The sequence below is a fragment of the Schistocerca gregaria genome, chromosome 8, assembly GCF_023897955.1.
Source record: "Schistocerca gregaria isolate iqSchGreg1 chromosome 8, iqSchGreg1.2, whole genome shotgun sequence".
Taxonomy (NCBI): domain Eukaryota; kingdom Metazoa; phylum Arthropoda; class Insecta; order Orthoptera; family Acrididae; genus Schistocerca; species Schistocerca gregaria.
Window position 1 is genome coordinate 244,099,482 of NC_064927.1, and position 134,823 is coordinate 244,234,304.

Below are 134,823 nucleotides of genomic sequence, written 5' to 3' on the forward strand. Positions count from 1 at the left end.
TAGATTCTGGGTTTCCAGAAACGACATGATACACAAGAAAAGAACATGTTCTAAAATTCTACAACAGATCGATGTCAGAAATTTAGGCCTATAGTTTTGCACATCTGCTCGACGACCCTTCTTGAAAACTGGAACTACCTGTGCTCTTTTCCAATCATTTGGAACCTTCCGTTCCTCTAGAGACTTGCGGTACATGGCTGTTAGAAGTGGGGCAAGTTCTTTCGCGTACTCTGTGTAGAATCGAATTGGTATCACATCAGGTCCAGTGGACTTTCCTCTGTTGAGTGATTCCAGTTGCTTTTCTATTACTTTGGAAAAAAGGTGTTTAGTATTTCAGTTTTACACATGTCACCCTCTGTTTCAATGCCATTATCATCTCAGAGTGTCTGGATATCTTTTTCGATCCACTTACTTATGTAACGTAAGACCAGAGCTTGCTATGATTTGGTGTCAAATCGGTACATATAATTTTACTTTCCAATTCACTGAACGCTTCGCACATAGCCCTCCTTACGTTAACTTTGACATCGTTTAGCTTCTGTTTGTCTGAGAGGTTTTGGCTGCGTTTAAATTTTCAGTGAAGCTCTCTTTGCTTTTGCAGTAGTTTCCTAACGTTGTTGTTGAACCACGGTGGGTTTTTCCCGTCCTTCGCAGTTTTACTCGGCACATACATATCTAAAACGCATTTTACGATTGCCTTGAACTTTTTCCACAAACACTCAACATTGTCAGTGTCGGAACAGAAATATCCGTTTTGATCTGTTAGGTAGTCTGAAATCTGCCTCCTATTACTCTTGCTAAACAGATAAACCTTCCTCCCTTTTTTTTATATTGCTATTAACTTCCACATTCAGGGAGGCTGCAACGGCCTTATGATCACTGATTCCCTGTTCTGCACTTACAGAGTTGAAAAATTCGGGTCTGTTTGTTATCAGTAGGTCCAAGATGTTATCTCCACAAGTCGGTTCTCTGTTTAATTGCTCGGGGTAATTTTCGGATAGTGCACTCAGTATAATGTCACTCAATGCTCTGTCACTACCACCTGTCCTAAACATCTGAGTGTCCCAGTCTATATCTCTATATCTGGTAAATTGAAATCTCCACCTAAGACTATAACATGCTGACGAAATTTATGTGAAATGTATTCCAGATTTTCTCTCAGTTGTTCTGCCACTAATGCTGCTGAGTCGGGAGGTCGGTAAAAGGAGCCAATTATTAACCTAGCTCGGTCGTTGAGTATAACCTCCACCCATAATAATTCACAGGAACTATCCACTTCTATTTCACTACAGGACAAACTACTACTAACAGCGACAAACACCTCACCACTGGTTGCATGCAATCTATTCTTTCTAAACACCGTCTGTGCCTTTGTAAAAATGTCGGAAGAATTTGTATTTGGCTTCAGCCAGCTTTCCGTACCTGTAACGATTTCAGCTTCGGTGCTTTCTATCAGCGCTTGAAGTTCCGGTACTTTACCAACGCAGCTTCGACAGTTTATAATTACAGTACCGACTGCTCCTTGGTCTCAGCATGTCATAACTTTGCCCCGCACTCTTTGAGACTGGTGCCCTTTCTGTACTTGTCCGAGGCCATCTAACCTAAAAAACTGCCCAGTCCACACCACATAACCCCGCTACCTGTGTAGCCGCCTGTTGGGTGTAGTGGACTCCTGACCTATCCAGCGGAACCCGAAATCCCGCCCCCTATGGCGAAAGTCGAGCAGATGTGCAAAGCTATAGGCCTATATCTCTGACATCGATCTGTTGTAGAATTTTAGAACATTTTTTTGCTCGCGTATCATGTCATTTCTGGAATCCCAGAATCTACTCTGTAGGAATCAACATGGATTCCGGAAACAGCGATCGTGTGAGACCCAACTCGCTTTATTTGTTCATTAGACCCAGGAAATATTAGATACAGGCTCCCAGGTAGATGCTATTTTCTCTGACTTCTGGAAGGAGTTCGATACAGTTCTGCACTGTCGCCTGATAAAGTAAGAGCCTACAGAACGTCAGACCAGCTGTGTGGCTGGATTGAAGAATTTTTAGCAAACAGAACACAGCATGTTGTTTTCAATGGAGAGACGTCTACAGACGTTAAAGTAACCTCTGGCGTGCCACAGGGGAGTGTTATGGGACCATTGCTTTCCACAGTATATACAAATGACCGAGCAGATAGTGTTTCAAGTTCCATGCAGCTTTTCGAGGATGATGATGTAGGACACAGAAGTTGCAGCACTAGAAAATTGCAGCGAAATGCAGCGGATAGGCACTTGGTGCAGGGAGTGGCAACTGACCCTTAACATAGACAAATGTAATGTATTGCGAATACACAGAAAGGAGGATCATTTATTGTATGATTATATGATAGCGGAACAAACACTGGTAGCAATTACTTCTGTATAATATTTGGGAGTATGCGTACGGAATTATTTGAAGTGTAATGATCATATAAAATTAATTGTTGGTTAGGCATAAATGGGTTTCGCTCTAATGGACCAAGTACCATCACAAATGGGATGTCACACATTGAAAAACGACTGGTTTCATTGATGAACAATAATTGAGGATGTTGGAAGAATCAGATTTCTACGCCAGTGACCCAGTAATATCAGTTTTTTTTTTTTCTGACGAAGATGAGTTTGTGGACACAGTTGATAGCAAGCAGTGACAATTTTGATTGCCTTTGTAATGGTAACTGGTATGGATTGCAAGAATCCTACTACAAGTAGAACTGTGATAAACATAAACTGAAACCAAGGCTAAATTAATAACACCTCACCAGTCCAGGATCACATTTAGAGGCCACGTTCATCCCCAGCGTATATTTCATCAATAAACCACACGATACACTGTACTAAACAGAGTGAAGTGAGTGGCACACAGTGTCACACATGAGCCTCTGTGGTATCTGATCTGATATGATTTTTTATTGGTCCAGTTTCGTCATACACCACAAATTGTACAATTGATATTGGACAGGTCAAAGACAAGTTGCAATAATACATAGTATTAGCAAAACAGTAGGCAAATTAAAAATAGGTACCTATTACAATTAATTTTGTTATGTATTCAGAAATTCTCTGATGGAAACAGTGCTTTATTAGAAATGCCTTTAGTTTAGCTTTAAATATTGGATGAGTAGCATTTTTTATTTTCTCTAGTTTCTTATTGTGTAGTATAACACCAATGATAATTATGCTCCTCCGATAGGTATTTTTGTAAACAAAAGTGATTTTGGACCACTGTTCTTAAACTATTATGTCTGAAATGGAAGTAATAATTTCTTCATTGTGAATGACAGGATTCTCAGGGCCATTACCACGGTTTTAAATCATTGTTGCTATAAGACAAAACAGGATTGGCAGACAGATTTGGATGACAGCTGTAGTGCATTTTACTCGCTGATGTTCAGACTGATATCGGCAGGTGGAGCTGAATATCCCGTGTTGGCAGCAAGGCTCAGAAGCTGTCCCCTCTCTTGACACTCTTCAGGAATTGTGCCCTTTGTCTCTTTATGACAAGTGACTTCTTTCCCTTCTTCACAAGCACCTTCCAAGATGATATTTTTATGCTTTCCAGAGTTCTTTCCCTGGACATGGCCATACACCTGGGTGGCTAACTTATCTTGTTCTGGCAAATCAAATTATTGTTCGACAGCCTTTAAGAAATTTTTCACTGCCCACATTTTTCACACTGAAATGGAAAACCACATACAGGCATCATTGTAGACAATGTTCAATTATCTGTCAGACATCACATTGTCAACTACAAATGGATGTCTTGTGTCCAGCCAACTCAACCATCACCTCCATTCTTGCACATGCTCCATCTTGACAATGTGTTGAATTCCCTACCACGCAAAAAAAAAAAAGAAAAAACCAAACTCATGCATAGCAAGTGTCCTTTCCCTTGGCAAACTGCAAGTGAGGCATTATACTAACACCACCACCCAACAACATTGGATTGGAAGAGGTGAACAGCAAGATCTTGTTCACTGTTTTTTTTCCTCCCAGGTCATCAGATCTCACACCTTGTAATTTTTTTCTATAGGGGTGCACAAAAGACAGAATCATTTGACACATATGACCGCTACATTTCTCAAAATCTGAGAAATCTAACTCTTGAAGCTGTCAATTCAAGAAACAGGGGCCTGTTGATTCATGTCTGGAACGAAATGGAACAGCATTCCGATGTTTCTCGATCAACACACGTTGCTCATGTTGAATGTATGGTATATGGCTGTGAAAACATAAAACTTTGAACCTTAAGATGCTACTGGAAGGGTAATGTGTGTGTGGATCTTTCACAATTGGTCAGTAATAAAGAACTGAAATCTGTTCTTTCTCTTTGAATCACCCTAAATGTAGGGGAAATTCCGGAAACATGACCATAATTTCATGTACAGAAAGGAACCATTGGGTTATATAATTACATAGAAATGGGGAATGTAGTTTGCAATACTGGTCATTAATGTAAAGTAACAACATTAAAGAGGGAGGAATTACAGCATACAACAGCAATGATATAAAGTAAACATAAAATCATAAATTCTGCCAGGTATCATCCACATGAGAGAAGCTGAAGCTGGATAGTGGGCAGACATTGGGATCTGCCAGTAAGTTGACAAACGGGCTGTTTTAGATAGCAATTTACATAGGTAGAATTCCACAAACAAGATCATAATTCCTTGTCCAGAAAGTAGCCTTTTAAGATAAAGACCAATGGGTTAAATAATTACACAAGAATAGATAACGTTAGCACGGGGTCCCGGGTTCGATTCCCGGCGGGGTCAGGGATTTTTCACCTGCCTCGTGATGACTGGGTGTTTGTGTCGTCTTCATCATCATCATCAATCATCCCCATTACGGTCGGGGGAAGGCAATGGCAAACCACCTCCACTAGGACCTTGCCTAGTATGGCGGCGCGGGTCTCCCGCGTCGCTCCCCTACGCTCGGTAAACGGAGTATGGGACTCATCATCATCATCAGCTTCATATACGAAGATGGTTATTGGTGTAACATTATGATGGAAGGAGTGACAGTACACAATTGTAACAACATACTGGTCTTTATTCTTTTAGGTCACTTTCAACATAGGGAATTATGGTCACATTTCTGGACTTCTCCCTATATGTTGCTATCTCTAGAATTTACATTAAATTTATCATTTTTCAGCTTTCTTTCCAACAGACCCTACTGTTCCCCTCTTCACCCTTAGCTTATTCACCTGAATGATCCTTTACTGATTAACAATTCTTTCATTATATGTTATTGCTTGAGAATTCTGTAATGCCTTCCATCCTTTTACACTAACGGCCAATGTCAACTATGATGCCAACATTGTTCTATAGTTATGTAGCTACTTAACCTAATAGTTTTTATACTATGGGGTTACTTTGTGGACATGAAAGTATGGCCAGACTATGGAATTATACATACACAAGTTACTATCTTTTTTTATTTATATCTGTCATTTTTCAACCTCCTTTCCAACAGATCTCACTGCCTTCCCTCTGTGCAGCCTGTTTTCCTTGTCTGGATGGTCACTGGCAGATTCATGATTACATTGTTGCTATTGTGTGGTTTAATTCCTTCCACTTAATGCTGTTAACTTACGTTAATGACCAGTGTTACAAACTATATAGATATACTTATTTAACCCAACAGTTTTTTTTTTTCCTGCAGGGATACCTTCTGTACAGGAAATCTTAATTTCTGGAATTTTACTACATATATTACTAGCTTTAGGATTTATTTTATATCTGTTCTTTGTCACATGACTATTGGTCAAGAGATTCTTTGTTACCAATGCTTATTTTCGGAGAAGTGTCAGACAGACAGATTTCATTTGATTCTTAGTGTACTTCATTTTGCCAACAACAGAACGGATACTGGTGATCAACTTTTCGAATAAAGAGCCTTTGTTGATAAAATACATCAGGCTATCGGAAGTGTTTTTTCCCCCACATGAAAAATTATGTACACAAAAGTTTGCTTGTGTTCAAAGGAAGATTATTCTTCAAGTAATACATTCCTACCAAGAAAAGTAGATTTGTAATAAAGTTGTTTGTATTATGTGATTCCAACACAAGCTACATTCTGGATTTCACTGCTTATACAGGAGCCACCAGTGACATTAAAGAATACAGTCTGGGGAGATCAGGGGATATAGTGGCCATGCTTGTATAACTGTATTTTCAGAAAGGGCATACCATGTTGTGGATAATTGGTACTCGAGTCCTGCATTCTTTACGTGGTTGCATGCCAGAGGTACAAATGTTTGTGGCACTGTCTGCAAGAACAGGCATGATATGCTGAAAATGGACGCACACTTGAAGATAGGAGACATGCAGTGCAGGTCCTCTGACATTTTATTGGCAGTTAAGTGGTGTGATAAGAGTGAAGTGGGGATGCTAACCACCTACAACACAGCAGAGTGAGTTGATAGCAAAAAAAATGGACAACAAAACCAGGAAGCAAGTCCAGAAACCGAAGTGTGTTCTCGACTACACTGAGTGAATGGGAGCCATGTACAGAGTGGATATGATACTAAGTTCAATAGAATCTATGCGGAAAATCATTAAATGGTACAAGCTTTTTTCTCATGTTTTGGACGTCTGTCTTAAATGCGGGCAAAATATACAAACTTAAAACTGCAACAAATTGTTCAATGGGTCAATTCCACCTTTGCCTCTTAAGAGAAATTTTGGAAGTGTATTGCAAAGAAAACACTAAACCTGCCAGCAGCAAACCGTCAGTTAAGTGTGCCATTTCTTCAGTAGCTGCAACACCGTTTTCCACGTTCAAACTTTAATCCTAAAAAGATGGCAAAAACAACAATGCAGCTGCATTGTGTGCACAAAGCAAAAAAATATTAGTTTCATTGTGATGTGTGATTGTGTATCGAGACCTGCTTCGAAATATACCACACGAAACAAAATTATTAGACTGAAGTACAATCAACCCCACCAATCTACCTCATTTTCTTCAGTCTCGTATTTCATCTATTGAAATGTACAGTTTAGCTCATCTGCCGTTAACTTTCTCTTCTGCTTCTACACAGTTGACGGATGATAAACCATAGCTAGTTTAGATAGACCAACAGGGCAATACCATATAGATGACAAGACACAATAACCAGCCCAAAAAAAGTATCTGAACCACTCATCACGTACTATGGAAAAAAAGCGATTAGTCAAATCAAAAAGTATTTTTATAGATGAGCATAGCTGGATGTTCGTTTTCAGAAATTATTAATTCTCTGTCACCTAAACCGTGATATGTAATAATTTACAATTAAACTGGGTATGAACAATGTGTGTTTCTAATCTTAGCAGTGCCAGTCCAAAGCCTGGGCCAAAAGGAGGGTGGGAAACATGTTTTTCCTGTCTACTCATTTCGCACGTCCATTCCGTGTACAGTGCAGCTCGCCCACGTGGACAACTCTGTACCACGCAAGGCCATGCCGTGCGGCTATCTTCGGGGTTAAACTTTTATCTGTTTATGGGATTAGAATAAACGCATACAAGTATTAATGCTAATTAGTACTTCTGCCAAGTTGTCTCCTTGAAGAGTGCAACTGCCATTATGATTGTTTCTCTTTGTCTTAAGGATAAGATACATGACTCCATAGTAGTTAACTACTATTATGCACTATGTATTATTTGTAGATCTACACAGAATTTTTCAGATTAATTTAATGGTGTATAAATCAAAATGAGCCATTAAAATAGTCATCACACGACTTACGTGTATTTTTTTATAGTGTACGTTATAGGACATCTGCAACTTTCAAAATGATCTGCTGAAGCCACTTCAATGAGTTCAGTTTAACATGCTGATTGCTGTATAAACCATTTGTAAATGATCTGGTTTGCTGACTAATAATTCTACAACTAAAGTTTGGACACCCATTTACCCATTTTTTCACTTCCCAGCATGTAACACACAACTTCATCAAGAACATCCATTCTAAATTATGCTTTGGCCATTAGTGAACTTTATCATTGCTACTATATTAAGTCTGACTACACAATCTGTATCTACATGCTGCAGACGGCACATCCCATTGCACCATTTATCGTTTCTTCCTGTTCCATTCAAGAAGAAGAATTGATCAAATGCCTCTATTCATGCAATAATTATTCAAATCTTATAACATCCAAGTGCGCAGTACATAGGGGGCTATAGTATATCCCTAGAGTAACTCATTTAAAGCCAGCTATTTAAAATTTAACAGACTTTCTCAGGATAGTTTACATTATCTTCAAGAGTCTTCCACTTCAGTTCATTCAGTATCTCTGACACTCCCATGGCCTAGGCTAGCCTGTGACCATTCATGCCATGGTTCTCTGTGTAAATTCAATATCCCTTTAGTCCTATCTGATACATACACTTGAGCAACATTCCATGATGGGTCACACTGGACTTATAAGCTATCTCTTGTAGACTGATTACACTCCCCCAGTATTCTACCAATAAGTCAAAGTCCCCCATGACAACCTACGTTATCGCTCCAATTCATATCCCCGCAAAATGTTACACCCACGTATTTGTATGAGTTGGCCGATTCCAACAGTGTCTCATTGATATTGCTATAGGATACTACATTTTTTCATTTTGTTAAGTGAACAATTTTACATTTTGAGCAAATTGCCAATAGCTATACCATGTTGAAAACTTTCAAGATCTGACTGAATTTTTATGTATATTTAAGGTAGTACATTGCAGATAACTGCACCCACAGCAAAACAGCCTGGTTTTACTATTAATAGTTTCTGCAAGGTCATTAATAGACAACATGAACAGCAAGGGTCCCAAAACACTTCCTTTGGGTACACCTGAAGTTACACTACTGTCCATTAAAACTTATACACCAAGAAGAAATGCAGATGAAAAACTGGTATTCATTAGACAAATATATTATACTAGAACTGACATGTGATTACATTTTCACACAATTTGGGTGCATAGATCCTGAGAAATCAGTACCCACGACAACCACCTCTTTCTGTATAATGGCCTTGATACACCTGAGCAATCAGTCAAAGATTGCTTGGATGGCGTGTACAGATACAACTGCCCATGCAGCTTCAACACCGTACCACAGTTCATCAAGAGTAGTATTGTTAGGAGCCAGTTGCTTAACCATTTTAAATTGGTGAGAGATCTGGAGAATGTGCTGGCCAGGACAGCAGTCTAACATTTTTTGTATCCAGAAAGGCCCATACAGGACCTGCAACATGCAGTTGTGCATTATCCTGCTGAAATGTAGGGTTTCACAGGGATCTAATGAAGGGTAGAGCCATGGGTCTTAACACATCTGAAATGTAATGTCCACTGTTCAAAGTGTCGTCAATGCCAATAAGAGGTGACAGAGACGCGTAACCAATGGCACCACATACCGTCACGCCGGGTGATATGCCAGTATGGCGATGACGAATACACGCTTCCAATTTGAGTTCACTGCGATGTCGCCAAACACTGATGCGACCATCATGATGCTGTAAACAGAAACTGGATTCATCCGAAAAAATGATGTTTTTTGCTATTCATGCAATCAGGTTCGTCGTCGAGTACACCTTTGCAAGCGCTCCTGTCTGTGATGCAGCATCAAAAGTAACCGCTGCCATGGTCTCTGAGCTAATAGTCCATACTGCTGGAAACTTAGTCTAACTGTTCGTGCAAATGTGGTTGTCTTGCAAATGTCCCTATCTCTTGACTCAGGGTTCGAGACGTGGTTGCACGATCCATTACAGCCATGCGGATAAGACGCCTGTCATCTTGACTGCTAGTGATACGAGGCCGTTGGGATGCAGCATGGTGTTCCGTATTACCCTCCTGAACCCACCGATGCCATATTCTGCTAACAGTCATTGGATCTCGACCAACATGAGCAGCAATATCACGATACGATAAACCGCAATCGCGATAGGCCACAATCCGGCCTTTATCAAAGTCGGGAACGTGATGGTACACATTTCTCCTCCTTACATGAGGCATCACAACAACGTTCCACCAGGCAATGCCAGTCAACTGCCGTTTGTGTATGAGAAATCAGTTGGAAACTTTCCTCATGTCAGCACGTTGTAGGTGTCGCCACCGGTGCCAACCTTGTGTGAATGCTCTGAAAAGCTAATCATTTGCATATCACACAGCATCTTCTTCCTGTTGGTTAAATTTCATGCCTGTAGCACACCATCTTCGTGGTGTAGCAATTTTAAAGGCCAGTAGTGTACTTCAACATCTGACTGATTATTGATCCAAGATAACATATGGTGTCCTCAATCTTGTCACAAATTTCATTTGATTCCCATATGATCGTGCTTTTGACTGACACAGGCGCAGTACTGCATTGAATGTTTTTCAGAATTCAAGCAACACAGGATCTACCTGGTTGCCTTGATCCAAAGCTTTCAGGATATCATGTGAGAAAAGGGTGAGATTCCGAAAACCATGCTGGTTGGCATTGAGTGCAGTCTGTTCAAGATACCTCATTATGTTTAAACTCAGAATATGTTCTACAACAAATCTGTTTCAAGGATATTGGATGGTAGTTTTGTGGATCACTTCTACCCTTCTTGTAGACAAGTGTGATGTGCCTTTTTCCAGGAACTGAGCATTGATTTTTCTGTTAGATCTATAATAGATTGTAATGACAAGAGGTGCTAACTCAGCCACAAATTCAGTACAGAATCTGCCAAGGATTTCATATGGGCATGGAGCTTTGTTCAGTTTTTATGATTTCAGCTGTTTCCCAACAATACTGACACTAATACTAATTTCATTCATCTTTTCAGTTGTATGAGGATGAAATTTGGGCAGTTTCCTGGGTTATACATCACAGATGGATTCTGTAACCTCACTTCCACTGTTCAGTACTGAAATCCCATTTAGACAACACACCATCATTTGACAGTGGTTTCACGTGCCACTCTGTTGAAGTCTTGTGTGAATTGGCCTTTATGAAGTCTTTGACTCTAGCAACTTGATATCAGTGCACTGCATGAAAGGCATGTTAGAACTCAAATTGACAAACAGCAATTGTTCATGTTTATATTACACTTTTGTTGTTTATATTAGCTGTTGCCCCCTCCAAGAAAACTAATTTACTAGTTTTTGCCTCCCCCTAACAACTAATGTAAACAGCAGCAATGATAATAGTAAAATCTAATACAAATGGACAACCATCTGAACAAACCTTTTGCTTTGAAAGAGGTAACGGCACTATTTGTGTAAATAAATTTAATAATTTAGGCTGGTTGCTGATTTCTTCTTTGCAAGTGGTGGTGGTGGTGGTTAGTGTTTAATGTCCCGTCGACAACGAGGTCATTAGAGACGGAATGCAAGCTCGGGTTAGGGAAGGATTATTGGCCATGCCCTTTCAAAGGAACCATCCCGGCATTTGCCGGAAACGATTTAGGGAAATCACGGGAAACCTAAATCAGGATGGCCGGAGACGGGACTGAACAGTCGTCCTCCCGAATGCAAGTCCAGTGTGCTAACCACTGCGCCACCTCGCTCGGTCCTTCTTTGCAAGAGCACGAATATTTTGTACATGGACACAGTTTAAAAAAATCAGAAAAATACTGAGGTACTACATTTTATATAGAATACTACAAGTACAGAAGTAACAAACACGGTACTGAGTTTTTAATTTGTAGAACGAAATTCAACAAAAACAACTAGTATATTTTAACTTTTTGAACTCCAACAAAGGGAAGGACAGCTTTGCCAAACACCATGTCCCATTTACTAATTCATTTGAAAGACTCATCATTTGGCGCCTGTATCAAATCTAGGGACATGGAACACAGTACTGCGAGCACAATGGCACTTGAAATGTGTTTTGTGAAAAAATGGCACTCAAAATATGTTCCATTTCCACTCTTCAAATGATCACATTAGCTTTCAGAGGAAGTTCACATTACTTCAAAAAAATACTGTCTGTGGTCCACATTACAATGTAAAAGATGTTTGTCAAATATTCTTATAAATGTCAACCATTCACCTGTAGCGGACTGATGTGTAGGGCACAGTCACATGTAAAAGGAAACAGTATTCACAATAGCTTCCGAACTCTTACTTTTTATAAAAGTCCACATGTTCACACATGCACCATCACACAGGCACCCAAATCCACACCCCCTGTTGCCGCTGTAGTAATTCTGCACAGGCTATAGATAGATTTTTGAGTACTGACAGCATCCTACATATAACACTACAATGAAGTTAACACTACTACCAAAACCTACCACTAGCACAGAACTGAGCAAATTAGTAATGACCCCAGTAAAAGAAAGGGTCCAATAATAGAAATGAAATATTTCATGTTTCTCACATAAAATGTCAAAAGAGATTTAATGTCAGTATTATGTAGTACCAGTAAATTCTCCACTATAAATGTAATTAAGAGAATTTTTAACGTTAAATCATAAAAACCAGGCCACATTGGGTCAGTTGTGATCTTGTTAAACAAAACTTATTTATGATTAATGTGTTTATTTCAATCATATATTTTCATAATACAAATTTAGAACTGAAGCCTGTGTGGGTACTGGCTGCTTCGTAGGCCAAACATAGCAGACAGGTATGCGAACAGATGTCTCTTATCCGGATGTTTCCGAATAGCACCATTTACCAGTTTATCAACCAACTTCTGGTCAGTCTTCCGCTGTTCTGATGGTTTGTATTGCTGAAACATAAAAAGGATGATGATTAGCTACTGGCATCTTTTAAATATGTATTGTTGTTTCAATGGTTGTGTACCTTGAACACTGTTATTTTAACATGCAACATCTTTATACAAACTCCTGTATTTGCAAACTGGTATTTTATAAGATACTTTACTTACATCATTTAAAATATGGCCAAACAGTCTTCACATCCAACTATTTTCATTTTCCTAAATCAGTTGTGTAAAACTTGTGCTAAGTTACAAGATTTTTTTTTATCCCTAAATTTTAAACATTGCTGAAGCAGCAACTGTTGAAAATCTTCACAATAAATGATAACAGCCAAACAGTTGCAGAATAAAGATTTATTGAAATCCTTGACCACAGTTTCAGTGTATCTAAGTATACCTCCATCAGAAGCAAAAATACTATGGAATGCCATGTTCGAATCGACCATCTCTGTATCACTATGCTGTACAGGTGGAGGTGATGTTTTAATTTTAACTACTGACAACATCTTTGGCACTATAGTTTTATGCATCTCCACTGCAGCATGTGATTTTATTGTATTTTTGCTTCTGATTAAGGTATATTTGGATATACCGAAACCGTGGTCAATGATTTCAATAAATCTTTATTCTGCAAGTGTTTAGCTGTTATGTACCGTGGAATTGTTTTTATCCCTTTAGTGACTGTTGTTTACCCTCAGGAGATTATGTATACAACAGAAACATTGTTCTAACATTCAACCAATACCGAGACACAAAATACTTAAAATTATCCCTTGTAAAACTTTCCAGTAAACAAGCTCAATATCACCACCTAGATATTATGGCCTGTGCATTCCCAGAGGAGAATTAAAACAGTATTAAATGCTTTGTTTCCAAACAAAGTATAGCAGGGATACATGAACTTAGTACAGAACCATTCTCACACCAACAATTTGGCCTCTAGGTATCCATTAAAACAATAGTGCGACCCCCTCTCCCTCAAACAACTATGTGGAGTGTGAAGAAAGTGGGTAACAGAACATTTGAGTGGAACTTTTATCACTGGTGTGCTAGAAAATTTTAACACTACAGTGTTGTTGTAGCCATGTACCAAGACACATATCAGTAGTTAGGTATGTCAAGTTATGTTTCAGGCCAGTATTGTGTATGCATGTCTGACACCTCCCGTAACTATCAATGGTACTGAGAGGTGTGCAGTATTGGCTTTGAGCTGCCAACCTAATTTCAAGACATAATGCAACATTTTGGTAACAGGTTCACCTATCAAGATAACACAACTGTACATAGCATCCATTTCATAAACACATTCCTCCAAATGGCAGGAACTGACCAAAAGTATATGCTGACATTAACTGCTCTAGACCTGTTAAAATTAGCAAACGCATCATCACAGAAACAATCTTCACACAATCTCATGAAGACGATCTAATAGTAGGGCAGACTTGAGTGGCAAACACCTTGTGGACACATGACAGGGAGGAACCAAATTCTTATAACATAAAGAACTGAAAGTTTTCAGCAACCAATTTTAATCCCACTGATTTGCATTCCCAAACAGACTATTTTGTCTGCTTTATTTTTTATTTGAAACTAGTTATATTATGTTTCATAATGATTATTCTTTAATTCATCACTCTCCCTGTACCTGAGTTCAAAGATGCCCAGACAGACACAGGGGTATACAGCTTTTTGAGCAGTTTACAAAGCACACCACACAGATTAAAACAGTGCATTTGGATGAAAGAATTTGGTGTTTAATTAAGTAATTAACCTGGTAAATGTAATACTTTTGTGTCTGATCAGTTTAGAATAATAGAGAACATCACATGGAAGATTATTTCTTGACAAAAAAAACTTGTTGTGAGAATAACAAATCCTAACTACATAGGAATGAACTATTATACTCACAGGCTTCTTAGTAGCAAAAAGGTCACCTTCTTCTTTCTTTGCTCTTTTCTGTCTGTTACGCTTGAAGTATTCATCATTTATATGTTCAGGCAACTGCACACCAGAAAAGTCAAGCTTTGTGCTGGTAGCAATAACATAGTTCTGGCTTACTCGTCTCAACGGACAGCCATTAATTTTAAAAGGCCCTGAAATTTTCACACATGTATCTTAATGTTATTTGGCACAAAACTCTAATAAAACAACTTTACATTACAACGCCTATTATTACACAAGTTCAATAGTCACTTAAGTATTTCAAAATGCACCAATAGTTTGTTTCACTGGACATAGTTCATGGCATCGTTAACATGGCTGCCTGTATTTACCACACTTTTAAGTGGGCATGATGTGGAGAACTGCAAACTTTTGTAATTATGGGGTTCCACAAAACCTCAATTTTATCACAAACCAATATTTCAATGCTCAAATACTTTTAACATATAAACAATGTTTAGTGGCACAATTTACCATTGACAAGCAGCAGACCACTCTTCAAGACCTTCAACAACACCACACGTTTTCCCTTGTGAGGCCCAGCCAAAAGAATGCAAATGGTCCCTGGTGTTAGCGATTTGCGTGTATAGCGCTTATGCTGCTTGAACAGTTTTTTGCTTGGTCGCTTCTTAATCCTGCAAATCAAGAGGATAAAAATCAATTAGAAAGGTCCTTTAACAATAAAAGGTTTTTCCTACTTTTTTGTGGTCTCAGTGGTAGTGACGAACATATAATATCACGGAAATTCAAACGCAATGTATACATCATTGATTTACACTATCAACATAATTCAAAAGCATTTTAAGACATCTGTAAAAAATAAACAGTTACAGCAAATCACCACAATACTTTAATGTTACCTGTCTGCTGTTGGGTAGAAATTCCTCCTCTTCTTGATTAACACAATACGCTTACCACCATTCTTCTCACCACCTATCGGCTTCTCAACATGCGTTGGCTTTTTGGGTTTAACCTGAAATGCGAAGTAATCATGATAAAAGGAATGGAAGTTTAAGCCCATATGAAAAATGTGACTTATGACCTACAGATCATACTTACTACTCATCTCAATTATGTTTATTTTCTAGTAATAAAATACATATTTTGTTAAGTGTTTTGAATAAAGATCTGCAAATTAGTTTTTGTTTTAGGCCATAAATTATTATTCTGTGGGATTTGTTGTTACCAAATTTATTCAGATACAATTTGTGCTAAACATTCAAATAATATTTGGATGTTTGGTTAACAACCCTCGGCTTCATTTATCCATATAAATATAATATTATTAGCGCAATATTAAAAAACTGAATTCCTTTTAGAGCACAAAAGTACCACTTTCTAATCTGAAGTCTGCGACCACACATTATGCACAAAACAGTTTTAAACAAAACAATCATGTATAGGCCTGGCTTGGTGATTTGAGTTGAATTACTGCTGGAACATCCATCACTTAACACTACCCTCCCCCACTTCTGAATACTCCATTACAACAGCGGTGACCTGTGCTTTTATATCATTTCTTTACAAAACGCAGCTAAACAAGTAACCTTTCAGCTACACACACACCTCCCATACGACCACTGTCTGGCTGCCAAGGCCAGACTCCACATTATTCCTTCCTGGATTTTCTATAGTTTGATTCCTCTAGGAAAGAAAGAGAATTCCCAGAGTCTGCAGTATTTTCTCTGGTGTAAACGTAAAGACAATGTTTCGTCTGCAATAAATTGCATCAGTTCTTGAGAATATCACAAAAAATTAAAGAATGCTTTGGTCAGTATCTAACATTTGGTCCTGAACTCAAGTTATCGAAGTAATAGTTTAACGGCTGGAAATCTGTTCTTTCCAGTCAAATGTGTCACTTACGTGCGCTCTTTTCCAAACCGTTTCACTGTCACTTTCTGATTCCTCGGAGTCAGAGGAACTGCTGATTGTAATTCTGGCTCTGCCCTCTGATTTAAAGGGCCGAGGACTACAGCTTCGAGATTCTGCTGAAGACTCATCACTGCTAGCAACGTCAGATAATTCACACTCACTATAACTCTTAGGGAGCATATCCAGCATCTCTATCTGTGCAACCACGGTGATGTGACATTTCTCACGTAGAAAACAAGAAAACTGACGAAAACACAGGAATCTAAGTCGAATTCTGCAAAGAGGGAAAACAACAACAAACACACATGCACACTCTAACTATACAGTCAGACCACTGAACATCTACTGGAACAGCAGGGCAGAAAAACCGCTCCGCTTGTTTACACATCTGAAGCGCTCAGGCAGCTATGACTCAGCGCACCTAAACTGCGCACCTAAACTCATCCCTAGCAGTGGAAAGGGCGGTGGCACAGCATGAGTCAATACGTCCTTAGCGCTGCATGGAAGACCCAAGGGCCACACTTATACACGTCAGGTGCGTCAGGGCAACGGTGAGGCATGCTGTGTTAACAGGTCCCACTCAATGGGTTAATTATTAGTATGTATGAGAAGCAGCCCTTTCCAAAAGAAAACTGTTGCCATTTGTTATGAAAAAAGAAAAACTAAAATTACAAGAAAGTGCCGAGAAAGTGTTTTACTTCTACTGCAGACACACAGCAGCACTAACATTTGGACCGAAGAGTATTCCACACTAACAAAATTAAATAAGTGTGAAATTGTTTCACCTGGGGCACCAAAAATATCACTTATGAATGTGATTTATTTGCAAGATGTCCTACGTGCGAGGACTTCCACGCCATCACCGCAAGTTTAGTTCTGACCGCTTGTCTTAACACGACCGAACACATTCCCTACAGCCTGAAGGGTTTCTATTTGCAGCTCTTACTGACTCACTACAATCACACACAAAACATTGATGTATGCTATACAAAAGTGTCTGTAGATAATTTCAGCCCACCCCCTGGAGTTGTGCCAAATATATTTGTATGGTTTTCTCAAACCCAAGTTTTCTCCAGATAAATCACATGACAACTGTCCCTTATAACTCTTTACATGGCAATATAGCTTCACTCCACAGAAAATTAAAAATAAGAAAGTATATTGTGTAAGAGTTCTCACTATTAAATTTTCCTACTGTCGCTGGGCAGTACATTCATACCTGTATGTAAAGCAGAACGAGTAGACGCAACAAAGCAAAAACAAACACACACAAGTAGTAGATTGAGACGGCAGACTAACCAGTACCTGACAGCAACACTGCAGGATGAGACTAAAGCAGCAACCTTGAGCAGTATCATTTGTGATGGCAATTTAAGTTCCATTACTTTTACCATATGTTACCTACAGACACCAACTGGTTTTGTACCTTCTTTTATTGGACATCTAACATGAGCAAGTGAAGAGTTTTTTCTGACTGTTTTAGCTGATTGTGATTTCAGTTACACACTTTGCAACAGCTTATATTTTTTATGTATCTTATCATGCTTGCTGCTGGTAACGAAGCTAACACAAATAATTGTTTCAAACTGCTCTTTTGTAACAGGAGCTGTCTGTTGCAACTTTCTCAGAGGAAATTTTCTGTTGTGCCCCGAATCTTCAGAGATGATACACCAACTTTAGAAAAATGACCAAACTTCTGTAATTTCATTCTCAGGAGAGAAGATACAATCCTGTTTTTCTTTGATTCTGAGGGATTTTGGTGTCACCTCGCATGAGCATAAAGAATGTCCTCAGCTGAGTGCAACATGTTCCATTTCTAGGACAAAATCTAAAGGAAGTGTCCCAAAATATTTTCTTATCTTTGCTTTGTTTAACTGGTATGTATCTTAACAAATTCTTCCAAATACGAGGGGGGTTTGAAAAGTTCTGAATCATCACGAAAGGTCAGCACTAGCACAATGAGTTGCTCATGTGATATTCATTGGACTGTTGCCTGTGAATATGTGCCACGTCAGTGCTCTTGGAAGAGAGCTGTAGCGATGATGTGGCTGTTGTTGTTCCCGCGTAGTGATATGCGAAGATGGGGGGAGGGGGGGGGGGGGGAGATTCGAACAGTGATTAAGTAATTCGTAAAGAAAGATATGAAAGCAAAGGACATTCATGGCGATTTCCAGAATACATTGGGGAACTCTCCTCCTTCAAATTCAACTGTTGCCAAGTGGACAAATGAATTTAAATTTGGCCATGAGAGCTTAGATGATCCGCGCAGTAGTCACTATTGTGTCACTATTCCCGAAATCATTTTTAAGCGTGCAAAATGGTCATGTAGAATCGCCGAATGGAAGTGTATGACATTGCTCAGGGTATATGACGTTTCAAAAGATATGCAAAAAAAGGCCAGGTTTATCAAGGAAGAAAGTCATCTTCCATCAAGACAACACGCGCACGCACACATGTGCCATCACCATCGCAAAATTACACGAACTAAGATATGAATTGTTCCCACACCAGCCTTATTCACCTGATATGGCTCCTTCAGACTTTCATCCCTTCCCAAAACTGAAATGAAGGATTGATAGCCGGAGTTGACAACTGTTTTGCAGGCCTGGAGGAACTCATTTTCAAGATGGAATCAAGACACGGCAACATCACTTGATCAAGCATTAATCTACAATTAGACTACATTGAAAAATAAGAAGTTTCAGTAATGTAAGAACTTTTTTCTATTCCATTCCGAGAACTTTTCAAACCACCTTTGTATATTGCAATGCAAAGATTTATCACAATGCATTTCTTCTGTTGTTGATGGAAAATCCCGAACATATCAGCTTCTGTAATGTTTACATACAGAATAATCCATTACTTTGTCAAGTAACTTATTTGACAACTCTTCACACTACTATATCCTGTGCTACCTGTTTTATCTCTGCACAGCTTCTTAAATACACCTCCATTTGAACCTGCTCACTATATTCAAACCTTCACCTTTCTCTCCAATTTTTAGTTGCCACACTGCCCTCCATTAACAAACTAATAATTCCCTGATGCCTAATGTGTGTCCTACCAACCAACCCTCCTTTAGTCAAGCTGTGCCATAAATTTCATTTCCCCAATCACCTTTGTCTAACCCTTGATTACTAAACCCTTGTAATATTTACAATAGCAGTTGGTACAAATTCACAGATCCAAACAAACTTGTCAGTATAGGGTTTAAAACAGAACATTTAGTACTTATTTTGTGTGTCATACTCTGGAGCTTATAATTGTAATTAACCAGTACACAAATTATTATTTCTTTTTCAAGATAATATGGAGAAGTAAATTTACAATGGTTTAGTAACAATGCAACATTTCACCCCTTCAGTGTTCCAAGGTTAAAGAACATAGCACCTATTGTTAGTGTTGTTTCTTACCAGCAGAAATAATACTGTGATTTAGTAAGCACTCTTACAAAATGTCCAGTTATGTATTTATGTACATATAACAGTACTTCGCCTTTCTTCCAGCTTTCAAACTTGAGCACTGCCAATATTTTTTATAACCTGAAGAAATGGTTCAGATGCCTCTGGGCACTATGGGACCTAACACCTGTGGCCATCAGTCCCCTAGAAAATTGGAACTACTTAAGCCTAACTAACCTAAGGACACACACACATCCATGCCCGAGACAGCATTCGAACCTGCGACCGTAGCGGTCGTGCGGTTCCAGACTGAAGTGCCTAGAACTGCTCGGTCACAGCAGATGGCCATAACCTGAAGAGTTTTAAGTATTTCTACACCTGGATTCGACAGATACACTCACTACCTGCATATCAAACTAAATCACAGATTAATTATAAGTGTAAGCACATTCACTTTTCTGAATATGCAGTATACATATCTTGATGACTCAAAGGAATATCCAACTTTCCATTATCTGAAAACCCTTGTGGCCATATAAACCTAAATACAGACAACATTTGATACAACTTGACTTAGGTGCCAATACTCTTGGTATTTTGATGTGCAATCACCAATACGACAAAAGCAGAGGTCAAACAGAAAATTTCACAGTATGTGTAAGATAAACAATCCTATAGCACAAGCCGAGAGTGCAATTCCTTGTACTTAGCAGCCTAGGTAACCTCTAATTGTGAACAGGTCCATGAAGGAATACTTTTGCAGTTGAAATAATGTGCCAAGCGACTGCTTATCAAATTAGATGGATATCAAATCACAAGTAAACTTATCACCTTTCAATCTAATGTCGATCTGACTATGCTACTTTGACCAACAGGATAATGTAGGTAGGTTACGTGGTCATCAACAATTTTTTCCTTACTGAAGCTTATGGCAACAGAATGGTCTGCAATGTAGCCCAAAGTCCAGGTTGTGTGCTACTTTGACAGTTGGAAAGGTAAACAAAAGTGGACTGATACTGTTCATGTATTGCACATTCTGCAATTATATGTACACCCCTTCGGAAACAAACAATTTCCCCACCCAACACTGATACACGAGACTGCATGATCTCAATTTTGTCAGACTGGATACACTGATCACTGATGATTGGTATGGAAACACTGAATACAGTACAATGCCCTCAAATATAGCTACCAACTTTGCTTCCATTTGAACTAATACCGAAGTTAAGTTTTCTGAATGTACTGGTTGTTAGTTTCACGACTATCCAGATTAAGACACCAAAACAGTGAAAACTGAGCAAGTTATTTAAGTTCATGACTAGTCTGCATTAGTAAGCTCCATCATTACCATTCTATCATTTTTTGGCATGCTAGGTCAGTACCTGGCAGCCGTAAGGTTGACAAACAGGAACTGATTTCAAACTACATTTTATGTAACCATTGATATCAAGACAATGAAAATGTTTCATTATGTTGGTTCTTTACACTATAGGCACTGCTTGCTTTGAGCGTAACAATGTTGTAAATACAGCAGAGTAATTTCAATTGACACATTAAATAAAACACATGATGCAATTGACACATTAAATAAAACACATGATGCAATTGACACATTAAATAAAACACATGATGCAATTGACACATTAAATAAAACACATGATGCACAGCTATGTAGCAAATCCTGATACGTATCTTTGAACGACTGTGGAATGTAAAATGGTAATGAAAACCAGACAACCATCAACAGCCAAAATAATCTTTTACACGAGGCAGCCAGCGGCAACATAAATATAAAACCTACAGTGAAACCCCACTTTTGAAGGGACTTAAAAAAATGGTAAAATACGGAAAAACGTAAAATGTGAGAAATTATGTTTTAAGCTGTGAAAATTATACATTTATTATTTGCTCCCTTGTATTTTTGCACTTTATGTATGTGCCCATAATAGGCATCAAAATACTCATGTCAGGTACTTGTTTATTATCTAGTAAAGGTTTATCATCTAATAAAAACCACTGATGTAATGGGAACTGATGAGTGGGAAGCAGAAATGTATGACAATTTCATACGTCATTATCGATGTTTTTGGAATGCCTGCAGCTGTCATTCATTATTTAAATAATGAAACACTGCAGCAGTTACATATTTTTTGTGCTTTGCACACTGCGCTTCGAGATTTTTCCTCAATATCAAATGAAAATATTTACGTAAGTACTGTGTGTGTTGCACACGTTGTCCCGCATCTCTAACTGTAGTCTGCTTTTTGAAGTTATCAAGTACTGTGCTTCCTCATTTATGCAGAAAACTGCATACACACATGCGAGCACAAAATCACACTTTTTCGTATCATCACAAAAAATACATACGTAAATATTGCACTTAATGACAAGAATAAATCCCTGAAAAAAGTTTTGCTCAGCATGAGACTATACATAATTCACGCCTTGTTTAAACAGAAAACATCTGAGCAACACAAACTGAATGAAGGTGTCAACTACCACAAAAGTGGCCCTAAGACGAAACACAGTATGATAGAAGTGTGATGATAATTACAACAATCACAAAACTGCACATGTGCTGTAGAGAGAGTTCGGAAATGATTGCGATTCGTCATGATACCTTTATTCATACAAACCTAGTTACTTCTATCAACCACCATGCAGAGCAGAGTTTGGCGGGCAGCAGGGGATACAGCACAAATTGTTCCAACTTTTACACGTTTACTGGTTTAAATTCATCAACTAGAGCACCCTGGTGGTAAGAAACTTAAACACTGTTTGTAAACACTACGCAATGGCAAACATCATACCAGCATCATTTTAAGTCAGTTTCTTTCCATAAAGATTTTTCCATAAAGCGTAAATCATGGGAAAATTATAGATATGTCTACACAAAATCAGGTATGAATTAACATTGTGGACGAAGAAATTTGACAGGGGTGATAAAAACATGTTCTACATAGCAGGAAAACATTAATTCTGGGAATGTAAAAGTGAGGTTATGCTGTAATTTCAGCACCATCTGTTAGGCACTGACTTCAACCAATTGTTCTCCAAAACATAACACTTTCAAATCCCCACAAACTACAACAAAATTCCTGCTAAATTACTGTTTTCATTACAAACTGAAACACTTAACTAGTTTATATGCCACAAGGCCTTTGTCAACCATACATCTGTGATCTATATGCTTATGTTAAATGTGTTAATTGGCCATGTGGACTTCATCCTAGTTAAATCATCTTGGGTTTTCTCTCAACTTACTACTTCTGTGTGTCCCTTTCACCCCATCTACTTTTCCAGTGAAAGGTATTGTAGGTAGTTCATTCTCAGACCTTAGTGATACATGGCCAGCACCACTCAGCCCTATCTTCTTTAGTACTTTAACATTATTGTCGCTGTTTGTTCAACTTCCGTATTTCTATTGTTTTCCTCTGCTGCTAGCTGGACATTTATTTCTATTTCCATTTTGTTGTCTTTTTACTTAAGAGTCAAGTCACACCACACTGCCACTGGAAACATTGTTTCCTGTAGTGTTTTGCATCTTCTTCTGACTGTTTCTATCCACACTGCCAGCAAACATCTCTCAGTGTATTCACACTGTCTGCAACACTGTGTCTTGTACCATTTTTGTTTTGGCTTGATGGCCATCACTCAGTGTTTTGGAGTTTTACAAAGAAGGTTGTGTTTATAATTTAATTATTCATTTTAAAACTACAATATTATTTTGATAGAGGAGAGTTTGTACAATAGTTTCCAATGCTTGATAACATCTAATTAGTTGTATGAAATTGACTTTAGTGACTCAGTGCAAAACCAACACAGGTGGCGAACTGATCCTCTTTATTTTTGAAACATTTGGCATTTTCACTGCACATGACAAGAGAATTAAATCTACCCAATTACAGAATTTTAGCCCAAGTAAGACAAGAGTGACGGCCACGAACTTCTAAAGGTCGGTGGAAAGTATGACAAACACTGCTGTAGCTTCTGTTCTAACAAAGATATAACAGTGAACCAGGTAGTTTTGGGAATGTCTGGAAAAAGCTTTTCAATGATATCCAATTTTTTTCATATTCAAATAATGTATACAATTAAAGTCAGTGACCTTGACCTCTGACTATATCTCAAAACACGTCACCTTCAAAATGGATGAAACAGATTTGCTTCTTCATGTTATACAATACAACATAGTACAAAATGAAGTTGGGATGACAATGGGATTAGGAGATATAAATTGATATGCACCGAATGTGTCACATTAATGCAAAATAAATTACATTCAGATTCCAACAATAAGACAAATCACTGAAAAATCTTTTTATTGTTAAACAAGTGGTTATAACAATGCACTATTTAGTAACAATTTAAGGAGACTAATATCAAGCTATCAATTATCGGCAGGCAGTGTGGTTGCTACACGTAAACAGATAGTTTCTGCAAGATATGCATGTTGAAATTATACAAATCTGCCTTGAAGACCATGTATTAGTTGGTTAATTCAGAGGAGGGTGACCAAACAGCACAGTCATTGGTCCCAACGGGTTAGGAAAGGATGGGGAAGGAAGTTGGCCATGCCATTTCAAAGGAACCATCCCAGCATTTACCTGAAATACTTCAGAGAAATCACAGAAAACCTATATCAAGATGGCCAGATGCTGGTTTGAACAGCCGTCCTCCCGAATGAGAGTCCAGTGTGTTAACCACTGTGTCACCTTGCTTGAAAAGATCATGTATTGCTGTAATAAATTCAGCAAAGATGAACACAAAAGATACAAGAAAAATCTATGCAAAGTGTATATGTGGATGGTTGATAATGATCGGGGACAAAGACAGACTACAAAATATGTGATAAATGTAGAAAAAACTAACGTAGGGACAAGGGTCTGTGGCTGACCCAACAACACTGAAAACCACAAACCTGCATGGATTTGCAGATACATCTGGGCCTGTAGCCCCAATAATTGCTTAAGATGCATTAAATGATTGTTCCGTATCTCTTGGTGAGACCCCAATGAAAAAGAGGTTGGAGGGAAGGAGGCAGTGTGTGTGTGTGTGTGTGTGTGTGTGTGTGTGTGTGTGTGTGTGTGTGTAAGGGTGGGGGAGCACACATGAATGTGCAGCATTCACCAACATATGCAGCTGAAGTTTGAAGTTTCCAGATTGAAAGATTTTACAAGTATTGCAGACTTAAATTAGCACCTACAAACACTGCCTAGCTCAGGTAATTTGCAATCCTGCATAGTGAAAATGCTGGATGTCCATGTGTGAAAACTTCCCAGGTACACATTTTATAATGACAACTGTAAGGGTTGTTTTATGAAAATGGATTTGATGAAATAAGACAAATTGTAAATGTGTACAGATATAGCAACTATCCAAATGTGTATGATCTGTGGATGACTTCTTGGAAAAGACAAGTTAAAAAAAGCTCCTGTTGCATTCCTCCATAGTCACTCAGCCACCTGAATTTCTATATCTGGAAGAGAGGCTTCCTGACAATGAAGACACTAATATCCGATGCTGCAGAAAATTATGCATTTGTCCTGCAAGATGAGCCACAGGTGTTACTTGGGAACTATGCTCAGGTCACCATTCATCCATTTGAGAACGAATCATCCATTTGTTGTTTATTATAGTCATCAAAAATACTACACAATTTATCACATTTCCTTTGTTATATCAGAATGCCTTAAACATGATATAGTGTGAGTGTTCCATCTTTTTCAGCGTCACTTGGTTAGCTTCATGAGATCCCGTTTACATAGACCTCTCCATGTACTACTACTTAGATGGTGCTGCAGCCCAGCATAAGAATCACAAGAATTTTGCCAACATAACTTTTCATAAGGCTGATTTCAATGTCTCTGCAGAGCGGCATTTCTTTGCACCATTACATGGTGAAGGATCATGTGATGGTACTGCTGTTATAATCAAATTACTTGCTGCCCATGTCAGTCTGCAATGCATCTACAGCTCTTCACATAAAAACAATTTGCATAAATTCACACATCGCAAATATCCCGAAGTCACATTGTGTTGTTTCCACTGGCCATCACAATACACTTGGTGGTATCAGTGTTTGCTGCATGTACGTATGAAGGTCACTGGTGGTTTGGAAATGTTTTGAATGATAATGAAGATACCAATAATGTTTCAATTAGCTTCTTAAATCCTCATGGGTCTTTACCTTCATATGTATGTGCTGAGAAACCTGACATCATCTAACTTTGGACAAGGACATTCTAACAAATGTTCACATGAAAACATTTTTTTTAAAAAAATAAAGTTTACCAGTGCTTTGTGCCACTGTTTGAATTTGAATACAATTTTCTATTAATGCAATACATTGCTATACACAATTTGTGTTTCCTAATCCCATTGTAATCCCAACATCATTTTTTACTGTGTTGTATAGTGTAACATGAAGAAGCAAATAATTTTTTTTCCATCAGTGCCGAAGGTAACGTTTTAAGAGATCCAAAAGCAAAGGTGAAGTTGACAAAACTGCATTCATTAAAAACCCTGTCGAGATCTTTCCAAAGTAGCCTGGTTCACCATTATATCTTTATGAGAACAGAAGTCAGACGTTTGTCAAATTTTCCACACATTTTTAGAACTTCAAGTGGCCATTACTCTCTTCTTACTTGCACTAAAATTCTGCAATTTGGTAATTTTCATTCTCTTGTCATGAGCAATGAACACACTAAACTTTATGAAAATCAAACAGGGTCAAGTTAGCACCGGTGTTGATTTGACATGGAATGACTTGTCAATTTGAATATAGTCATTGAGAGTGAAAACATTACACAAGAACTGATGGGAAAAAACTTGTTACATATGGGAATCTAGTACAAAAAAGCTTTAGTTTCTGTTATTTCATCACAATATCAACTAATGACACTGAATTTCTGGCAAATATGGTATCACGACTTCTTTAAAAACGACAAATGATGTTAAGTCTTTGTGTTTTGGCAGAGGGAGTCATTCCAGTGCCATGAGTATTTATCACATTTCAAATCAAACTACAACAAAGGACCTTATTTTCTTCTCTACACAGTCAGTATTCTACGAAATGTAGCAGCAGTTCTCTGCAGATAGACTTGTTTTATAGGTATTCTTGCACTTCTTGCTTCATGTATTCCTCTGAAGCAGCTTTTTTTGCATGGAAAAACTACACACCGCAAGGAAAACAAAAACCTAACAACTCTATACAACAGACTGCATAATGCACTATATGAACATACACTCTTGCCAAGGAGTGGTGACATCAGTAGCTGACCCTGAACACTTTCCTTCAATCTGCACCAACAATACCACACAATTTCAACATTAAGGAGACAGGGACATGTTTAAGCTCAATGTGCACACAGCTTAAGTACTTTAAGTAGTCAACTGCCTTAAAAGTGATGCCCCTTTAAAATCAAAGGTATCATTATGGATTTTTTTTCACTTATGACGGTTTTTTGTGGAAGGTGTGTGTTGTGTTTTCAAAGTATTTTTGTGGTTATGTTTACATAATGACTTCGTAAGTGTCATAGGGGATGGTCGTTTCTGCCATATTTGTGACTTCATGGGCCAAAGCAGACGTGTGGAATCTGACGCTTCCATATTTTCCTATATGGTCAACAAACAACCGATACCACACTATAAAGCTCAAAACTTTCACCACACCACGCTTCACCCTACCACCAAAACGACCCTAGAAATCAAAACTGCAATTGAACATTTCCCTTGACCTGTTATCCTTATGACATCTCCACATATAGCCATCCCATGTCACATGACACACTGAACACTTAACGACTGCATCCAAGAGGTCGAATAGGTGAAGAAATTTTACTAGAGACAACGCACTGCCCCCATTATCGCCGATAACCAAAAACTGTTGACCTAGTCAGTCATACCCATACCTACCAAGGAAATAAAGCAATTTACCAAAATTCACACACGAACAGAAAAAACTACAACATTGACATAACAAAACCAAAATTGTTAACCCACTGAAAAATATTCTGCTGAAAGCAGTCACTACCGATACCACACATGTGCAACACTACCACACAAGTGAACCCCATATTCTACATAACACGCCACCCACAAACACCACCAGAGAGCACCACCAACCACATCAAAATGACATCTACAAACACTCCACTCTCACAAACTAAACTATGTGCCAGCATGACCCCACACACCACAAAAGCCTTGTCATGTGTCAAAGCCAACGGTTGGGATCTGACACTTCCATTGACGTAGATATCTTTTCATCATCAATACATAACCCACTAAAAGCTATGTGGTGGATTCATTCTTTGTAGATAATGCACAATTTGTGAACATTACATGTATTAAAATACTCACTAGATACTTGTCCACTATCTGATGTACACTTTCTGAACTGATTGAATTTCAGTTTCTATGAAGAAATGGCGTGAACATAAAATTATGCTACACTGCAAATCAATCTGATACCACACCTTTTACTTGCCATTCATGTTCACTGACTGTCACCTCACAACCAAATTATAAGCTTTCAACGTAACCTCTGACTATGCTACAGATCAGTGTCACCACAACAAAAACTAGAAGGGAGCACATAATCCTATTTTCTCAACTTTTGAAAGTTTCGTATCATTCTAATTTTGTTTTGAAACAACTTAATAATGTAAATCATTACTGTGTGAACACTTTCAACAGCAAACCTCTCAACAAGGCACACAATAGTGAACACGAATTGCATTACGACTAAAACTGAAATGTTACAAAAGTTACTGAAAAACACACATAATGTCCATAAAACCATTTGGGTGGATGCTACAAACATTGATGTATGTCACTGGCTTCCAAACACTGTTCAAAATTAGTAATTCAAACTATGAAATACACAATTTTTCCCTACACATCTACACTCTTGGATATTCCTGTGATCTGATAACATTGTTTAATATGTGCATGCGGGCGAAGAAGTGTCAACAGGAATAAAACATGTTTTGGCACTGCAATAGAACTCATTTACATATGTACATCCCACAAAAAGGCTACATACACCCATACTGTTTAAACTAAAATAGTGGGTAACACGTGGGCAACAAACAGTACAAATCAACAGTGACAGATCAACAACAGAATGACTATCCCAATCACTGCAATGAAACATTTTAAACTTGTTCCGCAACTGCAAGTTAAAACACGTGAACAACTTTCAGATTACATCAACCACATTCTATTTCGTTACCTTTTTCTCGTTCTTCTTTCCAACAAACTTGTAAAGAGCTTTCTTATGGTACATTCTCGCCCTGCTGAAGCGGTAAACTCCGTTTCCTAGGTCATAATTCCTGGGTTTCCCTCTCTTCTTCTCGTCTTTACTAGCAGTTGCAGCAGATTTCGCTGGTCGCGAAGGCTTCGCAGCCGACGCTGGTGATTTGGGTTTGGTATCTGCCATTTGAACGGCGCTTCACTAAAACATGAAAATTCATATTCCTATGAATACTCAAACTTAATTTCCAATGTAGGTATTCTACCATATCTAGTCTTTAACATAATACTGGCAAAGTCTTATAACCATAGCAAATACCGGCTGCGAGACAGCAGTTTCCTAGGTGACTCACGCAAACTACTCACTATATTCAAGGCAGTTACAGAAATCTCAGGCTGCTTACATATATTTAACAGAAACAAACAGCTAGTTCGATTATTCACAATGGACAACTACGGCCAATACACGGACACCATGCTGCCTACGATCGGCTTTATAATATCTACTGATAGCAAACAAGAGTAAAATACACAATTCGCAACCAATCATACGTAAAACTGTGGAATGCGTATAGTTTTATACATGTGGAACAATTACTTTCCCAAACGAAAATCTCCCAGACTACTTCAACCTCTGCTCACACCATAACCATGCTTCAAGGAAGAAATATGGAGACGCTAATAAACGTAGCGCAAAACTACTACCAAGAAACCATAAATCACTCCTTGAGGATTACTGATCAACACTTACAATAACTACCTGCACTCCAATAAACAAAGATTGCTTGGATTTCAATAACCTATTACAAATTGTAAGAAACTCACGCCGTAGCCACGAACAACAAGAACACTTGCGCCCTCTATCATCTACCTCCTGGCTACAAAGATCTTGTATGAAAGATATTATACATCTCGAATATTTTCGGCAATTACTTTAACAAATTGATAAACCAAAAATATATGTTTTGAATTTTATCAGTTACGGATTACACTATTAACTAAACAACTTTACAACAGCATAAAGATTTAATCAATTACAATTATGGTACGAAAAGCGTTTTCGCTCGGATAGGTTAGTGACATGCAACACCGCTCTTACCACTATAAATGGCTTCCGGTAAGGGTGTGAGTTCAACAGCTGATGGATATACAAAATTTGACAATGACAACGAAAATGTTCGGGATACGTACTCGACAGAAAACATCAGTAAGAAAATAATAATTGTTCTTTTTGAAGTATTCAACTTTATAGAGTGTAATCAAATTTTGTGATTTATAACTGAAACTGCCGTAAAGGATGACAGAACTACTTGTCAAAAGACATACAATTAGATTTTTTTCTTTTTTTTAAAAAAAAAATTTCCTCAGTATCATTGATTTACTCGCATTCCTCATGGCAAAAATTTTTTTGAAAGGAAATTGTTAGAAACCAATACGAAATAAGATTAGGGCCCAGGAAATGCAGATTTACTTTTTTGTTATATTGACATCTGTCTTCATTAATTTTCGCTCTATATTTGCAGAAAATGGATTTTCCCAAGCAATTGAAGATTTTCCCAACGAGATAGGAAGCACATCAAGCCTAAATAGGGACGTCTCAGAAAGCTCTGTTGAGATAAGCAACCGATCAGTTGAATCAGCATTAGGTGTAGAACACCACTGGGAAATGAATTTCCACGAAGCTGCAATATTTTTGGAGGTATCAAAAGGTCAATAGACTTACTTCACATCATTTTTTACAGTGTAGTGTGTGATACCAATTCCTGTTACAGGAAGGTGAAAATAATGAAAAATTTGATTCTCATCCATGTAATCCCGAAGCTTTACCAGCATATCTTTTAGTTCACAACCGATGGTATTACGGACTTGATATGATAATGTCTCTAGTACTATTAGCTCTTGCATTTGTTGAAGAGCCAGCGGCATCAGTATTTAGGGTGAGCATTTATTGTCTCTCAGTTTGAGCTCCTTAGGAATAATCATGAATGCCATCTTTCCCAAAACTGTAATATTCTTATTAGCTTCCAGTTGGAGTTCATGGATCTATTGAGTTACTTGCTTTAATAATTATTGGAGTGGAGCTCCTGCTGAAACTCCGGTGGATTGGATGGAGAACAATACTTAAACACAAAAGAACCATGATAAAGGTAAATATTGTGGCCTTGTGAGAAGTGTCATTGACTTGTAACTGCATTCTTTGTTTCACTACTCATCATATTAATTATTTGGTTCCTTGCGACAACATTTAAGGTAAACTGGGCACTTGATTACTAAGCCACGGCAGTAATACACTGGTATTAAGAAGGAAACATGCCTGTTAGCACTGGTCAAGAGATGGATGTTATATTTGAGATTTCAACAACTTCTAAATTTTAAGTCTTGGTGTATTTTCTGCTTTTTATGTTACATCAGCCCTTGGCATTTAATTTATTTTCCAAGTTTTCAAATCTTATCCTTTGTTGCCACCTCCTTGGTTAATTTCCTTACCACTGATACAGAAAATTGTTTTTAAGTGCAAACTGGATCATATTAAGTCACCGTTTTCCCCATAGAACTACTAATTTGACCTGTAGAAATAAAGATCATCTAACTGTTACTTGAAGCTTTAAATCCATTAAATAACAGAAAAGAAATCATTTCTGCATCCTACTTGGTTTGCGAATGGTATAATTGTACAACTCAGTGACCCAAACTTGACTGTTCAAGGCATAAGCATTAGCTGAATATGCCAGTAATTTGCACACAGCAAAGGATTTGTGTCTTAAGTTTGCAGAGAAGTACAAGCAGGGTGAATGCTGATGTACAGTTATCTTGAGCAATTGTACCAGAGGTTGAAAATACCACTTCAGTTGTTAATTTCTTTTATTATCACAACCGGTTTCGGGCTCTCATAATCCCATCCTCAGGTGTCGCAACTGTGCTGTTCTACACTCGCCTGAGGATGGGCTTATGAGAGCCCGAAACAGTTTGTGATAATAAAATAAATTTTATTTTTTGTGATAATAAAATAAATTTATCATCACAAACTGTTTCGGGCTCTCATGAGCCCATCCTCAGGTGAGTGTAGAACAGCACAGTTGTGACACCTGAGGATGGGATTATGAGAGCCCGAAACCGGTCATGCTAATAAAAGAAATTAACAACTGAAGTGGTATTTTCAACATCTGGTATAACGCTCAACTGTGGGTGTTCTTCCAACAGGATTGTTTAAGCAATTGTTTGGTGGTAATGGAACTTTACCAAAGAAAGTATTTATTTACTGAAGATGGTGGACATCAGAATGTGACAAATTCCATGAAGATAGACACCAAGCATGGTTAAAGTTTCAAACACACAAAACTGAAGAAATGATATCAACCTAAAAAATGAAAGAAAAAAATTCACACAAAATATTAGAAGAATGAAGAGAGGATTCAATAAAGATATTATAAACTCTATAGAAAGTAATTATACTAAAACCAACTCTAGGAACTACTATAAAACCTTTAGGAAACAGCAACTCAATATTAGGCCCCTATACTAATACTGAAAGATAAAGATGGAGGAATGACACACAGTAATAAGGAAACTGCAGAAATCATGACAAAAGCATTTAACAAACTTCTGAATTGCTAGGAATCCAAAGAACCCTTACAAATCAACATAAATACCCCAATAAAAACGAAACCTAGCAAACTAGACCCTCCGACTTTCCAAGAAGTAGAAAAAATTCTTAAAGAACAAAAAAATTATAAGGCATGTGGAGAAGATCAGGTTTTTGTTGAAATGTGGAAATATGCAAGTGACACAGCCAAGACCTTGCACATGGCTCTAACAAAAATTTGGGTAACAGAACGGTTCCCCAAACATTGGACCACATCTATCATCTACCCACTACACAAAAAGGGAGATAAAAGCAACCCAGACAAGTAGAGGAATCTCTCTCCTAGATTGCACATACAAAATTCTATCCAAGATCCTATATGAAAGAATCAAGGAGCAATTAGAACAGGAGTTAGGAGAATATCAGGGAGGTTTCAGACCATTGAGAAGCTGCGCAGAGCAGATAATTAGTTTAAAATTGATTATGGCATACTACAAGAAATGGAACAAACTTCTGGCAATAATATTTGTAGATCTTAAGAAGGCATATGACTGTCTCCTCAGACCTTCAGTATTAAAAATTTTAAGAAATCTAGGACTCCATCCAAAACTAATTAAAATAATACAACTCACTCTAACCAACACCAAATCAAAAGTGCAGTTTAGGGGAGACATTTCAGAACCATTCCTCATAAAACAGGCTAAGACAAGGTGACTGCCTATTACTGTTCAACTGCGCACTGGAAGACATAATGAGAGAATGGTACAAGGAAAATCCAAAGATGATAAGAATTGGAAGTGCAAAAGATGATATTAGCTTAAACTGCTTGGGATTCGCTGATGATCTTGCTCTCCTAGCCGACACTGTTCAAGAAGCCAGGCAACAAGTGAAATCACTACAAGAAATAGCAGAGAAAAGAGGCCTTGGAATATCATTTGAAAAAACAAAGATTATGCTAACTGATCCACCACTTGCAAACAAAATTACAGTAGGAGAACAGGAAATCAAAATTATTGATAAATTTAAATATTTAGGGGAAATAATGTACAAACTAAATGAGAAGCCATCATGGCAGACTAGAATAATAATAAAAAAAAAAAAAAAAAAAAAAAACTGAACTACACAAATTACATTACCAAAACTACATACAACAAAAAAACCTACCTATAGATGCAAAATTAAAACACTATAAAACAGAAATAACGTATGCAGCTGAAACTATCTTCAAAACAACTAATACAGCAGAAATTGACAGAATACTAAAAATAGAAAGAAGAATAATTAGGACAGGTATTAATAAACAGTATAAAATAAATGGACATTGGAGAATAGCATCGAATGAAGCAATATATAAGAAATTAGAACCAGTTATGAGCACAGTCAGGAAGAAATGCAACTCATTCTTTGGACATCTGATGAGAACTCCAGAAAACAGAATTAGTGAAAAAATAATACAAAAATTGTGGAATAGCAAGAGCGACATTAAATGGATCACAGAAATTAAGGAAGATATAAAAGATCCAAATTACAGTAGCTGACCTAAAAAACAAGACAGAGAAAACCAGAATACTGCAAGACCTGCAAACCGGACTACAAATGAAAAATCAATAAAAGGAGTACAGGAAGAGTGGTCTCAGATGAAGAAAGAAAGAAAATATCTGAAAGAATGAAGAAATATTGGGCAGACAGAAGAGCAAAGCACCTTTCATATCAGAATAGACTCAAATAATTATATTACCTAAATATCATATTAAGTTATTGTTGAGCCAAATTGTATCCCTGTGTAACAACTTGTTTACAACTTTGTAGTTTTGACCATAGTGGTCCAATGAAGGCCATAAAATTAATAATAATAATAATAATAATAATAATAATAATAAAAGGAGGTTCAACCAACTTGCACTTCTTCACCAATAACAGAGGAGCTAAGACAGAAGACGTAGAGAGTAGAGTAGAGGGTCTATTGCCTTAGGAAAGTTTTTCACTTTACTTTGACTCAGAAGTGTTTTCAAAAATGACTGAATACACAAATATGCACAAGATAATAATCACCATTCATTTCAAATAACAATTCCATTGCTGAAGCAATTTATAGGAATAATGATTCTTTACCTGCAATGAAACTGTACTGGTTGAAAGATGAATACAAAGGATTACCAATTGTAAGAAGTTGCATGAGTTGTAATAAATTCTTGTCAAATAAACAAAACATCCATTTGTATGATAATGACAGGCTGGATAAAAATGACAAGTTTTCTAAAGTGAGACCAATTTTTGATATAATCAATGAAAAATATTTTCAATTTGGGATATTTTTATTTAATTTGTCTATTGAGAAGGAAATAGTCCCTTATTTTGGGAGACCTTCCTGTGAGATCAAAGGAAAACCTGCAGATTTGGCTTCAAATTGTGGTGTTTATGCAGTTCAAATGGCTACTTCTACAAATTCATTCCTTATGTTGGGAAGATGGCAGGATGTGGAATATCTGAATTTTCTTTGGGTAATCGAGTAGCTATGAATTTGCTTTCAGTTGTTGAAGAACCATCTTGTCATTTCATACATTTTTATAATTCCTTTTGCTCTTATTCTTTTTCTGTATTTTAAAACAAAACCAAAAGAATTTTTCGCCACTGGTGCTATTCAGGAGAACCGCTCTGCAAAGTGCCCTATGGAATTAACCTCAAGTGTGAAGAAAAAAGGCAAGAGTGTGTTTGACTTTATCTTTGATGATAAAGCTGAAGTCATGATGGTAAAGTGGAATGACAATTCTACTGTGATAGTAATTACCAACGGCAGCACCAACCAGCCTTTAGCAAATGCAAAAACATATAGTCGCAAAGAAAAGAAAAGAAAAGTATTTCTCTGGTCCAACCCAGGATAATAGCTCAGTACAATCAGTATATGGATGGTTTTGATTTACAAGATAATGTTATTGCCAGTTACAGAATTTGAATAAGAGGCAATACATGGTGGTGGCCTCTCTTCACTAACTTCATAGACAATGTAACTGGCAATTCATGGAAAATATACAATCTTGCAAATAAAGAAAATATGTCACAACTTGGATTTTGATCATACTTATGTCTGACTCATATGAAATCAGAAGATTCTGCAGCCGAGAATAAAGGAGACATAGAAACTGCAATCCCTTAGGACACAGGAAAATACACTTATAGACGTCCTTCCAAATGCTGTCTTCTGAAAGAAATATACTATGATTATGTAGGCCACATAATAATAGAGGAGAAATTTACAAATGCAAAAAAAATTTAATGTGCATCTCCTTTCAAACATTTCATAGGAGACCGAAATAAGACTCCTTATAATCCCAAAGTTGCATAAACACATTTTGCTGTACTTTAATTAGGACCTGTATATTTCGTTTTTGTATATTTATGTCCATATTAGTGTACAGGTATAGCTAATGTATATTATTTTCATTTTTTAAAATTATTTTAATGTCTGGTCCGTAATAGGTTAAGCAAAAAGAGAGTACTGTGTAATACTGTATAGGATGATTATTAGTCATCTCTTGCAGCATAATTTTATTTCTACAACTACATGTATTCTGCAAACCACTGTGAAGCACATGACAGAGGGTTCGTTCCACCTTAGCAGTTCTTAGTGTTTCTGCTGTTTCATGTATGGATCACAGGAAGAATGATTGAATAAAGGCCTCAGTGTGTGCTGTAATTGGTCTAATCTTATCTTTGTGACTCCTCTGGAAATGATACATAGGAGATTGTAATAGAGTCGACTGATCACTTGAAGTTTGTTTAAAAAACTTTCTATGTTGGTTTTCATGGCACAGTTTGTTTCATCTTCAAGCGTCTGCCAGTTCTTTTAGCATCTTTGTGACACTCTCTCAAGGGTCAGACAACCTGCCATTACTTGTGCTGCCCTTCTTTGTATCCAGTCAGTGTCTGGTGGTACTTCTATTTGGTATTGGTCTTACACATTGGAATGATATTCTAGGGCGAGTCACACAACTGTTTTGCATGCAGTTTCCTTTGTAGACTGACTTGTGGCAACTGAGGTGAGTGACCGGTACTGTGGGTGGTGAGGCTGGCTACAATAGGTCAGGGTGTCTTCGATTCACCAACCTGGGTGTGGCTGCAATGGCGTGGTGGCTGGTGTCAAACGATGATCCCTCAAGGAAACACTAATGGTTGGAAAAATCCCACTACTTCATAACAAATTACAGCAGTGACAGCAGTGCTAAGAAGGTGGCCAATGCCCTGCATAACATAGGCTACCCTCACCTAGCAAAGTGTGCTGGTGTCAACAGTGGCCTGGTGGATGGGCGGTGCATGACAACTTCCCTCAGGCAATGCCACCAGCCTACAATATAATGCCCTCTGCACAGTGGCTGTAGTGCTGATCCAGGAATGGGGTGGAGTGGCGTCTGTATCCATGCGCAGGGTGATGAACAGCAATAGTGATTTCCAACTCAGATGGTGAGGGCTGAGCAGCTAAATTACCCAGATTGAAACCCTACTCCACTAAGGAGGCAACTGGCAGCAGAAGATCTCATCCAATGGGTGGCCCACTGGTGAGAAGCCAGCAATCAGCAGCATCCAGACTAAGCAAAGGCAGTAGTCTACAGCTAGCGAAGACAGTGTCTGGCAGTGGTAGGGTGCTGGTCCTTCTTGGCCCAAAGACTTGCGTGGACCTCTCCTCGTGACTGGCAGTCAGCGATAACTGGGGCTGAGTGTCTATATTTCTGAAAAAATTCTTAACAACACACTTTGTAATTTTATATGTTGGTACAATGTACTCCAATTTCCATTATTCTAACTCAGCATGAACCAAAATGTTCACTGGCTGCTTATTAAATTGATAACCATTTCCTAATATTAACTCAGCCAGTTGGCAACTGATACTCTGGTCTCTTCTCTGCCTTAACCGTTCCATGATTGCTGGGACACTTATGCCCCACTAATTTTGGGCCTTATTTAAAACTCTAGGAAACGAGTTGCATATTTCTGTTCAGTCCTGCCATCTTTTGGCAGCTCTTCCGAACTCGGAAAAAAATTGAGGCACTGAAATTCTCAGTCTATAGAAGGCTGTTACTGTTTCAGTGCGTTGTCACGGAGTTTCCGTTCCAAAACTTCAATTTCTTGTATCTCAAGACAGTTTTCAGCATATGCTGACTATTAAAAATGTCCTAAGTAAGTATTTTTGCTAATTTCAAATTCTTAGATATTTACAAATGACAACTACACTTTCTAAAACGTCTTTTACTTCTAAAATATTTTTTTAGCGTAGTTACAATTAGTGGGACACATGTGTCCCAGTAACCATTGTGTGACCCTATAGTTCCTTTATGTTAGGATGTTGTAGGACTTATACTTCAGAGAAACAGCTTTTTCTGTATCATTTTGTGCTCGTAAAAGTACGGTATGGGGTTTAGAACTAAGACATATTATTGTTACTTTATGCAGAAGCTGCTAGACAGCGAGATCCTGGATTTTTTATTTTCACTGCCAGACATTGAAGCTGATAATGATGATGATGATGATGATGATGATGATGATGATGACCTAGAGATGGTTTTTCATTTCATGATCATTTGTCTACTCCAAGCACACCATTAGAAACATGGGCACACAATTATATATAACAGATTGTCAGTAATGATGTGCATGCAACTAGATTCGTTGATAGATGAAAACATCAGTGTTGTGAGTGAAAGTGGAATAAATTTTGAGCAAGATGGTGAAACTGGTGAATTTACAGATTCTCACTGGTATGATTATGTAACTCAGTTTGAAGAACTAAATTTACCCTCAGTGTTTGACCAAAAACCAACAGTAAGCTTTGCTTTGGCAGGCAATGGACTTGTGTATTTTGAAAAATTATTTGACGATTGGATGATGCAACAGATCAGCTTTCAAACATATTTGTATGCCAAACAGAAGAATAGTGCACAGTGGAGGTAACTCACAGTTCAGGAACTAAAAGCTCTTCTGGGTATGATCATAGTAATGGGTATTCATCAATTACCTGAAGAAGCCAGTTACTAGAGCTCAGACCCATATCTAAATGTAAATGCAATATTGAATGTTATGACACTTGCTCGCTATGAGAAAATAATCGAGAACCTTCACTTCAACGATAATTTGTTTCAGCCAGCAACAAACGATCCTGGTTATGACAAGTTATACAAAATCAAACTACTTACCTCAGCCCTAAACAAAAACTGTTTGAAAATGTATCACCCTTCTACTTCACTTGCAGTTGATGAGTCAGTGGTTGCATTCAAAGGAAGAACAAGCCTGAAACAGTACATGCCCATGAAACCTGTAAAAAGTGGTTAGAAAATTGGGTGCCTTGCTGATGCAAACACAGGTTTTCTTTCAAATTTTGATGTTCGCATAGGTAAATCTGCTGCCAGTAGAGGGGAATTCAAAGATTGCCAAATGTTTGAAAGAGTAGTGCTGGAACTCTATAAACCATTTTTTTAAAATTCCAATAGAACTGTGGTTTTTGATAATTTCTTTTCAACATTTAGACTAATGAAGGAACTGAGAAAACGGGGGCTTTATAGCTGTGGTACCGTCAGAGGAAACAGAAAAGGCTTACCTCCATTTTTGGCGAGTAAATTACCAAGTATAAACCATGGAGAGTTTACATTTGCTGTCAAATCTAGTGTTGCTGCTGTTAAGTGGCAAGATAGCAAAGCAGTCTGTCTCCTTTCCACTGCACATAATCCTAAAGATGTTATATTCATCAAAAGAAAATTGGAAGATGGATCCACAATCAGAATTTCATGTCCTGAGGTAGTACATGTTTATAATAGTACTATGGGTGGAGTAGATCGTTTTGACTAGCTATGAGAAACGTATGTGGTTGGCAGGCGATCAGTAAAATGGTGGCACCGACTATTTTAGTTTTTTTGTTGACTTAGCCATCGGCAACTCTTATGTACTATTTCGACTGTCAAGACGAAACACAAACCAGCTGTCATTTCAAATGAGACTAGCAAGGCAGTTGATAAATGGATTTTCATCAAGAATGTGGAAGGGCTCATTATCTGCTTTCTGTTCTAGCAAAAGAGGTGTCACTGCAGTGCCACAGGAAGTAAGGCTTATGAATGTCGGGTCTCACATTCCCAAGGAGCAAAAGACCAGTAGGTGGTGTAGGTTTTGCAGCACAAAAGACACTGAAAAACGAAGAAAATATGTTTGTTCATCCTGTAATGTGCCACTTTGTATTTCACCTTGCATTCCAAAATTTCACGCAATTTAAGTAATATTCAATAAGTAGCAAAATGTATTTTTTGTTGTAAATAATAAAGTATACCACATGTTTGTATATTGGCAAAAATGAGTTACATTTAATTTCCAATACATTAATGTTAAATACTGGTGCAAATAAGCCTTGTTCATAAATTTTACACTAATTTGTAGAAACGTCATTGTGAGGAAAATCAGTTCCAGAAATGATTCTAATCCCCCTATTTCTCACTGTACTCCTACATTTTAAAGTTTTTAGTATGTTTGAATGCTTTAATAATGAGAACATTCTTTGTATGAAACCCTTATTCCAATGGTGGCCCTGTTAGTTTGTCGGATTTCGCTTTTTTCTATTTTCTCACATTGTTAGTGGCACCAACAGTTGGCAATTTTCTTAAGGCTCATTTCTCTGCCATGTTAAAGACTTCACTGGTCTATTGCATTGTCGAATAATCCCAAAACATTCATTGTTGACACATGTCTGCAGGTAACTATTGCTAAAATAACCATCTATCATTGAGCAGTGGACAAGTACAGAAACAAGACTTAACTTGTAGACCCCTCGTTCTAATCTTCCCAATGTATCCTCCTTTCTTTTCTGAGAAGGAACCAAATGCAAGGAAGGAACTAACATTTTCAGAAGTCATGACAATTGTGTTTACTTCTATATGTTTCTATTAATACCATTTTAAATTTTGCATACTAAAAGTAAGTACTAACTACCTGTTTTCTCTCCTTGTAATTTTATACTTCTGCAAGTACACGAGGTCTGCAGGAGAATTTCTGTGAAGTTTAGATGGAAGGAGAGAGAAGTGCAGCTATGAGGGTGGGTCAGTTTCTTGTGAAATGCAAAAGTCACAGGTGCAAGACCCTGTCTGGCAAACAGTTTGAACAAAGATTTTTTGGCCATGGAACACTGTTTTGATTCCACATTGGAAAAGATCAGCATAAAATAATCCAATATACCATAAATAATGAGGAAACTATGATAGTTACTGCATTCTAAGATTTGTGAGGAATTCCAGTGAAGAAATAAATGCCCACTACCGATAATATCCTAATTTCCAAATACATGGTTTTTCACCTTATAAGCCATGTACTTGATAAGTGTTTAACTTGCTTCAACTCGTCAAAAATAGCCTTGAACTAGGGAAAGTGGAATGAGTTGTCTTTGCAGACCTCTCAGTGGCACATAACACAGTCATAGGGTCTTTTGTGTGAAACTATACAAGATGAGTAAAGACTACTATACGGACGATCTGAAAAGTAATGCCTCTGAATCTTTTACTTTGTTCTCAGTATTGAGGTATTAGATGTCGTGCAGATTACTCAGTTAACTTTTCAACTTTACTGATGCAGGTTGGAAACCACTGCCGCTACAGTGACCCAAATTGTAACATGTAATATTGGAATGTGTAACATAACTATGTTGGTGCATGAGATCAATTTTTTAACTGCAAAAAATGTGTCTCCAATTGAAATCCATAGAAGAATGAAAGCTGTGTAGGGTGATGATAGTATCTACATCAGTAATGTGCAACATCTGCAACAATTTGATGCCATGGGTTCACTGTCATCGATCATCCTCCATACAGTCGCAACTTGGCCCATCCAATTTTCATCTGTTTCCAAAAACTTGAAGAGCACCTTTGAGGACTTCAATTTGATATTGATGAAGTGGTGCAGGCAGAAGTGAGGTGGTGGCTCCATCAGTGAAGTCAAACATTCTACAGTGACAATCTCAACAAACTAACTTTTATGGGAAGAAATGTGTTTGTTGCTAGGGTGATCATGTTGAAAACTAAATTTGAATATGTAGACATGAAAAATAGAGTCCGCAGCTCTTGGTCTGCCTCTGGATCACAGTGTTCCGGGTTCAATTTCTGGCCAGGTTGGAGATTTTCTCTTCCTGGGTGTTTGTGTTGTCCTCATCATTTCATCACCATCATCATTCGTGACAATGGCTAGATTTGACTGTATAAAAAACTGGACCGAAAAAATTGGGACTTTGTACGGGCACTGATGACTGTGCAGTTAGTGCCCTACAAACCAAACATCAACACTGCGAAGAATAGAGATGTAGAATGTCTGTGAAGTTTGTTTCATTTAAAAAGCCTTAAGAGCTTTCACATAAAAAATTTGGAAGCATTACTTTTCAGTATGTCCTTGTAGTTTGTGAAGATTGCAAACATGGTTTTAGAAAATGACTATTTTTCAGTAAATTCCAGGTCAACCACAGTTGACCTCAACAAAAAGAAACCAGACGTTAGCTGTCCAAGAGATAAATTTTGAAGATGTTGTAGACACCTACAGTTGATCTAGAAATCTTCTCTAAGTACTATGAGGATGAATATCCAAAGCCCAAACTCATTAAACTCTCAGGTGTATGCCTTCTGTATTCATAAGAGACAAGCCAACAGGAGATTGAATTAAATATGGATTGGTATTCATCCGACACAAAAAGTTATTCCCAAAGTTTTTGACATAATATTGTACAGAGCAAGCCCTAGAATCTTGGATGAAGTGTCCTTGCGTTCTGCTTCTCAAATAGAGAATATATCAGTCTATTCTGCAGTTCTGCCTCCGTGAAGGTAGTAGTTGCCCCACTGAATGAGACAAAACCCATTATCACTGTATAAGAGAACCTGCCTTTGCGGATGATTTGTACATTCTATTCAGTATACACTATCTGATAAAAAGTATCCAGACAGTTCTGTGTTCTGTGGAATTTACTGATATGTGTCATGAAAGGTGAACCCATTAATATAAAAGGAAGCAGGGAATATTGTGTGGATACCACCTGATTAACCCTCTTAAAGATGCCCAAGTTGACTGTTGGTGGTGTGATTGTGAAATGGAAAGCTGAAGGAACAACCACAGCTAATCTAATACCAGTCAGATCTCACATACTGATGGACAGGGATCATCAAGTATTGCAGAGGGTGGTTGTAAAAAATTGCTGAAATTAGTCGAAGGAAGCACTCGAGAGTTTGAAAGCACTACCATCAGTCGATCTATCACCATGACTGTGTGCAAAGAATTGAAATGAATGGGGTGCTATGGTCAAATGTCTCCCAGTAAGCCACTCATTTGTGTAGTCGCTGTTAAGTGATGCTTGGGGCATTGTAAAGAGCAATGGCACTGGACAGTGGATGATTTGTATACAAGTGGTTTGGAGTGATGAATTACACTATACCCCATGACAACAAAAGGTTTTGCGTTTGATGAATACCTGTGGAATATTACATGCCATCATGTGCATTGCAAACAATAAAGTATGGAGGAGGTTGTGTTGTGGAATAGGGGTGTTATGTATGGTTAGGGTGTCATCTCCTTATTGCACTGAAGAAAATGCTCAAACTTGGAAGGATATGAACACATTTTATAGGTTTGTGTGGTGCATACATTAGAGGAACAGTTGGGAGACAATGATAGTTTGTATCACCATGACAGTACATACTGTCCAAAAGAAGCATCTCTGAGGCAATGCTTTGGGGTCAGCAACATTCCTGAAATGGATTGCCCTACTCAAGAGTCCTGATGTAAACTGAATGGAACACCTTTGGGGTGAGTTAGAACATTGACGTCACTCCAGATCCCAGCAATAAAAATCACTACCTTCCCTTGCTTCAGTGCTTGAGGAAGAGTGGGCTGCTTTTCAGAGATCTTATTGAAAGTGTCCCCAGCAGAGTTGAAGCTATCTTGTAGGTGAAGGGTGGACACACCCCATATTAATGTTCACTAATAGGTGTCCGGATACTTTGATCACATAGTGTAGTCTTGGTCTCAATGAAAGTGGAACTTGCAACAGAGATAGGCCATGAGATCCATAAATCCATAACAATGCTCAACATCCACTTTGTGGACATCAGTAACTTACATAGTCTTCTAGCAACTACTGTAAGAAACAAAACTAGCTCTGAAGGAACTAAAATGACATACTTTACGTCAAATTGTGATACTTTAACAAGAACGTTAATGCTGCTGACAATCTACTTACTCGTTTTGATCAAAGCTGGACCACTTTTGAAGCTCTGGATTGCTAGCACACTAGTGTGGCCAGTACAAAAGTGCAGATCTGTAGTGTTTTTCGAAAGACAGACATGTCTTGCGTGTATGGTGAAGAAGAGACTGTACAGCAACTAACAAACTGTTCTGAATGTTCTCATGCATGTTCCTCAAAGGGCATAAGGAGTGTCTTTACTGATGTAGGCTGTGGCCGAAAGCTTCATGTGAGTGTCTTTTAATCATGCCTGTCTGCAACTTGACATGTCTCTTTACGATAAGTACCAATCTATCTTTTCCTTCATTGTTAATATTCCTACATGGATTTTCCATTGTTTAAGTAGGCAAAAACTCTTGAAAGAAGATTGAAATAGTTGCTAGTATTTTTTAAAATGCCCTTCCTTGGAACTGATACACGAGAGAGAGAGAGAGAGAGAGAGAGAGAGCACTGTAGCGCTGGGACGATGTAGCCAGTTGGAAGGAAATTTACCGTGTTGCAACAATTTCAGTGTCATTTATGTAGACAGTTAATTGTATTGCATCCAAGACTTTCCAGTATTATATTAATTTGATTGGTGGTGTTCTTGCTTTTTTTTTTTATATATTGTTTGCAGCTTAAAGGTATTTGTATCAGTTTTTAATTGGTCTGCATCTTTTTCATTAATCATTGACAAAAATAAATAATATTTTCAAAATAAAAATTGACAGTGCAAACAAATATAACGTTATAGGGAATCTGTCAATTAGCAGCTTTGTGTACAAAAAGAGGGAAGTATGCAATATGAATTTTTTTTAATCTTAATCTGTCATGTAACAGCTCTGGTAAGCATTAAAATTATTTTAATAATAATTAAAAACAATTCTCCTTGATTACTTCTTCATTATTATAAATACATTTTTGAATGATTTATACAATGTTTCATGATTTTTCAAATGTGTTAGAAGTTAAGGCTCTCCATAGCACATCGCAAGGTTGTATATGTACACCACATTTTTGTCTGGCTTTAAAGTGTGTGTCTTTGTGTTTGTGTTTTAGAGAGAGAGAGAGAGAGAGAGAGAGAGAAAGGGGGGGGGGAGGCAGGCAGGTTTCAAAACTTAGCAAGATTATATTAAACATAAGCTCCTGAGCACAATCCACCATTCCTCTGACCAAGCAAAATGGTGCCTTGGTTAGCTATTTGGAGGACACCAGTTCAGAATCTTATCCAATCATCCAGATTCTTGTTTTCTCTGACTTCCCGGAGTTGCTCCAGGCGAATGTTGGGATGTTTCCCCTTGAAACAGCACAGCTGATTTCTTTCCTTATCCTTGAAACAATCTGAGCCTGTGATCTTTATCTGCTGACATCAGTGTCTATGGAACATTAAACCCCAATTTTCCATCCTTCCTTTCTTCCTTCCCTTCTTCCCTTAGTCCTTCATTCTTCTGCAGGTGAGTAATTGGATTCACTTACTTTAGTATATTGTTAACAAGTTCCTAACAGTCATTTCGCACTTGGTTCACAAGCACGGACATGTATTTTCTTTTGTTTTCCAGTGTGTGACTTTGGGCATCATGTTTGTTGAAGCAGTAACAGTACTTGTACGCCAGTCATCACATTTTCGAGTCACGCGTGCCCTACGACCAATCTTTCTTGTTGATACTCGTCACTGCGGTGGTGTACGTCGATTCATACGTCAAATCCTGCAGTCATTGCCGCCAATCCTTGATATGCTTGGCTTACTATTGTTCTTTGTGACAACATATGCACTGCTTGGATATTTCTTGTTTTCTGATGATCCTCGTGATCAACACTTTTCAACATTGCAGGACAGTTTTGTTAGCATGTTTGTCCTTCTGACAACAGCCAAGTAAGTAAATAATTTGTAAGACCTCATCTAAAATAGATTAAAACATTTTTTTAACTTTAATGAAAGTTATAAAACTAAGATTTTTCCAATTCATTAACCCTGTCGCATTAAAGTCTCTGAAATAAATTTTTTGAGATTTTGTACTAAATTCATATGAAACCAGTGACTACAAAATGATCATGTAAAACTGGATTGTAGTATACAATTCTGGTATCTGTTACAAGGTTAATGAATATTAAGTAACCTAGCATTAATGTGTGCTACAACAATCATATTGTGCAAAGCCTGCTTTTCAATGAACTTTTTTGCTGTTAATTGCCTTATTTGATTTAAAATAGTACCCTTCATAAATTAGGCATAACTGGTAGCACGTAATCCCTATGAAGTCAGTCAACATTACTTTTGTTTTGTAGACAATAACAATAGAGCGACTAGGTCAGATTTAGTGTGGAAGCTGATGGAAAGTAGGTGGGGGTCAGCTTTCTTTGTGTTTCATAGATTGCTGTGATATAATTTTCTTAAAAAGACAGATATTTGTTTCCATGATAGTATATTCCACTTCGTGTGCATAATTATTGAAAAGGAGCAGCTTATCTTCAAACTTCATGTTTACTTGGCAGGAAAAGAATATCTGAGCAGTTAAGAAATGCAGATTTTAACAGTAAATTTAAAAATGTGTGAGATGCCTGTATTTTAGTCAAATGTGTACAGTTAGTCAAAAAGTGTAGATGTTGCAAATCTACAAGCTTTGGTCTTGTCATATCCCACAGGTGCTTTGCTTTTGAGAAAAGAAACTATACTGTGTAGACAACTCAGTGAGGTGAGGTAGGGTGTTACAGTACAGGTAAAAAAAGAACACATAAAGGTTGGTACTTAGTGGCTTGTAATCCAAAAGCATCCCTATAACAGATAGTTCTCTTTTGGAAGCGACTTCTAGACGTGGTTGAAACCTCATTGGGTAGTGAATGTCAGTGAACTCGGATTTACTAAAACTAGTGCAGAACTACTTCAGTCATCTGGAATGCTCCTTGCTCATGTCTTGTCTCATTCATCCATGTTTCATGGATATTGTGATGGAAGAGAATCTTTAACAGTATTGATTGAGTCAGGGCATAAATTTTCAGAAACCAATAGATGTTACAATATTTCCTGACCGCAATAACACATGATTATCCCTTTTCTGGGCGAACCATTTCATTCTTTTAATATTAGATAGTGCTACTTTAAGTTCCAGATATTTTATTCCACTTTTTAGTTGATAATTAACAAATATTAACCTATTTTTATTATTAACTACTGGTCATGTGAAAATAGATAAAAATATGACATAGGCTTGTGATATGCCATATTGTTAAATTTACCTTTATTAACAATTATGTTTCAGTATATTTTAATTAACATTGATATGCATTAATAAAGATGGGATTTAAATAAATGTTATAAAGAGTGAAGATAAGACTTTGTTAGGCACTCGAACTCTGACAAATATGTTGCTGTGTTACAAATGATGATTTATTTATTTTATCTATGATCCCTTTGTGAGTGAAATTTTGCTTTACTTTGGGGGTAAGTCGTGAGAAAGCGATGCAGAATCCCGCATCAGGAGGAACTAAGGTGTAGAAAAGGAAAATCAACAATGAAATGCTAACAGTTGATAACTGATCACTATCATTATGCAGCATTGGTGCTCAGTCATTTTTGGAATGCTGGTTATTGTTCATGTTTTTACTGTCCCTGTTAATACATATAGTTTAAATCATTGTCAAATGCATAGAGAACTTTTTCCCTGCTCTGTATATGGGGCATTGCCTATTAATGTGCAAGTGGAAACTGATTACAATATTACGAAAAGGAAAGTTGCTACTCACCATGTAGCAGAGATGCTGAGTCGCAGATAGGCACAACAGAAAGCTTTTGGCCATTAAGGCCTTCATAATCGTCATCAACAACAACAGACACACACACACACACACACACACACACACACACACACACACACACACATACAGGGCGAGTCAAAAGTCTTGGACACCTTCATAAGTTGGAAGATTAAAGGGAAAACTGAAATGTGATGATGGGAACATAGGTTTGATGTGGCGCCGCAACTTTTGGAGTGAATGTCATTCATGGCCACCATCTTGCAATTCGCCATTTTGGATTCAAGTCATTTTTTTAAATGGGAAGGGGGCTGTACGACACATCAAATGACACTCGCTTGAGCTCTGGAATTAAGTGATGTAATTTGTTTTTACCTATCTTCTACAGTTTAGAGGTTATTAATGCTCAAAGTTGGGGAAATTGTCTTCATACTGACTGCTACAACACTTGTTCTACATGTTGTACATCTCGTGCAATACACAACTGTAGTCGCCGCAGCAACTCTGACTGCACACGGAGGAAAGTGTCTCCTGCAATTTGGTCACAGGTGTGTTGTATGCGTTCCTCGAGGTGTCTCAAATCACAGATGCTTTCAGCATACACTATCTGCTTAAGATGTCCCCATTGACAAAAATCAAGGGGCGTTAAGTCAGGGGATGTAGGCAACCACTCCATGGGACCATGGTGACCAATCCACTTCACTGGCAGTTGTTCTTCCAACCATTCACGGACACCAATGCCATAGTGTGGAGGGGCTCCGTCATGCTGAAAATAAGATGGGAAAATGCCGTCATCGTTCAGTGTCGAAGGAAACACAAGGCTCTGCCGCAGCGACAGATACTGTGGTGCAGTTAAGGTGTTGTAAATGAAAAATGGCCCACTGATGCTGGTGTTCCATATGCCACACCGCACCACCACCTTCGCTGGACTATGTTCTCTAATTGGGGCAACCCAGTTCGGATTTACGTCACTCCAGTATTGACAATTACGTTGATTAACCTCCCCATCAAAGTGAAATACGCCTCGTTGCTGAACAGTATGCCCTAGGCAAACGAAGGATCCAGTTCGTGTTGTTCAGTAGCCCACAGGCAGAACTCCAGCCGGCGATCAGGTTCATCCTCGTTAAGTCGATGTTGCATATGCAGCTTGTAAGGATGCCACTTATTGGTGTGCAATATCCGGACAACAGAGGTTTGGCTTATTCCACATGCTAGGGCCACACGACGGGTACTTCATTTAGGAATTTTCACAAACGACTCAACAACTGTAGTTGCAATTTGTGCATTGGTGGCAGTCCTTGGTCGCCCACTACATGTCCTATCATGAACAGAGCCTGTCTCCTGGAATTTGGTGAACACGTGAGCCACTGTGCTGTGCTATGCCACTTCTCTGCCTGTGTACCTTCTTTTGTCGTCAGCTGCTATTGTTCAGTAGCTGCCTTCCCCTGATATAAGGATGATTTTGATCTTCTGTTCATGTGTCAGACCCATTTTAGATCACCTGGAACAAAGACAGACACGAGTTAGTATCAAGGTAACTTTGAACATTAACAACTTGTACAGTTTATAAGATAGACAAAAACAAATTACACCACTCAATTCCAGAGCTCAAGCGAGTGTTATTTGATGTGTTATACACCCTCCTTCTCATTTAAAAGACTTGAATCCAAAATGGCAGATTTCGAGATGGCGGCGATGAATGACATTCACCCCAAAAGTTGCGGTCCCACGTCAAACCTATGTTCCCATCACCACATTTTAATTTTCCCTTTAATCTTCCAACCTATGAAGGGGTCCAAGGACTTTTGACTCGCCCTGCTGTGTGTGTGTGTGTGTGTGTGTGTGTACACAAATGCAACTGAAACAACACTGCAAGTAGCAGTACCAGTACATGATGGGAGTGGCAACTGGGTGGGGGTAAGGAGAGGGGCAGTGTGGGGTGGAGGAGGGATAGTATGGAGAGGGTGGCAGACAGTAAAGGCCTGCAGGTTAGACGGAGGGCAGGGGAGAGTTGAGGGGGGGGGGGGAAGTAGCGGAAAAGGAGAAAAGATTGAGTACAATGGTGGAATGAGTGCTGTGTAGTGCTGGAATGAGAACAGGGATGGGGCTGGATGAGTGAGGACAGTGACTAACAAAGGTTGAAGCCAGGAGGGGTTACGGGAACATAGGATGTATTGCAGGGAAACTTCCCACCTGCGCAATTCGTGAAAGTTGGTGTTGGTAGGTAGGATCCACATGGCACAGGCTAAGAAGCAATCGTGGAAATGAAGGATGTCATGTCTGGCAGCGCGTTCAGCAGCAAGCAGGTCCATTTATTTCTTGGCAATGGTTTGTCGCTGGCCAATCATGTGGGCAGACAGCTTGTTTGTTGACATATCCACATAGAATGCAGCACAGTGGTTTTAGCTTAGCTTGTAGATCACATGACTTGTTTCAAAGGTAGCCCTGCCTTTGATGGGATAGGTGATATTCATGACCGGACTGGAGTAGGTGGTGGTGGGAGGGTGTATGGGACAGGTCTTGTATCTAGGTGTTAGGTAAAGGGTTGGGAGCAGAGGGTGTGTAAGGATGGATGAGTATATTGTGTAGGTTCGGTGGATGGCAGAATACCACTGTTGGGGGGGAAGGGGGCAGGAAGGACAGTGGGCAGGACATTTCTCATTTCACGGCACAACGAGAAGTAGTCAAAACGATGGCAGAGAATGTAATTCAGTTGCTTCAGTCCTGGGTGGTACTGAGTTACAAGGGGGACTTTCCTCTGTGGCCGGACAGTGGAACTTTGGGTGGTGGTGGGAGACTAGAAAGATAAGGCATGGGAGATTCAGTTTTGTACAAGGTTGGGAGGATAATTACAGTCTGTGAAAGTTTCATTGAGACCCTCGGTATATTTCGAGAGGGACCACTCGTCACTGCAGATGCGACAACCATGGGTGGCTAGGCTGCTTGGAAGGAACTTCTTGTTATGGAACAAGTGGCAGCTGTCGAATTGGAGAAATTGCTCATGGTTAGTAGGTTTGATATGGACGAAGGTACTGATGTAGCCATCTTTGAAGTGGAGATCAACATCGAGGAAGGTGACTTGTTGGGTTGAGTAGGATCGGGTGAAGCAAATGGGGGCAAAGTTGTTGAGGTTCTGGAGGAATGTGGGTAGGGTGTCCTCACCCTTGATCCAGATCACAAAGATGTCATCAGTGAATCTGAACCAGGTGAGGGGTTTAGGATATTGGGTTTTTAGGAAGCATTCCTCTAGATGGCCCCTGAATAGGTTGGCATAGGATGGTGTCGTGCAGGTACCCATAGCCAATCCCAGATTTGTTTGTAGGTAATTCTTTCTTAGGAGAAGTAATTGTGGGTGAGATAAAGTTGGACATGGCGACTAGGAAGGAGGTTGTTAGTTTGAAAACCGTCGGGTGTTGGGAAAGGTGGTGTTCAATAGTGGTAAAGTCAGGGGCATTAGGAATGTTAGTGTAAAGGGAGGTGGCATCAATAATGAGGAGCAGGGCACAGTGTGGTAAAGGGACAGTACAGGAGAGTAGGTTCCAGGTAATATGTTGAAGGTTTTGGTCTACAAGAGCAGAGATTCTCTCAGTTGGGGCACAGTAAGCGGCCACTATGGGGCATCTGGGGTGGCTAGGTTTATGGGCTTTAGGAAGCATGTAGAAGGTAGGAATGTGGGGAGTGGTGGGGGTGAGCTCAGGGATGGACTCGGGGGAGAGGTTCTGGGATGGGCCTAAGGATTTGAGCAGCGACTGGAGATCCTGTTGGATTTCTGGAATGGGGTCACTGTGGCTATGTTTGTAGGTGGAAGTATCTGACAGCTAGTGGAGTCCTTCTGCCAGGTAAACCTTTTGGTTCAAAACAACAGTGGTGGAGCCTTTCTCCACAGGTAGGATTATAAGGTCAGGATCAGTTTCTAGATGGTGGACTGTGGTTCTTTCTGCAGATGTAAGGTTAGTTTGCATGTTGAGGGGTTTGGGGAATGATGGTGAGGTGACATAGTTGAGATTTGAGGTTAAGAAATTCTGGAAAGTTAACAGGGGATGATTTGTGGGCAGTGCGTGTGGTCCACAGTTGGATGGAGGATTGAACTGAATTAGACAGGGTTCAGTATTTGTCTTTGGTTGAGTCAGGTTGGTAGGGTTGGCAGTGGAAAAAAAAATTCTATTGTAAGGACTGGGAGAAGGAGAGAAGATCTTTAACAGCTCGTGCATGATTGAATTTTGGAGTGGGGTAAAAGGTGAGCCTTTTGGAAAGGAGTGATATTTCTGTGAGCTAAGGATTCTGGAGGAAAGTTTAATCACTGTGTTACAGGTCTACTTAGGTTCTGCATTTTGTGTGGTGGTGGGAGGGAGTTTTGGAGGGTGGGGTAAGTGTAGTAGGTAGAGACAGGGTTTGTCAGCTATGAGGAGACATGGAGAAGGTTTGGGAGGTTGTTGTAGATGTGGTGGACAGTGGTACTCCAAGGCAGGAGTGGGAAGTGAGCTGGATGGAGAGCTTTTGCATGTCACTCAAGTTCCTGCAGGGCAAGAATTTCAATGTGTGTTATGGTTTCCAGAAATTTGGGATTGCATAGAAGGAGAATTTTGCGGAGAAGGTATAGTAAGGAGGTTTGGGCTTAGTTGATATGGTTTTGCAGTAGTATGTTGGTGAGGGCTAAGGATTGGCGGAATCTCAACAGGTGGAGGTTACTGTGGAAGGAGGGGTGGCAACTAGAGATGGGTAATTGCTAAGACTGTTTGGGGGTATGCCATGAACCAAGAAACAATGCAGGAGCAGTAGGTGGGACTGAGATCTGGCTAGGGATATGGAAACTTTTCTGTATTGACGCAGATGGAAGGAGCAAGGATCCATAAAAAAATATGAAAAATATGAAAAATCTCATTAATAACATTGAATTACAACCGAAAAATTTCGCAAAAATACACCCAAATACGTGTGTAAATTCACGAAAAGGAAGCGAAAGGGGGAAACAAGAAGAAATCTGGAGTTGACAATAGCAAAAGGCAAAAACTCGCTAAAATTGGCAAGTAGCCCAAGAATCAAAGTAAAGAATAAATATAAAAAAAAATGTACTACTGTGGGTAGTAGGTCTGAGGGTGGATAAATGTGAAGAAGGGGGACAGCAGATGTGACTGGATGAGGTGGAATTATTGGGTGCGAACTGGGATAGACCAGAGAAAGAGTGAGGGGTGGGGAGGGGTTCGTGGGATGAGATATAAGATGATGTGGCACTGGAAAGGTGCAGGAAATAGCACGTGAAAATACAGGAGATTGATGCAGGGAGAGTGATCAGTTGGAAATATCAGTCCTTTCCAAAGGCCTCACCTTTTGCTCCACTCCCAAATTCAGTCGTGCAAGACCTGTTAAAAACCTTCCTTCCATCTCCTGGATCCTACAGTGGAAACACTTTTTCGCCTCCAACCCTATCAATCTGACTCATCCAAAGACCAATATATAACCCTGCCTAAATCAGTTGAATCATCAATCCAACTGTGATCCACCCGCACTGCCCCAAATCACCCCCTGTTAACTTTCCAGAATTTCTTAACCTCGCCTCAGCATCATTCTAATTCCATCATCTAAAAACTGATCCAGACCTGCGAACAAATGCTCCACTACTGTTGTTTTGAACCACAAGGATTACCTGGCAGAAGGACTCTGCCAGCTGTCAGATACTTCCACCTACAAACCTTGCCACATTGACCCCATTCCAGAAATCCAACAGGATCTCCAGTCACTACTTAAATCCTTAAGGTCCATCCCAGAGCATCCCTGGAGTCCATCTCTCTACTTAATCCTACCACTCCCTGCACTCCAAATTTCTACATGTTTCCATAAGTCCATAAACCTAACCATCCCAGATGCCCCATGGCCAGTTACTGTGCCCTCCCTCCCACGGAGAGAATCCTCGCTCTCATAGACAAGCACCTTAAACCTACTACTCGGAATGTCCCTCCTATATAAAAGATTCCAACCATTTCCTCCACCAACTCTCCACACTGCCCATCCTTTTACCACACGGTGCCATGCCCATCACTATTGATGACACCACACTGTGCACTAACATCTGTAATGCCCATGGCCTTACTGCTATTGAACACTACCTTTCCCAATGCCTGACTGATTCCAAACCAACAACCTTCATCCTAGTCGCCATGACCGACTATATTCTCACCCACAATTACTTCTCCTTCGAAGGCATTACCTGCAAACAAATCCGAGGTATTGCTACGGGCACCTGCATGGCACCATCCTGTGTGAACCTATCATGGACCATCTAGAGGAATCTTTCCTAAAAACCCAAAATCCTAAACCCTCACCTGGTACACATTCATTGATGACATCTTTTTGATCTGGATCAAGGGTGAGGACACCCTATTCACAATCCTCCAGAATTACCTGGTCCAACTCAACCCAAGAAGTCACCTTCCTAGATGTGGACCTCCACCTCAAAGATGACTGCATCAGTACCTCCATCCATATCAGACCTACTAAGCTCGACCAATACCTCCAATTCGACAGCTGCCACCCATTCCATACCAAGAAGTCCCTTTCGTACATCCTAGCCACCCTTGGTCGTCGCAACTGCAGTGACAAGTGCTCCCTTCTGAAATATATCAAGTGTCTGACTGAAGTCTTCACAGATGGTAATTATCCTCCCAATCTTGTACAAAAACGAATCTCCCGTGCCTTATCTTTCCAGTCTCCCGTCACCTCCCAAAGTCCCATCATCTGGCCACAGAGGAGCATTTCCCTCATAACACAGTACCACCCAGAACTGGAGCAACTGAATTAAATTCTCTGTCAGGTTTTGACTACTTCTCGACGTGTCCTGAAATGAGAAATGCCCTGCCCACTATCCTTCCCACCCCTCCCACAGTGGTATTCTCCTGTGCACCAAACATACACAATAGACTTAGATGCAATACGTGTCCCATGCACCCTGCTATCACCACCTACTCCAGTCTGGCGATGAACATCACCTATCCCATCAAAGGCAGGGCTATCTGTGAAACCAGTCACATGATCTACAAGTTAAGCTAAAACCACTGTGCTGCATTCTATGTGGACATGAAAACCAACACACTGTCTGTCTGCACGAATGGCCACTGACAAACCACAACCAAGAAACAAATGGCCCTGCCTGTTGCTGAACTTGCTGCCAAACACGACATCCTTCATTTCAATGTTGCTTCACAGTCTGTGCCACATGGATCCTTCCCACCAACACAAGCTTTTCTGAATTTTGCAGATGAGAACTTGCCCTGCAATACATCCTATGTTCTCGTAATCCTCGTGGCCTCAATCTTTGTTAGTCACTGTCCTCACCCATCCAGCCACAGCCCCATCCCTGTTCCCATCCCAGCACTACACAGCCGGCATTCCACCACAACGCCTAGTCTTTTTATTTATCTCATTTTCTGCTACTTTCCCTCTGCCCCCCCTCCCCACCTCTCCCCTGCCCTCTGTGTAACCTGCAGCACTCCACTGTATGCCACCCCCACCATACTATTCCTCCCCCTCCCCACCCTAGCCTTCTCCTTACCCCCACCCAGTCGCCACTTCCACCATGCACTGGTGCTGCTGCTCGCAGAGTAGTTTCAGTTGCCTGAGACTGCAGTCGTGCGCACTTGTGTGTATTTGTGACTCTGCATCTCCACTGTATGGTGAGTAGCAACTTTCCTTTTCATAATATAATTACATTCCATTTTGGATTTTCCATAGTTGGAAACTGATTACTGTAGACAGTAGTATGTTCCAGCTAGTAAGGCTTTTTGTTATGCAACTGAGCTTTTTTGCAATTTTATCCTCCTTTTTCTGTGTTAACTATCTATATTTGGTGCAGAAATTGATACTCATATTCTAGACCACCACCTGTCGGAAAGTGATAGTGCTTGTGCATTAGAAGCTAATATGTGATCTAACGAAGTACCTTAAGATTGTTGTCTTGTAGAAATATGTGTAGGCAGCAACTATATACTAACATAAGAACAGTGGAAATTTTGAAATCTTTTGCATAGACAAAAGTAGTCATAATTTCACTAATATATCAAAGTTTGTACAGTTAAATCTTTGTATTAGTTTTCCAGATGTGATGATGCCAGCATACTCCAGATCCATGATGTTCTGCATTTTCTTCATCTCATACCTATGCATAGTGCTCTATGTGTTGATGAATTTGGTTAGTATGCCATTAGTTGTGATACATACATCCATAATTATCTTGCACGATTCTGTTTTGGAATGAACACCATTTATTCTCACTTATCTTTAATTCAAAAGATTGTGTGTGTGTGTGTGTGTGTGTGTGTGTGTGTGTGTGTGTGTGTGTGTTTCTGTTTTAAGGCTTCTTTTCAGATAGGCCCACAGCATGCGTTAGGTCAATGAATATAAAATATTCAGTATTTTCCTGTTTTATGCAGCACAATGATTTTATTAGCTTGTTAATGATGGTGTAAATAAAATAGAAAGAAACTTCCATGTGGGAAAAATATATTAAAAACAAAGTTTCCAAGTGGGAAAGTGCCGGTAGATGGGCACAATGAATAAAACACACAAACACACACACAGAATTTCGAGCTTTCGCAACCGGCGGCTGCTTTGTCAGGAAAGAGGGAAGGAAAAGGAAAGATGAAAGGACGCGGGTTTTAAGGGAGAGGGTAAGGAGTCATTCCAATCCCGGGAGCGGAAAGACTTACCTTAGGGGGAAAAAAAGGATAGGTATATACTCGCACGCGCGCCCACACACACACACACACACACACACACACACACACACACACATCCATACATACATACACAGACACAAGCTTGTTATAATTTATTAGCTTGTTATTTACACATGGTGAGTCTCATTTTGTCAGTTTGCAGTTTTCAATTAATTGTATTTATTTTCCATAATATAGTGTCATGGAGTGCCTGTTGAGGCTGTTTCTCAGTTTCTGTGCTGTTGAGGCTTGTCAGAGCCTTCTGTATTGTGTGCACTTTTTTATTTGCACTTACGTTTGTTTGACAGCTCAGTCCACTCCACTCCAGTGTACATGTATCAGTGCAATGGACTGTACTGTCAAACGAGAATAAGTGAAAATGAACATGTGCACACAATATATTAAGTTCTGACAAGCCTCAGCAGCATGGAAGCTGAGAAACAATGTCAAAAGACACTCTAAGAACTAAGTTGCACCACGCAAAAACAATTACTTGAAAACAACAAACTGCTGGAATGACACTTGTATGTAAATAAAGTGCTAATAAAATCATTGTGCAGTAGAAAACAGAAAAACATTTAATATGTTTTTGTTAAAGCATGAGTGTTTAGCACACATTTTGCAGGCCCTTTCTTTTCATTCATTGTGGACAATTTACTGTGCAATTCTGGTTACTATAAATGTTTCCACTGAGCTTAAATACACTATACACCATTACGAAGAGGAGATACATTTCTTTATTCTTTTGTTGGATTTTTTTTGGCATGCAAATGAGAATAAGTTAAAGCTAAATTTAACAAGTTTAAAGAATTTGTATATTTCACTCTTTATTGATGAATTATAATGTCCAATGATTTGATCTTTTTTGTTATGTAGTCTGTTTGTCTTTTATCTTTCGTGATAAGTCATTGAAATTAGTATGGCAATTGGAGTTAATGTTATGTAATAAGCTCCTAACTTCTAAATAAAGACACATGTTCAATGCCATACACAGATGCTTGCTGTGGTTTACGAAACATTTACTCGTGTTGAACGGGAGAAGTTCCGCAAGTTGCTGTTACACAAGCGCAAGGCTTGCCAGCATGCATTCCGCCTGCTGGTCGCTAAGCAGAACCCTCATCGCATGAGATTCAGACAATTTGAGGGACTCATGCGCTACTACGCTCCCAAAAAGAGTGAGAAATTACTCCATTTTAGGTCTTTCTGAAATTCTGCTGCACGTGCAAGATGCATGAATATGTTATCCCTAATGCTTTTGCCACCATTTGTTGTAACATTTCTGTGTACTGCTGTAGTTTGGGAAAACATTTAAAGCACTGCTTTGGGCTGCTAAAGGCAGCGTGTTAAGAAATCTAATGCACTTGTACATCAACTTAACAGCATGCTAACAAAAATACATTTGTAATCGTACATATAGTTCTTCATGTTCCTTTGCTCTGGGCTTTCATAGTTATCTTTGTTATATGTTATTCCTCACTGTGTGCACTTACTTCCTGCTTTTCCAAACCCCACAGAGGCTTTGCCATACAGGTAACATAACTGGCATCTTTGAGAGAAAGATGAGGTGGTGTAAGATGGAGAATAGTTTGATCATAATTTGGCAAAATAAAATATGGACACTAACAAGTGGAGGTTTTAAGTTGTTCTGCAAGCCTTGCTTGTATGGCTTTGAAAGTAGTGTTCACCAAAATAGCTAATATGAAGGCAAGTCAAAAGACACAGCCATAATTGAAAGCCTTGCACCAAGCTGTTGAGCCATACAGAATTATTATTATTATTATTATTATTATTATTATTGTTTTTGAATGATGTTCTTTTTCTTGTGTTAGTACACATTACACAATAATGTTTAAGTCAAACATGAATGTGATCTGCAGTGTACCTTTGTTTGAAAGGCCATTTTAAAGTAGTTAGATTATAATTTGTTCAGATGGATAAACTGGTGTATTGTGTGTACATTCATAAAATTGTTTGTTTTGGCTGGTTTATTGCCTATAGAAATTCATCAGAAGTTGTTGAAGGTTTATGATGTAACTTTTCATTTTCAATAGTTACAAGAATGGATTGATGGCTTCAAAAGTTGAGCATACTTCTCATGAAATGACACATATAAAACACATCACAAAACTCTTATGAAAACATGGATAAACTGCTCAATAAGGTGGTGGGTGATTCACAGTTAAAACTCTATGAGCTAACTGACATCATAAGTGTTTCACAAAAAAGGAATATGGTACATTTTATGTGGTTAATTAGTGTGAAGTAGTTCTGTAGAGAATGTGTACCAAGTGCAACTGCAAAAACTAAGTTCACAGCAACATTTGGGCCATTGTCAAAATAATTCATTTTATTACTGTAGATGAAATATGAATCGACCACTTCATGTCGAAAATGTAACAGCAATCAAAGCAATGAGTAGAAACAAATGGTCGTCCACTTCAGAAGATTGAGTTAGTATAATTGGCTGGAAAGCTTATGGCATTTATTTGTGAGATGCAACAGGAATTCTTTTTATTGATTACTTTGTCTAGGATAAAATAATAACTGGAAAGTACTATATACGTCTTGTGGATGAACTGGATGAATAGAAATATGCAAGAAGCATCTAGGATTACTGTGCAACAGAGAAAACATAGTTTTCAGGAAAATGCTTTTGATCACTAAAGTGCTTTGTTAATGAGAGTACTAAGAGATTTGGAAAGTGAAGTTTTGTTATATCCACTCTGTTTGCCAGATGTGCCATCGACTGACTTCCGTAGTTTTTACATCTAAAGAAATTTGTATTTGGAAAATGTTTTGATTCCAATTAAAAGGGTCATGGCTGCTGTAGACAGATATTTCACTATACTAGAGAATCGCCTTTCAGGCATGGAATACACTTATTGTAAAAATGCTCTGATCTAAAAATGGATCTGTATTTAAAAATGTGTTTTATGCCTGAAACACCGTGTCTTCCACAACTAGATTGGGAAATTTTCACCTTGCCATCATCCACGAGCTCCAGTCCCTGCTCAGCTGCAACTGTAATACAAATTTAAGTGTTTAGAAGTGTTTCATGGATGATAAGCACTATAGACAAGAAAATAAGGTTCTGAAATGTGGTGCTAAAGAAGAATGCCATATATTAGATGGATGGATTGAATAACTAGTAGTAGGCACTGAATCAGATTGGGAAGAAAAACTGCATTATAGCACGACTTGATAGGATACATTCTGAGGCATCAAAGTATAATCAATTTGGTAATGGAGGGAAGTGCACCGTAAATTTTTCAGAGGGAGATCAAGACTCAACTATTGTAAAAAAATGTTCATGCGGATGTAGGTCACAGTAATTATGCGGAGATGATGAGGCTTGGGCAGATCGATCAGCATGGAGTGGAGTGCTGTATCAAACCAGTCTTTAGACTGAAGACCACAACAACAATGTTCATTAGAGGGAATGCTTACCTATAAAACTTAATTCCATTGCAATTCTGTAGATGAGTTATTCTACACTGTACCCTTTTTTTTGGGGGGTTCTATGTTTACACAGTACGAAAAAAAAAAGACCCTTGGCATTTTGGGGGTTCTTTGTCTGTTCAGTATGAAGAAGAAACCCTTAGGCATTTTGAAAAGTGGTAGGAGCAGTGACATATTAAATTGTTCAGTTGGTTTACGAAGACATAACCATGTAGCTTGTAGTAGACCATTGGCTGAGAAAAGCACACAGTTCTAATGTCAATAAGGTTGTAATGTATATGAATATTAGCATATACCAATTAGGGTACTCAATTGTGTTGATTATATTTTTATATGGCATCTGCAGGTACAACAGGACATAGATGAAACTTCCTGGCAGATTAAAACTGTGTGCCAGACCGAGACTCGAACTCGGGACATTTGCCTTTCTGTGAAGTTTGGAAGGTAGGAGACGAGATACTGGCAGAATTGAAGCTGTGAGGATTGCTCATAAGTTGTGCTTCGGTAGCTCAAATGGTAGAGCACTTGCCCGCGAAAGGAAAAGGTCCCGTGTTCGAGTGTTGGTCTGCCACACAGTTTTAATCTGCCAGGAAGTTTCATATCAGCACACACTCCACTGCAGAGTGAAAACCTCATTCAGTGGCATAGATATTTACACTGGAAAAGTTTCCTCTACAAAATATTCATTTATAACCATATGTTACAATATGTAAACATAGTCACAATCTATAGTGTCATGTCTAACTGTTGATGGTATAAATAAAATAGAAAGAAACTTCCACATGGGAAAAATATATTAAAAACAAAGATTCCAAGACTTACCAAGCGGGAAAGCGCCGGCAGACAGGCACAATGAACAAAACACACACACACACACACACACACACACACACACACACACACACAGAATTACTAGCTTTCGCAACCGATGGTTGCTTCTTCAGGAAAGAGGGAAGGAGAGGGAAAGCCGAAAGGATGTGGGTTTTAAGGGAGAGGGTAAGGAGTCATTCCAATCCCGGGAGGGGAAAGACTTCCCTTAGGGGGAAAAAGGACAGGTGTACACTCACGCGCGCGCCCACACACACACACACACACACACACACACACACACACACACACACACACACACACACACATATTCATCCGCACATACACACACACACAAGCAGATGTCTGCTTGTGTCTGTGTATGTGCGGATGGATGTATGTGTGTGTGTGTGTGTGTGTGTGTGTGTGTGTGCAAGTGTACACCTGTCCTTTTTCCCCCTAAGGGAAGTCTTTCCGCTCCCGGGATTGGAATGACTCCTTACCCTCTCCCTTAAAACCCTCATCCTTTCGTCTTTCCCTCTCCTTCCCTCTTTCCTGAAGAAGCAACCATCGGTCTCGAAAGCTAGTAATTCTGTGTGTGTGTGTGTGTGTGTGTGTGTGTGTGTGTGTGTGTGTGTGTGTTTTGTTCATTGTGCCTGTCTGCCAGCGCTTTCCCTCTTGGTAAGTCTTGGAATCTTTGTTTTTAATATATGTTGATGGTATAATATATACTGCCTCTAATAACATTTTTCTCCATTTGTGAGTAGAGTTAATTTTTGCCTTATGACATTTCCTATTAATACCAGAAAATCCATCCCATTGCTGTTATTCACTTTCAAGTATTTTATTACAATACTGACGTAAGGATCAGAGTCACAACTGCTGTTGCCTCCTCTGCTGTTATCTCCACCATTGACATAGTGGAGAGATGCAATATGTACACATTTGTTTGGGCTATCTAAACGCGAGTCAAATATATGAGCATGTAGCTTGTAGCATGCTGTATTGCAGTTGTCATACTGCTCTCTTGCCATTGTAAACTGTAAATCAAAAGTAATTTTAATATATTGTAATTGCTTGTCATAGTTAATCATGTTGGTTGCCATCTACCTACAGAGGTGACTTTTTGAGGTTATTTTTAGTTGTAATTTGTAGTCATTACAGCCCATCTTTGGCGCCTCTAAGCCAGTACATCATTGTTTTGGGTCTTGTTTTAAAATGTTGTCTGATATCTTTGTTGTGAAGCTGGCATCTTCTGTTCAGTTGAGGTGACTTGACACCTTGTTACTTTTATTTGACAATTTTTGCGCTGTTCTTAATTTTACTGTAGATATTTTTAAATATTTTCTAGTGGCTAACATTGGAATCAAAGTGTGAACATAAGTGGCACTGTTGATGGTAATCTGCCCATTGGGTAGTGACATTTACCTCAGTGTGGTCCACTTTGATCTGTATGATAAGGGTAGTCAGCAACTCCTCTCTCTCTCTCTCTCTCTCTCTCTCTCTCTCTCTCTCTCTCTCTCTCTCTCTGTCTCTGTGTGTGTGTGTGTGTGGGGGGGGGGGTGGGGGGGGGGGTGGGGGGGGGGGGGCTGTGCATGTGCGGAAAAACTTAACTGTTACATGGTTGAACTTACCCCTTTGGGCCTTCATGGCAGCAGTGGCTAACGTTATGCTTTTGTAAGATCAATACTGTTTGTAATTATCATATAATTAGTTTATTAAACTTGGTTTATAACTCAAACATACTAAATATTTAGTTAATAAGTAAATGGTATAAGAAATCATGTGGAGTGCAAAGATTCATATGAATAAAAATAGCCTTGAGCAGCTTGAGCAGTATAGAGACATGTAAACAACAAGAATTAGAACCTTATATCCCAGCCTTTTGTAACACACACACACACACACACACACACACACACACACACACACCTGTCAAATTTGCTGTGAAATGGGATGTTCACAACTAACCAACTTTGTGTTTTCCTCTCAGCCCCACACACTCACCGTTCTATTCTTTGTTTGTGTATTTTTGTCACTGCATGCCTGGTATTACTTGTGCTTTATATCAAATTATGCACCAAAAATTAAAGTACTGGATGACTTTTGGCATATTTCTTGTAAATAAAGTGGAGAAAGGATAAGAATTTAGTAGAAGGTTACTGTAAGCAGAATGCCCAGTTGTACATATCTGTATGATCTGATTGATGTTAAACTCTTGTTTTACTGTTGAATGAATGAAATGGTGATTTTAAAAATCCAGAGAGGTGAGGCTAAAATATGTATGATGATGTAAATAAAATAGAAAGAAACTTCCACATGGGAAAAATATATTAAAAACAAAGATTCCAAGACTTACCAAGCGGGAAAGCGCCGGTAGATAGGCACAATGAATAAAACACACAAACACACACACACAGAATTTGAGCTTTCGCAACCGGCGGCTGCTTCGTCAGGAAAGAGGGAAGGAAAAGGAAAGATGAAAGGATGTGGGTTTTAAGGGAGAGGGTAAGGAGTCATTCCAATCCCGGGAGCGGAAAGACTTACCTTAGGGGGAAAAAAGGATAGGTATATGCTCGCGCACGCACACACACACACACACACACACACACACACACACACACACACACACATACACATATCCATCCATACATACACAGACACAAGCAGACATATTTAAAGGCAAAGAGTATGGGCAGAGACCCACAATTTCTTCACTTTTGAAGGCCAGACATACCAACAATTAAAGGGAACAACCATGGGTACCAGGATGCCCCCCTCGTATGCCAACCTATTTATGGGTCGCTTAGAGGAAGCCTTCTTGGTTACCCAAGCCTGCCAACCCAAAGTTTGGTACAGATTTATTGATGACATCTTCATGATCTGGACTCACAGTGAAGAACAACTCCAGAATTTCCTCTCCAACCTCAACTCCTTTGGTTCCATCAGATTCACCTGGTCCTACTCCAAATCCCATGCCACTTTCCTTGACGTTGACCTCCATCTGTCCAATGGCCAGCTTCACACATCCGTCCACATCAAACCCACCAACAAGCAACAGTACCTCCATTATGACAGCTGCCACCCATTCCATATCAAACGGTCCCTTCCCTACAGCCTATGCTTTCGGGGCAAACGAATCTGCTCCAGTCCTGAATCCCTGGACCATTACACCAACAACCTGAAAACAGCTTTCGCATCCCACAACTACCCTCCCGACCTGGTACAGAAGCAGATAACCAGAGCCACTTCCTCATCCCCTCAAACCCAGAACCTCTCACAGAAGTACCCCAAAAGTGCCTCACTTGTGACAGGATACTTCCCAGGACTGGATCAGACTCTGAATGTGGCTCTCCAGCAGGGATATGACTTCCTAAAATCCTGCCCCGAAATGAGATCCATCCTTCATGAAATCCTCCCTACTCCACCAAGAGTGTCTTTTCGCCGTCCACCTAACCTTCGTAACCTCTTGGTTCATCCCTATGAAATCCCCAAAGCACCTTCCCTACCCTTTGGCTCCTACCCTTGCAACCGCTCCGGGTGTAAAACCTGTCCTATGCACCCTCCCACCACCACCACCTACTCCAGTCCTGTAACCCGGAAGGTGTACACGATCAAAGGCAGAGCCACGTGTGAAAGCACCCACGTGATTTACCAACTGACTTGCCTACACTGTGACGCTTTCTATGTGGGAATGACCATATTTAAAGGCAAAGAGTATGGGCAGAGATATCCTGACCCACAATTTCTTCACTTTTTAAGGCCAGACATACCAACAATTAAAGAGAACAGCCATGGGTACCAGGATGGCCCCCTCGTATGCCAACCTATTTATGGGTCGCTAGAGGAAGCCTAGGCTTTCGGGGCAAACGAATCTGCTCCAGTCCTGAATCCCTGGACCATTACACCAACAACCTGAAAACAGCTTTCGCTTCCCACAACTACCCTCCCGACCTGGTACAGAAGCAGATAACCAGAGCCACTTCCTCATCCCCTCAAACCCAGAACCTCTCACAGAAGTACCCCAAAAGTGCCTCACTTGTGACAGGATACTTCCCGGGACTGGATCAGACTCTGAATGTGGCTCTCCAGCAGGGATACGACTTCCTAAAATGAATGGACACAGGCAGACAGTGTTTGTTGGTAATGAGGATCACCCTGTGGCTAAACATGCCTTGGTGCACAGCCAGCACATCTTGGCACAGTGTTACACCGTCAGAGTTACCTGGATACTTCCCACCAACACCAACCTATCCGAACTCCGGAGATGGGAACTTGCCCTTCAATATATCCTCTCTTCTCGTTACCCACCAGGCCTCAATCTCTGCTAATTTCAAGTTGCCGCCACTCATACCTCACCTGTCATTCAACATCATCTTTGCCTCCCCACTTCCGCCTTGACTTATATCTCTGCCCATACTCTTTGCCTTTAAATATGTCTGCTTGTGTCTGTGTATGTATGGATGGATGTGTGTGTGTGTGTGTGTGTGTGTGTGTGTGTGTGTGTGTGTGCGTGCGTGCGTGCGTGCGTGCGTGTGTGTGTGTGCGTGCGTGTGTGTGTGTGTGTGTGTGTGCGCGCGCGCGTGTGCGCGAGCATATACCTATCCTTTTTTCCCCCTAAGGTAAGTCTTTCCGCTCCCGGGATTGGAATGACTCCTTACCCTCTCCCTTAAAACCCACATCCTTTCATCTTTCCTTTTCATTCCCTCTTTCCGGATGAAGCAGCCGCCGGTTGCGAAAGCTCAAATTCTGTGTGTGTGTTTTATTCATTGTGCCTATCTACCGGCGCTTTCCCGCTAGGTAAGTCTTGGAATGTGTACTTATTGTATAAATGCATTTGTTTCATAACTGAAACAGTGAGGTGAAAGTGGCCCCACACGAGAATTTAATAGTTAATTTCTTATCCATATTTTGCAGTCCTTCAGTTCAAGCTGAGGATGTCATGCCCATTCTGTTTCAGTGAATATTTTTTAGTTTCAATGTAAAATACTGTATTAGAAACTTAATTTTTTTTCTCCTCCAGAGTGCACTGAATTTTTGTTGCATTGTTACATTTTTCACAATTTTATACATTTTCTCTTGAATTGCATTGTTTGTTTCCCAGTTCTTCATTTTCTTTCAAATTATTTTGCTTACAAAAGAAACTTGTTGCTGTATTGAACTATTCTTATATCTGTTCTAAATAACTAAATTCGCTTTGCATAGAGAAGGGTACTTATTTCTGCTCAGATTCAAAGGTATAAGGCTTGTATGTGAATACACATTTCTTTCCATATGATCAATAATTAGGATGTTGAATGGTTTGTATTTTATGTATCTAAGAAAATCTTTTAATTGTTTCAGCGGTTCGAGATGTAGTTCTCATGTTTAAGTACCTGAACTCCTCAGGGAGTGGCACACTGTCTTTAGAAGAGTTCTACTCAGTGTATGATGCTGTTCTATTGTGTTGGGAGCCACAATTTTCACAGGCTCCTTGGTTTCACACAAGCTGGGCGCCTTTACAGAACTTATGTCAACTCATACACGACTTAGTTCTGTGGAAATATTTTGAACATATTATCTGTGAGTTTTATTTAACAGATCTGTACTCATATTTCTTTGCTCTTGGTAATGTATTGAAAATAGCTTGCCATCTTTTGTGTAAAATGATATTGTTTGTTCACTTTTTGTTGCAAATTACATTTATAGTTTGCTCCTTGCCTTGATTAGACAGTATTATAGTGTACATGTTACAGTTTGAGTAGATTAGTACTAGCTATATTTGTTACTAGTATACTTTATAGAACTAGGCAACAGTGGTTGCTTCTGACTTTTATTGTGTAACTTGACTCGTTCCACATCCCTGAGGGCTCTCCTTCATGACAGGAGTTGTGGAAGATGCATTGCTGCCGTTTTTAGGATTCCGTACCTCAGTTGGTTAAAAATGAAACCCTTATAGAATAACTTAGTTGTTCATCTGTCTACTGACTGGGAATATCCCCTTTGCTCAGGAATGGGTGGAGGTATCAAGCCCAAACTTATGTTGGCTACTAAGGTCTACAGTTTCTTTGTGGTGTAAAAAAGTTTAAGCTTCTAAGTCAATACAATCAAAAGATACAGCCATATTTTGATATGATAAAGCCTCTCATCAAAACCTATGGAACAATGGTCGTCAAACTGCAGCCCATGGGCCGCATGTGGCCCTTACTCAAGCATTCATGTGGCCGGTGGTTCTCAGCCATATTTTACAATGTTATGCATCTAGCAACTAAAAGCCCTATCCGTAAACATCATTTAATGTTAAGAGCTTCTTAAGAGTGTAGATTTCCTGCTCAGTAAGGAACAAAAAGTAAAATTTTAAGATGTGCTTAGTTTAAACAGTTATTAATGAATTTGGCCATGAGCAACATAAACTGCTTACCTCGGGGGCAGAGGGGTAAAGCAGCACAGCCACTGCGGGGTTAGAGGATGTAAGAGGGGGAAGTTTACTCATTTGTCTTCCAATGTTCACAACTCATGGGTGTATGTGTACCATGATTTATCATTTCTTATTTTATTAACAGTAGGGTTTTTATAGTATGCTACCACTGTGTATACTGTCCTATTTTCATCTTGTTTACTTATTTTCGTAGACTCGGACTGTAACTCTTGTTTTATGTCGAATCAGTCATTTGTTAATCCTGTATTACATCATACCAGGGCACAACTTAAAATAATGTCTACCATGAACTGTCAAAACAAACTGTGTTGAGATGGCTGTATAGGCACATTCTGAAAGCCAGAAAATAAAAAAAAAGAAAAGGAATCCTTATGAGCTTGTGTGTCTTCTACCGATCAGCTGCTATGATATTAATTTCAAAGTGAAGTAACATGAATCATGGAGGTGCATTGTACAGATGGTCATCTTCAAATGTGTTTCATATATTAATAAGGAATATGAAATTAAATTAACACTATTATAATATTAGGTTGGTGCATAAGTTTTTAGCATTTTTGTTTTGCGTGTTGATACTCCAGTTGTTATGAATATGTTTATTGATCACAATTTTTTACTTGTAGTTCACTGTTACTATTAAAGTTTCCATAATGAAATTTTGTCATTTGAAGATAGTGAGTTGAGCCATAGGTGCTAGAAAAAGGAGTACCAAGTAGAGAAATCTGAACATCTCTCACATACTCTTGTATTTGAGTTCAGCTGAGTGTTGTCACCAGGAGAGGCAGCTAGAAATATTTGTTCCATGTATGGGGATAATTCCATTGGACACAGCACAGCAAGAAAATGGTTTTCTCATTTTAAGGGGGGCCATTTTGACATTAGTGACTCTTCACATTCAGGAAGACCTTCAGGGTTTGATGAAGACCGTTTATACACATTAATCCACAATGACCCAAATCATTTTACTAGAGAACTGGCAAATGTGATGAGCTGTGATTGTTCCGCCACCGTGTGACATTTGCATGTGATGTAGAAGGTCCAAAAATAAGATGTATGTATACCATATGCTCTAAACCAAAAACACAAAAATTAGTGGGTGGCAATACGTGCATCTCTACCTGGTCATCTTTAGTTGGCTCATGAACAGCACTGACTATTTCTATCCTGTATCATTAATGGTGACAATAAATGATGTCTTTATGTTAACATAAGGAAAAGAAAGGAATGACTGGCCCCAAGAAAAGCAGCAACTCCCCATAAAAGAAATGTGCACATCCACAAAAGATAATTTTATGCATCTGATGGAACAGCAATGGTTTGGTGAACTATGAATTGCTTCCCTGAAGTGAAGTGTTATAATCAATGCTGACATTTATTGTCAACTGTTGAGATGTCTTGCAGGCACAATTTAAGAACAGTGACCAGAAAGACTGCGTGAAGTGATGCTATTCCATAAAATGCCCACCCACATTCTGCTAGACTGACAGCAAAAACTATACTGTTCTTTGGTTGGGAAGTCATTCTGCACCCACCTTTTCCACTTGATCTTATGCCCTCAGATTTTCAACTTTTCTGCTCTCTGTTGAACAGCCTCGAAGGAAGCTATTTTCCAGATAAAAAAGCACTCCAAACAAAGCTGTGGTTTCTTTGCCTCAAAGCCACATGATTCCTAAAATCGTGGAATCAAAAAGTTACCCCAGCATCTGCAAACTGTTGTAAATAGTGAAGGAGAATGTACTATTGATGACTAAGGTATCTGTTACGTGTATCTGTTCTGTTTATTAAACTTACTGAAAAACACCACAAATGCATGCACCAGCCAAATAGAATGCAGTCATTAGTAGAAAAATTACATTCAAAACATTTGTGATCATGTGTCATATTGCATAATGCATTTATATATAAATGCAGTTACTGCTACTAATTACTCACTTATTTACTCATGAATATAGGCAACACAAGAAAACTTCACCATGAAATTAATGTCACAACTCGGGGCTCACTGAATGTGGCAGCAGTCTGTAACAGAAAACAGTCTACAAGAAGTGTTTCGAAAAGTGGCAGTTTTAAAAATCAGTACCTGGGTGTCAGCAGCCAGCTTATAGCACATGTACTATAACTAGGGTATTGGGGACTCATAATATACTGATTTATGTAAGTTACCATTTAATAATGAGATTCGTACATATGCGGCCCGAGGTGCCGCCCTACAATGTCAGTATTGCCTTTTGAGCAAGAAAGTTTGACCACTACTGCTATACACAAATGATCCATGAATAAGTAGATGTTGGGCTTGGTGGTCTAATGGCTAAGTGCATCCCTGGAAAGTGAGGTTATTAGATCAAATCTCAGTTGGACCATGGATACTTCAGTCTTGTTTTAACCTAGCCTTCGCTTCTCAGTGTGTGGTTCAGGTTCGCCAGTTGTATAACTGTGGTTGGTTAGGGACACACAAGTCACTGAAGTGACATCCAGTGGAAAGACTTGCACCATGCCATTCAGACACTTGAAAATTATCATCTATGTACATAATTAAGTTTGTATGGAACTCTCAGAGCACAAGTCTTACTCAAACTTGTCTGATTTTTATATGTAATAGTAGGTATTTATGTACATAAATTGCAGTTTGCCACAATTTTAAAGAGCACAAACATGAACTTCATTGAAACTTCCTGGCAGATTAAAACTGTGTGCCCGACCGAGACTCGAACTCGGGACCTTTGCCTTTCGCGGGCAAGTGCTCTACCATCTGAGCTACCGAAGCACGACTCACGCCCGGTACTCACAGCTTTACTTCTGCCAGTATCCGTCTCCTACCTTCCAAACTTTACAGAAGCTCTCCTGCGAAACTTGCAGAACTAGCACTCCTGAAAGAAAGGATATTGCGGAGACATGGCTTAGCCACAGCCTGGGGGATGTTTCCAGAATGAGATTTTCACTCTGCAGCGGAGTGTGCGCTGATATGAAACTTCCTGGCAGATTAAAACTGTGTGCCCGACCGAGACTCGAACTCGGGACCTTTGCCTTTCGCGGGCAAGTGCTCTACCATCTGAGCTACCGAAGCACGACTCACGCCCGGTACTCACAGTGCTTTCAGGAGTGCTAGTTCTGCAAGTTTCGCAGGAGAGCTTCTGTAAAGTTTGGAAGGTAGGAGACGGATACTGGCAGAAGTAAAGCTGTGAGTACCGGGCGTGAGTCGTGCTTCGGTAGCTCAGATGGTAGAGCACTTGCCCGCGAAAGGCAAAGGTCCCGAGTTCGAGTCTCGGTCGGGCACACAGTTTTAATCTGCCAGGAAGTTTCATATCAGCGCACACTCCGCTGCAGAGTGAAAATCTCATTCTGGAAACATCCCCCAGGCTGTGGCTAAGCCATGTCTCCGCAATATCCTTTCTTTCAGGAGTGCTAGTTCTGCAAGTTTCGCAGGAGAGCTTCTGTAAAGTTTGGAAGGTAGGAGACGGATACTGGCAGAAGTAAAGCTGTGAGTACCGGGCGTGAGTCGTGCTTCGGTAGCTCAGATGGTAGAGCACTTGCCCGCGAAAGGCAAAGGTCCCGAGTTCGAGTCTCGGTCGGGCACACAGTTTTAATCTGCCAGGAAGTTTCATATCAGCGCACACTCCGCTGCAGAGTGAAAATCTCATTCTGGATGAACTTCATTTCCTGTAACTCTCAGTTGCAATGAAATCCATCACTAATTCCTGATAGCGACAGAGATATGTTCCATAGGGCTTACATTAGGCAAATTTGGTCACTGCGACATCAACATGAGTTCACTATAATGCTCCTCAAGTCACTGTAGCATAGTTCTGGCTCCAAGACATCATCGTCGGACAAGACATCGAGTGTGAAGGGATGCAGATGGTCTGCAACTGTCAGCCTGTCTTTGAAAACTACCACAGATCCTATGCAAGCACAGGAGAATGTCTCTCATAGCATAATACTGCTCTCATCAGCCTGCGTCTGTGGTGAGTTGCATGTTTCGAGCCGCCATTCATCTCGGTGATGATGTTTGTGTACCGAGCGAGGTGGCGCAGTGGTTAAACACTGGACTCGCATTTGGGAGGACGCCGGTTCGATCCCATGTCCGGCCATCCTGATTTAGGTTTTCCGCGATTTCCCTAAATCGCTCCAGGCAAATGCCGGGATGGTTCCTTTCAAAGAGCACGGCCGACTTCCTTCCCCGTCCTTCCCTAATCCAATGAGACCGATGACCTCGCTGTCTGGTCTCCTTCCCCAAAACAACCCAGATGGTGTTTGTGGAGATGATCATCAACCTAGTGTGGCAAAAATGTATTTCATCTGAAGAGCTGACACATTTCCGTTGACGGATGGTTGAATCCCAAAGATCCCACGCCCAATACAATTGTAATAGATGGCATTGCTGGGTCATCATGTAAACACTTAGGGGTGGTCTGCTGTGGAGCTCCATGTTCGAGAAAGTACAATGAAGGGGAATCCTATCGAACTTCATAGAGCAGGCAAGCCCCCGAACCCTACATTCTGTGAAGAGATTTGGATGTCCAACCATTTAGTGCGTAACGGTACATTCACTGTCCTTCCACCTCTTTGCCTAGATGCTCATGACAGTAGCACATGAACATTCGACCAGCTTTGCTGTTTGTGATAATCATTCACAGGCTCTGCGCAATAATAATCTGCCCTTTGTCAAAGTTGCTTATCTAATGGATTTCCCCATATGCAGTCCATATCTTTGCTAGAGTGATCTCTTGTTTATGCCTGCTCCACTTACGTACTTCTGTTGCAGCATCACATTCCCACAATGCTGACAGGCAGCATCCATGACACGGTGGGCAGTGGTCATAATGTTTTGGCTGATCAGTGTACAGTAAACACATAATCAATACTGCCATTTTTACCTAATTCATTTGTTTGATACACAGTTCCTTTATCTCAGCTAACCATTCAAAATATATGTTTCATTGGTCTTCTGTAAATATCACCAAACAGCAACCAATTGTCTTTCCTCTTGATTCAAACATTGAACCACCTCTGCATTTCCTTGCCATTCAATTTTTCTTCTTTAACATTTTCGATGATGGTAGATGCCAAGTAGTTTTGTGCTCTTCCATGTCAGAACATTGCAGCCCAAGGAGCTTCTATAGCAACACAACAAGCAGTATGACTGCCACGCCCTCCTGGTAGGTGCAATATCCACTAAGTGTAGAAGACATGCAATATCCACTGAGTATAGAAGACGTCATTGTCCTTAGGTGCCCTCAGAGTACATACTTACCAGAGTTAACAGATAATTCATTCCCTTCAATAACTGAGAGTTGATTTTATGATTTCTTTGTTAGATCCACATTGACTGTTGTTTGGCAGTAAGGAATTGTAAGATACACACACCTCCATTGTTGTGGGAGGCATGGATCACAACAAATACAGTGTGTGAATGAACGAATTAATTAATTGATTAATGAACTGCTATAACCATTGTGAATTCTCAGGTGGTTATGTCTCGTGCAATTTATTTCTTGTCTCTTTGTAGCAAATATGAATTTTTAGATTCTTAAATCTATACCTACATCAAAAGACACCTTTTTAATAATCTTTGTGTTCAATAGGGCCTTGCATTTAATCATTTTGTTCCTTAAATGAAGACTATCTGCATTTGATTTTTCTCTGTACCTTCCTCAACTTCAGCAGTTTTTCTGCATAATATTTTCTGCTGTTATGCCTCTCAACATGTTAAATAATTTCTTTCTTCCGTGCTGTCACTTTCTTAGAAACTCTTTTGAAATAAAATATTGGTCATAAAATCAGATTGAAAAGCAGCATTCAGGCATTTTCGCAATAGTGGCCCCTGTCCTATGTTTCTGCTTTCATCTACAAGAGGTACCATATTGTTTCTTTATATTTACATAATATTGAGCTACAATCCTCTCTGCTTATGTTTGCAGTACATACCATATTATTTCTTTATACAGGGTTATTCTAAATGATAGACCCATTTTCCAAACTTCGTATTTATTCAAGTACCAATTAAAAATGAACATGCTTTATACCAATGAAAATAGGAAGTTTGAAAGTTTTTTTTCATAGTATTTGATATCAATTTAATAAATTTAATAATTTGTAATTAATTATTTGTAATAATTATTTAATAATTAGAAATATGATAAATGTTATAAATGTTCAATGTGGCCACCGTTGGCTGCATGGCAAACATTGATACAGTAGCCGAAGTCGTCTCACACACGCGAAAACGTATCTGTTGTTACTGAGTATACAACACCAGTTATCTGGTTCTGCAGATCATTCAGAGTGACTGGTAGAGGTGGGACATAAATAGCTTCCCTCACAGAACCCCATAAGAAATAGTGCGAGCGATCCAGCGCTCAGGAAGGGAGTCATCCAAAAAGCCTCATACATCACAGTGTCAATGAGGTGAAGCTTCATCCTGTTGGAAAATGAAGTTGGTGGTTGAACTCCTAATTTGGTACAAAATGTCTGCTGCACTGCAGTTTGAGACTGACTTTTTATGAACTCAAGAACACTGTTCCACAGCTGCCATCTCACTCACAACTGACAGTGAAACAGAGTGACAGCCCTTTTGCCATGTGAACTCTACCGGCCACTTCTGAAACCATCACCACCCTCCCACCCGCCGCTGCCCACAAACAACTTTGAAAGTTCTTCTTTCCATTGGTATAAAGCTTTAATTTTGAATTTGTACTTGGATACATATGAATTTTTGAAAATGATTCCATCATTTTGAACAACTATGTATTTGCACAGAATCAATCTATCATGCTTCATTTGCTGCCTCACAACAGCTCATTATTGAAAATATCTCCCAGTCTGAACCTTGGTATTTTCTAATATACAGAATCTTTCTATTCCCCATTCTTATTCAAATTTTAGGAAATTCTAAAATCTAGAAATTGTTCCATGTTATTAAGTGTGTGGTTATATCCCTGTAATTAGTCTTTGAACTGATTACCACCATCACAACAACAACATATCACTATTTGAAATGTACTGTTTTTGGTAGCTGATGATAAACTCTTCTGCCACAAAAATTATTAAAATACGAATACATAAATGTTGCAAATTTATGAATGAGGACACTGTATTCACTGTATGTTATCCAACCATCATTATTTGATTTGAAGTTCAAACTTTGTGATCACATTGCTGGTATTAATTTCTGTTACTATTTTATAATGTTTTCAAAGTTTATCTGATTCTTATCTTTTACTAACTGTCTAAACAGCTGAAGTTCCTTTCCAGATGGCTTGATTATTTGTAACGGTATTTCCATGGCAATACGTATTACTGAGCTAACTACTGATCTGGAAGAATCAGCATGTGCCTTTGCTGCTTCCTGGGATACGATACTGTTTGTAAGCCGTAAGTTTATATTAAAACATCAACTACTAATTCATTTTTTCTGAAAGAATTTCATGTGTTAGTATGTCAATTCTTCTTTCCGTTTGATTCTTTTTCGGTCAGACTTTAGAAGTGTAAAGTGTTCATAAATAAATGTGAGACAGATGCATATTTAAAAATATTATGTGCCAAAGAGAAAACTGAAAGTTTTGTATCAGAAGGAAAATACACTCAAGGAAACTAAATAATTTATAAGTCAGAGTTCCTGCCTATTACCTGCAGGAAGGAAAAATCAAATACTGTCAATATGCACACATAAAAGTACACATAATGTCCTAGGTTTCTGAACTATTAATTACATCCTAAGGGAGGAGAAAGGACTCCTCTGTAGAGGAAAGCAAGAGTAGTACATGTACTTTCTTGAGTGTCTATTGACAGTGTAAAATATTCACCCCAGTATGTTCTAACTGACAGTCTTGTCTCATAATCTTTTTAACATCTGGAAGTTTAAATGACATTCTTTGCTGCCATTCATTTAGTGACCAAAAGTATTTCAAGTTTGTTAACTAAACAATTTGTAACATTGTTTTGCGCCAAAGAAATGAATGTTGATATTTATTATTTTTTCCAGTGGGATTAATAGAGGCGCTGTTAAAGATCCTGGGGCTAGGTGTATCCCAATATTTCAGCTCTGGATGGAATTCATTTGATTTTTCTGTTACTCTGGCTACACTATGCGCAGTTACACTTCTGACCATGTTCCCTTGGATGGTAGTTTTGACTTTCATCCGCCCATTACGACTGCTGCGACTTTTTAAACTGAAGAAACGTTATCGTGACGTTTTTGGCACGCTCGTACTTCTAACGCCGCTGATGTGTTCTACTGCCATAGTCATGCTTGTCCTGTATTACTTCTTTGCCATAATTGGAATGGAGCTCTTCGCTGGATATGATATGCGGAATTGCTGTGTGTAAGTTGAGAAGTTTGCAATAAGTGAGGCACTGTCGTGCACCTCATCAGCAAAATTATAGCTTAAGCATCTGTATTTAATTTCACAGAAGGTTAGTCACTGAAATACAGCATGATATTCTTACAGGAATACTACAGTGGAAGACTTCTACAAGTACAGTGTCAATGGAAGCACTGCACTGGGGTACTATTACCTCAACACCTTTGAAAACCTGATGAAAAGTTCAGTCACTCTTTTTGAGTTGACTGTGGTTAATAATTGGTTTATTTTAATGAATGGATATGCATCAGTTGCATCGCCATGGAGCCGCATCTACTTCATGCTGTTTTACCTGTCAACAATGATTGTCCTCACAATAGTTGTGGCATCTGTTCTCGAAGCATTCCGTTTCCGTATACAGTACAAGCGACAAACAACAAAACGTGAAGGTATAAAACTGCACATGATTCTCATATTTGCAATTAGCTTTTAATTTCACAAAAGTCAATACAAGAATAAAAATACTATGCACACCATTATTTGTTGAAGTAAAAAAAGGTGAAAACAGTGTATTTAATAATATGCAGTGCAATTTACTGAATGACATCAAACATTTGACTTAAATATAGTGTCTTTCAGAAAAAATTACTGATATTTATGTGCGCTCTAGCCATTCCCCCCGCTTTGCCCGCGCATGTGTTCGACACATATATCGGACATACCACCTCCTCCTCCTCCTCCTCCTCCTCCTCCTCCTCCTCTTCTGTGTTCATCTCTTCCTCCCTCTGTCTGTCTTCCTCATCCTTTCACCTTTATCTGTCTCTCTCCTCCTCCACACTTTCTGTGTCTTCATCTCCTCCTCTTTTCTTTGTCCATTTTCTCCATCCCCTTCCTCTGACCATATCCTCCTGTCTCTCTCACATTCCACCTCCACCTTCCTGTCTTCCTTTTCCACCTACCCATCACTGCTCTACACCTTCCATCTGCTACATGCATCTTCCCCTCCTCCCCTCTGTCAATTTCCCCCTCCCCTTGCTCTGTGCATCCTTTCCTCTATCCACCTTGACCTGTCACCAGTCATACTGATCAGTGCATGTAGCCTGTGCATACAGTTTAATAAAGCAGTCTGTTGTATTCCCACAACATGCCTGTCATGCAGAGCAAGCTACATGTTGGAGCCTAGAAACAGATTCTTTCCCCTGACACGTAAGCTGCCCAGCATGGAAGGTTGATGTAGCAGGCTGACACTGCTCCCACACAACATGCCTTTCATGCAGGGCAGCCTATGTGCCAGGGACCAGTAAAAACAAAGTTTTGTTCATATCTCCGCTCCTATTGGAAATAGGATGCTATAAAACACCACAGTGCCGTTACTTATGCGGCCTGCTGTTTCTGTGCCAAATTTGATTGAAAATGATCAAGCAGTTTGGGAGATGATTTGAACATACACACATACACTGCTTTATACAGGGTGATCAGTTGTTAACGCAACCCTCTTTGTGGCAAGCGGCTGGCCGTCAAGGGCAGCATTTATAATACCTGCTTGGGAAGTTGCTCATTACACATTGCAGTTCCCTCAGAAAAACGGCTGCAATTTCTTGACAAATTTTAGTTTTAAGTTTATTTGAAGAGTGTGGATTTGATTTGTACACTTCCTCTTTTAAAGCCCCCCCCCCCCTTCTCCTCCTCCTCCTCCTCCTCCTCCTCCCCCTGTCGAGATAAAAATTGAAAATTGCTGGGGGTTAAATTGGGGGAATCAGGAGGCCATAAGTTGTTAGTGTTAACTGTATCTTGAAACACATCATGAATTTTCTGTAATGAGAAGCTGAATTGCGTGTGCTGACGTGGAGTCCTACTGGAAGGTCACAGAAGCATGTTATGCCTCAGTTAACTGGCTAAAAGAGCCACAAAATGTTTTCCAAATATCTCTCACCACTAATTGTTTCCTAATAGTGCACCACATTCCTATATTTGATCATGCAGGGGTGCCTTGTGCATTGTGTTAGACTTTTCAAATCTCCACTAATGTTTACTTAGTGAATTAACATAGCCACTGAAGTGGAACTATGATTTGTCCAAAAAGTTAAGTGAGGGTCTATTTCTTCGTCATGAACCGTGTCCAAAATCCATTCACAAAACCACAACTTTTTTGCAGCGTCACTTTGTTTAAGTGCATGAATGGCAGTTATTTTACAGGTCTGTAACTTCAATAACTTTGTAGCTATTTGAATACAACCATAAGAAATTCCCATTTGCTGAGAAAAATGTCAAACTGATTTTCTAGAGCATGCTCAATGTTACTGAGAGTTTTTTATGTTGATATTGTACATGGTTGTCTGTGTTTCACATCAAGAACACTTCCTGTTCATTATTATTTATTTATAAACTGATGAATTGTGCTCCAATTAAGAACTTGAACATCAGGAAATACCTCTTGAAAGGATCTCCTTACAGCATATGCTGATTCTGTACACATGTACGAATCATACACGAATAGTCTTTGATTAATAGAATACTTGTGTGTTTCCTTTCACTTGAAACACTTTCACTCAATACACTGTATTCTGTCGCCTAGCAAACATGTGCTACTTGTGCTAAAATTCTACCCATACATGGGGAAATATACTCTGCACCAGCACCGCCACTGGCTGGCTGCCAGGGGGGCAAAGAAATGCCCACCAGGCAGTTTCATTACAGATTTGATCACACTGTGTGTGTGTGTGTGTGTGTGTGTGTGTGTGTGTGTGTGTGTGTGTGTGTGTGTTTTCATCACTATTGACCTGAAGTCCTTGAAGGTATTCTTTAAGTTTTGAAAATTGATGAGGACAAGTTGGAACTGTGTGGGGTATGATCGATGACAGTGAAACCATGGGGGGATTATTGACTTTCTTGTAGTGCTTGTGTAGTCTGACATTGTCATGCTGAAGGAGAGGGTGGTTCATGAGAAAACTTTTCTATTTTAAACTCTCTTACATCACACTGTTTCTCACACACCTACATACTTAAGTTATGCACTGCCTTGTTTCATGCTACAATTCAGAGCCCTACATCAGCAGAGGTTTGAAACTTGCATCAATCAGTGAAGTGGGGAAATTGCCCAATTGATATGCATGACCTGTAATACTTCAACTGATGTCAAGAACCGAATAAAAATTCGGAGCCATAACTTTTCGGCATGCCCATATATGTGAGGGCATGCAGCAGTGTATCCTTCCAAATTTTTTACCTGAGAACTCTTTCTAAATAAAAAATGTTCTTAATATTCTACATCTTCATTTTTCATGTCTACATATTTGCACTAACATAAATATGTTAGTGTGTGAGAAACAGCATGCTTTAATCAAGTTTTGAATTTGATGAGTTTGTCCACACATGGAGCATCCTCTCTTTCAGCATGGGTAGTGCCAGACAGCAAATGAGCACTGCGACATCTGCAACAATCTGATGCTTTCGGTTTGCAGTCATCAGTCATCACCTGTACAGTGCTGACTTAACCCTATCCAGTTTCCATCTGTTTCCAGAATTTAAAGAACATATTTGTAGACTTCACTTTGATAGTGATAAAGTGGTACAAGCAGAGGTGAGGTTGTGGTTCCGTCAAAAAAGTCAAACATTCTATGCTGATGGTATCAACAAACTGATCTGCTGTTGGCATAAATGTGTTCATTGCCAGGGTGACTATGTTAAGAAATAAATAATTAGAAATGAAGAATAAAGATGCAAATGTTAATAATGTTAGTTTTATTGAAAAATCTTGAAGAGTTTCACTTTAACATAAGACAGGAATACTGTTTGTCTAACTCATATTTTCTTGCTTAAATCAAAAAGAGCTGGGCCCACATGTGCAGTCATACTCAGCATAAAATTAGCATTATATCCTTATTCAGTAACATAAGTTTATAGTGAGCCAACACACTGGTAGTGCTATATGTTCTTTGTGAGGTGCTCAGTTGCTGATGTGTACTTGATTTTTATTTTATTGTTTTTTTTGCTTTGAAGATTAATTATTGTGCTTTGTATTGTATGGCGACTGAAAATCCTTGTTAGAAGATAAATAATAGATCACTATTCATTGTTCACCATTGTCACTCACCGAGCGTGTGCAAATTCTAGCAACCGAACGAGGTGGCGCAGTGGTTAGCACACTGGACTCGCATTCGGGAGGACGATCGTTCAATCCCGCGTCCGGCCATCCTGATTCAGGTTTTCCGTGATTTCCCTAAATCGCTCCAGGAAAATTCCGGGATGGCTCCTTTGAAAGGGCACGGCCGACTTTCTTCCCTCAGCCGATGAGACCGATGACCTCGCTGTTTGGTCTCTTCCCCCAAAACAATCCAAAATCCTTTGACACTCAGATACGTGCTGATTGTTAATGTTGCACCTCCAGACTTTTATTTATTAGAATATGTTTGCATATGTGCTCTCTCTCTCTCTCTCTTTCTCTCTCTCTCTCTCTCTCTCTCTCTCTCTCTCTCCCACCTCCCCCTCTCCCCCCTACCTCCCTCACTACCCCCTACCTCCCTCACTCCCCCTCCCTCCCTCACTCCCCCTCCCTCCCTCACTCCACCTCCCTCACTCCCCCTCCCTCCCTCCCTCCCTCCCCCTCCCCTTTCTCCCCCACCTCTTTCCTTCCCCCTCCCCCTCTCCCCCACCTCTTTACCTCCCCCTCCCCCTCTCCTCCACCTCTTTACCTACCCCCTCTCCCTCCCCCCTCTCCCTCTCCTGTGTGTGTGGGGGGGAGGGCAGGGGAGAGGAGGGGGGATCTTGGTTGACAAAATAATGCTTCATCATAATCCCAATTTTTTTGCCAGCATCATGTTACTGGAATTGGGCTATGTTTTTACAGTTAAGTGACAAAAGTCATGGGATACCTCCTAATTTCTTGTTGGACCTCCTCTTGCACGATGTAGTGCAGCAACTCGACATGGCCTGGACTCCACAAGTCATTAGAAGTCTCCTGAAGAAATATTGACCCTTGCTGCGTCAATAGCCATTCATAATTGCAAAAGTGTTGCTGGTGCAGGATTTTGTGCATGATCAGACTTCTCAATTATGTCCCAAAAATGTTCTATGGGATGTCAGGTGATCTGGGTGACTAAATCATTCTCCAGAATGTGCCTCAAACCAATTGTGAACAATTGTGGCCCTGTGACATGGTGACTTGTCATCCATAAAAATCCATTGTTTTTTGCGAACATGAAGTCCATAAATGGCTGCAAATGGTCTCCAAGAAGCTGAACATGATCATTTTCGGTCAGTGATTTGTTCAGTTTGATCAGAGGACCCTGTCTATTCCATGGAAACGCAGCCTACACCATTATGGAGCCACCACCAGCTTGTACATGCCTTCTTGATAACCGGGGTCCATGGCTTCATGGGGTCTGCATCACACTCAAACCTTACAATCAGCTCTTACCAACTGAAACTGGGACTCATCTGACCAGACCACAGTTTTGCAGTCATCTAGGGTTCAACTGCTATGGTCATGAGCCCAGAGGAGGTGACATCTTGCTGTTAGGAAAGATATTTGCATCAGTTATCTACTGTCCTAGCCCATTAATGCCAGATATTGCTGCATTGTTGTAATGGATACATTTGTCATACATCCTACATTGCTTTCTGCGATTATTTCACACAGTGTTGTATGTCTGTTAGCACTGACAACTATATGCAAACCCCACTGTTTCCCGATGTTAAGTGAGGGCCCACGGCTACTGCATTGTAGTGCCTGAAAGTTGGTATTCTCGGCACACTGTGCATCTTGGAATACAGAATACCCTAACGATTTTCAAAATGAAATATTCCATGCATCCACCTACACTTACTATTCCATGCCAAGAGCCCAGCTATTCCCATGGAATTCATGCCGGAAACTTTGTCACATGAATCATCTGAGTACAAATGACAGCTCTTCCAGTGCACTGCCCTTTAATACCTCGTGTAGGTGATAATGCCCCCATCTGTTGTACATGTGCAAATCACTGTCCCATGACTTTTGTCATCTCAGTATATGACCACCATTTATGGTTTGAAAGATGGAGGATGATAACTAAACATAAAATAATCATGTAACTATGGAGTATAATAACATATTTAAAAATTATTTCGTTTGTTAACTTCCTAGTTAATGATTAGGGTTTATGTTTAATACTTCATTGATTGTGAAAAAGTTAGAGATGAATGTATGTTATACTATAGTAGGAAATTGTTGTTTCTTAATTGGAATTGTTAAATCTTTCAGAGGAGAAAATGCTACATGAAGAGGTCGATGTGAAGTGGGAAGAACTTCAGATGTGGGTTCAAGATTTCCAGCTACTAGAAAAGTTGCGTGCAGATCTAGTCGTAGATGTAAGTAAAATGAATTTGTTAAGTATTGTTAAGGTTACACATTGATGATCTGAACCAACAAAATATGAAATCCATTTTTATTTTCTTCTGCAATTTCTAAATTTTTTGTTCCTCAATTTTGATAATTCTTAAGACAAGATTTTGTTCTTAATAAATCAGCTTCAGTGATTGATACATGCCAGATTATCAGTACAGAAGCATGAGGTTTGATCTCTATCGATCTTAGGATTGTTTTGGCACTTATTGCTTCTTCCACCTCTGGTGGTGATTGTCGTACATGAAAAGTGTTGAATTGTGCCATGATTCAGAGTGCCTGTTAAATTAAATGTTTCCCCGTAACTGGCTGGATAAGTCAGTTCAAATTTCAAAAGAAGGCAAGGGTATGCCACCTCCAATAATGTTGTACCTTACAAAACGCCTTGGTGCCCTGGTTGCGGGCAGCTTTATTGTTTAATATACCAGCACAATATAATGCAAATAATGTATTTACCTGACTATAAGACAAGGTTTTTTCCCAAATTTATGATTTGAAAAATACGAGGTCATCCTACATTCATAAATAAAGTTTTGCTTGCTCAGGTGAGCATTTTTTTGTTGCCTAATGTAGAGGTTACCTTACATTCATAGATGAAGTTCTGGTAGTTGAGGTCACACGCAGATTTAATTTGACAATTTCAGAAAGGAGGGGTTAGGATAAGTGGCATTAACACAGAACGCCAAAATTATGAGAAGTGTGCGGCCTGTGTTATGATATGGAAGCAGAGAATGACAAAGTGCTCCAAATGACCTGGCACAGGATTTCAACTCTGGGGAAAATAACATATTAGATTACAGTATTTTTCATTTATATTTTATGGGTGGGCTTCATAGTCTAGTGGTAAAATGCATTCCTGGAAACCGAAATGTTTCTGTAATTTTGCAGTGAACTTCAATTAACTATGTGTATTAGGTGAAAATATATTTCATTTTCACTTCATGGGCAGGCCTTGTAATATAGGGGTAAAGTGCATGCCAGGAAATTGAAAGTTTTTTGAGACGTTGCAAAGAAATATATTCAAAAAATCTCATTTTATAACTAAGAAAAACATTTTATATTGTGAAATAGTTACGTGCTCTAATGTCAACTATAATTAGGATCTGTGAATTTCTAATAATTGGTATGTATTCACTCACATGAAATCCGCACAGTCATACTCAAGAAAATTAAATTTACTCAACTTTCAAAATGTATTTCTTTATTCTGACTGAAGAATAAATTGAGAGCAAAGGAAATACACATTACATGAAAATGGCCCATAATCTTTGTTAACACTTGGAGAGCTGGTCTCGTAGGTGGCTGCCAATACCTGTGGCTGCCCCCCCCCCCCCCTTTTTTTTTTTTTGGAAGTTATAACTCTGTGTACAAATTTGTAGATGGAATTTGAAAACATTTTTAATTTTACTGGACATTCTAATTTATAGCCACTCCTTTTAGTATTGCTAGTGTTAAATCTGAATACATAGATGAAACTTCAATTTAGTAGTAATCATCACAAAAAAATAGTTGAAAATGGATCTTAATATCCAAATACGTATGTAAACATGTGATAGTTCTGTGTTAATTTCTTTTACAACCAATTTATATGTAAAAAAAAAGCACACAAAACACATGACCAAAGCAAAATTTAACATTCATAGTGGAGTACCTTGTGATCCAAATTGAAACAAGAAGATATACACAGTTCAACATTACATTCACTGGACTTGTAAACTCAGTTTCATTTTCTGATGTACATTCAGGAGAATCCTTCATAACAATACAATTCTCTGAAAACAATACGATAAATGTATGCAACAACTTGTCTTCAAAAAAAGTCTACAATTATTACTCTTTTCAGATGGTGTAATCTGAATCATCATCAGATATTTTGTTTTCATCACATGTAGCCTATCAAGTACTTTTTAACAATTTTTTCGAAAAATTGCTCCTCTTCACTGCACATTTTGAATGCAAAAGCACACCAAACAGAAAGAACTCAAACATCACATAACACCACCACCAAAGCAAGAGAAAATAACAAAGGTTGCAAAAAACGACAAATGATACAGTTACTGCCATCTGGCAGTCACAGCAGTAAGTACAAAGCCTGCAGATTTCACAAATGTTTCGAAGAGCCATAAAAACGGACACCATGGAAAATCATTGTAACTGACATGATGTAATATTTCATCCATCACATTCTTATTTCCCATAAGCACCATATATTACGTCCGCTGTACACAAAGAGCTAATGACATTACAGATGTGTGCCTTTCTCTGTTGGGTGCAGCTTGGCACCAACCTATGTCTTCATACTGGCAGCAGCCACCTCTGTAGGTTATATAAGCCTACTCATAAGGTGCTGAGGAACACAAGCAGTCAGCTGAGGCTAGGGTACCAGTCCTTCAGATCATAGCATCTGTGCTTGATAGAGCTTGCAGTATGTAAGCGAAGAGTGAGGTGGGGCAGCAACATATTTGTGAGTGATTGTGATACAGTGTGCTGAAACAGCAGTTGTGTGGAGACAGTGACAGTGGTAGTGCTGAGGCAGTGGCTTGCGGTGACTCCCCACATGGCTTGGGTACTGCTATTTGGTGATGTCTGCAGCACTGGGCAAAAGAGCAGACATGGGACGGCAAGGAATCTGAAACTCCAGATTTTGGTGCATGAGTGATGGGCTGATGATGATGATGATGATGATGATGATGATGATGACGATGATGACAGTTATCCAGCAGTTGCTTGAGCCTCCAACAGCATGGAAACCATCAAGTTATGGAATCTGACTGCAAACTATCTAACGGTACGAATGGGACATATAAATAATGTCCCAGTGTCAGTTTGTTAGGCTGGCTGGTGGCAAAAGCATGCACTGCCAGTTGGCACAATGCTGTATCAACAAGTCATTATGAGAACCTTGCCACATGTAGATATGACATGTGGAATGGTTTGCAGGTTTGCTTTGTCATCAGCTGCATGACTCCAGCAACACTGTGACCAAGTGCCCTTGGCAGCATGGTATTCTGTCCATACCACAAAAGTTCATATTTTGCAAAAGTATAGATCATCCTGTAAACAGAAAAAATATTTCAGTGGAAAGATAGACACTTTTCAGCCAGAACATACGACCACTGACCTACTATCAATATAAACCCATCCGGGTGATAATAGCCTGCTGCTAGTCAGACACAAGCTCAGTGCGTGTCTGTGTGTAGAATGAGGGAGGCACACGAACTATCTGAGTTTGACCAAGGACAGATTGTAATGACCCAGAGGCTCAGCACGAGTAAGTTGGAAACTGTACGACTTGTTGTGTGTTCTAGGAGTGCAATTGTGAGTGTCTTCAACATGTGGTGAAACCAAAGTGAAACCATGTCCAGATGTCTTGGGGTTATGTGGCCAGCCCTCATTAGATGTGTCATATGTCATAGTTTGGTCAGACTGGTAAAACAGGACAGGCAGTGAACTGTTGTGAAACTATCATCAAACAAATGCTGGGCAGAGTAAAAGTGAGTGTAAACACACAGTGCACTGAACACTCCTAATGATGAGTGTGTGCAGCTGATGACCCATACATGTGCAATTGTTAACACCATGACATTGGCAACTACGACTGAAATGAGCACATGACAATTGGCACCGGACGTTGGCACAGTGGCAGAGTGTTGCATGCTCTGATGAATCATAATACCTTCTTCATTATGTTGATGGGATGGCGCAAATCTGTCATCTTCCAGAGCAACCGTTCCTTGACACCAGTACTGTGGGATGGAAACGACCTGGCAGCAGCTCCCTTACACTCTGGGAAACATTCACAATGATATCCTTGGATCCAGTGGAGCTCGTGCAAGGTACCATGATGGGCAAGGAGTACGGTTACAGACCATGTACACCCCATCAAGACGATCATGGTTCCCAACGACAGTGGAATTTTTCAGCGAGATAATGCATCGTGTCATAAAGCCAGGAGTGGGAGGAACACAGTGGCAAGTTTAAACTGATGTGCTGGGCCTCCAAGTCACCAGATCTGAACCCAATGGGACACATCTGGGAAGGGATTGATTGTGGTGTCAGAGCTCATTGCCCCTGCCCCCACCCTCCATCCTGCCCCTCCCCAAAATTTATGGAATTGGGTGACTTTTGTGTGCAGATGTGGTGCCAGCTACCTCCATCAACCTAACAAGGCCTCATTGCATCCATTCCACGACATTTTGTCACTGCTATCTGGGGCAAATGTGGGTAGGATAATGTTCTGGCTGATCAGTTAGTACTTGTGTGAAATTAAGGACTGGAGCACTTTTTTGGGGGGGGGGGGGGGTGGGGAGTTGCGGAAATCAAGACTGTAACATGTTCTAAAGTGTCAAATGTTAGTAGCAATGGAGCAGAGTAAAGGACAGGTAACAGAAAACTGGTTCTGTGTTCACTTAATGTTACGGCATCTCAGCACTGAAAGGATGTGCAGCTCACCATTACTGGTAGATGTTGATTATTATGTAGTAAGGAAAGTCTTGGCAGAATGTAACAAGTTTAGGAGTAAAGGAGACAATGCACCAAATAGCAGAACATTGAGTCGTCGACAGGCGCAAACAAAAGAGAAAGTGTACTTACTAACTTTCGACATAAATCCTTTGTTGAGCTAGAATATAACTAGATGCATGTGCCTCCCACCACACAAACACACTACAGGTACTGTTGATGGTTAATGGATTTATTATGGACAGAGGTGGGGATGGTGCCATCAGAGAAGTGAAGGTAAATGCTCAGGAAGGTGGCATGTTGGGTTGAGGAGAACCAGGTGAAACAGTTGGGAGAGGTGTTGAAGTTGTAGAGGAATGAAGATAGGATGTCTCAGCACCTTGACCAGGTAATTACAGTATCAAAATGAACCTGTACCAGACAAGAGGTTTGGGCTTTTGGGAGGCTAGGAAGCTCTCCTCAAGATGGCCCGTGAAAAGTTTGGCGTAGGATGATGCCCTGTGTGTGCCAATCACTGTGCAACAAATTTGTTTATCTACCTTCTACTCAAAAGAGAAGTAGTTGTGTGAGGATATAATTGGTACTGTATGTGAGGAATGTGGTACTGAGTTGGGAGTCTGAAGTACATAGGGAGATGTAGTGCTTGATAGTAGCAGGCATGAGGGATGTTGGAGTATAGGGAGGTGGCATCAACAGTAACTAGTAGAAATACAGGGAGTAAAGGAGTGGGGATGACAAAGAGTTGATGAAGAAAGGGAGTAGTTAGTATCTTCGGTGTGAGAGGCTAGGATTCAGCTAACTGGTTGCAGGTGGTGGTCGGCCTGATGGGGTACACACATGGATTCATAAGCTAGAACAAGTGTACAAGGGTGCACAGAACATCAAGCGACGAAACTAGATTCTGTTTTATACATAACAAACATGAATATTGTAATCATTTACATCACTAAATATTATGGATTCAAGAAAAATAAATCAGAATATGAGCAACATACTTACAGTGCAATTTAAATAATGCTGTGCACAACACAAAGTAGTAAGTAGGAACACATTTAGCTGAGTCTGTAGAACATCAGATTCCATTTTGTGCAAAATAAAAATAGAAATGGAAGATTCTTTTATGTCAGTCAATAATAAAGTAATATAATAAAACAGGCAGTGCTCCAAGCGGCCTGGCAGTGAACCAGGTTCATGTTACCAGAAGTCCCGATTAAAATTTCGTGCTTCTGGTCATCAGGGCAGCCAAATACGGGTGGTGAATGAGTAGTAAATTTGGTCTTGCTGCCAAGCATGGGATTGTATCCTGCATACCTTTGTTATTATGAACATTTACCATGCTTGAATTTAAATGTAGTCGGAACTGAAATGACTTTAAAAATGGGTAAATACTTTGCAATAGTATACATTTCTACAGGAAACAAATTAATTCTAATATAGGTATGTTCACACAGAACAAATGTGATATAATAAATGGAACACAAGGTTCAACAATGCCACTAAAGCAGCTACTTCTCAACAGCATTGTTTATTTTTGAGGTTGACGTTAATTTATGAATGCACTCTTATCCTGAAGTGGTCAAATTTCTGCCCGTTCAGCTCTAAGTTTGCCTAGTGCTATAGGAACAGTAAATTGTAGCAAATGATAATGAATGCAAATAACAGCCATGACTATGTTGAAAAATGTGAATATAAGTATTTGCAGTTTGGAATTGGGTCACACAGATTGGAACTAATTTTAAGCTAGTGGTTATTTGTGACACAGCAGGGCCAGTTTAAGGCTCAAGCGACACAAGCGGGCACCAAATTGATATGTCAAAGGCACCCAGTTGCAAAATTACTATACAGTATGAATCATAACTAACAAAAACTGATACACACAAAAATACACAATAATAGAAGCAAAAAAGTTCCAACAAAATTGCATCCGCCAGCAAACCATTTATGAGATAACTGCGACTATGTGATTGGTAACAAGCCACCACCGACTTTATCATTAAAATTGTTATGGCCATTGTGGCCACTTGTTGACAAACTGCCCGTGGCTTTTGGCTTGGGTTCTTCTGCCAACGTTTGTTTCATGATTTTTCTGATGTTATACCAGCACAAATTGTTGACATTGCCAGAGGTTCACCCCCTCCATTGCTGGTGGTGGACTGGAGTCAGGCTTCTGGCCACAGATTATATGTACCTGCCATCAACATGAAAGGGCTATTCAGTGGTCATTTCCACTGCAGTTCCCCCCTTGCTGCATGCAATAGATGTTTGCTGCAGCATTGAAAGCTAGTTCTTGAAACTTTGCAAGTAAGCTTTCTCAGGATAATGTCTATCTTCAAGAGTCTGCCAATTCAGTTTCTTCAACATTTCTGTGACTCCCTGTGGTCAGACAAACCTGTTATCATGCATGCTGCCCTTCTCTGTATATGTTTAATATCCCTTGCTAGTCTTATTTGCTATGGGTCTAACACACTTGAGCAATATTCTGTAATGGGTCATACAAGTGATTTGTAAGCTTTCTCTTTTGTATACTGATTGCATTTACCCAGTATTCTACCAATAAACCAAAGTCTACCGCGTGCTGTATCCACAACAGAGCCTATGCGATATTCCATTTCATATGCCTACAAAGTGTTACAGCTAAGTATTTGAAGTTGACTGATTTCAACTATGATTCATAGATATTATAGTCATAGGCTACTACATTTTTTCATTTTATGAAGTGCTCAATTTTACATTTGTGAACATTTAAGCAAGTCGTCAATCTATGCACCTCTTTGAAATCTTTGCTAGATCTCATATGTACTCAGTATTTATGCAGTGTCTTTCAGACATTGCATAAGGTAACTCCAAATCGACCAAAAATAAATAGAAAATATATCCGTTTAGGAAAATCAGATAAAAATTTGTGTGATGCCTCCCCAAGAGACAGTCCCCACTGCTTCCAAACTAACTACATAAGTGTGGACCAGATGTGGCTTATATCCAAAGAAATGTTATTGGCAGCAATTGAGAGACTTGGTACCAAATAAATTAATAGAAGATGGTACTGATTCCCCATGGTACACAAAACAGGCTAGAACACTGTTCCAAACGCATTGAAAAAAGCATGCCAAATTTAATAGAATGCAAGGCCTCCACGATCGGCAATACTTTACTGAAGCTCAAAACTTAGCATGGACTTAAATGGGAGCTGCTTTTAAAAGTTTCCACAACAAAACTCTGTCTTGAAATCTGGCAGAAAATCCAAGAAAATTCTGGTCATATGTAAATTACACCAGTACAAGGCACAACAATACCTTCACTGTGCAGTACTAATGGTAATATTTCTGGTGACAGTGCCAAAAAAGCAGGGTTACTAAGCGCAGTTTTCCAAAATTCCTTCATAAAGAAGGTGACGTAAATATTACAGAATTTGAATAAAGAACTACTGTCAACATTAGTAACTTAAAAGAAGATATCCTCAGTGTATCACTTAATAAAGTCAAGTCTTTCAGTCCAATTGTATGCCAAATAGGTTCTTTCCAGAGTATGCTGATGCTATAGCTCCATACACAGCAACATATACAACTGTTTGGTTGAGGAAAAATCCATACCAAAAGACTGGAAAGTTTTACAGGTCACACCACTACTCAAGAAAGGAAACATGAGTAATCTGATGAATTACAGATAGGTATCACTGATATCAGTTTTCAGTAGATTGGTACTGTCTTCAGGCATTATGAACTACCCCAAAGAAAATGGTCTATTGACGCATAGTCAGCACAGATTCAGAAAAATAGTACTTGTGATAAACAACTAGCTCTTTTATTCACAAAAAGTAACGAGTGCTATTGACAGCGAATCTCAAATTGATTCAATACTTAGAGATTTCTAGAAGGCGTCTAAAACTGTTATTCACAAGAGATTTCTAATAAAATTTTGTACCGATGGAGTATTATCTCAGTTGTGCAACTAGATTTGTGCTTTTCTGTCAGAAAGATCATAATTCATGGAAATCAACAAAAAGTCATTGAGTAAAATGGTGTTGATATCTAGCGTTCCCCAAGGACGTGTTGTAGGTTCTCTGCTGTGCCTAATTTATATGAACGACTTTGAAGACAGTCTGAGCAGTCCCCTTAGATTGTTTTGAGATTGTTCTGTCATTTACCATCAGAATATCAAAACTAACTGCAAAATGATGTAGACATGATATCTATGTGTAGACATGATATCTGTGTGGGATGAAAAGTGACAGTTGGCTCTAAATAAGGAAAAGTGTAAGGTTATCCATACAAGTACTAAAGGAAAGCTATTACATTTTTGTTATACGATAAATCACACAAATCTAAAGGCTGGCAGTTCAACTAAATACCTAGGAATTACAATTATGAACAACTTAAATTTGAATGATCACATAGATAATGTTGTGGGGAAGGCAAACCAAAGCCTGCGTTTTATTGGCAGAACAGTCGAGATTGACCACACTATGCTTATCAAAAGATTAGGCATTCATTTTTCTCATGGGTTGGTAGAGGGTGGAACAGTAGAGAAGTAGTCTGAAGGTGGTTCAATGAAATCTCTGCTAGGCATTTATGTGTGAATTGCAGACAGTTGTGAAGATGTAGATGTAGACAGTAGCCTATAGATGAATTTTGAACCCAATTTGGTAGGGACTTTGTAAAGTTTGCATTTGTATAAAATAGGATAGATATTTAATACTGATGTCTGTTGTGGCTCGTAACCACACATTCACAAGCACCTCACATATAGCTTGTTCGCACACCCATATTTACTGTAACATTTTTGCTTCTGCTATCGTATACTTCCACATGTCTTTTTTACTATTAATTGTGACCCACTCTGAACATTTAATAATAAAAAATTTAATATAATATGTGTAGATAAATAAATTATAAATCTCATGGTGCTCACAGCTTCGCACAAATGTTTGTATCTGACATCTTTTCAGTGATGATGGGGGGGTGAGTGGTTTAAGTTGGTGCTATCACCAGTAATTGAACCAGGGCTATGGCATGAAAAGCACAAACTCTACCAGTCAGCTGCAGAGGTATATTATTAGATTTGACAAGAGCAATATAAGTAAAAGACCATAGAAAGGAATCTAATGTTTCAGGAGGGAGGGGGGACGAATGATAGGTTGGTTGTGTGGCAAAATCTTCTCAAACGGGCTGTGGGTGCAGAGCTCACAAACAGCTATGCAGCATGAAGGAAGTTTGATGTCTCAGAACAGAATGCTTGTAAGTGGTGTCACATGAATAAATTATAAATCACCAGTTCTACACAGCAAACATTCAGTGGAGAACATCATAGAGGTTTCATGAGTTGGAGCAGTGGGTTTTTCTGTATGTGTGAAGGAAATGCAATTAAGACTTTACTATTATTTGAGAAATCGTCCAAATGAGGTCACTGAAGATAAAGAAGAGTTTTCTAACTGCATGTGTTGCAGAATTAAAAGCAAGTACGAACTGGTGGATGACAATGGTGATGAGGGTGGGACTTATAATGCAGAACAACACTTGATCACTTCTTGTGGCTTTAAACAAAAAACTACTTGCATACCAGAAACATAAAATCTATCTAAGAAAACATGATGACTTTACAGTAGATAGTGTTAACATTTTTAGGCAGATGCTAAGATAATTTTTGAAGGAGCGTCTTCAAAAAACAGTGAGAGAAATGTGTGTGTGTGGGGGGGAGGGGGGGGGGGGGGGTTCTTATATTCAGGGTTGTCATGTTGTCTAGTAAATGCAGTATTTTCTGTGTTGCATTCAGATTCCATCAGGCAAGTGGAAAGGATTTGGATAATTACCTTGTATTTAATGTGCATTGTGATCACATAGTTAGACTTATGTAACTTGTGACTCTATTTCTGCATCCACTGTTACTCATACAAATGCCTGTTGTACATAACCATTTGATTGCTCATTATATGGGCAATATACTAATAAAATTGTGCAGAATTCATTTCCCAGCTAATCATAAGTTTTTAATTATTAATGGGAATTTCATCTGTGGCAGTGCTGAATGTATGTCAACAACACCAAGTTTATACTATTCATTTTTTAAATATAGGTCCCCTTATCAGCAAGAGAATTTCTAGTAAATCACTACGGTGTTCAAATCATCTTCAGATTGATAACAATATTACTACAGGGTTTATACGACCTGGGACAACCAGGGGATCTGGGAAAACCCCGGAATTTTTTCATCCGAGAGAAATCCGAGATTTTTTTAGAATTCTGGGAATTTTTCATTGTTTTAGTCTTCAGTTAATTTTTTGTAATTTTGACTGGTAAGAACTGATTCTCTAACAAAGGATATTACTGTATCCCACTACTGCAGCAATAAAACATGAACTAGAGAAAAAAAAAGAAAATAAAACTTGAATTGCAAAGGAAATATGTCATATACAGCAACAAAACACAGTACCCATACAAGTGTCTACCAACAGCGAAATGTGTCGCCATCTTTAGAGAGACCATGCAATGCTTCATAGCAACAAATTGCCTCTAGTGAGTGTGATGTCACAACTGTTTGCATTTAGATTTGGTTTAGCTATTACAAGCGGGCTCGTGCACATGCACAGTTGAGTCGCGGATGAGTAGTACCTTCTCCCGCTTTTGGCTAAGAAATGTGGTTCCTGGCTGTGTAAGCAGGCGAGATTCAAACATGCGCATCAGGCCCGGAGGGGGCAGGGGGTGGGGGGGCAGTTTATATTCTTGATGGAAAAAACATTGTTTCACAAAGTGCTTAGCATCCAGGGCACGTTGGTCTGTCGGTTACTCATATGATTTTGAAACGCGTCCTTGTTGGTTTTTGAACACATTCTAAGCCAATTTCTGAATGAATCATAAGTTGAGTTCTGAATGCATGCATAGTGTCCATGATGTCTATGTTGGGAATCCTCGTCATATCTAGAAATAAACTTTCCAGCAGCCAAAAGGGGATGGAGTAAAGCCGAACGGGTGAATGCCAAGCGCTGTCTGATTATGTGGTTGATTGGGTTTGTGAATGACCAGTGTTGTTATAATTACTAGCAAAATCCATAGATTCAGGCTACCAGAGTGGAAATAAACGACCAACTGAAATAACAGGTAAGAAAAATTACATATTATCTCCTCAGTGATCCAAGAAAATGAAATTTTGATAGAAAATTTGTGGTCTGATCGCTACGCTAGTAAGGGCCAGTTGCACAGTCCCCAGTTAGCAGTCGCTTAAGTTCTATTCTAGAAGTAGCACGGAAGACGCATTCTACAAACATGTAACATTGCCTAACTCGAGAATAATCACGCTATAACTGAACTGGTGATTCTGGCAGGATTAGTGAAGTTAACTGGTGAATAAGTTTTGACAGGTGCAAGAATAGTTTGGAATTAGTGATGACAAGATTGTTTGTTAGAATGAAGAAGGAGAAGAAACAGGGACATCACACAAATTATGGAAGAACATGATGATTCCAAATTTATATAAAAATTTCGTACTACTATGTTTTGATCTCCTGCTTCAAAACTGGAGTGCATGAATGAAATGTATAACTAACATAAAGCTTTTTGCCTATAGTAGGTCTATAGGCATTTGATATTGGTACTTCATGAATTATATTCTTCCGTGTTATGAAAATGACCATTTGTGCCAAAACAGCCTGGTTTATTTGATGTTTGTTACAATTGCTGCAATATTAGAAAGCCTATTTTGTTTTATGTAGCAGACACTGACAGAATAAATGTAAACAGTTCGAAAAACCACACCAGTCTTGGCTACTACATGTATTACCGTATTTACTCGAATCTAAGCAGCACCTGAAAAATGAGACTCGAAATCAAAGAAAAAAAATTTCCTGAATCTAAGCTGCACCTGAAATCTGAGACTCAAAATTCAAGGGGAGAGAAAAATTAAAGGCCGCATCTCCAAATTGAAACAAAGTTTGCCCATTGTAATATGAGAGACAATTTAGGTCGAATGAATGACGATACAGCTACAGTAGTTTGGTTAGAGTCGTAAGCTTAGCAGTTACGCTTTATCACGTAGCTATTGCCATGCGTCAGGTGCTCCGTCCGTATTTATACGGGTACCCTTCCTTTTCTACGTGCTTCGTCTGGTTTGAATTGATTGCTTATTTTTCTTTGATCTGATAAGCGCAGTTTTCTTTGCTATAGGTGTTTACGTCACTCTAAGCTGAAAATGCATTACTGTACTGTGTCATGCATAGTTTGTCGCATTCTGATAGTGCGTGTTTACGGCCTGTGGCTGCTCACGCCATGGCTTGCTTTTGTGTGCGCTACAATTGAAAAACAAAAAAAGAGAGAAGAATCGCCTCATTAGCGAAACAATGGCAAGAAACTGCTATTTGTTGTTGTCTTACACTGCTGCTTTCTTTGATAATGATCAACAAGAACCAAATAATAGACTGCGTATAATAGAGGATGTTCTGAACGAGAGTTTAGCGAAAATTTTTCTCCGTTTGAAAATCTATGCAGGCGCCTCCTTAGTACATTACATTCTACACAGAAATTAGAGGCATATTACATTTAAAAATCTAATTAATTGCCGTGCTTCATTTCTGACTACATCACTATTAACCATAAGAATAATACAAATATAAACATGACATGATATGTATATACCTCGGCGTTTGCTGTTGTCTCACTCTAGTTTTGTAGTTTATTAGGCAGACAGGATTTAAATGAGATAGCAGCAAACATGAAACAATACATGGCAAAATGTTTATATGCGTATTCCTCTTATGATGACGAGAATACCGCATGTGATTCACAATTTGTAAAAGTTCCTGTTAGCAACCATCTCTTCTCACAGATAGGAAAAAATTCAGAATGTGGAGTTGGCCATATTGACAAACATCCCAAACAGTCTTGCCAGTCGGATTTTCGTATTACATTGAAATGCTGCTACATTAGAAGATGAACAATACAGAATTTGTATTTACTTCGTTGGATAATTTGTGAAAATGCAGTGGTCGAAACTTGGGGCGCAGAAAATAGCTCGTCTTCCACCTTTTTTTTTAAATTTATTTACTGATGCAGAGGTTTTGGCGCCAGTATTTATCTTCGTGCCTACAAAGCATGCCTGTGTAGCGCTACATATAATCGACGGGAGAAGTAAGTTGTGGCGGCACCCACCAACTTTTTTCAGAATTTCCGCTTGCTTTGCACTCGTTTCTAAGCCGCAGGCAGTTTTTTTTTTTATTACAAAAACCGGGAAAAAAGTGCGGCTTATATTCGAGTAAATACGGTAACAGATTTTACAGTATTAGACAACGACATTTCGATTTTTCATCTAGCAAAATGTTTGATGAACTTTGTTGAGGTAATAGATTCTTTCGCAGAAAGGAAAGCACACAATGTAAAGCTGTAGCAAGATTAGAGAGGAAAAAATGCTAGGAGCTAAGGATTGGAAAAAAGTGTACTGTCTTGCTTGTCTCTTGTCTTTACTGGTTTTATGTATCCTATATTTAGTTTTATGTCAGGCAAGAGAGAGAGTTATTGCCTAATAGTCAATAAAGAGTGTAAATTTTCTGAGCTTCTTGTTCTCCCAATTACAAATAATACCATCAAGTATTAATTGCAAGGTTTTTTTCTTTTTAAGAGGTGCAGGAGGTCAAAATGGCAGAATGGGAGAAGGAGACACATCACAAGACATTTTAATTTCCGTCTTGAATACAGTTTGATGTCATCCATTACAAAATATATGAGTTTCAATTCCACAGAGTGAAATACAGTGAAGTGTGATACAAGAATGCTGTGTGTAGAGGTGTGGCACTGCACTTTGGCTGCCTTTCAAGTGCATGTTTTCATTTTATAGCACGTATGGCATTATGCCATAATAAAGAATCAGACATGAGACAATACAGTGCTGGTACTCCAAGAAAATTTCCATCCCAAAAACCAAACTGAAAAACTTAATATCGAGTCGAGGCCTCCTATTTCATTCAGAATCTGGACATACAAATGTGCACTTAAAGTATGCAAATTGAACGTGTACATTTTAGTATGGTTCATGAAATTCCGATGCTTTTGGAGTATCCTCTGATGTCTTGTTTCTTTTATCACATAATGTGAGATCTTTTAATGTTTTACACAGGCTTCCTGTGTCATCATTGCTATGCAAGTATGGTGGCACCTGTTATGTGGCACTTTCTGGAAACTATTGGAACGAATCTGTTTCTAACATGTCATGGGAAAATATTGCAAATGGTGGTTTCAAAAGCGTTACTTTAAAAGTAAATTTATTTTTATGCAAGTTGGGCTATGTGCTAGAATATAGATGAAATTCTTAAATCTCAGAGCATTTGACTCTCATTTGAAAATCAGCTCTTTGGTGATAAACCATTTAGAGGAATTTAGAGCGCAGATCAGTTATTATGAGCGAATTTATATGTGGAAAACTTCGAGGACAAGTCACTGGACTGAGCTAAAAATTTTGCTGCGACATTTTATAGTGATCCCCCTGCGGGTCCGGGGTAAGAATAGGCCCGAGGTATTCCTGCCTGTTGTAAGAGGGGTCTAAAAGGAGTCCCTCCCCCTCAAGGGGGTAGTTTTCACCTGCATCTGGAGAAACATTGTTCAACGACTTACATTTGTGGTCATTTTGGTTTTTCGCTTATTCTGGTTTCTTCCTTCCTTTGTTTGTTTCCTTTCTTTGTCCTTCTCCCTCTCTCACTGTCTTCCTTACATTTTACCTTGCCTTCTCCTCCCTGCCTCCTCCTCCCTGCCTCCTCCTCCTCCCTGCCTCCTCCTCCTCCCTGCCTCCTTCTCCCTGACTCCTTCTCCACCCTATGGTCTCCACCTCGGCGTTTGAGACAGTCTGTCCTTTCTCCCCCTCTCTCCCTTTTTTCCCTGCTTTTCTTTCCTCCCTGTATGTGCCTGAAGGCTGACCCATGCATTCGCATGCGTAGCCGGAGACGGGATAACGTGTAATTCCCCGTCCTGGGTAGACAAGTAAGGCACGCATGTACCCCATGGTAAAGGCCAGGCCCAGGGAGGGGTGATTGCCGGAGCTGACACCTTCCGACCATGCCGATTGGTCCCTCCATCCGTTTCTCGGGAGGTGTGACCTGAGGTGTAAACATTCACCTAAGGCGGAAGCGCCCTCTGAGAGGGTCCCCACAAGGAAGGAGCGCGCCATCGGAGACGCTGGCAATCATGGGGGGATTCCTCCATAGTGGATTTCTCTTCTTCTTCTTCTTCTTCTTCTTCTTCTTCTCCTCTCTCGACTTCTGCCCAAAAACGGAAACTTGACCAGCCACCAGTGACAAAAGTACTACTGCCTGCCCCAAAGTTCCTCGTAGTTTCTAGATCTGAGGACTGAAAGGATTTTTCATCTGTCAACCTTTCGTTATTCAGAAGGGCGTAGATGCCATAGCCGGACATGTGAAGTCTTGTACCAGGATGTGTAACGGTACCTTGTTGTTGGAAACTGAGAGCGCCTTTCCGGCACATAAACTCCTTCGGGCCACACTCCTGTACACGTTCCCTGTCCGAGTGAAGGCTCACCGCACTTTGAATTCGTCGCGCGGTGTGGTATATACTAGATCACTCGATGGATTGACTGACGAGGAGATTCAGTCTTACCTCGCTAAGTAGGACATGATGGCTGTCCATAGGGTCATGAAGAAAGTCGACAATGACCTTGTACCATCCCGGACATTTTCTTGACCTTTGATAGTGTTCAGCTGCCGTCGTGCAACAAAACGGGCTATGAGGTTATTTCTCCTCACCCCTATGTCCTGACACCTACGCGCTGCTACCAGTGTCAGCATTTTAATCACATCTGCCAGTCTTGCTCTAATGCGTCTAAATGTGTCACTTGTGGCAGGGACGCCCATGAGGGTGACTGTACATCTCCATCTCGTTGCGTGAACTGTCAGGGTGACCATGCAGCGTCCTCTCGCGACTGTCCCATCTACAAGGATGAACGCTGTATACAGGAAATTCGGGTCAAAGAGAAAGTGTCCACCTTGGCTGTTCACAAGCTATTTGCTAGTACGAAGCCCACGCTGCTCCCAGCAGGGAAATACAGTACTGTCCTCGCCTCTCCTCGGCCCACGAGGGAGATGTCAACGCAGACATGCGATCTGACCTTTAGCGCTACGGTTGTCCGTGCGGCCAGTGATAAGATCGCCCAGTCAATGTCTACTCTTCCTCCTGTCACCCCTAAGACACAAGCACCTTCATCAGCTTCTGCCAAGACTAAGACCCAGAAGTTAGATGCACGGGCCTTCAAGGAGGAACCGTCCCATCAAGACTTCCTACGTACCCCGAACTCCCAGCCATCAACCAGTACTTCCAACTTAACAACCTTCCAAGTAGGCTCATAGGAAGCAAAGTTCTCCTTCTCCACTACGGCACGTTTCTTTCCCTGCGCCACCCAGTGGTTGCCGCCCCAGCCTGTCATCCGTTTCGCCTGGCCACACTGCTGGTAGCCGAACATCTGGCTGTTTACCACCGGAGGAAGCTCCCCCTCCTGGCCATTTTAACTTGGTGGCCAATGAACCTATTTAAAAAATTGACGATGACTCTCCGCGTATTGATAGCGGCAGCAGTGCTCGCTCGAAGCCAGGCCCTCAGCGGCCTTCAAGGTGACCCCTTCTTGCTTCTCCTTTTTATTTTTCTTCTCCCGATGGCACTTCTTCATTGGAATATTCGCGGCATTCGCTCCAACCAAGAGGACTTAAAGTTGTTGCTACACTTGCACTGTCCGCTCGTAGTAGCTCTCCAGGAAACAAAGCTACGCCCATGCGATCGAATTGACTTGACACACTATGTGCGTTTTGACATACCCCCTGTGGCAGATATTCTGGCTCATGGAGGGGTTATGTTGCTGGTCCGGGATGATATCTACTGCGACCCCATCACATTGCACACCGATTTTCAGGCAGTTGCCGTCCGAATTACTCTCCCCACTTTCACATTTTCCATTTGTACCGTTTACACTCCATCGTTGTCTGCTGTTATTAGGGCAGACATGATGCAAATTATTACTCAGCTACCTGCACCCTTTTCGTTGACTGGAGACTTCAATGCCCATCATCCCCTTTGGGGCTCTCCAGCATCCTACCCGAGAGGCTCCCTGTTAGCGGACCTTTTAATCCACCTCAATCCTGTCTGCCTCAATACTGGCTCCCCTACTTTTCTTTCGGACACAACTCGCACCTATTCCCATTTAGACCTCTCTATATGTACTACCCAACTTGCAGGTCAGTTTGAGTGGTACGCTCTTTCTGATACATATTCGAGCAACCACTTCCCTTGTGGTATCCATCTCCTGGATCATACCCCATCTCAATGCTCAACTAGTTGGAACATCTCCAAAGCAGACTGGGCGCTCTTCTCTTCCAGGGCGACATTTCAGGATCAGAACTTCACAAGCTGCGATAGTCAGGTCGCGCACCTCACAGAAGTCATTCTCACTACTGCTGACTATTCCATCCCTCATACTACTACTTCTCCACGTCGCGTACCGGTCTGCTGGTGGACCGCAGCATGTAGAGACACTTTACATGCTTGTTGACGTGCTATACGCACCTTTAAATGCCACCCTACAGTGGCGAATTATATTAATTATAAACAATTATGTGCACAGTGTCGTCGTGTTATTAAAGAAAGCAAGAAAGCCAGCTGGGCTGGTTTCACAAGCTCCTTCAACAGTTTTACTTCTTCTTCTGTTGTCTGGGGTAGCCTGTGCCGGCTATCTGGCACTGAGGTCCACTCACCAATTTCTCGCTTGAAAGTTGCGAATGACGTCCTTGTGGACCCTGAGGATGTCTTCAATGCCTTCGGCCGATTTATCGCAGAGGTTTCGAGCTCCGCTCCTTACGACCCTGCCTTCCTCCCCCGAAAACAGGCAGAGGAGGCAAGGCCACCTAACTTCCGCTCCTCGAATCATGAAAGTTATAATGCCCCATTCACCATGCGGGAACTCAAAAGTGCACTTGCCTGGTCACGGTCCTCCACTCCGGGGCCTGATTCTATCATATTGAGATGCTGAAGAATCTTTCTCCTGTGGGTAAAGGTTTTTCTTCTTCGTACTTATAATCGCATCTGGATTGAGGGTCATGTTCCCACATGCTGGCGCAAATCTATTGTTGTCCCGATTCCTAAGCCGGGGAAGGACAGGCACTTGCCTTTCAGTTACCGACCCATTTCCCTTACCAGCTGTGTCTGTAAGGTGATGGAATGAATGGTTAACTCTTGTTTGGTTTGGTTGCTCCTATCTCAATGACTACTTACCAATGTACAATGTGGATTTCGTAGGCATCGGTCTGTTCTTGACCATCTGGTTACCTTGTCGACCTTCATTATGAATAACTTTTTGCGGAAGCGCCAGACAATGTTCTTTGATTTGGAGAAGGTTTTTGACACCTGTTGGAGGGCGGGCATTCTCCACACCATACATTCGTGGGGCCTTCGCGGTCGCCTCCCTCTTTTTATTCGTGCATTTTTAATGGATTGACGGTTCAGGGTACATGTGGGTTCCGTCCTGTCCAACACCTTTTGCCAGGAGAATGGGGTGCCACAGGGCTCAGTTTTGAGTGTCACTCTCTTCACCATAGTGATCAATCCAATAATGGATTGTCTCCCAGCTGATGTATCAGGTTCACATTTCATGAATGATTTTACCATCTACTGCAGCACGCAGCGTACGTTTCTTGGTTCGCTGTCTTCAGCGTTGTCGTGACCATCGTTACTCCTGGAGTGTCACCAATGGCTTCAGTTTTTCTGCCGAGAAGATGATCTGTATTAACTTCTGGCACTACAAAGAGTTTCTCCTACTGTCCTTACATCTCGGTCCCGTTGCTCTCCCATTCGTGGAGACAACTAAATTTTTAGGTACTTCAATTGACAGGAAACTTAGCTGGTCTCCACATGTCATATTTGGCTGCTCATTGTACCCGTTCCCTAAATGTCCTCCGTGTTCTCAGCGGTACGTCATGGGGAGCGGATTGAACCATCCTACTTTGCTTTTATCGGTCGATCATCCACTCAAAGCTGGATTATGGGAGCTTTGTATACTCCTCTGCACGGCCGTCCACTTTACGCTGCCTCAACTCTATACAACATCAGGGTTATGTCTGCGATCAGAGCGTTCTATACTAGTCCTGTCGAGAGTGAATTGCTACTAACCTACCGGCGCGATATACTGCTTTGCTGGTATACCTGTCGGCTATTGTCAATGCCCGACCACCCGTCTTATCATTCCTTTTTTGATGACTCTCTCAGCCGTCAATATGGGTTGTATGTATCTGCCCTGCTACCCCCTGGAGTTCGCTTTTGTCGCCTCCTTCAGCACCTTGATTTTTCACTCCCTGCAACCTTTAGAGTGGGCGAGAGCCAAACGCCACCTTGGCTCCAGGCTCAGGTTCGCATTCACCTTGACCTCAGCTCGCTCCCAAAGGAGGTTACCCCAGCTCGCTGTTTGTCGAACTTTGTTCGAAGTTCATTACTACGATCTTCATTTATACAGATGGCTCTAAGACCAATGACAGTGTCGGGTGTTCTTTTATTGTCGGGGCACACAGTTTCAAATACCGGCTCCATGGCCATTGTTCGGTCTTCACAGCTGAGCTGTTTGCCCTCTATCAGGCTCTTCTTTACATCCGCCACCACCGACATTCTGCTTATGTCATCTACTCTGATTCCCTGAGCGCCATCCACAGCCTCAGTGATCCGTATCCGGTTCACCCTTTCGTGCACCGGATCCAGCGCTCTCTTCAGCAGCTGGCGGACGATGGTTCTCCAGTTACCGTTATGTGGGTTCCTGGCCATGTAGGTATCCCTGGGAACAAGGCTGCAGATGCTGCGGCCAAGTCTGCAGTCCTCCAGCCTTGGACAGCTTCTTGTTGTGTGCCTTCATCTGATTTTAGCAGGGTCATTTGTCAGCGCATTTTATCGCTGTGGCATGCGGATTGGTCTACACTTACTGAAAACAAGCTTCGGGCCTTGAAACCTCTCCCCACGGCTTGGACGACCTCTTCACACCCTTTCTCGGCGGGAGGAGGTCGTAGGTTGTTTTGGCCCGGTTACGGATTGGACACTGCCGGTTCAGCCACCACCATCTGCTGATGGCTGTGCCAGCGCCGTTCTGCCCATGTGGACAATTGCTGACGGTCCACCACATTTTAACGTCCTGTCCGAATTTAATACACTGCGCATTGATCTTGACCTGCCATGTACTCTGGATGAAATTTTAGCAGATGACCGAGGAGCAGCTGCTCGCGTTCTTTGTTTTATCCACTTGACAAACCTGTCTAAGGACATCTGATTATGCTGTTTTCTTTTAATTCCTTGCCTGTTAATGTGCCTTTTATCATGTTGTCCTTTTTAGTTGCTGTTTTAACATTCTGCCTCACAGTGCATTCATAATTTAGTCTGGGTGCTAATGCCCACTGTAGTTGTGCGCCCTAAATCCACAAAAAATCATTTGTGTGATATATCCTAAACTGTAACACGCGCAAAAAAGATCCACATTATATATGAAAGCTTAGCTTCTCTTACAGTATATGAAAGCTTTGCTTTTCTAGTAACAACACTATGTATATTAATTTGAAACATTAAATTTTCCTGTTTGTGGATTCGCGCTACTTAACTGCGATGTTGCTATTGGCTGAGTACATCACGTGTCCTATGGTCTGCAATCCGTTGTCATCAGCTGGCGAGATCACGTGACACGAGCTATGACTGGCATACAAAAGTGCATCGCAATCTTGATTTCAATGGTTTGGAAGGTAACATGCAGTGTTTGGTGGAATTTCAATTTATACTTTCATAATATGAAAATATGTAGCATACAGTTGCTGCCCATCAAAGATCTTTCCAAAACATGATTTTTTTTTCCCTCCGAGTTTCATTTTTTAAAGTACCGGGAAATTCTATGACCATGTATAAAAACATAAACATTCAAGGGATTGATAAGTTTTGGATTCCGAGGGAAAGTCTACTGTCATTTCACATGGAAAAAGTGTGTTTTCTGCCAGGAGAAACTGTATTTTTAACCAGGAAGTCTGGGAATTTGTTTTCCTTGTCTGTGTATACACCCTGTACTACTAGTAGTAGTAGTTAAAGTAGTAGTTGTTGTTAGTTTTGTTATTCAGCCAGTGATTTTATCAGCTCCAGCCTGATCATTTATTTTTGAATTTTATGCTGTAATAATATTTGTTGGAACTCATAATGTGTTGCGTTTTGTAAGACAAATGTACATTAGTAATACTCATTTATAAAAGGGGATACAATCAAGTGATGTCTATTTCTAGACCCCTCTCCTTCTACTGAACAAGAAATGTTTCCCTTTTGGCATTTTGTCTGATCTTGCCAGACTGCATAGGTCTCTACTAGTGAAACTGGAATGTTATGCTGTTCAAAGCATTTCCCTTGCATGGATGTAGTCATATATTTAAAGTAAAATACAAAGTACCTCATTAAGAAATGATACCACAGAAATACAACTAAATTTGAAGTGGGGAGACGATGAATATGATGTCTTGCTGGGTTCAGTGTGCTCCAGTTCTTGACCTACATAGATATACATAGATATAAATTCTGGAAAGAAAAAAAAAAGAAAAAGAGAGAGAGAGAGAGAGAGAGAGAGAGAGAGAGAGAGAGAGAGAGGCATCTAGGGGCAAACAAAGATTATAATATATAATTTAACATACATTACTGGGGAAATTTGCTGTAGTAGATATGTAGAGTTAAAAAGATCAACTCCAATTCAGAGAATTATATAACACAACCAAACCAATCGTAATACAGAATTAGAAAAAAAGAAAGATTGCTGCTGTTAAAATGACTGAAATGTACTAGAAAGAAAGATACTAATAGCAAGAATACAAATATTCATTGCAAATACAAAAGAATTATGTTTGTACAATTAAGAGAAAAGAACATTATTGTTGTTGTTATTATTATTAATGGGAAATGTAGGTGATTTTGTCACTGATATATTGGTATGTTATGCAAAATATTTCAGTCCAGGAATAAAGTCTTTATTATAATGTGTGGCAAGACTTGTAAATGAATATTAAAGTTACATATCTATGTTCCCAGCTTACTGTTGTTTTTACTGTCTGATAACAACTGTGTTCTATTTATTAGCTTCTGTTCATAGATGTAAATTAGCATTCTTAAACTCTTTCTTCTCGTGTCCTCCTCCCAACAGGTCATCTCTCTCAACCTAGGATGTGAGTCACCTTACCCCCCTTTCCAACCTTCCCAAATCTATCCCTCTTCTCTTCTTGGAATAGGAAATAATAATTCCTAAAGCTTCACTTTTAAATATCTGTGTTTGCCCCCAGAAAATAAGAACTGGCCAGTTGTGTCTTTTTGAAAGTTTACAGTTTTCTCAGTGAGTTTTCCTTTTGATATAAACTTCAACTAGAAGCAGTTTATATCAGTCATGTGTTACAGATTTCGAAGTGGATGATCATTCATGTCACTAATCTCTGCTTCAGGGAACAGCAACTTACATAGGATGTCGTCCCCGTAACCGGGAAGTTTTGCAACGCCGAATGTACCGTGCAGAAATTGAAGATTGGATGCATGAAGCTGAAATGGTAGAACAGGCCCCAACTCCAGTGGATGGCCGAAGTAATGATCATGCTGAAGTTGTCATGGGAGGCTATCAGCAGAACGTGTCAATCAACTCCTAAGTTATGGAGAAAATATTTATATTGTGTTTCATAAGGCTATTTTTTATGTATCTATCATTTCAGTATTTAAACACTATCTGAAACAGAAGTATTGTGTCAACTGTCAAAATATAAATAACTAGAACAGAGCTCTGCTCCTACTGTTCCAACAGTGACAGTTGGTAACATCTATCCCTCTAGCTCACATAGTGTTTCTTTAATTTTTAACTATAACAAACAGTATTTTTGTGGCTTTTAGTTCCTCTGTAGCTTTTGTGTGTAATCTTTTGTTATAAGCTATGCATTCCTGTTATTGTCAAAATAGTAGCAGTGGTCAATATTCGGAAGTGTTTATTATTTTATTTGTGACTGGTGGCCCCAAAAAATGAAGTCACAGAAAACTTTTATGTAACTCAGTAAAATATGAAAATGACATAGACTGAAAACTGTAAAGCTAGATTGAAAACTGTAAAGCTCGCTCGTTAGTAAGACTAAACGATAGCTGTACCAACACATAGACTAATAGACAATGCAAAATCCTACAAACATTTCAGTAAAAGGCAAAATAAATTACTAAGAAACGTAAATAAAAAATATTAAGAAGATAAGAAAGATCTGTATAAATGTGTTAGAGGAATGTTAAGTTTTGTGGAAACATTTTTGAAAGTACATGTTGAATTAATGCACAGTAACACAGATTTTCCTGTGATGAGCAGTGAGTTGAATATGTCTTTTTGGATAATTTAGTAGAAAGACTTGCTGGTCTGAAATGCAAGATTCCCCTGGGACAAGCAGATTATATGCCTTTATCTGATAATTGTTTTATTATGTTGATAATGTTTAAATGGTTTCCCTGATGGTTTTAATAATTATATTTTGATGCTTATTAATGTCAAAGCTTTAATACTCTATTTTCATAGAAATGATACCAAATGCTCATATTTAAAATATTTATAATTATAAACTTAAATTTGTTTCTTTTCATTAAGTATTAAATACTTTGAATGAGATTATTATTGTATAGGAAAGGTGTATGTCAAGTTTTCTAAGACAGAACATATGAAATATTGCTGTCAAAACAGAATTGCTTGTGGTAACACAACATATCTTCTTGATTAAATATTATTTCCTCTTTTTCCCAATTTTTAAATGAGCTCAAATTTTCCTATTTTTTAAAATGAGCTCAAATAATTATTTAAATGGAGCATTCACTCCTGATAGTTCCAATTATTTCCCTTGTCCTCTCCAAACAAAATAAAAATTTTTAACTTGTTTCTTCCATTGCACTTCTATTAACTGTTCTTGCATCCAAAGATGAGTAACATCCCCCTGTAACTGTCATATCAATGTGCAGTTTTATGGTAAACCTATTTTATATTTTTATTGTCAATGCCAGTTTCAAAAATTCCATTGGGGGGAGGGTGGGGACAAACTGTCCTTTAAAATTGGGTACTGTCATTTATATTTTTCTCACAATCATTGTTCTGTCATTTATTTTCACATTATTGTCAGACTGCTTCCTGTTGGCAGCTGGAAGTGTCACAGAAGTAAATAGTAGGTTATTTTTAATCTGAATTTGTATTCTTGTGCTACAAATATACTTACATTTTTTGTATTTAATCGTTAATCTGCTTCCTGCTGGCAGCTAGCATTGTTACTGAATGTTATTTTATTAAGAATTTATTGTTCTTATGTTACAAATATTGTGTTTTTCATACATATATTATGCACAGTTTTATAATACTGTATAATACTCTTAGTTACCATTGTCATATTGTGATATAGTGGCTATCAAATCAATATTTATTTAATTACATGTTTTAGAGAAATTTTTGTTATGGGACTTAATAATTATAACATTTTTGTTGATGAGGGACTAATATTAGCTCCAAACTTTTAAATAATAATTAAATTTTATATAAACCTTAATATTTTTGTGTGCATTAATAGCAATATTTTTTGTGATAGTAACAGAAAACTGTTCATATGTAATGAGCACCTTAACTGGCTGTGTCGCTTATTTGTATGTGCAAGTTACGTCTTCTGAAAATCTTTTAACATTCCAGTTTCTAAAATGAATATAGTGTTAACTGATCATCTCTTATGTCTTTAGCCTTATATGTTCAAGTGTTAATCTGAAATGGATAAACATTTTTTTATTATTTTAGAGACTGTCCTAATGCAATAATTTTGCTAATATTGATACTAGATCTCTCTTAGTTATAGCTTGGTGGACTGTTTGGTCTGAAAACTGTAATGGCCTCCAGTTGCGAGTATACTTTGCACTCGCTTATAAGTTTCATTATTTGCACCTTTGTTTAGCTTGTTCAAAGTACCATGTCAGACAGTATTATGACAGTTATCTCTAGAACATTATATGAATTAAGAGACATGTATGTCTCATTTCTATTTTGAACAGCTATTATGAGCTTCAACTGTGTAAAGAAATACAGATATTAGCATCATTGTGACGGGACTGTATAGCAGCAATATTATAACTGGCTTTAGGGATACATCTAAAAAATTCTGGGTAAAAGTGAGTGTGTGTGTGTGTGTGTGTGTGTGTGTGTGTGTGTGTGTGTGTGTGTGTGTGTGTGTGTGTGTGTGCGTGCGTGCGTGTGTGGAACACACATGCACATTTGTTTGTAGGGAGTCAGAGACAGCTATTTGCATATTTACAAATTTCATAGCATAACTTGAAGCAATTTATTTCAGCTAAATACTATGAGGAAGACTTGTAACAATTATACATGGTGCTGACATATCTGGATTTATTCACTATAATAAGATTTACTGTTATTTTCATGGTATTAGACTGATTAAGAAATTGATAAACTTAACTGAAAAAAATAAATATTTCTGCATAAATGTGTGATTTTTTATGTAATGTATTAATCATTGATCTCTACTCTCAGTCAGCAGCCTTGACCAACAAGAATAAATTTTTCTCCTTTTTGTAACTTAGTTTTAATTATTATTGGACACTACACTAGTTCCTAACCACCATTTAGTTCCAAAACTTGTCAATGGATGTTGTTTTGAATGAACTGATTGCAGAAATGCCATCAGTGGCTCACGCTTTGTATGATCTCTCAAAAATTATTTTCTCTTTCAAAGTAATCCCAACCCACTTTACGTGTAGTGCAAAATCCACTAAACTTAGTAAGGTCATCACTTTTAGTGTTACAGTGTTTCATGATCATCTGTTGTGCAACAAACTGATACATGTTGGCCTTATGGAACACGAGTGACAGATAGAGCTATATGTAAAATAATGGCAGAAATGAGTGTTACACACCAATTTACTCAGAGAACACAAAACAAATAATTTTTGTCTTGCTTTACATTCAAACATTTATCTTTTGTGTGGCTATTTCAGTCACATGGTGCAGTTTGTCATTGTAGTGCAGGTAAGACACATTTCATGTAAGGGAGATGCCATTAATGCTACATCATTTTATTTTACCAAGTAAATTTTAGTTTTACACAGTTTAGCCATAGTTACATATGAATGTGTAATGTGAATTTAAAATGAGCTGTTCCACATCATTACAATTAAACGCACAAATGATCCATGGAACATGAAACTAACAAACACATCAGAGACTTTGTCAAAATCAGGTATTTTTGTTGTTTAGCTACAATAGTAATTTATTTGTAACCTTACAAATGGATTTGTCTGCAGAGAAATAACTGGAAAGAGTGAAATGTATTTGTAATTTGAGGTGATTTGTTGTTTTCATTTTTGTATATGGGTGTGAATTCTGTATATTTCAGTCTCTCTAGGGAAATGTCCTTTGAATCATTGACTAATGACAGAGATATTTCAAGAGTGACCCTATCAAATAAGCAAAGGATGTTAATACTTTCCAAAAATCACTATTATAGACAGTATAATTACCTCAGCTCAGTACAGCCAATAGAAACACAAAAAACAACCAAAAATTTAAGTTCCTAGCTTTCGGAATAAATGTTCCTTCATCAGGGAGGAGAGAGGGGAAAGAAAGGGAAGAAGGGAAAGTGGATTTAGTTACTCACAACCCAGGTTATGAAGCAACAGGGAAAGGAAAACAGGGAAGGTAGCAAGGATGGAGGCATGGTTGTCTGAGGGAAGCCAAAGATATTCTACTGCAGGTACTGTGCCAGCTTCAAACCAAAGAGGATGCATACAGAAGTAAAGAGGTATATAGTATAAAGATGTAGGATGGAAAGATGCATGAATGGCTAAAGAGGAAAGGGAAAGAGGAGAAGACTGAAAAGTAAATGGGAGTGAGGTTGTTTAACGTAGGTTCAGTCCAGGGGGATGGCGGGATGAAAGGATGTGCTGGAGTGCAAGTTCCTATCTCCGCAGTTCAGAGGGACTGGTGTTGGGTGGGAGAAGCCAAATGGCACATACAGTGTAGCAGGTTCCTAGGTCCCTAGAATTATGCTGGAGCGCATGCTCCGCTACTGGGTATTGGACATCTCCTAGGCGGACAGTTCATCTGTGTGCGTTCATACGCTCAGCCAGTTTAGTTGTTGTCATACCAATGTAAAAGGCTGTGCAGTGCAGGCATGTCAGCTGATAAATGACATGTGTAGTCTCACACGTGGCCCTGCCTTGAATTGTGTATGTTTTCCTAGTAGCGGGGCTGGAGTAGGTGGTTGTGGGGGGATGCATGGGGCAGGTTTTGCAGCGGGGTCGGTTACAGGGGTAGGAACCGCTGGGTAGAGAAGGTAGTCTGGGAATATTGCAGGGTTTAACAAGGATGTTACGGAGGTTAGGGGGACGACGAAAGGCAACTCTGGGTGGTGTGGGGAGAATTTTGTCAAGGGATGATCTCATTTCAGGGGTTGACTTGAGAAAGTCATATCCCTGGCGGAGTAATTTATTGATGTATTCGAGGCCAGGATAATATTGGGTGACAAGGGGGATGCTTCTGTGTGGTCTGAGGGTAGGAATATTGTTGTTGGACGGGGAGGAATGTATTGCTCGGGAGATCTGTTTGTGGACAAGGTCTGCAGGATAGTTGCGGGAGAGGAAAGCACTGGTCAGGTTATTGGTGTAATTGTTGAGGGATTCGTCACTGGTGCAGATACGTTTGCCACGAATACCTAGGCTGTAGGGAAGGGAGCGTTTGATGTGGAATGGATGGCAGCTATCAAAGTGAAGGTACTGTTGTTTGTTGGTGGGTTTGATATGGACAGAGGTGTGGATGTGAGCTTCAACAAGATGAAGGTCAACATCCAGGAAGGTGGCTTTGGTTTTGGAGAAGGACCAGGAGAAATTCAGATTCGAAAAGGAGTTGAGGTTATGGAGGAAATTAAGGAGTGTTTCTTCACCATGAGTCCAGACCACAAAGATGTCATCTATAAACCTATACCAGGACAGGGGAAGCAGCTGTTGGGTCTTCAGGAAAGCCTCCTCCATGCGGACCATGAAGAGATTGGCATAGGATGGAGCCATCCTGGTTCCCATGGCAGTTCCCCTGATTTGTTTGTAGGTCTGGCCTTCAAAAGTAAAGTAATTATGGGTGAGGATGAAGTTGGTAAGTGTGATAAGGAACGAGGTTTTTGGAAGATCTTCGGGTGGGCGTTGGGAGAGGTAGTGCTCAAGGGCAGAGAGACCATGGGTGTGTGGGATGTTTGTGTAAAGGGATGTAGCATCTATGGTCACAAGAAAGGTTTCAGGTGGGAGAGGAGTGGGAATGGATTTGAGGCATTCTAGGAAGTGGTTTGTGTCCTTGTAGGATGGGAGTCTGCAGGTGATAGGTTGGAGGTGTTGGTCTACCAGAGCTGAGATACGTTCTGTTGGGGCTTTGAAGCCTGCTACAATGGGACGGCCAGGATGGTTCTCTTTGTGGATTTTGGGTAATAGGTAGAAGGTAGGGGTACGTGCCTCAGGTGGAGTGAGTAAGTCTATGGAAGCCATTGTGAGGCCTTGTGAGGGACCTTGGATTTTTAGGATTTTCTGCAGCTCAGTCTGAATGGAGGGAATGGGATCCTGGGTAACAGCTTTGTAGGTTGAGGTGTCGGAGAGTTGCGCAGTCCTTCTGCCACATACTCCACACGGTCAAGTACCACAGTTGTGGAGCCTTTATCCACCGGAAGGATTACAATAGAGCGGTTTGTTTTCAGCTGCGTAATGGCACGGGATTCAGCTGGGGTGATGTTGGGGGTTGTCGGGATGTTCTTCAAGAAGGACTGGGAGGCAACACTGGATGTGAGGAATTCCTGAAATGTCTGCAAGGGATGGTTTTGGGGGAGGGGAGGAGGATCCCTTTGAGAAGGCGGTCGGAACTGTTCTAAACAAGGTTCAACACTGGGTCTAGTATTTGGGGGCTGTGTTTGGGTGGTGAAGTGATATTTCCAGTTGAGGTTCCGGGTGAAAGAGAGGAGATCTTTAACCAGGGCAGTGTGGTTGAATTTAGGTGTGGGGCTAAAGGTTAAGCCTTTTGATAGAACAGATGTCTCTTGAGGAGAGAGGGATCTGGATGAGAGGTTTAGAACTGAATTGGAGTTGCACCAGAGGCGCACCAGACTCAGACAGGCAACCAAATCAGCCATAGCAGAACACTGTCTAGAGCTCGGTCACTCGATGAACTACAATGATGCCAAGATTGTCACACAAACCCCTATATATTGGGACAGTGTCATAAAAGAGTCCATCAAGATCATGCAGAATCTCATCAACTGTGGCACTGGATACCAGCTCAGCACTGTCTGGGATCTGGCTCTTGAACTTCTGAAAGCTCAACGCAAAACATATCAAGATTTCACCAGAAACAGGAGTGGGAACCGAGAAAACAGCCATGAGACAGAGCACCAGACACTACAGATTTGTCCTGACACTCCCGAGATGACGACCACAACCTTAGAGGACATCCAAGTCGGGTGCAGATGGCATTCGGAACACTAGTGACCAGAGGAGGCCATGGGAGATGGACCTAGCGGGCGCGGACCGCGAATGAGTCACTCGATGCGGCGTGGACCAGTTACGAAGCGCCCAGCAAGAAATAGAAGTGGAGACCAAGGAAACAGCCCGGATACAGAGCACCAGCCATTACAGATGATGACCACAACCCCAGAGAGTGGACGTGGATGGCAGTGGGCTGGTTCTTCTACTGGATCCTGTGGTTGACTGGCAGGTTGAAGTGCATCCTGAATGTCTCTAAATGAGAATCAATTCTTTCTGAACACTGACTGTAAGTGTTCTATTTCCATTGCCAAACTGTCAGGGTCTGACAGAGTATGTGCTCTGTGAACTAGAGCTTTGATTACTCCGTTCTTCTGACAATAGGTCGAAGAGGAACCTCATTCTTGTGACCTTTGGATAGTCCATACAGCCTAGGTGGCAATAGTGCTTTGGAATGCAGCTGTTTGATGACTTGATTAGATAGGCCCGTCTCCTTCAGCAGAGCTGTGATCATTTTGTCCATGCGGTCACTTCCTATTGGTTAGTTTGCAGGACCCTTCAGAAGCTGTTGCACTTTTCTGTCGTAATCTGTCTTCTTTAGGATGACTGGGAAGCCTGAAGGCACCTTTGGACACAGTGTGTATCGCAGACTGACACACACTGACTTATACCTGCAAGCTAACATCCGGCACAGAAGAACGGAGTGCTCAAAACTCTAGTCCACAGAGCACATACTCTGTCAGACCCTGACAGTCTGGCAATGGAAATAGAACACTTACAGTCAGTGTTCAGCAAGATAGATTCTCATCTAGAGACATCCAGAAGGCACTTCGACCTGCCAGTCAGTCACAGGATCCAGTAGAAGAACCAGAAGAGGCGAAGAGGGTGGTATACATGCCATATCCAGGACAGATCTCTGCTAAGATCAGCAGAATTCTCATGAAACATGACATCAAGAGTGTATTTTTCCCACCCACCAAGATTGGGACAATGTTGGGGGATGTAAAGGATGACCTGGGGATACTGAAGCCAGGCATGCGAGTGTGTGATGTCACACATCAGCCACACCACCAGGACTGTGGACATCACATGTAAAGAACACCAGAGGCACACCAGACTCAGACAGGCAACCAAATCAGCCAAAGCAGAACACTGTCTAGAGCTCGGTCACTTGATGAACTACAATGACGCCAAGATTGTCACACAAACCCCTATATATGGGGACAGTGTCATAAAGGAGTCCATCAAGATCATGCAGAATCTCATCAACGGTGACACTGGATACCAGCTCAGCACTGTCTGGGATCTGGCTCTTGAACTTCTGAAAGCTCAACTCAAAACATATCAAGATTTCACCAGAAACAGGAGTGGGTACTGAGAAAACAGCCATTAGACAGAGCACCAGACACTACAGATTTGTCCTGACACTCCCAAGATGACGACCACAACCTTAGAGGACATCCAAGTCGGGCGCAGATGGCGTTTGGAACACCAGCGACAGAGGAGACGGGCCTAGTAGCCGCGGACTGCAAACGAGACACTCGACGTTGTGCAGACCAGTTACGAAGCTCCCAGCAAGAAATACAAGTGGAGACCAAGGAAACAGCCAGGATACATAGCATCAGACCCTACAGATGACAATGGTGACCTCAAAGAGCAGCCGAGGTGGACGTGGATGGCAGTGGGAACACCAGTGACCAGAGAGGGCCATGGGAGCCGTGTGTGGTGGGCACAGACCGCAGGGGGAACACCCATTCGCAATCCAATTCCAATCGATGATTTAATGCTACAATCACCTAGGCAAGAGGCACAGCAGAATCACTTTCAGAAGCGTGTGAAAATTCCATTGTTGTGGTCTTCAGGCCAAAGACTGGTTTGATGCAGCACTCTGTGCCAGTCTATCATGTGAAAGCTTCTTTATCTCTACATAGCTGCTGTAACCTGTCTGTTTGAACCTGCTTGCTGTAATCAAGTCTTTGCCTCCCTTCAGAACTTTCATCCCCTCCTTCCCCTACCCACATTGCCTTCCATTACCAAACTGGCAATTCTTTGTTGCCTCATGATGTCTCATATCAACTGATCACTTCACATTGTCTCATAAATTTCTATTTCCTCGATTCAATTCAGTACCACCTCATTTGTTTTCCAATTTCCCCAGATATCTCTAACATTCTTCTATAGCCAAACATTTCAAATGCTGGTTGCCTGAACTACTTATCGCCACATTTTGCTTTCGTATAAAGGTACACTACAGACAAATACCTTCAAGAAATACTTCATAACATTTAAATTTATGCTGGATGTTAACAAATTCCTTTTTTTCATAAATGCTTTTCTTAGTGTGGCCAGTCTGCATTTTATACCCTTTCTACTTTGGCCATCATTGGTTACTTTGTTGCTCAGATTGCAAAACTCTTATTACTTTGAGTGTCTCATTTCCTAACCCACATACCACCAGTAGAAAAATGCTCCTGTTGGGAGCACAAAAAGATGAATGTATGCCTATATTTTTTTTTAAAAAAATGGACTCAAAAGTGGGGTACCAGCTGCCTCATTCTGCCTTCCTTAGCACCTTTAAATATCTTCCCAAAAATTTTGGCATATGAACATATTGACACTCTAATATGCAACTCAGCTGTCACTCCGACAAGCTCTCCTAACTGTAACCCTCTCAGACCTGCTAGCCCATCGCTGAGAGTCATTCATACCATCAACTCCCATTAGCCCATTCTCACTCATTTATTCTGCCAACTCAGTGTTATCTCTTTGTGTCTCTCTGTCAGTGTCTCACAGTCAGTCTGCTATGTTCTGTCCTACTACTACTGTCTCCTGTCACTATTTCCCCCTTCCCCTCTCTCTTATTACTGGTATCTCATTCATTCCTGCCCACTGCTTCTATCTCTTCTCATTGTCACTATCTCTCTCTTCCTCAGGGTCATTGTCACAGACACATTCTTTCATTATCACTGGCTCTCACCCACTTCCACTTTATTCTTCTCATTTTTCCTCTCCCACTGGCACTGTATCCTTCACTCTTTTCTTGTCATTGTTCTGTCACTAACAACTATGTTCCACTGCCACTGTGCCCCTCTCTTTCTCTCACACTGCCATTGTGTCCTTCACTCTTTCTATACTACAACCACTATCTACTATTGTTCATTACTTTTCCATCTCTTTTCCACTGCAATTGTCTGCTCTTTCAGCATAAAATAGTGCAAATATGCTTCCATGCTAAAATTTCTGAGATTTTTTTTTTTTAAAGTGCTGCTACTTTTCAGCCAGTGTCATTTAAACAGGATCATATTTGTATCTTTGGTGCTCTGATAGGAGCATTTTTCTCATTGTTCCCTTCTTTTCCTTGTTGCAACAGGGCATGTCACTCATGTGAAAAAGAAATTTGTGGATTAATTAAATGTTGATAGTTTACTTATGTGAAATAACACAAAGCTAATTTTATACCTCAGATCGAATTTTATGGACACAAAAAATTTTGCATGTGCTTCAGTACTACAACATGGAGTTTGCAGAACCCTTCTGAGAATAACAAACACACCTAACAGCACATTTCTCTGTGCTAAATCGCTTTATAAACTGCATTTTCACATTTCACCAGATTTTACATGTGCATGTAGGGTAATTTGAACCTTTGTTTCTCAGAAATGAGTAAAAGTATCAGCAAAATTTCCAAAGCTGTTTGATATAAGGATCTTAGGAATATATGGTAAAAACTTCAGCCATTTTCTGTACATAACTTTCTTGGAATCCACAGCTCAGTTTCGGTACCCAAAAAACCAGCTTCTGGGGTGTTTCTTGGTAATGGATAAAGATGTTTGAAAATGAGTAGATGGAACTTCTAGATAAATGCCTAGAGAGTATACTGTTCAAATTCAATCGATTTGCTGCAGTTAGTTATTTAGATATTGTTGCTGATGGTGAAAAATACTTTCCTCAGGAAATGGCCATGAATTGAACTGGGCCTCCACAAGCCTCTTAAAGCACACCATAAACCACATCTAATGAAAAAGAACCAACCAATTTGCTCCATTTGCCCAAGCTGGAGGAAGTGTGTAATATTCAGACATTGACCCTTTACTGTAGGATAGTTGCAAAAAGACACTCCTTCTGTCAGGTATACAAATGGCCCTTGCCCAAGGGGTATCCAAAAAAACTTGACCCAACCTTTCTGGCTCCAAAAGAACACGAGGCAGAAACCCCCCTGAAAAATCCCATTTTACATGCTGTGTTTTGGAACATATTGGTAGTGCATGTTGTGATGTGTGTACCATCTACCCTTATTTTATTTTTACTGGTGGTCACTGTATAAGCTTGTTTCAAGGCTCTACCTATTCCACTGAACTGCTTTTCCAGTCCTTGGCTGTCTCTGACAGAATTACAATGTCATACACAAACCACAAACTTTTTATTTCTTCTCCCTGAATTTTAATTTTTTTTTCAAATTTCTCCATTGTTGTACTCTGTCTCAACTACAGCTTTCCTTTCATATCCTTCCTTATAATTTCAGTCTGGTTTCTGTACAACATATAGTTAATTAGTAAATAACCTTTTGCTCCCTGTGTTTTATCACTGTTCCCTTCAAAATTTCAAAGTGTGTCCTGTTCCCATGGATTTTACATGCAGGTGGCAGCTCAACTGTAGCTCCACTCAGCTCTGTGGAGTCAAAATGGTTGTCTGTCACACCAGGGCCTATGAATCAACGATTGGCTGTCTCTGTACAGGTACATTTTTAAAGTGCTCAACAAAGGTGCACAGGTGGTGCTGAGATTGTTGCCAAACTAGTGAGATGAGAGGACAGTCTTAGAGAGACCCTTTGCTGTTTTATTCACGCATATGTTAATGTCGCATTACCTGTGATCACACCACAGGCAGTTGTGAAACAGGAGGGCTGAAAATGCATAAACACCCATTGCAGCTACAGATCATATTACAATGGTTTTGAACAGATCCTAGTGGTTGCACCCTGGACACTAGAGCAACATTTGCGGTTTTGTTACACTCCAAAAGGGTGCAGTCTTGCTCAGTGACATTGCAGGCCAATGACAATGTCCTTAGAGAAGGGTTGAATTGTCCAGGAGAGGGGAGCCAACAGTATCAAAGGTCATCAAGAATGTTGTCCTGCTGCTCTCTGCACTGGAAACCGTTGTTTTCATCTGCGAAAAGTGTGGAGAATCAATACCCTAAGGTGGTTTCATTAATGCCCTTTCTACCACCCCGTAAACCCTGTTCATGTCGATACTGAGTGGTGGCATGTCTGAAACGTTTCCTTGGCCACCCATAAGAAAACTGTGTGATTTCAACAATGTTGGGCTTGTGATTCTAACCTCCATCAGAGAGGCATCAAAAGAAGGAGTATGTGATTACTCTCCCATTGTGTGATACACCCACAGTGGTATCGGGAAGAATTGTGTTGAAATTTGTTGCTAATAAGGCATCATTAACCTAACTTACACCTTGTAGAAACATCTGAGCTCTGGCCTTTCTTTTCACATGTTGACAGCTTGCTGTCTGAAACATTGCGGAGCCTGAGGGTGACATTGCAAGGCACCAGGCATTTGCACCACTACAGAGAAGGTTGTAGGCACCTTTGAGTCAAATTTCAAACTTCTGAGTCACAGTGGGATAGAATTATAGGGTTTCGGAAAAGTGACTGTGTTGCACAGTGTCTTTTTCTGTGTTACAAATAGAAAGTTTGATCAGAAAATGTAGTATCAGGTTAATTATAAACTTAGTCCTCTGTTTTTTGGAAGGAAACTAAACAGGTGGCTGCTGAGGTTTCCATGCACAAGTGCAGCATCATACATCACACTTAATCCAAATTATGTATTTCTGAAAACTATCCTTATATCATCTTAAAATTTTCTGCAAATAAAACTGAAACGAGAACATATGCAGTTCTTCCATAAGAAACTGATGCCAGTTTTGTCTCTGTACATCAAATAGTTAGACGGGGGGATGAAATGTAGATTGCACATTTGTTGTGATCAGAACATGGCAACTCTTCTCCACACATCCACGTGTTCCTGTTGAAATGTTGATCCTAAAGTATAGTACTCTTGAACAGACTATGGTATAGAACAGATATTACTCTGACCAGACTGGATGCTTCCAGTAATCAGCAGTCCAAGTAGCTTCCTACCACAAGCATTCAGATGTAAACTACATTGTGTAGGATGCAATTCAGTGGCATCCATGTGGGAATGCTCCTCTCTTCTTTAGTGACTCTTGCATGTCTGCATTACCAAATTTCACAGAATATTACCTTCAAGGTCTCAGTTGTATAGCTGATGTCACGCTGCTGCCTGCACTCTCATTTCTGATCAGTCCCCTACCAACTACTACTATATAGCAGTAAGACTTATTTTTTGATGTTTAAAGCCCATCGTTTCTACACTTAGTTGTACATTCTTTCCTGAACTGAGGAACTACTTCTGAACTTGTTACGGTTATCTGAGTGCTTTTGTCCAGTTTACAAATAGTTAAAGCTATTGGAGATATCTAGTCTGAAGCTCTTAGTCTTGCAGCATCTCCAGGAACTTTCTGCTAGTTTAATATGTTTCTTTGTGTACTGAATTCTTAATTGTATGTCTCATTTGGAGTCACACTGTTGATCTAAAATGGTGCCTATGCATTTGAAGACGGGCACCAGACTTCTGATCTATCTCAAACATTACTGCTGCCACCTGAAGGTGACCACATAACAACTAACTGCCAATTTGTTAAGAAGTTTCAAGATTAACTGCTCTTTCTTGTAAAGCAATACTGAAATCACTTCATTGCCAAAAATGACAAGAAACACTAGGTTACAGCACTCTACATGAAAACAATTCTGACACTGGTATCACTGATTTTAATTTCTTATTATTCTGCATTATTATTCACACAATAAAAAACTGGTTGAGGTAAGTGATTAATGATAACTGTTCTGTCATCAACAAGCATTTTGCGATTCTTAACACCAGTATATTGCCTAAATAGTTAAAAAAAATTAGAGTTGTCATTCTTTTGTTGTTGTCTTCCGGTTAGTCTGTTAACGTCTCTTTCATCTCTGCATAAATACTACAACCTACACCCATTTGAACTTGCTTATTACATTTGAGCCTTGGTCTCCACAATTTTTACACCGCACACTTCCTTTTATCACCAATTAATCCATTGGTTGCCATACTGTACAATGGAAAAGACCATTCATAGTGAAATGTGTGTTATTGTAACTGTATTATTCAAAATAATTCAATCAGTGAGACCTCAGTTATCACTGTTAATTAACTGATTCATGCTATCCTGCACTTCACCTCAAAGTAGTCATCATTCAATGATTTAACTGTCCAAAATGAGGTCCATATTTTGCACTTCTATCAGATCTAACTCCATTGTCCAGCTAGTTATCAACTATTATGAAAGATAAAATTGATTTCAAAGATGAAATTATTCTCATTTTTCTCCACGAGATGCTGTCTCTAAGTGAAAGTTGGTGGTCCACAGAACTTGCTCTGATCTTAACAGTGCAGCATGAAAAGCTTCTTCTGTTGGTCTACTATATCATATTTGAATGTCTTTCAGCCACATATTTCTCAGTCTTCAATGGTCTATTGCCCTGTATCATTCCTTCAGTAGTAAATTGTAATAATTTTTGTCTCGCCTCTCATATGTCACAAGCGTTGCGTCTTTCTTCCTTTTACAAGGTGCAGATGTTATTTTTGCTTTTTTATCCAGTGAAGGACCTCGACATTTTAAATATCCCTGCATTCAGGTGACATAGATAAAAATACCTTTCAAGGGCTCCAGTTTGTTTTTCAGTACTTAGGTCCAAGGTCCAACTCGTGTATCCATCAAGCAGAATACAGAAAATGTTGCACAGAAAATTTTTGTTCTCAGTTCTGACCTCATGAGGAATTTTCTCATGTTGAATTTGTTCTTCACCTGTTGAATTCTTAATTTTATGTTTCATTTGGAGTCACACTGTTGATCTAAAATGCTGTCTTTGCATTTGAAGGAGGGCACTTGTTCAACTGTAGCATTTTTTACTGAAAGATCTGTTTGGATCTTACTTTTAGAGAAAACCATAATTTTTGTTTTGAATGGGTTAACAGAATATCTGAACTCTTAGGTTCTTGATATAAAGTAGAGTGGATTAAATACTATCAAAATATCCAGATAGAGTTGTCTGAAAATTCTTCGAACATGACAACTGGATAATATATTTAACACACAGGAAGATTTTAGGGCATTTTATTATTATCATCAATTGTTTTAACATTTTATACTGAATTCTCATACAGTTCTTGTCTCAAATTAAAATTCAGCACCTTTTAGCTTATGAGTCAATGAGTTTACTTAAAAACATTTTTCTCAAAGGTAGTAGTAATCTGGAATGACACACCTTATAAAAGCTAGAGAAAGATATCCAATGTACTTGTAAAATGCCTCAATAATATCTGTCTCTTGCTCTTCTGCAGCCATAGTCCACATCACCTTGTTTTGATATGCCCTACACGCCAAGACATTATTTCTTTATTTTTCTTGTCTTTTGTGTAATAAAAACATTAAGGTGCATTGCACGTAAACCAGATATCACACTATGTTGCATTTACATACTGTCATATGTCTTCTGTAGAAAACTAAACAAACCTTCTGTGAATGTTATGGCTTATATATATATATATATATATATATATATATATATATATATATATATATATATATATATATATTGTAATTAATGTCTTATTAGTCAATCATGATATTATTGCACGTGAGAGTGAGGGCACTTCAGTCAGCTTATTGCGAGTTTTATGATGATATTTCAGGACACACTTGACAGTATATGTACAACTGTCTGGAAATCATTCACAGTGCCATACATTTTCCTTAGTCATCACAGTAATTGTTTCTTCTAAAATCATCACGAGTTTCTGACAAGGGCCTTGGGATGCCAAGTGCAATAATATCGTTGTGCGGTAGTGCCTGACCATTAGAACACTTTTGTTTACCCTGATATTTAATTTTAAATATATTAATGTCAAAACTCTTACTAAATCTATTAATATGGTTGTAAATGGATAGATAAAGAACATGTACTCACCAAGCAGTGGCAGGGGAACACACACAAACACACACACAAAAGAGTTTAACTTTTACAAACTTTCGGAGCCAGTGGCTCCTTCTTCTGGCAGAAGAGTTGAAAGGGGAGGAAGAGGGGTGAAGGAAAAGGACTGGAGAGGTTTAGGAAAAGGGGTACAGTTCAGAAAAGTCACCCAGAACCCTGAGTCATGGGAAATTTACTGTACGGCATGAGAAGGAAAGATTGATCATTGGGGACTGCACCCGATGAAATTTGAAAACCAGAGAGCTTAAAGGTGGAAGACAGGGTAACATGCAAGACAGAGATTACTACTAAAACATCATGCAAAAATTGATAAGAATGAAAAGCTAAGTGCATTATATGTAACAGAGGTAGGAAGGGGGGGGGGTGAAAAATAGGTAGGTCAGAAAATGAAAGATGTAGAAAACTAAAAGGAGTAGTTACTGTGAAGAAATGCTGAAACAGAAGGAATTAAGGCAGGTGGGTGGTGAGAACTAAGGACATGTTGTAGTGCTAGTTTCCACCTGTGAAGTTATGAGAAACTGGTGTCTGGGCAAAGAATCCAGATGGCACTTGTGGTGAAACAGACACTGAGGTCATGACCATCATGTTGTATGCTGTGCTCTGCAACAGGATATTGTGTGTTGCCTGTACACAGCCTGTGCCTATGCCCATTCATACTGATTAATAACAGGGTGGTAGTCATGCCAGTGTAAAAGGATGAGCAGTGTTTACGTAACTGCTAAATCATGCCCTGAAATGAGATACATTCTGTCTGGAGGGTGTAAGTTTTGTCCACCACATCTCGAATAGCATTTCATCGCCCTCCCAATTTCTGCAATATACTTATCAGACCCAATGCTCCTTCTGAACCCATCTCCCTGCCGTGTAGCACCTACCCCTGTGATCATCCCCACTGCAAGACTTGCCCTATGCAGCCTCCTACCACCACCTATTCCAGCCCTGTGACTGGCAAATATACTATCAAACGGAGAGCCACCTGTGAAACGGCAAGTCATTTACCAGCTGTTACTAGAAGGTATCAGATAGACTATATAATGGTAAGACAGAGATTTAGGAACCAGGTTTTAAATTGTAAGATATTCCCAGGGCCAGATGTGGACTCTGACCAAAATCTATTGGTTATGAACTGTAGATTAAAACTGAAGTAACTGCAAAAAGGTGGGAACTTAAGGAGATGGGACCTGGATAAACTGACTAAACCAGAGGTTGTACAGAGTTTCAGGGAGAGCATAAGGGAACAACTGACAGGAATGTGGGAAAGAAATACAGTATAAGAAGAATGGGTAGCTTCGAGGAATGAAATAGTGAAGGCAGCAGAGGATCAAGTAGGTAAAAAGACGAGGTCTAGCAGAAATCCTTGGGTAACAGAAGAAATACTGAATTTAATTGATGAAAGGAGAAAATATAAAAATGCAGTAAATGAAGCAGGCAAAAGGGAATACAAACATCTCAAAAATGAGATCAACAGGTTGTGCAAAATGGCTAAGCAGGAATGGCTAGAGGACAAATGTAAGGATGTAGAGGCTTATCTAATGAGGGGTAAGATAGATACTGCCTACAGGAAAATTAAGGAGACCTTTGGAGATAAGAGAACCAGTTGTATGAACATCAAGAGCCCAGATGGAAACCCAGTTCTAAGCAAAGAAGGGAAATCAGAAAGGTGGAAGGAGTATATAGAGGGTCTATACAAGGGCGATGTACTTGAGGACAATATTATGGAAATGGAAGAGGATGTAGATGAAATGGGAGATACGATACTGCTTGAAGAGTTTGACAGACCACTGAAAGACCTGATTCAAAACAAGGCCCCCGGAGTAGACAACATTCCATTGGAACTACTGACGGCCTTGGGAGAGCCAGTCCTGACAAAACTCTACCATCTGGTGAACAAGATGTATGAAACAGGCGAAATACCCGCAGACTTCAAGAAGAATATAATAATTCCAATCCCAAAGAAAGCAGGTGTTGACAGATGTGAAAATTACCGAACAATCAGTTTAATAAGCCACAGCTGCAAAATACTAACACGAATTATTTACAGAAAAATGGAAAAACTAGTAGAAGCTGACCACGACGAACATCAGCTTGGACTCCATAGAAATACTGGAACACGTGAGGCAATACAGACCTTACGATTAACTTAGAAGAAAGATTAAGGAAAGGCAAACCTACGTTTCTAGCATTCGTAGACTTAGAGAAAGCTTTTGACAATGTTGACTGGAATACTCTCTTTCAAATTCTAAAGGTGGCAGGGGTAAAATACAGGGAGCGAAAGGCTATTTACAATTTGTACAGATACAAGATGGCAGTTATACGAGTCGAGGGACATGAAAGGGAAGCAGTTGTTGGGAAGGGAGTAAGACAGGGTTGTAGCCTCTCCCCGATGTTATTCAATCTGTATATTGAGCAAGCAGTAAAGGAAACAAAAGAAAAATTCGGAGTGGGGATTAAAGTCCAGGGAGAAGAAATAAAAACATTGAGGTTCGCCGATGACATTGTAATTCTGTCGGAGACAGCAAAGGACTTGGAAGAGCAGTTGAACGGAATGGACAGTGTCTTGAAAGGAGGATATAAGATTAACATCAATAAAAGCAAAACGAGGATAATGGAATGTAGTCCAATTTAAGTCGGGTGATGCTGAGGGAATTAGATTAGGAAATGAGACGCTTAAAGTAGTAAAGGAGTTTTGCTATTTGGGAAGCAAAATAACTGATGATGGTCGAAGTAGAGAGGATATAAAATGTAGACTGGCAATGGCAAGGAAAGCATTTCTGAAGAAGAGAAATTTGCTAACATCGAGTATAGATTTAAGTGTCAGGATGTCGTTTCTGAAAGTATTTGTATGGAGTGTAGCCATGTATGGAAGTGAAACATGGACGATAAATAGTTTGGACAAGAAGAGAATAGAAGCTTTCGAAATGTGGTGCTACAGAAGGATGCTGAAGATTAGATGGGTAGATCACATAACTGATGAGGAGGTATTGATTAGAATTGGGGAGAAGAGGAGTTTGTGGCACAACTTGACAAAAAGAAGGGACCGGTTGGTAGGACATGTTCTGAGGGATCAAGGGATCACCGATTTAGCATTGGAGGGTAGCGTGGAGGGTAAAAATCGTAGAGGGAGACCAAGAGATGAATACACTAAGCAGACTCAGAAGGATGTAGGTTGCAGTAAATACTGGGAGATGAAGAAGCTTGCACGGAATAGAGTAGCATGGAGAGCTGCATCTAACCAGTCTCAGAACTGAAGACAACAACAAAACAATGTAAACAGTGTTCAGCCTTTAACATCGACATGACTACCTCCAAGTTATTAATCAGGGTGAATGGGCATAGACAGAGGATGTATACAGGCAAACCGCAATATCCTGTTGCAGAGCATGGTGTACAACATGACAGTCTACATATACATCTATATCTGCACTTATACTCCGCAAGCCACCCAACGATCTGTGGCAGAGGGCACTTTACGTGCCATTGTCATTACCTCTCTTTCCTGTTCCAGTCTCGTATGGTTCGCGGGAAGAACGACTGTCTGAAAGCCTCCATGCGCGCTCGAATCTCTCTAATTTTACATTCGTGATCTCCTTGGGAGGTATAAGTAGGGGGAAGCTATATATTCGATACCTCATCAAGAAATGCACCCTCTCGAAACCTGGCGAGCAAGCTACACTGCGATGCAGAGTGCTTCACTTGCAGAGTTTGCCACTTGAGTTTGTTAAACATCTCCGTAATGCTATCACGGTTACCAAATAACCCTATGACGAAACGCGCCGCTCTTCTTTGGATCTTCTCTATCTCTTCAGTCAACGTGATCTGGTACGGATCCCACACTGATGAGCAATACTCAAGTATAGGTCGAACGAGTGCTTTGTAAGCCACCTCCTTTGTTGATGGACTACATTTTCTAAGGACTCTCCCAATGAATCTCAACCTGGTACCCGCCTTACCAACAATTAATTTTATATGATCGTTCCACTTCAAATCGTTCCGCACGCATACTCCCAGATATTTACAGAAGTAACTGCTACCAGTGTTTGTTCCGCTATCATATAGTCATACAATAAAGGATCCTTCTTTCTATGTATTCGCAATACATTACATTTGTCTATGTTAAGGGTTAGTTGCCACTCCCTGCACCAAGTGCCTAGCCGCTGCAGATCTTCCTGCATTTCGCTACAATTTTCAAATGCTGCAGCTTCTCTGTATACTACAGCATCATCCGCGAAAAGCCGCATGGAACTTCCGACACTATCTACTAGGTCATTTATATATGTTGTGAAAAGCAATGGTCCCATAACACTCCCCTGTGGCACACCAGAGGTTACTTTAACGTCTCAACTCCTCTGCCAGAAAAAGAAGCCACTGGTTCCAAAAGCTGTCAAAGTTAAACCTTTTGTGCCTGTATTCTGCTGCCGCCACTTGATAAGAGATTTTTTTATCTATCCATTGATATTATATTGTCACTAATTGATTAGCTTTCGTTGTTATATTAATATGGTTGATAAGATATGACAACTATGGCCAAGACTTTGACGTCAGTCATGTCCTCGGTGCCTGTTTCACCACACACACTATCTGGATTCTTCCTGTAATGTACCCTCTTTCGTCCGGGGTGAAAATCAAATATCAAGCGACAAACTTTCAATTCATTTAAATGCTATTTCAAACCCTGAGATTATGATGATCAATTGACGACACCCCTCCAGCTTGGGTGGTCTGTATCTACAACAGACAATGTTAAGCTTAATATTTAGACAAAAGAATGATACATCACAGAATACTAAAACTAATTAAAATACCTTACCTTTAGATGCTGAATTTGGTCTCATTGTCTTGATTCTCGCCATGGTGCGTTCCATCCATCTAACATTGTTAATATTAGGTCCGGGTCTTTGTGTGCTAATGAAAACTGGTACTCGCTTTTTGTTTTACTATTGATACTTCATTTTTATTAATTTAACTTTTTCACAATAATTTCCATCTTCATATCACATACTATTTATAGATACTCTCTATATAAGACGACAGACTTCCTTCCGTACTCCCATCAACAGTCCACCTCACAAAACCAAGCTCGCCCCACAACAGTCACCTTAACAATGTCCGACTCTCTACCTTTCACACACGAACGTCTTTGGCTCACACTGGTGCCAACATATTCTCTAGAAATAAACAAATAAAGTTCACATTATAGAATAATATAATAAAAAGATTTGGGCAAAATTGAATACTACATACAATAATATTAAATAAAAAAATCATCAAAACGAAATTGGAGCACTGGCCCTGCAAGGGCAGATTCGACTATAAGGGTGGTATCGCACTCTTCAGTAGTCCGTTACATTACATTCCCCACGACGCCAGTTTCCACAACTCCAGAGGTGGCAACCAGCACTAAAACACGTGCTTGGTTCTCGCCACCCACCTGGCCTTAATATATGTCATTTTCATCCGTCTCAGCATTTCTTCACAGTAACTACTCCTTTCTTCACTCCATTTTAGTTTCCTACATCTTTGATTTTTGCCATCCCCCCTCCCACTTCTATTACATACCAGGCACTTATCTTTTCACTCTTATTAACCTGTGCATAATGTTTTAGTAGAAATCTCAGTCTTTCATTTTATACTGTCTTCCACCTTTAAGCTCCCAGGTTTTCAAATCTTGTCTGGTACAGTCTCCAACAATCAGTCTTTCCTTTTCGTCCCATTCAGTAAGTCTCCCCTTGACCCAGGATTCTGGGTGGCTTTTCTGAACTGTACCCCTTTCCCTTAACATCTCCAGTCCTTTTCCTTTGCCCCTCTTCCTTCCCTTCAACTCCTCTGCCAGAAAAAGAAGCCACTGGTTCCAAAAGCTTGTCAAAGTTAAACCTTTTGTGCCTGTATTCCCCTGCCACCACTTGATAAGCAGATTTTTTATCTATCCATTCATATTATATTGTCACTAATTGATTAGCTTTCGTTGTTATATTAATATGGTTGATAAGATATGACAACTATGGCCAAGACTAACTTTGGTAGACAAGTTGACTCGTTTGTCATTGTGTCAGAAGAATAATACTACAACAGTCAAGAGTGCCTACAGCTGCTACACAACATTATATGGCAAATTGTATAATGCTACTTTGTCACTGCAGGCGAAGATAAAATGACAGCAACTCAGTACAGCATACAGAAAAGTGAAAAATTATTAAACAAGAATGTATTTCAGTTACAGAATCAGACTTTGCACTCACAGCATACATTATTTAACAAATATTGTAACTCCTAAATCGTTGTGCTTGCTGGTTTTCTTTCTTATTGTTACTTCTGAGACAGAAATCATAACAAGTTTTTTTCATAACAGTAGGCTCGGACAACAACTTCACCACCAGTGAAATAATTCATCAAGAAGTGTAGTATTCTTTCTTAACCTACAACTACCAGCACGTGTCTCACCCACTACCAACCCCTCTCTCACCCAGTCTCAATCACAATTACAATTACATCTAAGCACCTTCTAATCCCAGTCCCAATTTAATTGAGAACCTCTCATCTAATCTCCCTATTCTGAAGACGTCCATTCTGTTGACCTCTAACTTTCAGTCCAACACTTAAATTCAGTCACATTGTTCTAACTCAAAATCTCCCTCAACTGGAAATTCTACTTCACTACCCACTCCTACCACACTGACAAAAAAGTGCATTGAACCCTGCCTCAAACAGATCAAATCCAAATCCAATAGGGATCTCCTTCTTCCTCCAAAACTGAACTATCCAAACATTCCAAAATTTCTTACTTCCGGCATTACCTCCAAAATCTTGAACCTTGGTCCTCCAGTTTAGTCTCTTGGCAACTGTGAACTGCAGGTCATTTCCTTGCAGCAGTTTTCAAAGTGGCAACTGAATGCATATTACTCGGTCCAGTCACATTAATGTGACTACAACCTTTGTTCGATGTCAATGTAAAATAATCACTCACAGATGGCTGTCCAGATGTCTTCGTAATGCAGAAACGCAGCAATTTACCTGACTCCCAGATAGGCATAATCATTGGCTTTTGGACCAAAGATGAAAGCATTTCCAAAACGGCTAAGTTTGTAAACAGTCCATGAGCTACTGTGGTTAAAGTATACTGTGCATGGCAAAATGGCACTATCCAAAACCTGTTCCACACCAAGTGTGGTGCACCAGGAGCCATGTAGGACAGACGTTAACAATGGTTGCAAAGATATGCATGAGTGAATAGACATGCAATTGATGAGAAATTGACCATGCAGATGAACCAGGGGGCTACCAACAATGTCTCCCCAATGACTATTCGGCGAACATTGTCGCATATTGGCCTACAGAGCAGGTGTCTGGTTCATGCACCCAAGCTGACTGCTGTTCATCATTGACGAAGGATAGAATTTGCACACCAATACTGCAACTTGCCATCTGCTGAGTGGTGACAGGTGGCCTTTTCAGATGAATCATGTTTTACACTTTGTTGGGCAGATGGTTGGTGGTGTGTACAGTAGGAAACGTCTGCTAGCAAACTCCCTGCAACAATCAGAGGAAGGGCTCAGGTCAGAGTAGAGAGCATTATGGTCTGGGGAATGTGTTCTTGGCATTCCGTGGGTGATATCATCCTTGGCGTAATCACATTCAACAGCAGGACAATGCTACATCTTACAGTGTTTGTGTTTCTAAGAGCATCAGGATGAGTTTACCATACTCCCCTTGCCAACAAACTTCTCAGATATAAACCCAATTGAAAATCTGTGGTTCCACCTATATCAGTCTATAAAAGCCATAGAGCTTCAGCTGAAAAATGGCACCGACATGGCTCCATATTCCTATCGGTACCTTCCAGAACCCAGACGCTCTTCCTCCATGTCTCACATTGATCTGCACTGCAAAAGGTGGTTATTCAGGCTTTTGACAGGTGATTGCAGCAGGATGATGAGATAGTGTAGTTGTGGAAGACTACCAATCACCCGCAACTTCCCATCCTACATAAATATTAATAACCACTTTCTTGTTTTTACGCCATTCTCATGGGTCACATTTCCTTTTCCTCAAAAAAAAAAAAAAAAAAAAAAAAAAAAAAAAAAAAAAAAAAAAAAAAAAAGGTGATGTTATAACACTATCAAAATATGCCATGATTCTGTGTACCACCATAGGGCACACGTACAAGTAAGTAAAGTAGCCATGACTGTGTTGTAGTTAACCTGATTTCAAGCAGCCATTGGAAATAAGTCAGGTAGGAAATAAAAGAGCAAAGTAATAATGTCACTTTGGAAATGAACACACTTTTCTATCATACTTGTGAGTGGGATTTGCAGCATTCAGCATTTTGGAAACAAAATGTTGTTAACTCGATAAAAGAAACATATGAGAATACGAGAGAAGTAACCTACTTTTTTTTTTCAAAAAGTGATTATAAGTCACTCTGCAATTCTTTTCAATTCCATCTCACAATTTGTTATTTTCTCAATTGCATTTATTTATTTACGTTTTTAAACTATTTTTCATGTTAGGTTCACCACCTGTCACGCTATTTATGATACGTTATCTGGTAGGTTCTTTCATCTACCATTTTATTTTATTTTTTTCCTTGCTCTTGTTAAGTTATCACTTTATCAGCCCCTACTACCATCTCTAAACAGAAACATGTACAGTGTAATCTGAATAAATGTGTCCCAGCTATGTATGGAATATACTCCCACACTGTAACAACCACCTCCTGAATAAATGTGTCCCAGCTATGTATGGAATATACTCCCACACTGTAACACAACCACCTCTGGCCTGGATTACCCCTACACAGTCTGTGTGTTAAACACCTTGCTGGACCATAAGTGAAAAATCTCACACATAATTTGAAAAATTGGCAAAATTGTGACTAATCAGACTATACTACAAGCCTCCAGTCAGCTACTGTCCAGTTTATGTGTCGTTAAGTTTAATGTAGTGTTATGTGCCGCTGTGAGCAATGGCCTTATGCAAGGTATCAAACATCAAGTGATCACTGCGAGCAGTTCCCTCCACAATGTTCACTCAGAAATTGATTGTGATGGTCCTACATTCACTGACTGATCTTTTCCTCTGGTATGTTACATGGCTGCAAGTGATACACCATTCCTTGAACATACATTACAAATGGTTCAAATGGCTCTGAGCACTATGTGACTCAATTACTAAGGTCATAAGTCCCCTACAACTTAGAACTACTTAAACCTAATTAACCTAAGAACATCACATACATCCATGCCCAAGACAGGATTCGAACCTGTGACTGTAGCGGTCACATGGTTCCAGACTGTAGTGCCTAGAACCGCTTGGCCAACCCGGCTGGCAAAATACATTACAGTCCACATTCATACAGAAAATAATTGGGAAGGTCCCCTCCTGGTGTGGTCATGAGCACCAGGGTAGTGTAGAATGGCCTGCTGCGCAGCACTCTTGAGCTCACAGGATTCTCTGGCCCGACCTGCAGCATCTGAAGTGCCAGCTCATGGCTCTGTGCTGCCCCCAGCCTGCCGCAGCCCACCACAGTGGGCAGGCTGAATCACGAGCAACTCTAGGTAGACATCCCGACTACTGAGCCCACAGGAGCAACACGTCAAACTTCACTATGCGGCATGCGTGTCCCACCATCACCTGCTCTCACATAAAGATTTTGTCATTCACAGTTGCCTTGCATTTGTTAGATATTTTAAATGGCCACTGAGTGTGTGATGACGACTCACATGTTACTTTCCATTACTGGCCCTGCTGCTCAGTAATCTGACTTAAATCAAACATACATAACACAATGTGCAATAAACAAAAACTTTTTCACCACTACAAACAATGAAGAATGAAACTTAATGTCGAAAAATAGTTTTAGTATGTTTTTTCACTTATTCTACTCTGATAGAATTATCATTAATAAAAAAAGAGGCTGCAAAACTGACCATCTTGCACTGAGAATGAAACCAGCAGAACTAAAATTTCTTTCAGATGCAGAGCTAGATGCTTGTATACAAAACCTTTACCTCGTAAGCTTCTGAAGAGTTGGAAAATTTTGCCCACTCGTTTTCCAGTAAGAAGCCACATTTTCTTCCATTTTGCAGTTCTGATTGAAATATCTTTCCAGTTTGTCTATCAGAGTAAGACCGCCTTTGACATCTGCCCACAAAGCACACTTCTTTACTTTCGCTGGTAGTGTTTTTGTGGAATTTGATGAAAGAACTCTCTCTTCACGGCTCATACATGCCTCTTTCACCAAAATGTCTTTTACATGATTGGAAAAATACAAAAATCTTCTAATATACCATTTTGCAAATCAGTAATAATGTGAGCCTTATTCTGAATATGGAAGTTTATTGAAAACAAAACCTAATGTCCTGTTGTTGAAGCTATTTGAAGTATTTGATTGAATTTCAGAGCTCCACTCAGGTCATTCACAAATTCGATCGGGTGATCTGATGACATTTTCTCACATATTCGGCTGTTCTGTAAACAAGGGAATATCATATCTGAGCCTATTAGGCCTATACTTGATTCTGTCAATGACCTTGTTTTTGATTGAGAGTCTGCAGTGCCCTTGAAAAAAGGCCACTGGGGAGCTAATGATGTAGCAATAAATGGACTGTATGTCTCACCTCTGCCCTGACTTCATGTCTTGTTCTCAAATATCATTTTTAAATGATGGTTAGCGAAAAGTTGCTACTTCTTGGCACTTCTGTTCAATTATCTTTACCTCTGAGATGTCTACACAAAGCTCCTATTTCAGAGGCTCATCTGTCTTGAGGTGCCCAAGTCAAATAATGTAATAGTGTCATCCTTCATGGCAACACAAGGTGCAGTGCATGTAAATTCTCCAGTTCTAATTTTTCGGATGCCTCCTTGAAGGGCTGCAAAAATCCTAATCTTTTAAAAGACTTGCTATAAATTAAATGATAACGTATAAAAATTGCAGTACAGTAAGAAGAGGAATCAGTTTGTTCATCACCGTAATATATATCCCTTCAATTCAAGCCTTTCATAAGCTTTTCACACACAGTCAAATACTGACTTTCCTCCTATTCTAACATTATCAGCCAGATATTGCAGAGAGAGTATCACAGGACTATTCCCATGATCTACCAACAATATTGACAAGGCCACTTTTCTTTGTATAAATGACAAGTTCATCTCCCAAAGTCAAAATACAATGATCTTGTGGACAATTGATGCATATATATGCTGGGTTAAAAGCATTTCATACCTCTGTATTTAGCATATGGCAACAATAATTCAACTACAAATAATTATGCAGGGCAAAAACAATGTTGGAACCTTGATCAGTCGTAAAAGGCTTCTTGTCTTCCAAGCAGTGCCATGAATACCAAGTGACACAAATAGTCTTGACAATCCTCTTCAAATTGTTTCACATTTTCGGTTCATCTGTGAACTGGGTAGTAAACAGAACACGATATCAGAGTTCAGTCAGCAAAATAGGAGACTACATGTCAGATAATGATTTCTTCTTGTGCTACATCTCCGCATGTCCGTAGTGGCCGAGTCTTTTAATATACAAGGAATTACCTCATGCATAATAACATCTCTTAGGCTTAGCACTATATGCAATGTGTTGTGACACAGTCAAGGGATACTTTTCCATTAGTTGCACGGGTTGACTACTGTCTGAATAGTTCCATATGACCTTACGTCTTGTGCACATACATCCACGCATTTATTGACAATTATCTTTTGAGCAGGTTTAGAAAAGCATTCGTCATCCTCACAAGACCTTTGTTTATCTCTCTCTCTCTCTCTCTCTCTCTCTCTCTCTCTCTCTCTCTCACACACACACACACACACACACACTCACACACTCACACACACACACACACACACACACAATCACACATCACAAGAAATGTGCAAAGTGACACTTGGCCATTCTGCACGAGTGTAAATTTCACTGAACAGTGAACAGCACATGAAGTTTAACATTTTTCAGATTGCTGTGCTCTATAGGCTTAAATACTGTCCAAATTGAACTTCTGAGATTTGTTTCAGGCTGTGAAGTTTGCACTCTGGATTGATTAATTTTTCTTTTACTTCCCTTTTTCTCAACATGCTCTCCTTCCACCACAAACAATGTTTAGTTCCTGTGCTCATTTTCTGTGTTAAGGAAGAAATGAAGAAGTTTCACCATTCCACTAAGCACTGCTGTACTCACCACTCATAGACCAAAGCTCACAGCAGCATCAAAGCTAACATTAGCTCGTAGTCTGCAGCATACCAGTGCTTGCGCACAGCACTACTCGGCCCGCGTGGTAACATAATGGGCTTACTCAGTGCAGAGCTGTGCAGCCACAGTATAAGGGCTACGTCTCTGTGTGTGAATACTGAACCCATAGCACACTGTTGCTTACGTGCCAGACTGCTCAGCCCATGCAGTGATGTCAAGGGCTCGCCTCATCAGAAAAGGTTTTAGTCAAGTGCACCTGCCGCTCACAGGCCAGGCCTCTGTGCACTACTCTGATGAGGACATCAATCCATGACAGCTCCCATCTATCATATTCATGACACTTGAGAACTTATGGTTGAGTTTGTTTTCTAGATATAAACTCAGTGGTTAGACACCTCTAAGAACAAATCACATCCAAATTATTGGTAAAATAACAATTAATCAAATATACGAGGTATGTCCACAAAGTAAGTTCCATTTGGTTATATACAACAAACGTGTACAGATACAGAAAAAAATATTTATTCTACAAAAATCTACAACTGTTGAACTACTTTTCTACATCGCTTTCGAAATTTTGTAGGCAATTGTCATAGCGTGGCACAAGTTTTTGTATGCCTTCTTCATAGAAAGTTGCCACCTGTTCATTCAACCATGTGGTAACATGTTATTTCAGCTCATCATTGTTCAAGTGGTGACCACAAAGGACAGATAGGTTGGTTGTTTTGGGGAAGGAGACTAGACAGCGAGGTCATCGGTCTCATCGGGTTAGAGAAGGTCTGGGAAGGAAGTCGGCCGTGCCCTTTGAAAGGAACCATCCCGGCACTTGCCTGGAGCGATTTAGGGAAATCACAGAAAACCTAAATCAGGATGGCCGGATGCAGGATTGAACCGTAGCCCTCCCAAATGAGAGTCCAATGCCAAGGACAGATTTTAGGTGTAAGAAGAGATGACAGTCGCTAGGAGCGAAGTCCAGGCTGTACAAAGGATGATCAAACATGTCCCAGTGAATCAGTTCATCAGTAACCACAGACAGGCATCCACTTCGTTCTTCGTTGTGTACTTGATCATGTCCTTCATTGAATAGTCAGACCCATCTTCTAACCACTGAATCACTCATAGCATTTTGTCCGTAAACCTCGCAGGTTTGCTGATGAATTTACTTTAGTTTAACTTTCTTTGCATTTAGAAAACATATCACAGATCTTATTTCACATGCGGTGGCATTTTCAATTACAGCTGACATTATAAAGCACTACAAAGCACATATCAGCAGCAGCAATCTGAAAATGGTGTACATGTCTTCTCCTTGAGTCAGAGTAACTGCCCCAAATGCTCAGAACTGCGATTGTAGTGCTGGCGCGGATAGAAATAGAAACGGATCTTACTTTGTGGATGATCCTCTTAATTGCTAAAAATTAAATCAGCTTCTGTTACACAGTTCTACTTACTACCATGAACAAAGCCTACAGCTGGAACTGCAACACAGATAAAAATGATGGTGTCTGAATTCCTATCACTATAATAGTTATCAGACAGATTAATGGGAAATACACAAAGAATGTAATGGAAAGGTAGTGGTATCATCGTGGTCCAAGATATAAGCCCAAAGGGTTGTGTGCAATTAGTGCAGTCTGTGGAATGATTCATAAAATGCGAATAATTATTGTAATATTAAACTTTTAAATTAATCAGGCCTATAAGTAATTATGCAGCCACCTGCATGTTTG

At 39.7% G+C, this 134,823-nt stretch overlaps 2 protein-coding genes across 7 annotated transcripts; one reads left to right on the plus strand and one right to left on the minus strand.

Moving 5' to 3' along the window:
* Positions 1-12,485: 12,485 nt before the first annotated feature.
* Positions 12,486-30,056, minus strand: LOC126284040 (60S ribosomal protein L6-like). 6 transcript variants are annotated; one of them, XM_049982606.1, is made up of 6 exons: positions 29,990-30,056; positions 29,145-29,366; positions 15,491-15,603; positions 15,105-15,265; positions 14,598-14,782; positions 12,486-12,698 (listed from the first exon to the last, which is right to left on the minus strand). In XM_049982606.1, the coding sequence occupies exons 2-6, from the start codon at positions 29,349-29,351 to the stop codon at positions 12,537-12,539; spliced, it is 828 nt and encodes a 275-aa protein (XP_049838563.1). In that variant the 5' UTR covers positions 29,352-29,366; positions 29,990-30,056; the 3' UTR covers positions 12,486-12,536. The 6 variants fall into 6 exon arrangements, with proteins under 6 accessions (XP_049838563.1, XP_049838565.1, XP_049838566.1 ...); XM_049982608.1 differs by having other exon boundaries at positions 30,020-30,055; XM_049982609.1 differs by having other exon boundaries at positions 29,569-30,047.
* An 82-nt stretch (positions 30,057-30,138) lies between these two features.
* LOC126284039 (two pore channel protein 1-like) lies at positions 30,139-107,844 on the plus strand. The gene is made up of 13 exons (XM_049982604.1): positions 30,139-30,371; positions 30,688-30,863; positions 30,937-31,101; positions 31,186-31,311; positions 45,528-45,841; positions 55,801-55,900; positions 57,421-57,601; positions 66,036-66,254; positions 74,359-74,478; positions 75,089-75,428; positions 75,555-75,856; positions 81,649-81,755; positions 104,708-107,844. The coding sequence occupies exons 1-13, from the start codon at positions 30,272-30,274 to the stop codon at positions 104,903-104,905; spliced, it is 2,448 nt and encodes an 815-aa protein (XP_049838561.1). The 5' UTR covers positions 30,139-30,271; the 3' UTR covers positions 104,906-107,844.
* Positions 107,845-134,823: the final 26,979 nt, after the last annotated feature.

What these genes read in the sequence shown, in the direction of transcription:
- LOC126284040 (XM_049982606.1), bottom strand. Translation starts at nt 29,351, where the DNA reads ATGGCAGATACCAAACCCAAATCACCAGCGTCGGCTGCGAAGCCTTCG. An exon ending in TGGTCTGCTGCTTGTCAATG is followed by an intron (nt 14,783 to 15,104) that starts GTAAATTGTGCC and finishes TGAAAATTTCAG; the next exon opens with GGCCTTTTAAAATTAATGGC. An exon ending in TTTTTGCTACTAAGAAGCCT is followed by an intron (nt 12,699 to 14,597) that starts GTGAGTATAATA and finishes TTTATGTTTCAG; the next exon opens with CAATACAAACCATCAGAACA.
- LOC126284039 (XM_049982604.1), top strand. Translation starts at nt 30,272, where the DNA reads ATGGCTTCCGGTAAGGGTGTGAGTTCAACAGCTGATGGATATACAAAA. An exon ending in CAGCGGCATCAGTATTTAGG is followed by an intron (nt 31,102 to 31,185) that starts GTGAGCATTTAT and finishes TATTCTTATTAG; the next exon opens with CTTCCAGTTGGAGTTCATGG. An exon ending in GTGCAGATCTAGTCGTAGAT is followed by an intron (nt 81,756 to 104,707) that starts GTAAGTAAAATG and finishes TCTCTGCTTCAG; the next exon opens with GGAACAGCAACTTACATAGG.